The sequence below is a fragment of the Mytilus trossulus genome, chromosome 9 (genome assembly GCF_036588685.1).
Source record: "Mytilus trossulus isolate FHL-02 chromosome 9, PNRI_Mtr1.1.1.hap1, whole genome shotgun sequence".
NCBI lineage: Eukaryota > Metazoa > Mollusca > Bivalvia > Mytilida > Mytilidae > Mytilus > Mytilus trossulus.
This window is the reverse complement of record NC_086381.1, coordinates 55,449,865-55,571,760: the sequence shown is the minus strand read 5'-3', so window position 1 is coordinate 55,571,760 and position 121,896 is coordinate 55,449,865. Positions and strand designations below refer to the sequence as shown.

The 121,896-nt window shown below is 31.0% G+C and overlaps 3 protein-coding genes across 3 annotated transcripts; 2 read left to right on the top strand and 1 right to left on the bottom strand.

Annotated features, from left to right (window-relative positions):
- Positions 1-226: 226 nt before the first annotated feature.
- On the bottom strand, positions 227-28,245 carry LOC134683143 (general transcription factor IIH subunit 1-like). The gene is made up of 13 exons (XM_063542260.1): positions 28,143-28,245; positions 20,778-20,934; positions 20,143-20,344; positions 18,821-18,917; positions 17,563-17,631; positions 16,463-16,556; positions 15,240-15,389; positions 14,575-14,654; positions 12,407-12,853; positions 10,654-10,744; positions 5,298-5,413; positions 1,253-1,345; positions 227-344 (listed from the first exon to the last, which is right to left on the bottom strand). The coding sequence occupies exons 2-13, from the start codon at positions 20,932-20,934 to the stop codon at positions 258-260; spliced, it is 1,683 nt and encodes a 560-aa protein (XP_063398330.1). The 5' UTR covers positions 28,143-28,245; the 3' UTR covers positions 227-257.
- LOC134683145 (ciliary microtubule-associated protein 3-like) lies at positions 28,244-39,324 on the top strand. Its single transcript, XM_063542261.1, has 6 exons — positions 28,244-28,404; positions 30,376-30,524; positions 31,907-32,005; positions 33,046-33,182; positions 36,796-36,922; positions 39,116-39,324. Exons 1-6 carry the CDS (start codon positions 28,398-28,400, stop codon positions 39,182-39,184), a joined length of 588 nt encoding a protein of 195 aa, XP_063398331.1. The 5' UTR covers positions 28,244-28,397; the 3' UTR covers positions 39,185-39,324.
- A 17,466-nt stretch (positions 39,325-56,790) lies between these two features.
- Positions 56,791-67,301, top strand: LOC134684764 (uncharacterized). Its single transcript, XM_063544070.1, has 3 exons — positions 56,791-57,047; positions 65,736-65,898; positions 67,178-67,301. Exons 1-3 carry the CDS (start codon positions 56,870-56,872, stop codon positions 67,299-67,301), a joined length of 465 nt encoding a protein of 154 aa, XP_063400140.1. The 5' UTR covers positions 56,791-56,869.
- Positions 67,302-121,896: the final 54,595 nt, after the last annotated feature.

Genomic DNA, 121,896 nt, shown 5'->3' with positions numbered 1-121,896 from the left:
TATTCATATGCACTCTATTAACAGCATTTGTAGGTACACATTTCCCTTCCATGCCTTTGATGTGTTTAATCATCTGGTTTTGCTATTTAATAAGGGACTTTCCGTTTTGAAATTTCCTTGGAGTTCAGTATTTTGGTAATTTTACTGTTTTCTTACATATAAAAATGCCTTCTATATCATACTGTACATCTACCACATTATCAAATTTGTACATGTTGTAAATGATAAAAAGAATTAGAAATTATTTTTATTTATTATCAAGACTTCTTTGACATTTTCCTCATCTGCCAATTGTCAAATTTACTGAAGGCTGCACTCAACAATTCCTCCATATGACCAGTGAGCTGAAAGATAAAAACAAGTATAAAATAAAATAAATAGGATTTATCCAATTGTTTTGCAATTTATTCTTTTCAAGACCCATTAAAAAAGGAAAATAATGTTTGTCATTAGAGAAATAGATTTCATGACTGCAATTAGTTCAATAAGATATTTCACCACTCTGAGACAGTTATATTTTAAATATATCAAAATACTGGCAAGCCATCATAATTTTTAAATATAAAAATCAACTGTCTCCAATAGAGAAGTATCTTTTCACATATAATGCAGTGTTAAAATATATAATTAAAATTTCAATCTTAATTTTTTCTTATTTTTTTATTTTTGTAATTTAAAGCAATTCATATTGACAATTTTTACAGGAAAATGAGTCAAAATCATTTAAACCTGTTTTATTTGTATGCGCTTGTCCTAAGTCAGGATCCTATTTAGTGGCTGTCGTTTGTTGATGTGATTCATAAGTGTTTCTCAGGAAGCTATTGCACACTTATGATACCCCCTTTTAAGCTTATGGTTCTCGAGAAATTAAAAAGAAGAGAATCAGAAACACATTACACTGTCAAGCATGATCACTTGATGTATACCAGTCCCCAAAAAAATGTGACAAAATTTCTTAAATGGCCTGCATGTTTTAGAACAATATGTAAGCATGCAGTAGACAGAAAATTGATGATCTTTACATATAAAACCATGTGACACAGTATAACATGCTGACATGAAGCCTGATAACATATTTCGAAAAACTATTGTTTGTACTTCCAAAGAAAATTGAAAAGAAAATTGCAAAGAAAATGTCATATCCAACTGATATATTTAAAATATATATATGATATATATCATGTATATGTTTTCAGTGAACAAGAAAAAACCTTATACATTAACATATCAATACATTCCTTAAATTACTTACATTCAATGCATAATGGTACTGTTGTATACTTTCTTTCAAGGGTTGTAATTTTGCCATCTGAAATTTCTCAAGTGTGCTTTTCATTCGAACAACCTGAAATTTCGAGCATCAGTAAAATTATCTGTATAAATTGTAAGAAAGTTCATACACAATCCATTTGTCACCTCTGACAATTAGAAAAACAACTGAAGCTCATTAAGAATTAAGAGACATATCTGCTTGCTTCATACACAGCTCCCTGTTTGGGTAAACCAATGGGTCCTTTTCAGATATATCCATCTTAAAAATTTGTATTTACAAATATTTTGACCTTAGAGGACCACTGAAAGACAACTATAGTCAAAACACACATCTTGTATATATCAAAATAATTCTGTTTAATGGTACATTGTATCAATTTATCAAAACTTCTATAGACAGTCAGGGGGCTTACTTAAAGAGTGATTTTCTAAATCACTGATTTAAGTAACATTATTCCCACAAAGGTTGGGAGTAAGAGTTGTCTTTCTTTAATAATCACCTTTCTAAGAAGTACAGATTAATCACTAGAAGAATTGATTTAATTTTATTGTAACTTTAAATATAGATAACTAATGATCCAGTTACTAATTATGTTTCTAAAATTATCAGAACAAACATCTGTGGTGATAGGATGACCAGGTCATTTCAGGTGATGGCCTTGTACTGAATCTAGGATAATGACATAAAAATCACTTGTTTAAGTATCATACCTCAATTTCCTGCCAAAAAATCACTTCTTTAAGTATCATTATTTTAATAACCCCCACTAATTTCAACACCCCCCGAACAGTGAAATTTTTATAGCGAACAGTAGAATTTTATTACATAATCTGAAAGATGAAACCTTGAACTTCACAGGAAAAATACTCCAACTGCTGGGAAAAATCTTTTAAGAAAGTATCAGTTCATTATGTAAAGCCATTATCATAGCATTTTTATGCCCCACCTACGATAGTAGATGGGCATTATGTTTTCTGGTCTGTGCGTCTGTTCGTCCGTCTGTCCGTTCATCCGTCCGTCTGTTCGTTCGTTCGTCTGTCCCACTTTAGGTTAAAGTTTTGGTCGAGGTAGTTTTTGATGAAGTTGAAGTCCAATCAACCTGAAACTTAGTATACATGTTCCTTATGATATGATCCCAATTTCACAGTCCACTGAACATAGAAAACGATAGTGCAAGTGTGGCATCTGTGTACGTGGGACACATTCTTGTTTCAACTAAAATAGAATTTGCAGCTAAATGATAGCATTAAAGGCACAAACCTTGCTACTTAAAAGAAGCAAAAAGGTAATTTTTTAAATTTTACTAATGAAAAGATATTGTTTGAACCTATGTGTTTAAAGTTTTGGTAAAACTACAAAATCACAATTTGTGTGACAAAACTTCAAACTTGCTACTTAAATAAGTGATTTAAAAATCACTTATTTAAGTAAGTCCCCTGACTGATAGATACTTGCTCAGTGACAATATCAGCCAGCATAAAAAGAGAATAATCAAATAGACACAATCTTTCATTGCTTTCAGATTTTTTCCACATTATGAAAACAAATTTCACGGCTTTCTATTATTAGACTCTAATTAAAACTTTTAAAAACATTAAGTTTGTAATGTCTGAAGTAACATTTTATTTTTTTAAGCCAAAAGAGGTCATACAAACAGATGTATATAAACATGTGAAGCATGCATTGATATTGTCAGACACATACGACAGATCTATTTTTTTTTACATGGTACCAATTTTCATGGATTTAGAAATAAACAGCTGCGCCATGAGCGCATGATACGCCCGATGTCTTGTGTGGAAGTTTTATGCAATAATCAGAAATAATTTCTGAGAAAGTTTTAAGCAATTACCATTTATTGCTTTTGAGACGTGGCGGGACACGTGAACCCCCCCACCCTGTTTTTTTTTTACAAATATCACTAAAATAAAATTTTAAATCAAACCAAAAAGTATACAGATCTTTAGATTAATATAACAAAGAAGTGTGTACAGTTTCAAGCAATAATCATAAATTGTTTTTGAGATACGGCGCGACATGTAAAAAAAAAAACCTCCCCTTTTTACAAAATACTCAATAACTCAAAAATAAAATTTTGAGTCATCACCAAAAAGTATACAGATCTTAAGATTAATATAACAAAGAAGTGTGTAAAGTTTTAAGCAATAATCATAAATTGTTTTTGAGATACGGCACATGTAAAAAAAAAACTCCCCCTTTTTTACAAAATAGTCAATTACTCCAAAATAAAATCTTGAATCATCACCAAAAAGTATACAGATCTTAAGATTAATATAGCAAAGAAGTGTGTAAAGTTTTAAGCAATAATCATAAATCGTTTTTGAGATACGGTGCGACATGTAAAAAACCCTCCCCCTTTTTTACAAAATACTCAATACCTCAAAAATGAAATTTGGAATCATCACCAAAAAGTATACAGATATTAAGATTAATATAACTGAGAAGTGTGTAAAGTTTTAAAGTCATAAGAAATGAGTGACCGGTGAAAAATGATGTTCTTCCAATTCTTGAACTAATGCATACAAACATAATAAACTTAGTCTTCTGTGCAAGAATTTATCATTTTTTTCGTGTAAATTTCGTATAATCTTCATTTTGTTTTTCAATCGGTCAGTGTTGTTGTGAAAATATGGCAGGTAATTAAAGTTCGTGTTTTAAAGCCGAAGTTTAACGATGGTCACCTGTTTAACATGTAAATTCAGATAATAGTTTATTTTAAGGACATCCATGCGTATTGTGATCACCGGATTTTTACGAGATGGGTCACACTGAGGTCACTTTGCATACGGAAAATATGTTGGGGGAATTGCTTGCTGGAAGCAAGCAATTAAAATAAAGTAAACTTCTTCTAAATATGAATAACTCAAAGAATTTTCTTCAGAAAAAAGTATATGTACATAAGTTTTATAATGAAAACTATCCATTTAGTTATAAAAAAACATATGCATTATTTTTTTTTATTTGAGGTTTCTTATGACTTTAAAAGCAATAATCAAGAATCGTTTTTGAGATACGGTGCGACATGTGAAAAAAACACACCCCTGTTTTAGTTACAAAGTGCCGTAACTCAAAAAGTTTAAATCTTATTTTCACCAAAAAGTATACAGATCATTTGACCATCATAAAAAACAACTATATTAAGTTTCATGAAATTTAGATAAGTCGTTCTCAAGTTACGATGCGACATGTTTACGCCGGACAGACAGACGGACGGACAGACAGACGGACACCGGACATTTGTATACCATAAAACGTCCCGTCAAAATTTTGACGGGCGTATAAAAATCTCCCCATTTTTTACAAAATACTCAATAACTCAAAAATGAAATTTTGAATCATCACCAAAAAGTATACAGATCTTTAGATTAATATAACAAAGACATGTGTAAAGTTTAAAGCAATAATCATAAACCGTTTTTGAGATATGGTGCGACATGTAAAAAAACCCTCCCCCTTTTTTACAAAATACTCAATAACTCAAAAATAAAATTTTGAATCATCACCAAAAAGTATACAGATATTAAGATTAATATAACAAAGAAGTGTTTAAAGTTTTCAGCCATCATCAAGAATCATTTTTGAGATACGGTGCGACATGTGAAAAAAACACACCCCTGTTTTAGTTACAAAGTGCTGTAACTCAAAAAGTTTTAATCTTATTTACACCAAAAAATATACAGATCATTTAACTATCATAAGAAACAACTATGTTAAGTTTCATGAAATTTGGATGAGTCGTTCTCAAGTTACGGCGCGACATGTTTACGCCAGACAGACGGACAGACAGACACCGGACATTTGTATACCATAATACGTCCCGTCAAAATTTTTACGGGCGTATAAAAATGGTATTTTTGTAGATATTTGGTTTCTCAATTTTTTTTTAAGTCCTTAAACACCCATCTAGACAAATACCTGGTTTATGTATATCCACGAAAATTGGTATCCAAAGATTAATAATGAAGCAACAGTATATTGTTACTGAACTGATTCCCATAACTACCTTTTCTTCTAATGATTTACTCTGTACAGGAAAACAGGCCCAGAAATGCCGTAATAATTCGAGTAATGCATTATACTGTGTTTTTAATTCTTCTTGCATTTCTTCTGGCACCATATCTGTAAAAAAAAATATGAAAAGAGTTTCTTGTAAAAACCAATTTTCTTGTAGTCATGGTAATTATAATTATAATGTTAAATACATAAAACATACCTTACAGTATATTTGTCCGCCTATTTTCAAGGGATAAATTTCTTCATAGCTAAGAAATATATAATTCCACGAAAATTGTTTATTTAAAATTCTAATTCATGGATTAACCAGATGCTCTGCAGGGCGCAGCTTTATACGACCGCAGAGGTCGAACACTGAACGGTTGGGGCTAGTATGGACACAACATTCAAACTGGATACAGCTCTGAATATGGATTGTGATTAAATAGTTGACACAGCATAGGTTTCTGACACAGAATGAATGTGGTCTAATGAACTTAAAAAGTTTTTTTTGCTTTTGAGCAATTCAGTATGCTGTTGAATATTAATCCTTTGATATTTGAAGAAATTTTCTTTTTCATTTCTGAAATCTAAAATAAGAAAAATTGAACCCCACCATATTTTTTCACCTCCCCATTTCCCTTCATGCCCTTATTCCAAAAATGATCTCAATTCATATTTCTTATGGAGCTTTCAACAATAACTATTCATTCAAACACATCATAAAATATAAAATGTCATACAGTCATGATTTAAGTTGATTTAACTACTATTCTGGACAAAGAAAGATAACTCCAATGCAACATTTTATATTGGCAAATTTTCAATGAAGTTCATTAAACTTAAGTTTTTGGCAAATTTCCAATGGAATTTATTAATAATAAAGTTTTTGGCAAATTTCCAATATACATAACTTAAGAGAAGTTTAGGTGAGACATTGAGATATTAAAATGAGTTTCAATTACCAACCTTACACTGCTTTTAAATTATGTTTTGTAGTAATTTGTACTTAAGTAATTGTCCATTTACCTGGAAACCCTTTCCCCCCCTTTTTTGCACCTTGTTACGGTTTGAGCCATAACTCCCAAAGACAATTCTTACCATCCCTTTGTGGTATTCCAATATCCAAAATCTAAATACATGTTTAGATTCATCATGTCAAAGAACCCCAAGAATTCAATTTTTGATGAAATCAAACAAAATTCAATTTTGGACCCTTTAGACCTCAATGTGAACCAATTTGATAACCGGTCCTAAATATTAAAAATCTTAATACATGGTTAGATTCAGCATATTGAAGAACCCCATATATTGAATTTTTGTTGAAATCAAACAAAGTTTAATTTTGGACCCCGATTTGGGCCAACTTGAAAACTGGGCCCATAATAAAACAAGAGTGCACACACTGAAATGTCTCGCCTTCTTTACTAATCATTGATATTATGTTGATAGTCCTAAGTATAAAGCTTTATTACAACTGTCACATAAACTAAACATTAACCAAGATAGCTAAACAAAGACCAATGAACCATGAAAAAGAGGTCAAGGTCAGATAAACCATGCCAGGCAAATCATGTACAGCTAACAATGCTTTCATACAACAAATATAGTTGACCTATTACTTATAGGTTAAGAAAAATAGACCAAAACACAAAAAAATAACAGTGTGCAATGAACCGTGAAATTGAGGTCATGGTCAAATAAAACCTGCGGGACTGACATATAGATCTTAATATATTTCCATACACCAAATATAGTTGACCTTTGGCATATAATATTAGATAAAAAGACCAAAACTTAAAAACTTAACTTTGACCACTGAAACATGAAAATGAGATCAAGGTCAGATGACATCTGCCCGCTAGACATGTACACCTTACAATCATTCCATACAACAAATAAAGTAGACCTATTGCATAAAGTATGAGAAAAACAGACCAAAACACAAAAACTTAACTATAACCACTGAACCATGAAAATGAGGTCAAGGTCAGATGACACCTGCCAGTTGGACATGTACACCTTACAGTCCTTCCATACAACAAATATACTAGCCCTATTGCTTATACATGTAGTATCTGAGATATGGACTTGACCACCAAAACTTAACCTTGTTCACTGATCCATGAAATGAGGTCGAGGTCAAGTGAAAACTGTCTGACGGGCATGAGGACCTTGCAAGGTAGGCACATACCAAATATAGTTATCCTATTACTTATAATAAGAGAGAATTCAACATTACAAAAATTCTAAACTTTTTTTTTCAAGTGGTCACTGAACCATGAAAATGAGGTCAAGGAAATTGGACATGTAACTGACGGAAACTTTGTAACATGAGGCATCTATATACAAAGTATGAAGCATCCAGGTCTTTCCCCTTCTAAAATATAAACCTTTTTAAAAGTCAGCTAACGCCGCCGTAGCAGCCGCCACCGTAGCAACAAAAGTTGCAGGCTCGACAAAAACTAAGTACACGTTTAGATTCAGCATATCAAACATGTCAAAGAACCCCAAGAATTCAATTTTTGTTAAAATCAAACTAGGTTTAATTTTGGACCCTTTGGACCTTAATGTAGACCAATTTGAAAACAGGACCAAAAATTAAGAATCTAAATACACGGTTGTTTCGGTATATCAGTGAACCCCAATAGTTCAATTTTTGATAAAATCAAACAAAGTTTTATTTTTGCCCCTTTTGGCCCCTAATTCATTGGAATTAAAACTCCCAAAATCAATCCCAACATTCCTTTTATGGTCATAAACCTTGTGTTTAAATTTCATAGATTTTTATTTACTTATACTAATGTTATGGTGCGAAAACCAAGAAAAATGCTTATTTGGTCCCTTTTTGGCCCCTAATTCCTAAACTGTTGGGACCTCAACTCCCAAAATCAATCCTTACCTTCCTTTTGTGGTCATAAACCTTGTGTTTAAATTTCATTGATTTCTATTTACTTATACTAAAGTTATTGTGCGAAAACCAAGAATAATGCTTATTTGGGCCCTTTTTTGGCCCCTTATTCCTAAACTGTTGGGACCAAAACTCCCAAAATCAATCCCAACCTTTCTTTTGTGGTCGTAAACCTTGTGTCAAAATTTCATAGATTTCTATTCACTTAAACTAAAGTTATAGTGCGAAAAACCAAGAAAATGCTTATTTGGGTCCTTTTTGGCCCCTAATTCCTAAACTGTTGGGACCAAAACTCCCAAAATCAATCCCAACCTTCCATTTGTGGTCATAGACATTGTGTTTAAATTTCATAGATTTCTATTGATGGAAGAACAGGGTATGTTGTAGAAAGACAGATCCTAACCATTGTTATGATCATCTAAAGAGTTTTTAAAAGGAGAGAGAAATATATAAAGTGACATAACTTATAAAACTCATAAGTGAGTTTATGTCATCCCTTTTTCATAATAATAATATATTGAAATTTCTTAATGGCATAGAATATTCTAATATAAAAATCAGAGGATGTGGTATAATTGCCTGTGTTTTTTCAGAAATGATTGAATTTTGTGTTTTAAACCATTATCAGCACAACCAGCACTATTGACTATATCGTGTAATGATTGAGGCTGACTGCCTGGAGAGAATCCAAACCTTTGACAAGAAAACTGGCAATTCCTAATCTATTAAGATTGGAGTCATTCACATACTTGCCACATGAAGGGGTTTGAACTGACAAGTTCAGCTTTTAAATTGACAGGCTAGACTACTCAGATCGGACAGCCACAAAAGCCCTGAATCTGTTTTAGATGAATGCTTTATGAACAAAGACCAAACTGAAAAATTCATAATAAGAATGTGTCCATAGTACACCGATGCCCCACATGCACTATCGTTTTCTGTGTTCAGTGGAACGTGAAATTGGAGTTAAATATCTAATTTGGCATTAAAATTAGAAAGATCATATCATAGGGAACATGCATATGTGTACTATGTTTCAAGTTGATTGGACTTCAATTTCATCAAAAACTACCTCTACCAAAAACTTTAACCTGAAGCGGGACAAAGGAATGAACTAATGAACGAACAAACAGACAGACAAACAGATGCACAGACCAGAAAACACAATGCCCCTCTACTATCATAGGTGGGGCATAAAAACACATTACTTATTTACAAGCTTATGTTATCTCCCTTAGTATATAGATGTCTAACCCCTTATGGTGCTGACAGTATGATACTTACTGAACACAGGGCATCAGATTTAACACTGTTTAAATTCCTCATTACAACCAGACAATGTAACTAAAAGGAAATGTAAAGTATATGGGTCAATTTCCCTAATGGGCCTCAAATTGAGGAACTCAAAAGTTGTGCTAAACAAAAAAAACTTTCTGTGTTGTGATAATGGACATGTTTCTATTTTTAACAAGTGATTGAGCTTAATTATTTGTGTTGATTAAGGAAGGAGAGGACCATAGAATGAATTTGAAAACAAGAATGTGTCCCCAGTACACGGATGCCCCACTCGCACTATCATTTTCTATGTTCAGTGGACCGTAAAATTGCGGTCAGAACTCTAATTTGACATTAAAATTAGAAAGATCATATCATAAGGAACATATATACTAAGTTTCATGTTGATTGGACTTCAACTTCATCAAAAACTACCTCGACCAAAAACTTTAACCTGAAACTGGACAGACGAACAAACAGAAGAACAAATGGACGAACGGACGCACAGACCAGAAAACATAATGCCCCTCTACTATTGTAGGTGGGGGCATAAAAAGTGTTTTTTACCAAAAGGAGCCACATCATAAAAGAATTTTCAGGGTATGCTCATTTACAGAAAAATGAATCACACTTTGTCATTGTTTGTGCCCCAAAAATTTAACCACACATGTGAAAATGTCTCAGCATCAAAATGAGACATCATACATATCTAGGTTTACAATACGGACTGAGCTACAGAAGAAAACATTACCATTACCACCTATGGGAAATCCATTGCACATTTTGTCAATGAAACAGCAAAACATATAAACTAGAGGAGATCAAGAAGTCAGTGCATATTTGAACATCATTTCAAAGTATTAGTTTTCTATAGTTGTATCAGCAATATTTAAGGTCAATGCACATTAAAAAAAAATAAGCACAAATATACTGTTTGCCTTAACTACAAAGTCTTTAGTTCAATAAGATATATATAACACAGAATGATGTAAACTAACCTTTGCTAATAACTAGTTTGTAGCAATGTTACATAAGTGTTTGCTTGGTCATAGAATGGATTTTCTTAAATCCAAAAGACATACAAGTTTTTGAAACAGTCTTACTTTACCTAAACAACATGAATTTGTCTAACTTTACCTGAACAAAATACCTGAACAAAATCAATTTTAGTTATTCTTACGTTGCAATTGTTGTTGACTAGTTCCATGCATTAGACTGCCCCCTGGTGACAATTCTCCCAGTACGCTGACAGCTGTACCACTAGAGACAACCTTAAATTATGTACAAATAAAGAAAATATCTATATTAGCACATTTTGATTTTTTAAACTACATATTGTTAACTAGATGATAAACTAATATTCAGGATAGATAATATAAATAGCTTAAATTTTAAGCACTTCATTAAAACAGAGATGACCTGATGACTTTTCACTTCTTAATTTTCAAACATAAATAGCCAGGTTATACCTTTTAACAGCAATTTCACAGTCTTTCTTTTATTTATGCAATATGAATAACATACAATTACTGTCTTCTGATGAGGTAAATATGCAGTTTTATTGACTTTTGAAAAACTGATATTCACTGAGGCTGACGGCCAAAGGGAATTTCAGTTTTTCAAAAGTCAATTAAACCCCATATTAACCATGTTTACCGAAACAAAAGACAGTAATTGTTTTATTCCATATTCCGAGGAAAGAAAATGTATTTGATGACAAACATATACCAAAACAAATTTTACATGAAACATTTTACCATAACGTTGCATGTAAAAGCATGTGACGTTTAGCGCGGTGAATATGCTTTTTTATTTAAAATCCAATTCATATTGAGAAACCTACTAAAATAATACCAATATGGAATAACAAAAATTACCAACTCCAATTTCAAAAAAAAATCTTTTACACAAAGTTCACATTTTATTCTTATATTTTTCAATGAGATTATAATAATTTTTAATAAACTGTTATCACAGAGACATGAGAGATATGTCTCGCCTTTTTGTAATTTTTATTATGCAAATATGTTGAAATCAAAATAGCAATACCTTAACATCTTACACAAGTTATGCAAACATTCAAAGTCAATGAACCATGACTGAGTTACATGGCTAAACAATCTCCATGTAAACGTCTTAAATGAGATGTGCCAATGCTAATCGTGCTAATACAACTGCATACCAAATACCATTGACTTATTATAAGTCGTTCCAAAATCTAAATACAAAAACTAATACATGATAACTTACAAAAATTTTCAAAGTCAATAGACCATGACTAAGGGGGCGGATCCTAATTATCTCCATGGAAATGAGATATGCCAATGCTTATACAACTGCATACCAAATATAATTGACCTACCACTTGTGGTTCCCCATACACTGACCTAATCACAAACTAATACATGTAAAATAAGCAAAAGTTTCGAAGTCAATAGACAATGACTGAGGGGGCAGGGCCATATAATCACCATGGAAATGAGTTGGCCAATACTTATACAACTGCACACCAAATATGATTGACCTACCGCTTGTGGTTCACTATAAACAAGACCTAATCACAAACTAATACATTGTTGACGCCGTTGCTGTCGTCTTCACCAACGCCGGAAACAGCATACCTATGTCTCGCTTTTTGACTCGGTAAAGGCGAAACAAAAACGTTAGACTCAATTACAAGCTTTTCAAATACAATCTTTTCTTTCAAACAGAGTTGATAGTTTTTCTTCCAAACTTTTTATAATACACAACAAGATCTAAATGACTGATCCCATTTTCAAGCTCAATTTCTTCTCAACTTTTTATCTTCTTTTATTTGACTTCTTCCAACCAATCCTCTTTACCTGAGGTAGGGGTCATTCTATGAACCAATCACCATTGAGCATGTCGAGAATTTACTGATATAGGGTCATTCTATCACTATTGATAATTACCTGTGAAAGGGTCAGAACCCAATTATGCATTTCCTGAGTAACATTTTGTGTCGCTGCTATCACATCTTCACTTGTTGTATATTTAGTTGCCATGACAGGGGTAGGTCCATGTAAATATCCCTCCATTTTATGTAATCTCAAATTTACACTAGAAGTTTCACTGGTGTCTTTAAGGTCAGAATAATTTATTTTTTCCTGCATTTTGGCTTTTTTAGTCACTGGTTCACTAGAATCTTTTGAAGAATGAGCACCGTTTGCATTATTTGAGTTTCCGTTAGTCAATGTTGGGTTACTTGTTCCTAAGCTTTCAAGAGTTTTAGTTGATTCACTATTTATATCACAAGCTTTTAAAACCATCGTTGAATGGTGGTTAAATCTTCGTATCATTGTTAAATTTGCGTGATTTGTACTAAAGGACTTTTGATCACTTGATGAACCACCATATCCCTACAATATAAAATATGTTAGAAGGTGCATTTACATGGTACAATTTGCCATCTTTCTTTAAATAAATAATGTTGTTTTTCATATGAATTGCACTATGTGAATACTGATATTTTTTAGTTAATCCAAATGAAAAGAGTATCTTTTGAACAAATTCTGTACAATTTTTCTGCATATTCCTGTGAAAATGCAATTGCACTGTGTAAATTCTTAAATCAGATGTCTTTTGATTAATTGAAATGCAAATCAGATGTCTTTTGATTAATTGAAATGCAAATCATATCTCTTGAACAAATTCTGTATGATTTATCTGCATATATTCCTGTAAAAATGCTTAAAACCAGGTTTAATCCACCATTTTTACATTTACAGGAATATGACAGCTCTTGTCCATTCGTGGTTACCAAGGAACCACGAATTTTAATGAACAACAAATTATAAATATCCTTTTAGGAGGTATAAATACTTTGGCAAAACAGTGAAATAAAATATCTACGAAAATTCAAGTTTTTCTCAATCCATGAACATTGGTACCCACAAAAATAAATGAAGCCACAGTACTAAAAATAGATTTTTAAAATGTTGAAATATTTTGAGCGTTTTGTAAATCTCTTCAGCTTCTTGATATCTTTTCTTTGATAGGTTGGCTTCTAGTGTTGGTGAAAATATCATGTACCCAATGGAAAATCCACTTTTGCTAGTGAACTCAAAATATCTTTGATTGTGTCATATAAGTGGAAACTATGTCCCATAAAAGTCAATTCAACAAATCATTATTTCTTTTAGAAAAGACAAATACAAAGCAAATAACAAGAATGTGTCCAAAGTACAGGGATGCCCCACTCGCACTATCATTTTCCATTTTCAATGAACAGTGAAATTGGGTAAAAAATCTAATTTGGCATTAAAATTAGAAAGATCATACCATAAAGTAAACATGTGTACAAAGTTTCAAGTTGTTTGGTCTTCAACTTCATCAAAAACTACCTTGACCAAAAAATTTAACCTGAAACTCCCACTTTCATTTTCTATATGTTCAGTGGACCTTGAAATTGGGGTAAAAAGTCTAATTTGGCTTTAAAATCAGAAAGATCATATCATAAGCAACAAGTGTACTAAGTTTCAAGTTGATTGGACTTCAGCTTCATCAAAAACTACCTTGATCAAAAACTTTAACCTGAAGTGGGGCGAACAGACGCATGGACGAACGAACGGATGGAAAAACTAACAGACAACACGACACAAACCAGAAAACATAATGACCCTCTACTATCATAGGTGGGGCATAAAAATGACAGTCTCTCTCATCAACTGCCTATACCTCTAATACCATCAATTCCTTGATGCAAAAGTTAATACATCATGCCAAAATTTGATTCTCTGAATAAGAAGTGAACCATTTTTTTCCCCATTTGGACAACCAGAGTCAAATAATGAGATTTGAGCACTTCTGAGCATTAGGTATCACTATTTTAAAACTTGTCATAAAAAACCTTCTGTGACAGATGGTGGATTCATTATTACTTGTTGGATACCAATTGTCAGGGATTTTTTTATTTATACCTGGGAACCACAATAAATGCAAATTTTCCTCAATCCAGGAAAATATAAATGAATCCACAGTACTCTCCAAAAAAAAAAATCTATCTAATGTTGTAAAGTTACTTATAACTGATAAAATCAATCAATCCAGATGTCCATATCCAATGTTGGATAATACATACTTCCCCTTGAGACACATCAGCCCCTGCCACCAGATCTATCAATGGATCACTCACGTTCTTCTCAATTTCATCAGAGATTTCTGTAAAAAAAAAAAATACATGCAATTTCAAAATACTTCATTTTCGTCATTTATCATCAAAACATTGGTCAATATAACATGATTAACAAAAGGGTGGGATGTTTTTGAGCTAGTGTGACGTCTGTTTCTTTTTTATAGAACTAGTACAGTTTTGTTTAGGTAACAGCTGTACCCTCACTCTGGGTGCAAGATTTTCTCGCTGTGTTGAAGACCCGTTGGTGGCCTTCTGCTGTTTTCTGCTCTTTGGTGAGGTTGTCATCTCTTTGACAAATTCACCCCTATATGTAACATTTTTACCTATAATGTCCTATTGTTTTGTTTACACATCATTGTCAATATAATGGAATTTGATGTGTCTTGTCATACAAAAGACATGTTTTGCTAGCTTTAAAACCAGCAAACCAGATTTAATCTGCCATTTTCTACATAAGAAAATGCCTTTACCAAGTCAGGCATACAACAGTTTTTTTCTTCATTTTCCTCAAAGTTCAGTTTTTGGGGATTTTACTCTTTTACATTCTCAATTGTATGATATTAAACAACAAATAATTATCAAACTGGACTGCACTTCTATTAACAACTTACCTTTTTCGTCATTTTTAGCACAATCTGAGAACATTTCAGCTTTGCTTATATTTGTTCTGTCTCTGTGAAAATAATGTGATTGGAAGAACCGTGTCCAAAATTCACTTTCTGACAACTGATGCGGAACATATTCTAGATGTTTCTTCTTTACTGAAAAATAATCTATATACATAATGTGGATTCATTTTTTTTCGAGGGTATCAATTTTTGTGGATTAAGGAAAACTTGCATGTTCGTGGATATTTAATTTCGTTGTTTACCTGTACCCACGAAATCAACAAAAATTGTTATCCAAGAAAAGATAAATTGAATCCACAGTATATTTGACATACAAATAAAATGCCTTCCTGATTAATTTATATATATAAAAGATCATAAAATTTTGCAATATATATGAGGTCAAATGAATTAAACCTGGGAATAAGACAATTCATTACAGAGTTTATTACACACATCCCGTCCACTTTCACCAATGTAACCTACTGAATTAGACTTATTGCCAGTTTTGTATAAACATGAGCAACATGACGGGTGCCACATGTGAAGCAGGATCTGCTTACCCTTCCATAGCACCTGAGATCACCCCTACTTTTTGGTGGGGTTCGAGTTGCCTAGTCTAGTTTTTAATGTTGTGTTTTGTGTACTACTGTTTTATTTGTGGGTCTTTTTCTCCTTTTTAGCCATGGCTTTGTCAATTTATTTTTGACTTATATGACTTATGTCCCTCTGGTATCTTTTCCCCCTTTTTTAAAATGAGAACTTTATCAAACCTTGTATTCAATCAGGTCAGTCTTTTTATCTACTGTTTAATGATTTTTTCATTACTCTTATAGTTCAAATGTTTTTTTTGTAAGGGCTATTCCATTAAAATGTATGTGGGAGGGTAGGACATGTAGACAGGGAAATTTAATTATTGAATGTGGGTAATGGGTCTTTTATATGCTGCTATTACCATTTTAAAAAATTTCAAAAAAATGGTTCTTGGTTGTTGGGATATTTTGAAAATCTCTTCCTATCCTCCCCCATACCGTTTAATGGTATAGCCCTGAAGTAAAAGACTTGTTGATTTCTGTTTCCTTTAACTTGTACCTATACATCTTTCCTGTTTTGAACCATTCACTCTATTTTCCAGATATAAGGCCATATGTAAATTGAAGGGAAATTTATAAGTTATAAAAGTTTTGGTCTAAAACTTGCATCTTTAGTTTTTCTCTCATGCTTACCCATTGGATATGTTCTAAAAATAGATTCTATAATATCTGTGGTCAGGTTGTATTTCAGACCATTGCAGCCATCTGTCTCTGGTTTAATGTCTGCCTGTAGGAAAATTTAGAAATTTTTCATATTACAAGAAAACTCATAAAAATCTTCAATGTTTTTTAAATTGTTTAAATCAGGATTACAAATTTCAGCATCATGGTAGAACCCTGATGGTTAAATATTCTTAGCAGAACACCGATTCTTTTTTTTTCAACATCAACCAATCAGGACAAAGTAGGAGGTATGATAAGGGCAATTACCTTGGTTGTGTTCAATATTGTAGCAGCTAGTTTAGCCACTATATCTTAGATATCTATCTTTGTTGTACAATATGCTATGTAGCTAGCTTATCAAAATGATGTCATTAGTAATAACATTTTTAACATCATTTTGGGTTCCCTTATTAGCATGAATTTCTTCAGGCTATCTAGATCTACTTAGCAGCTAGGCTAGCTCAACAATCAATATCCAAAATCTATGTAGTGCTACATAGCAGTCTCTCTACAATATTGAATGCAATCCTGATCAATGAAATTCAAAATTTTATTAAATTCGCAAATAATTTTAATTCTAATGTTTTAATCAATAAACAAATAAGTTGATATATATGGTTTCATTTTTAGACATTTTAGCAAACAGTATTAAATATCATTAAATACAGATATTTCACCTGTTTGAAGAATGAAAGAGTTGACAGCTAAGTTTTGTACAATTGACATAAAAATTACCAATAACAAGAATGTGTCCACAGTACACGGATGCCCCACTCGCACTAACATTTTCTATGTTTACTGGACCGTGAAATTGGAATAAATTCTCTAATTTGGCATTAAAATTAGAATGATCTTATCAAAGGGAACATGTGTACTAAGTTTGAAGTGGATTGGACTTCCAACTTCATCAAAAACTACCTTGACCAAAAACTTTAATCTGAGGCGGGACAGATGGACGAACAGACGGACGGACAGACAGACGGACGCACAGACCAGAAAACATAATGCCCCTCTACTATCGTAGGTGGGGCATAAAAACCTGCACAAAAATTGACTGTTTAAATACTTACCAGAAAAGCAGCCGACACTCCTACCACCTGATTTCCTTCTGATTTTGTAGAAGTTGACTTTGACTGCATCTATAAATAGAGGTAATCTTAAAAATTATTTACTGCTGACCATACATGCCATATTATCACTCTCAATCGAAATACAGAGCCTGTTTTACCCTTTGCTTACAACAATCTGACAAAACTGGTCTTCTTTCCATACTTTCTGTTCATATAATTATTACATCAGCCAATGAAATGTAAGCCTTTAATTTTTTGAATGAACCAGCATGTATCATGTGTATCATTACAACAAAACAAGAGGGTAACAGTTCATATAATTATTACATCAGCCAATGAAATGTAAGCCTTTAAATTTTTGAATGTACCAGCATGTATCATGTGTATCATTACAACAAAACAAGAGGGTAACAAAGGTCTTTAAAACAGAAAGAAGAATAGAGCATCGTCATATGACTGTGGATTCATAATAATTCATATGATACCAATGTTCAAGGGTTCTTAAGGGTTTTGTGGGTACATGTGAACCATGAATACAAAAGTTCAATGAATGAAATTTTTTAATAGGTTTTGTGTGCAGAGATTGGCCAAACCACAAAATCAAAGACCCATGAAAATGCAAGTTTTCTTCAATCAACGAAAATTGATACCCACGAAAGTAAATGAATCCACAGTATTGTCAGGGAAGGGTAGACACAGTATCTAATTAATTGAATAAAAGAATAGTGTGACCATGTGTCCACTTTTAAATATGGAAGAGTCAATGTACTAATTGAAACCTAACATAAAACAATAAAAAGGGGCATAACACAAGAATGGTAAATCTGATGCAAACCGAATTCAAACTCAATCTTTTTTGGTGGTGAAAAGCATTTTGTATAAGTTTCATAACATTTGGTTGTGGCACACTTAAGTATGAGTGGGGAAACAGATTTTTTTTTAAATTTTTCCATTTATAAAAGGACATAACCAAAGAACAATGAAGAATGATGAAACAACCAAATTTGAATTTGGTCTGTTTGGTGAGGAGAAGTATTGTGAAAAAGATTCATAATATTTGGTCGAGGCAAACTAAAGTTAGAGAACAGAAACCTATTCATGAACGTACAAATTGACTGGCCAAGGTTAACCTTAATGCCTTCTTACCCAGAGGTGGGGCATAAAACCCTTTAGCACTAGATGTAAACATATTTCCAAACAGCACTATGGTTGGTCTGTAAAAGTGTAAGATGAAAAACAATTTTTTTTTTATACATACCTCAGCTCTTTGAGCCCAGAATTCATCAGAACTCATAACTCCACTGACCACTAAATCCTTATATAACTGAAATATTTCTGGGTTATCCTGTAGTAATCTATAAAATAAATTGCAACATCTGTATGAAAAGTAACAATATTTTATGAACAAGCATAGTCTATACTGGCACTGAATAATAGATTGCTGATTCATTTACTGTAAATTCAAAATTATTGCGTGCATTTATTATTGCGATTTTGTCATTTTAGACTTAAATGCGATTTCAATTTTTACAAGTTTTGAGAAAAATCCTGTTAAATTCATATTAAACATTTCAAAATGCGAGTTTTAATTATTGCTTTTACAACTCTGTCGCATTTTTAGCAATAATAAAAAACTCGCAATAATTTCTGAATTTACAGTATATATTTATATATTTTGATCATGTTGATATACCCCGGAACTGTACACTTATTATCATTAAACAAAATTATGTTCAAAGCGCTTTTCTGGATTTACATTCATCATGAATGTTCAAAGTGGAATATTTGAAATCCAAAAATGTAAAAGAACTAAATCTGTTAACATGGTTAAAGGGGCAAAAACCCTATATAACCTAACAGTTCCCTGAAAAATAAGCCAAATCCATCTGTTATGGTCAACAAATAAAATGATGTTACAGTGTTGAATTGTTGTTTTCATTTGTTATGGTCATTTAACCCTTCTAAATTTAAGAAGCTCCCTCAATTGTGACACTCATTGTCTCTGATAGTGGCATACAAAAATGTCTTTTTCTCTGTACAATAGTTGAACCCTATCACAAGATAATGTGCCAATCCCAATTCTTAAACCTTGCCAGTAGTTGCCTTTGTTTGCCTAAATTAGTTCTTTGTATTTGTTCATTATCTAAGATTACTATGTAAACATTGTTTTAATTGTTTCTTTAACAATTGTAACAATCATGACAATGGCACTTTGACTGTATCCATTTTCTTCACTGATGCTTCATGCCTATTCGATTATATATGGAAGAAAAATGTGTAACCAGTTGAATATAGAAGTTCAGGATGAAACCTAGCCATTTCCACATGGAGTAGATTGATTGATTTTTTGGTGTTGTAAAGCCACTTTTAAGCACTGCATTTAGGCTATTTTGTGGAGGCCAGTTTTGATTGGTGGAGGAAGCCAGAGTGCCTGGAGAAAACCACAATCTTCGATAGGAAAACTGACAATCTGACAATTCTAGTCAATTAAGATGGGATTCCAACTCAAATGGAGTAGAGGCATTACAACAAGATGAAGATTATCATGATTATATCTACTTTTAAATAAAAAATAAAAACCTATTTTTCTCTTCCAGCTCACTGTTGAGTTTTCGTTTAAATTTAGGTAACAGTTGTAATAAGAGTTCTTTGACTGTATCCCTGTCCTTTACTGCTGCTTCCCGCCCTTTAGGATTGTTGAAGTGGAATGTGTTAGCACTTCCATCATGCATATTTAACTGTAATTGTACTTTCTCTTTAGTATCTGGTGAAATTTTCTGAGCTGAAAAAATATAATAAAATATTTTATATGTTTTATTTTTTATTTGATAATAATAAAATATTGATTTAACTTAATTGTTCATTCTATGAAAATAAGATAATGAATGATGTATGATTGCCAATAAGACTAAAAGACCAAATGATGAAGAAGCAAGTAGCTATAGGTAACCATACGCTTTTTAACAATGAAGATCTCATTGTGTTCATTTATTTGAAAGTTTACATGCATACATGTATATTATTTATAGAGGACTACTAAAGCCTGCCTTCCTATAGAAAATTAAGTGCCTGGACACAAAATGCTGGATGACATGCTTGAGCTACCTAATCTTTGAGGCTTGATGTCTGAATGCAGGTTACCTGGTAAATGATTAAGATAACCAGTAATCATGGTAATTGGTAAAGTATTCAAATGGTAACTCAAATTTTCTCACCTTTGATATCTGAGTATAAGTAACTGTAGGTGAAGTTACTTTTGCTACCTTGCATCCACCCAACTCGTTCCCCCATCATGTACAAGTTTCCTTCCGTTTTCTTATTTTTGACATGGTTTACAATCAGTAATACTTCTTCTGACGATCTCCCAGACATCTGAAATAAAGTTCATTGTCTTGTGACGATTTTAAAGGCATACAATACAAAAGCAAGGGAAAACATGAACATAACAAAAAATGTACTTCTATAAGTATATCATTACTTTTAAATTGCTTCTTCAAGAAAAGAATATTACTTGTGCAAGTAGTACCCCTGACTGTAAATTTCATAAATAAATCTTTTTTTATTCTCTATAAAAAAAAATAATATTGGCACAGAATCGTTTTAAGTATATATATGGGGCCAGATTGGCATGAAATTTTAAAGCGCACAGGCAAACAAGTGTTTATTTTTTTACTATTTGCAGACCATAGAGCTACGGATTTTTCCTATTTCAAAATGTTACGAATTGCGACCAAGGTTTAGATTGCACTTATTTTCCAAAAATTTATTGTTTATTGTCCATGCATACATGTACAAATGTAGCTTGTCAATATATGGACCATAATGTGGTATTCGGCCTTTGGTTTCTTTTTGTATCCTTTTTTATAAGTTCTAAAACTAATAGAACAATTGAGTTTTTCGAGAAAAAATTAATACATTTTGATTCACCGTTTACGTGACAGGAAACTTAACAGGAAACCAATCTTTATTTTCTTTATTTTGCACAATATATTTTAAAAGACATAAATGGACACCATTACTAGTTCTTTATTTTGCACAATATATTTTAAAAGACATAAATGAACACCATTACTAGTATGCTAGTGTTACTTGCTTCATGTTAATATTTAAAATCTATTTTCAATGTTAAATTAAAGGGTTTTTTTAAATGCGACAGGAAACCATAAGAAACCGAAAGCACTTTTTTAGTTTTATTTTATTGCAAAATCTGCTGAAAATAATCTGAACAGTATACTTTTACTTAAAATCCATCTTAAATGTAACAGTATTATAAAACTCCTAAATATGTGCTTGTTTTGAAAACAATTAGTACAATTTATTCAGGAATTTCCATATTTTCTTCATTGATACAGGATACTATAATCGTTGTATCTTGATGTTTTAGCCAAAAAATGTATTTATATTTGGTTTTGAAATTCCAGTTATGGGCTATTTCAAAAAAAATGATGCCAAAGTGTGACAAACATGGTAAAAAATTAAGTCGTTGCTAATCTTTTTTCTATCATTTTTCTTTAATCCAGAGACATTCAAGTTTACAAAACTACCAAGGGTTAATGCAAAATAATAAAAACAAAAATTTTAACAACATTTTACTCATAAGAATTCATCCACTTTTCAAAGGAAACAACATAATAGTAATATCAACTGACAAACATAAATAAGAATATAAATATCAATGTAATTTTTTTGTTTGTTGCAATAAAGGTACTAAATGATTTTCCTGCAATTTTTTTTTACTTACATTGACTTATAAACAGTTTTTTTTTTTTAAATATGTAAATTTCACCAATTTTTAATGTATTCTTTAATATCTTATTTCAAAAGTTTTTATATCTCTTTGCAAAAGCTTTAATTTTATATAAAAAGTATAAGGAAGCAAACATATATGATCTAATTACATCCTCTGAAAATTTCACAACAATTGCTTCAGTCAATTCTAAGTTTTCTTCATTTAAAAAATACAAACATGTGTTTTTTATCCTTTTGTTACACTCCTGACATATTTTTTCAGTAACTGTAAGACTGTTTTTTAATGGAATGTTTAGAAAATCAGTAATGATATCTATTTTAAATTTACAATCTCACAAATAAATAAATTTATTAGACATTTGATTACATATTTTTTTAATTTCTGAGCAAAGAGCAAACTTTTAACATGTTTAATGAGAATTTCACTTTAATTTTTAAGAATCTTTGGTGAATAGTGTGCAGAAAAATCAATTTTACAAGACAGATCAGCTTTCTCATAACATTGTAAAGATGTTACAATTTTTTAATTAAGAATCATGTTGAATTTTGTTATAGATAAGCTACATCAGAAACTTGTCAGGAGTGTAACAAATGTTACACTCCTGACCATAATTTATTGCTACAATATTTTAACCTGAAACTGACCTGAAATCATGTAGAGTCTTTATATTTCACATATTATTTTAGTGCAAATTAAGAACAGGTTAAAACAAATTATATACTTCTTACATATTTACAAATTTTGCTAATTGTCTATTTAAAAAAAAAGATGGCTTTCCTTTAAACCTTGTTCAGTCTCTTGTTTGATACTATATATATGCTGTTTTTATGTCAGATAATGTATTATGATAAGTTTGTTCGTTCTACCAAAGATGGTAGCAGTATGTGCTCTGTATATTAAAAATTGTCCAAAAATGTACCCAAAAATGTCAGGAGTGTAACACTTTAAAATGTTTAAGTGTAACATTCATGTTATTTTTTTATAGAAACAATGTTGTTATTATTGGTTTTCCTTTCTGGAATTTGAGTGTGAACACCATCTGTTGCATATTTTCAGTAACAAACATGCCATTATTATGGCCTTTATTGCTTGTTTATGCTCAATACTTGTATGTCAGGACTGTAACACATTTAAACAAGCTAGTTCAATTGCAATTTTAGTTCAAAAATTTCGAAAGTAATGATGTAGACTTGTATTCTGTGTTAAGCTGAGGTGTAGTAATGTCATTTTATAATAATTGTCAGCTTGTTTTTCTTCCAATAACTTACCTTTGCTAATAAGATTGAAATAAGGCATTTTTTTGTGTTACACTCCTGACATTGAAGTATTGAGCATACAAAAGCAATGAAGGCCATAATAATGGCATGTTTGTTACTGATAAACTGTAAAAGGTAATGTTCACTGAAATTCAAGAAAAAACAACAACTATAACAACATTGTTTCTAAAAAATATACATCTTAACCCAGTTGTTACACTCCTGACAGACCTGGGTAGTCCTCTTATTGTAACCATAATATTCCAGTAGTAGAACTTCAGGGTCAACTGGATGCACCTGTGCCAAGCTATGATACTTACCAAAAAAAATAAACCGTGCAAGATGTACAGAAACATGTTATTTCACCTACAAAGACATTTTCTGGCAGCATATTGACTTTTACTAACATTTTTTTTTTAACACAAACTTATTTGACTTACCTTATGAGGCTCATAAAAATGTAAATATATGGAAGAATTAAACAAGAAATCATAGTCAAGATATAATAGTTGGATGAAAGATATTGTTTGGTATTGTATCTGCCCTTATTTATTCTATATCATCAATGAATGCACATGCTTTCTTCTAAATGTCACACTAAAAGCGTTACACTCCTGACATTTTGAGGTACAATTTTGGACAATATTTTTTAAACAGAGCACATACCATGCATACTGCTATTATCTTTGGTAGTTAGGACCAACTAATCATAATACATTATCTGACCTAAAAACATTACAGATATAGTATCATACAAGAGACTGACAAAGGTTTAAAGGAAAGGCATCATTTTTTTTGAAATAGCCCTTATATACAATTTAATCCAAATCATTGGCAATGTAAAATTCTTTAAATCCAGTAAAGAAAACAACTTTTAACTTGGAATTAGAATCTTTAAAATAGGCACCATGTGATATTTGTGACCTGTACACCATCTACATGTACATGGTTTCCACATTTTAACCTACTTTAGTGGGCTAAAATCAATAAAGTACTTCCTTTCAAGTCATGCATGGTAAAAGATTACTTTTCCTTTGACAAGTTTATTGCGTTTCTGAAAAGTGTTTGCAGAACATGAATAAAAAAAATTAATTAAAATTTGTGACCAAGTTTGTGTGTAAGTACGGGTGTGTGTGTGTGTCTGTTTATGTGAAAGTACCTGGGTAAAGACAATATACTCCATGTACAAGCAGAGCAATATCATGTTTTTCATTTATGTTTCATGTATACTGTTTCTCTGTTTACACGAAACGATTGTCAACACTTTATACAAATTATCAAAAAATATCTCATTCTGTATTCATACCGTGTTAAATTGGCCCAGTAGTTTCAGAGAAGATTTTTGTAAAAGATTACTAAGATTTACGAAAAAATGGTTAAAACTTGAATATAAAGGGCAATAACTCTTAAAGGGGTCAACTGACAATTTCGGTCATGTTAACTTATTTATAGATCTTACTTTGCCAACATTTATTGTATTTTAAAGTTTATCTCTATCTATAATAATATTCAAGATAATAACCGAAAACAGCAAAATTTCCTTAAAATTACCAGTTCAGGGGCAATAACCCAACAACAGGTTGTCTGATTCATCTGAAAATTCCAGGGCAGATATATTTTTACTTGATAAACAATTTTCCTTCATCATTGTTCATGTCAGATTTGCTTTAAATGATTTGGTTTTTGAGTTATAAGCCAAAAACTGAATTTTACCCCTATGTTCTATTTTTAACCATGGTGGCCATTATGGTTAGTTGACCAGGTCATGCCACACATTTTTAAAACAAGACACCCAAATGATGATTGTGGCCACATAGAATCAGAGAAGAAGATTTTTGTAAAAGATAACTAAGATTTACAAAAAATTGTTAAAAATTGATTATAAAGGGCAATAACTCCTTAGTCCTATAAAGGGGTCAACTGACCATTTCGGTCATGTTAACTTATTTGGAGATCTTAATTTGCTGAACATTATTGCTGTTTACAGTTTATCTCTATCTATAATAATATTCAAGATAATAACCAAAAACAGCAAAATTTCCTTGAAATTACCAATTCAGGGGCAGCAACCCAATAATGGGTTGTCCGATTCACCTGAAAAATTCAGGGCAGATAGATCTTGACCTGATGAATAATTTTACCCCATCAGATTTGCTCTAAATGCTTTGGTTTTTGAGTTATAAGCCAAAAACTGCATTTTACCCCTATGTTCTATTTTTAGTTGTGGCGGCCATCTTGGGTGGTTGGCCGGGTCATGCCACACATTTTTTAAACTAGATACCCCAATGATAGTTGTGGCCAAGTTTGGTTTAATTTGGCCAAGTTGTTTCAGAGGAGAAGATTTTTGTAAAAGATTACTAAGATCTACAAAAACAAAAAATGGTTAAAAATTGACTATAAAGGGCAATAACTCCTAAAGGGGTCATTTGACTATTTCGGTCATGTTAACTTATATGTAAATCTTACTTTGCTGAACATTATTGCTATTTACAGTTTATCTCTATCTATAATAATATTCAAGATAATAACCAAAAACAGCAAAATTTCCTTAAAATTACCAATTTAGGGGCAGCAACCCAACAACAGGTTGTCTGATTCATCTGAAAATTTCAGGGCAGATAGATCTTGACCTTATGAACATTTTTATCCCATGTCAGATTTGCTCTAAATGCTTTAGTTTTTGAGTTATAAGCCATATAGCTATGTTCTATTTTTAGCTGTGGTGGCCATCTTGGTTGGTTGGCGGGGTCACGCCACACAATTTTTAAACTAGGTACCCCAATGATGATTATGGCCAAGTTTGGATTAATTTGGCCCAGCAGTTTCAGAGGAGAAGATTTTTGTAAAAGTTAACGACGACAGATGACGGACGCAGGACGACGACGGACGCCAGACGCCAAGTGATGAGAAAAGCCAGGTGAGCTAAAAAACACATGATAAAATATCAATTGGAAGGCTTAACTCAATCAAAAAGGGTAAATTAACACACTATGAACGAATAAATTTGATCTGCGATACCTCAATGCAAATACATGTACATAGTTCATAAAATATTAGGGACAAACAATCAAGGCCAAAAACATTGAAAAAGCAAACAAACAAGTCCAAACAAAGCCATGGCAAGACACCACCGTGAAATACTTAATAACCCTTAGAAAATAATCACTTTTGAAAAAAATATGGTTTTCATAATATACACAGGTTAACATGAAAAATAACTTTGTTGTTTAAGGTATACTAGTCTGAAAATAACATAAGGACATACATGACATATGAGCTACAGCTATGCAGCTACCTTTTGTTATGCCTATGAAGGGGGCATAAAAATGTGGAATGGAACAACACAAAGAAACCCCAAAATTGGTGTTTAGCCAAACAAGGATAGTGACACTATACAAATCCTTGGCCAAAATGACATGTACAGTCAATTTGGTTCATGGACAAACTGTATCGAAAGCCTTAATTATTGACAATGTTGTTGTCTACCACTATATATTTTTCTTTTACTGTTTAGACTTTTGTCTTTTGACTGTTTGAAGCTTCTGTTCTAAGTAAATAAAATTGAGAAAGGAAATGGGGAATGTGTCAAAGCGACAACCCGACAATAGAGCAGACAACAGCCGAACCCACCAATGGGTATATAATTTGGAGTTTAGTATTGCGTCCATTATCACTGTACTAGTATAGATATTTTTAAAAGGGTCCAGCTGAAGGACGCCATATATAGGGTGCAGGAGTTTCTTGTTGCATTGAAGACCTATTGGTGACCTTCTGCTGTTGTCTGTTTTATACCTTTATACCTTTATCTTCGGGTCGTTACATAAGCCAAAGGCTTCTACTGACCCCTCATCTTGGATTGTCGTATATGATTTCTCATCTCATAATAATATATTTCATGTATTTATATATATAATATATTAAACTTATCAAAAAATACTTATTTAGGTGTGCACAGCTGAAACAATTAACACGAACATATGAATTTATATAGGTTCCAATTTTCGCCATTTAATGCAGACTTAAAATTATTCAGTCTTTGCCGTCACCGTTAAATCTGACAGGTTATTCTACTGATCCACTACTCTAATTGAAAAAGTATTTAGTCTATGTGTGGTCTTACACTGTTTTTTAAAAAGTTTTAATAAGTGACCTCTAGTATTATTAGATGGTGCTAAAGTAAATAGGCTCATCCAGTCGATGTCATATAAACCATTCAACGCTTTGTAGACTTGTATCATGGTCGGGTTGTTGTCTCTTTGTCTTTGACACATTCCCATTTCCATTGATTCTCTATTTTATCTGTTGCGTTAACATTTGTTTGTATGTGAACTTATGTATGCCAAATTGAATTTTTATTCAGTCTAGCATCCTACAAATAGAACCAATAATTATGATAGCATATAACATCAGACATAAAAATACAGATACATGCCGGCATGGCAACTTTCTTGCAAAGACTAAATTATCATCTTTATAGAAGATAAACAGATAAAGAGGAGGAGAGGAAACAGAACCTCGATAGACAAGAAATGAAGATTTTGCTAAAAATATGATGTATATATATAGGAACTTACTTTTTGCTTTGATCTTTATTCTATTTTGAATGATTTTTTTTTTTTAACTGCGAATAATAATAATGTTGCGACATTTGCCGCACTCCGTCTAATTTACGACAATTAAAAAACGGAAGTGAATAACGGTCATGCGCATTTGCATAGCAACATTGATGCCAGTACTTAGCAAATAATAAGATAAAGAAGAATCACATAAGAAACCACGATTTTATTGATATATCAGCACTAATCTGGTGTTCAAAACAACCATTAAACATGGAAGGTAACAAATAAACGGATGAATTATACGAAGAATGTTGACAGACAGTAAAAATGCAATGCCAAATTATGAACCTGTTTTCAAGACCCTTATTTTGACTTTTATGCAAATTTGTCACCCTAAGATATCCTAAGATCACAAATTTCCAACAAATTATTGTATCGCAATTAAAAAACAAATGTGATGTCTTAATCATGCAATGAGTGATTGTCGCATGGCGTCAAAATTTTCCAAGCAAGCTCAGTGTCATTTCTCTTTTTGAATCAGCTGTAATCGATTACATTTTGCAGTGTTATCAGTAATCATGTCATTTCTGATTACAAGTAATCATATTGTAATTGATTACATTGCAAAAAACAGGTGTAATCATGATTACTTTTAGATTACTTAGCGTTTACTAGAGTGATTCATATACATGTATATGCTTACTTGCTGATTACAAATCTTACATACATGTATATGAAAATAGTTTTTGATAGGCAATATGAAGATAAGAAAATGTAAAGCATGAATGAAAAATCATGAATCTGTTAGTGTGACATTGTAAATACATCTTTATTTGTTGTAGTAAATCTGAAAATTTATATGTAATTTCAGAATTAATATACAAATGTTAGACCAAATTAAAATATATGTGTGGTTCCAGTTACCTGACCGACCCTAGTTAAAAAAAACAGACCCTAGACTTTAATAATTGAAGGATCGCTAGAAGCTTAAGGTGGTACCCAACACTACAGGGAGATAACTCAGCTTTACGTTTTAATTACGTTGTGTTGTTAAGGGAATATTAAGCTTCTCAATGATCAAAATTATTGCCTGTCAAACTGCTATATAACCAGTGTAATTTTTCTGATTAAATGGTTGGTTCAAACTTTTTGAAATTTTTATATTTTGTCAAAAAATTAAAGGGTCGAAGTCAATACTTTGTCAAAATTTTATGAAAATTAAACGAGCCAAATTAATTTTAGTGAAGGTGTTGGGTACCACCTTAAAAGAAAAAGAAGAAGTAAATTGTGCATGCAAATCAACATCACATACATGTACAGTTATAATAAACATCTATTTTTTTACAAGATGTACATGTATACACCTAATTGCTATTTGGAAATCTGTCCCTCACCTAGAATCTGCCTGTTTAAACTATATTAAATTGACGTCATACGACAATCACTTTTCCATTGAGGCGTCAGATATTTTGTATTATGATGTCAAAATTTTATGGGAACCTGTCTGTGATGTCCAGTAATTGTGGACAAATAGTGAAAGGTGTATTGCAGGCATGCATGAACAGATTCAATAATAGAATTATCCATTGCGAAGAAGACTTTGCATGCAAATCAACACCATAAAAAGATTTCACAGACATCCATTATATGTCAACAGATTAATTCTCTATTGAAGAAAGTACATAATTTTGCAGAAAACTTTGCATGCAAATCAATGTCATATTATCACAGACACCCATCCCTTTCAAAATCCATAGTAAGCATTGACTTAAATGTCAAATTGTTCTAAAAATGTAAAGAAATATTCAAATAAACAAAAAATATTGTAAACCAACTTATTTTTGTGGAATGTTCTATCTGTCTCGAATCACAGTGATTTATTTTCATGATGTTATGATTTTATTGATGTAAATGTATAAATATAAGAGAAGATCTATGTTTAACATATTTCACATTAATATGTTCACATTATTTTTCTAAAATTGCGAAAAAATGAGTTGGTTTACAATAATCAAGAATAATATTTTATATATTGTTACAATTACCACATGCCTTTCAAGGAATATAGTAATCTACAATTATTTTTCTTTCTGTTATTTGTAAACATGCATTTTTTAATATTGATAATAAAAAAAAATTGTCAATTGAAAAAAGTAAACTATGTATGCAAATCAACATCACAGTCATCTATTTCTTAAACTTGTGAATTTGATTTATATTTTAAAATTGTGGATTTTATATATTTTAGTGGACAAAAAACCATCGAAAATTTCATTCATGACAACTCTGGATAGAGAGCTGTTCCCAATCAAAATGCCTCGGAATCGGTTTGGGAATGAAATAGCACCTTTAAGAGGAGCACCACATCGAGGCCCTGGTTGTTATGAGAACGAAGATGTAAGTGTAAATAAACTCATCATAGATTATACCAGGATTAAGGATTTATGCCAGAAGGGTGTTTTGTCTACAAAAGACTCATAATGTTTTAAACTTTGCTACAATTTCTTCTGTATCATCAAAGATATTTAACTGAATTAGTAAATTTAACCTCAGATTTCTTTGGTCCTGTATGCATACTTTTGAAGCTGTAATTAAACTTAATATGCAGAAAAATTGTTATTTATACAGAAATGAACTGTACCACTTCTGCAATAGTTAAGGAAAACTTATTCATGCATTTCTTTTAAATTCTAATGATCATTGATGCATGGAAATTAAAGTGAGTGATCTATTGTTGAATTATAGTGCATGTGTATATAATTGTAACTTATGATTTGTATTCAAATTATTTTATTTTTTTTAATTGCAAATCTTAATATATTATATTCATACATTTTTTCAAAGACAAATTTTATGGCAAAAAAAACTCAATTAAAGTTTTATTATTGTTTCGAATTGAACTAGAGTGATTAGGAATCAGGTTAAGAGGGCAATTGTTATTTATCCACCTGTCTCAATGTTCAAGACATTTCAGTATTGGTTTTAACCATCTTTACAATAACTGCCCATGTGGAGCACATGCATAACAATCAAGCACACAATAATTTCCAACTAAGATCAAATTAAAGGTTCTGTGGCATCTGTGCACCTAGAAATAAATCAGGTCAAACTTGGCTATTGTCTTTATAAAAAAAAAATATATGGGGTATCCATCCATGACACATAATAATTGGTAAAATTGAGAAAGGAAATGGTGAATGTGTCAAAGAGACAACCACCCAACCATAGAGCAGACAACAGCCGAAGGCCACCAATGGGTCTTAAATGTAGCGAGAATTCTCGCACCCGTAGGTGTCCTTCAGCTGGCCCCTAAAAAATATGCATACTATTACAGTGATAATGGACGTCATACTTAAAACTCCGAATTATACACAAGAAACTTAAATTATAAATCATGCATGCACGGTAAAGAAAGCAAAGAAACAGTGCCTTTATGGCATGTTAAAAATGTATCATTGATATTTTGGAAATCACACTTAAACTACTTGAGATACATGAACATGTAGTTGAACCAAACCAACAGTTTAAAATGAAAAAAAGCAAATTAAAAACAAAAAGAACAGTGCTTTTAGTGCAAACATGTCAAAAAAGTATCAACTATGAGGCTATTAAATAATTCAAGTTCTAATAAATTAGTAAAACACAAGAAAAACATTATTTTAATAATTTTAATAATTTCAACTTATATTGTAAGGACTCTACAGTACTTTAAAGTAGCTAATATCCCAGACTGATTGAAATTTTGTAAATGTTTTAAAAATTGTCATTTTTTATTGTAGAAAACCAATTTTATTTACCAAGTAGACACAAAGCTTTTAAGCAACAAAGGTTATTCTATGGGAGCTAGAACAGGACCTAGGATACGGAGAGATTTTGTGGTAAGTTTCAGGGTTCTCACTAAAAGTGAGTCCATGAGTCCTGGGGTGGGAGGTCATAAAACTTTGCTCAACGCTTACAGCACAATAATCATGCTCGAAGCCTGAAATCCAGCATTTTGATTGGTTGATTTTGGAGTATGAGTACAAAAATACTCGAAAGTTTTATGACTTCAAGGCTTGGACTAACCAAAATCAGTCTGGACTCATCTTTTTAAAAATTTGTGATTCCCAAGATGCATCAGAATTGTAAAAATGTGTATGAACTGAGCACATATATCATCATTTAAAATCAAAAAGTAAAAAAATAATCAGAATTTTGTGTAATTTCCTTGCTCTATTGTATCATTCAGGGACTGAAACTATATTAATATATCATTAATTGCATCTTCTGACTGCTGGATTCACCATGGCAAAAATGACAAGTTCCAGTGGACTCTTCTTAAAAAGACCTCAGTCTCTGATCCCATGAGTTTGTTAAAATAAGCATGAACATTGAAAAATTTAATGCCTTTGAAAATTAAACTAATTCTTGTTCTAAAACTAAAAAAAATCATTTCATTCTAGAATTTTTTTATTTTTTTTTGATAATCATAAACAAATTGATTAGAATAGGTGCATGTAGATTAACTGAAAATTGACACCATACATGGTTTTGATTAATTTACTGTTAACTCAATGGTAACTTAATCAATGCCATGTATGGTGTCAATTAAGTAGTATTTTGTAATTTTTTGCACTATTTCTGCTGGTGTTAAAACAGAGAGGTTTATATCTTCTAAAGAAAGCAAAAAAGGATATTTGAACTCTTTAAAGAAACTGAAAACTAAAAAATAAAAAAATGCATTCTATTTGACACTGGACCTTAATATTAAAACATTCATCATCATCATCATGGTCATCTGTCATCTTCCACCTTCTTGTCATCATCATGGCATCATCATCTTCAACAATGTCTCTCCTTAAAGTTTTGATGATTATATTATTATATCTTTATTGAACTTTTTTATACATTGTAAGTTAGGTTTATGTATTTTTTGTAGTTTAGAACACCTTGCCCAACAAGCTACCAGAAGAACAACACAGATCTTCAAACATTTGAAACAGATAACAAACCATTTTTAGTCGGAGCAGACAGATTTCCAATATACAAAAGAGATATTGTAGATGTATTACCAGGGTAGGTAAATTAGAAGATATTTTTTTATGTGTAATTTTTCCTCCTTAAATTTATAGACTTCTTGGTACCAAACACCTTGACTAAAATTAATTTGACTTGTTTAATTTTCATAAAATTTTGACAAAATACTTACTTTGACCTTTTGACAAGATTATAAAAATTTCAACACACTTTCTTTAAAATTACATTGGATATTCAGCAGTTTGAAAAACACAAATTTTGGTTTTTGACACGCCTTATATTTCCTAAACAATACAATGTGATTAAAATGTTTAGCTGATTTTACAGAATTATCTCCCTTTTGTGATAGGTACCATCTTGAACATTTAAATTATAATTTTAGTAAGATGCCCATTCTAGTTAGTTTTGCAATTTAAAAAAAAATTGTGAAAATATGCTTCTCATAAAATCACCATAGAATTAAACACATTTTAAAGAGATTATTGATGTGTAAACTGGGAAGATGCACAAAAAAGCTAGAGTCTGTTATTCAGTTTGTGAGTGTATTGTCCAATTTAAAACATCAATAACCTGTATACATAGTACAGTACAGTTCAAGAGTACCAACTCTCCCACACCCTACACCGAGGAAAATGTCGGAGCCACTCCGACAAACTCCGATATTCCTCCCAAAATGTTGGGAGGAATTTGGGAGTAATCTCTCCCAAAATCAGGTAAATGTTTATTGTGATAACGAGCTCACTCTCTACACCGAGGAATTAATTGCCCTTATCCTACTTTGATCTATACCGGCACAAGACTGAATGGGTAATTGGATTACCTGACAGGTAAAGATTGAAGTAATAAAGAGTTATATTTCCGGTCTACTGTACCAGTTTAAGTGTCAAACAGGTGTATAATTTTAAATGTCTTTTATACTAATTAAATTTCATTTGTGGTAATAAAAACTAAAGTCAAAATATTTTCGTATTTTTTGTTAGCCCATCTTAAAATATCTTAACCTTAATGTACTTGCTTTAAAAAAAAACGATTATAAAATATAGCGGAATATGTGAAAAACAAAATATTCTACTTCAAAGTTAAAGTCTTTATTTAAAAATTATAAGTCTAAAAGTTTTATATATGCAAGTAAAAAGGAAAATTTATTCACCATTCATTAGACAAAATGATTGCCCCGTATTAATTGTGTAAATCTACGGCATTTTCTTTTTACGATTATCTAATTTGCTGGAATGAATAAAAGATTTAAAAGCAAAATGTTGTTGTTAATTCTTTCAATTGTATTTAAGTTTTATAAAAAATGAAAACTACTTAATATTGACCTCGATGTCTTCACCAGTAAATTAATATTTTATTTACGAAATGAGCATACTTGTGTAAAAATAACCGGAAACTTTCGCTAAATTAATCTGAGCAGTTAAATAAAATTACGTGTTTGAAAGTTTTGTATATTCAAGTAAAAAGGAAAATATTATTCACCATTCGTTATGCTTAACAATTACGGCATTTTCGTTTTACGATTTGTTGGCAGTACAGCAGAATAATAATACATTTCCGTTACAACAGGAATACTTCCAGCTGCATTAATTCGTCTTTGTTTAACATCAACTTTAGCTCAATGAATGTAAATTTGTGTATTTTCAACAAAAGATTTTAAAAACAATTATTTGCCGTGCGAAGACAATTCCACGATACACATCTCAGTTATCAACAGTTTGGGTTGAACTTGAACTTGACTTACTTAACAATGTTAAATGCTAAAAATAGTTAACATCAATGTTATCCACAGCACGAGTTTTTTAAAGGGCGGGAAAAAATATCGCGTACTAGTAAACTCAGGTGACCTTTCTGGCCGACCGTGGGAAAGTCCATTCAAGGTTTCTAAAGTTGCAGAACGACATTTTTGTGCAATCGTATTGAGGCTCCAGAAGGTCCTTTTACAATTGATTTATCGAGAAAATATAATTCTTATCCGAATAAACGTGAACACATTTTTAACTATTTGAATTTTAATATTTTATCTTTCAAAAAAGAAAGTACATTAGTTATATGTCCATGGTCAATAATATAGATTTACAGTTGGTGATGTATTAATTGAAATTATGATGGAAATTGTCCGGGGTGACTGATTGTATTCAAATGACAATAATCATGATAATACGATAAAGAAATGCCAATTGTAGGCGGTTGGGAAATTTTGAAAATAAAATGATGACTGATTGATTTAACTGGAATAGAATATTATGATGGGCAATTATGAGGTTTGATAAATTTTATTAATAATTAAAGGATTAGTGACCTATCAGATAGCGATAAGCGGATTACTTATCATCACAACTTTTAACATCTTTTGTAAATGTAAAATGATTGAGCGTCATAAACTTGTCAAACACAGGAATTATAGTACATTTATAATATAATTAATGTGAACATATTTTTCACTTTCCAAATTCAAATGACGAAATTGATATAAATACTTTCGTCAATTTGAAAACTGTTCCGTAAAATGCGAAAATGACGAGCACTATCAATATCACTTGAAATTATTTCCTTTGTCAACAGAGTTGTCATTTAACAGTTTCTGTTCGTAATTTGAATTATTCAAGTCTGTATAAATGTACCGAGGTGGTGAAACATCATATTTTACATTGCTCAATAAATTAAGTTTACTTGATGATCCGATGAATCGGGTTACCGAAAAAAAACCATGTGATTTTATTAGCCAGTTGATTTTTTAATAATGAACAATTAATGCGCTGATATTGCTTATTGAATAAGTTATAAAAGAAACTAATTGTGGCAAAATCGTCCTTGCTGAAAGAACACAATGTATGACCTGACCAGACTGTAATAGAAACACAAAATAACAATTTTCTTCATACTTTTTCGTATGTACGTTCTATTTTAAAGATAACGGCATAAGACACAAATATAAAAGATAATAATTATCTTATTCTAAATGATATTGTCACATCTTTATCTGTCAAAGAAAGGAAAACATTTGTTCAATTTATAATACCGTGATTTTAAAGCACACCTGTGCAACCAAGATCGATTAAATGTTCAAAGGTAAATTATCTGGGTAATCCAATTATGTTGTCACGCGTCGTTAATTTGAAGTACATCCGATGGGCAATAAACCAATTAACAGCCACGCGGTGTTGGGAGAGAATCTTTGGAGAATTTTAGGAGTGAAATCCGCGGTACTCGGTGTGATTCCGAGAAACACGGAAATCGGAGAAAAAAGTTATCGAATCGATATTTTTGAACAGTACTGTATGTGTCCAATACTAAACACATAGTTTTTTGTTTTAAACCTTTTACCAATTTCTATTGATAATTATATCTTTTATTTTCCAAAGAAAGGTTTTGATCCTTCTTCAATCTATATTTTAGTGTTTCCAAAAATTAAGACCGTATAATTTTGTTAAATTTTGAATGTGTTTAATACAATAATACAATATTCAACAATACTATGAGAAAAATGGAAGGAAACTCTATCAAATATTAAACCTTGAATAAATAATGTGTGTATATTAAAGTAACTATACTATACTTGAGTTATAGATGGTAAAAAAGTTACACTTGCTAAAGCATTTGTCATGATTTATATCAATATCAATGTGTTATGAATTCAATTTTACATCTACAGGGCTGGAACATACGAACACGAAATACCAAAAAACAGAAAAGTACAGTGGCATCAATCCTTTGGAGGAACACCCATCTTGATGCCTTCAATTACCGTACAGAGTACAATCAACAAAAATACTGATAAGGTAAAAATACAGTGCTATGTTTTAAAAAGAAGTTTTAGTTTAAGAAGAGTTATCCCCACTTTGACAGCATCAATGGTTGATTTTCATATTCTACAGTGTATCCCAAACTCTGTCTGACCAAAAAATCATTTGGTCAGACAGAACTTTTTTGGTTGAATATATAGGGAAATAAATCAAGTTCCTCTGAAACAGGAAGGCACAGACTGATCCTATTTGTAAAAACTCATTCAAACCATAAATTCTAGTATTGATGACAGAATTCTTTATTACCGTATTTATCAATGTTTAATTTTACATTTTTATCCTTGAAATTCATTATTTGATTAAGTGATAATAAAAACTGGAGAAATTTTCCTTCATGGCAACCACACAATTTAACATAGAAAAAAAGAATGTTGCATTTTAAAATTCTGTTTTTATACCCTGCTTTCAAAAAAGGTGGGTATACTGTTTTACCTCTGTCTGTTTGTCCTTCCATCAGTCAGTCCGTCCCATGAAACTTTCGTCACATTTTTCTCAGTAACTACACATCCACCCTTTCTGAAATTTGGTTTCAGGGTTTATCTAAGTCAGCTATACCGTGTGATGCGTTTTCAGATTGATTACTCGACAACTTCCTGTTTACCGAACACTTGTATGATTTTAAACATGATAGCCAAGTTGAAAATTTTCGTCACATTTTTCAGGAACTACAATACAAGGATTTCTGAAATTTGGTTTCAGGATTTATATACTGAGTGCCAATGAAAACGCAACACTTGGTTTTTCCAAAATAAAATTTATATAAGAAATGATAATCATTCAAATTAAATTGTTCTTGAAAATTAACAATTCTAACAAAAGATCGATATCAAACAAAAATGTTTCATTGTCATCTTTCAGACCCTATAGGTAAACGAAACATCCAATGTCAAATCATCAACTCACAGTCCTAACAAAACATGTTACATCCCCGTTGTGCAGCGCAATCTTGACAGCGCCGTGGAATTGATCATCCCGAACGTTTAATGTGATCTCGAGGAATGTTGTTCCACTTGTCCCGCAAATCAAACTCAAGCTGACTTTATGATATTGGTTGTGGTTTTCATCGACTAAACCATGTCCAATCTGATGCAAAATTTGCTCGATCGGACCAAAATCGAGCGAAACACATGACTTTTGGCCAAGATTGGTGCCAAATGTCAATGTAACCATAACTGACGGGTTTGGGTAACATTGAATGATTTTTGGTCTACAGAATTCAATATTTACGCCTTACGGCCATTTAGATGTCACTGAGGAAAGACTTTGGTGCTCTTTAACAATTTCAGCGCAAATGTTGCTTTACTAAAATTGCTCCAAAGGATCTACCGTGACCACCATTGAACTCTCGTGACCTTTGTACACCCATCAGAGTCAATATCGAATATGTTTAAGACCAAACGTATCGGTCTGGCTGAACGTTTCTTGCTTTTTGTACCCCGGGATGTCGCTTAACATTAAATGATTCATTTTGGTTGAATTTGTGGATGATTTGGGTTATTGTAGATGCTACAACTTCAGTCTTCTCGTAATTGTATGCAGTGAAAGGCTTCATTGGATCATGCTCAAAACTACATGTCGCTGGTTGTCAGAAATTCCTGGCATTTACTCAGATGTTTGTTGCAGTTTCCTTACAATAAGGGCGGGAAAATTCATGACATTAGCCAAGTTTTAAATGGTGCGTATGTTGAAAAGCGGTAAACACGGATAATGTCCATTCAAAATAACCCTTACTTCGCATTTGTTTAAGTTGTCGTCAATGGTCTTAAAAGTCATTTTAAACCAACTATACAAAGTTTTAATATAAATAAAATAAAAATTATAAGATTTTTTGGAAAAACAAAAGTGTTGTGTTTTCATTGGCACTCAGTATATAAGTCAGCTATACTGTTTAATGCGTTTTCAGATTCATCACTCGACATCTTCCTGTTTACCGAACACTTGCATATTTTTACACTATTAATATTATCCACTTGCGGCGGGGGTTTCATCAGTGAGCAGTAGCTCGCAGTTTCACCTGTTAGATATTTTTATTACAATTGAATTTTTTTTAATATGCATATTAAATCTTTTGTATTTCAAGTCAACCAATAGAGTCTTAAAAAAGGGGTGAAACTTAATTTCATCTAAAATAAGAGTGTATATTTTAGTATTTTGTCTTTGTTTTTTCAGTTGTACAGTACAAAAGAGGAACAGAAATATCATAGAAAACTGGCGTACCTGAAGCTGTATTATGAATGAACTCCTTTGTCAGACAAAACCAAAACAAATATTTGTAATGTAAAAAATGTAATGTGGAACTTTGGCTCTTTAAGATAACAGTAACCAGCTTAAATTATATTTCAGAAATGAGAAAACACAATTGTTATTTCTTTTTTATTAGCTCACCTGGCCCGAAGGGCCAAGTGAGCTTTTCTCATCACTTGGCGTCCGTCGTCGTCGTCCGTCGTTGTCCTGCGTTAACTTTTACAAAAATCTTCTCCTCTGAAACTACTAAGCCAAATTTAACCAAACTTGGCCACAATCATCATTGGGGTATCTAGTTTAAAAATTGTGTCCAGTGATCCCGCCAACTAACCAAGATGGCCGCCATGGCTATAAATAGAACATAGGGGTAAAATGCAGTTTTTGGCTTATAACTCAAAAACCAAAGCATTTAGGGCAAATCTGACATGGGGTAATATTGTTAATCAGGTTAAGATCTATCTGCTCTGAAATTTTCAGATGAATCTGACATTCCGTTGTTAGGTTGCTGCCCCTGAATTGGTAATTTTAAGGAAATTTTGTTGTTTTTGGTTATTATCTTGAATATTATTTTAGATAGAGATAAACTGTAAAAAGCAATAATGTTCAGCAGAGTAAGATCTACAAATAAGTCAACATGACCAAAACGATCAGTTGACCACTTTAGGAGTTATTGCCCTTTATAGTCAATTTTTAACCATTTTTCGTAAATCTTAGTAATCTTTTAGAAAAATCTTCTCCTCTGAAACTGCTGGACCAAATTATTTGAAACTTGGCCACAATCATCATTGGGGTATCTAGTTAAAAAATTGTGTCCGGTGACCCTGCCAACTAACCAAGATGACCGCCATGGCTATAAATAGAACATAGGGGTAAAATGCAGTTTTTGGCTTATAACTCAAAAACCAAAGCATTTAGAGCAAATCTGACATAGATAAAATTGTTAATCAGGTGAAGATCTATCTGCCCTGAAATTTTCAGATGAATTGGACAACCTGTTTTTGGGTTGCGGCCCCTGAATTGTTAATTTTAAGGAAATTTTGCTGTTTTTGGTTATTATATTGAATATTATTATAGATATAGGTAAACTGTAAACAGCAATAATGTTCAGCAAGGTCAGAGTTACAAATAAGTCAACATGACCAAAATGGTCAGTTGACCTCTTTAGGAGTTATTGCCCTTTAAAGTCAATTTTTAACCATTTTTCGTAAATCTTAGTAATCTTTTACTAAAATCTTCTTCTCTGAAACTGCTGTGCCAAATTGATCCAAACTTGGCCACAATCATCTTTGGGGTTTCTTGTTTAAAAAATGTGTCCGGTGACCTGGCCATCAAACCAAGATGGCCGCCACGGCTAAAAATAGAACATAGGGGTAAAATGCAGTTTTTGGCTTATAACTCAAAAACCAAATAATTTAGAGAAAATCTGACATGAAGTAAAATTGTTAATCAGGTCAAGATCTATCTGCCCTGAAATTTTCAGATGAATTGGACAACCTGTTTTTGGGTTGCGGCCCCTGAATTGGTAATTTTAAGGACATTTTGCTGTTTTTGGTTATTATATTGAATATTATTATAGATATAGGTAAACTATAAACAGCAATAATTTTCAGCAAAGTAAGATCTACAAATAAGTCAACATGAACGAAATGGTCAATTGACCCCTGTAGGAGTTATTGAACTTTGTAGTAAATTTTCAATCTGCTTCCTTTGTTTAATATTCACATAGACCAAGGTGAGCGACACAGGCTCTTTAGAGCCTCTAGTTTTGTTAAGTTTTACTTGTACATATATATAAGTATTTAGACTTTTAAAGTAGACATTGGTTCCGGGAGATAAATCTTTAAATCATTTATGCGATGGTAAAAGTCAAGTTTCTTAATGTATTTTAAGCCCTTACCTGAAACAGATCTAAAATAATCTATGTAACCTAGAAACCTAGAATCTATTTGAGAAAATGGTTGACACAAAAGTAAAAATGATTTAAAGAGCTATTTCCCTTATCCCAGGTCTACCTTCTTTATTAATTTGAAAAAAAACCTGGTTAAGATTTGATTTTTTAATGTCTGTGATATTTTACAATCACCATTGTTTGGAGAGTTGACATGTAATGAATGAGTGAGTGTGAGAGATGTTTGGACTACCAGAAAATTGTTACAGTGCAACCTGCCTAATCTGACACCTGAGTATTCCAACAACCTGATTTAACCTTCACATTTTCATGATCTGAAAATATGCTTATCCTTGCAGAAAAAAAGTATACTGACACCCTGCTTTGTCTGACTTTTTTTTCTGGTCCTCCAGTGTGTCAGATAACACAGGTTACACTGTATTTGATTGAGGATAATAGATGTTGAATTCACTGTTGAAGATTCTCAAGTATTATGGGTAATTTCACTATTTTACAACAAAAAAAATTTTTTTGTAGCTTTTGATGTATATTCATTGTCAACCAATCACATTTGTTGTATGCTTACCAAGATTAAATAATGAGATTTTGAAACAGTGAATTGTTGGTAAATGAATGAAAGATTGCATGGTTGAAAAAGGGAGATAATTATAGAAAACATGGGTGTGTGAAATGAAAGTTGGTATGTACGTGTTTTATGGAGTTTTTTTTAATATGGATGTTTTAGTATAAAGATGATGATACCATATAAACATGTACTAAGTTTTAAATTTTTTTTAGAGATGATAATTTAACCATTTTTTTATGCACATTCTTGGACAAGATTTGAATTTTACATACATGTATATCTGCCAATACTATATATATATATATTATTTGTTTGGTCATTTAACATAATTTTGTGAAATTATAATGTTCACGATTACATTTCACATCACATAATCTTTAAACCAAGTTTACAGTGGAATTTTAGATATTTTGTCATCATATAGTATTTCAATTCTGAGAAAAGTGCAAATTTTAAATTTAAATTAAAAATTGAATAATGTTATACCAGAGACTGAATCAATACTAAGATTTTGTTACCTTTCTGATTTTCTTTCATTTTCATTGTGTATGTAACAGGTATACAGTTATCTCACCTTTCACTGTACTGGTTCTATTTTTTTTAAGCTTAATTTTATCCTAAAAGACACCAAGATAATATTATATACAAAAAAAGTCATGTACATAAAGAGCATATATTGATTATCTAGTACCTAATCAGTGAACATAATTGTACTCCTCATCAAAATTTGTTTGAATAATTTTCTATTGACTAAATTTATATTTTACAATATAAACCTACTCCAATAGTTTGTCAATAGGGAAGTATGATATTTTGAAATAATGTCAAAATAATTAAAGAGGTCCATAATAATAAACATTTGATAAAAGGATAAAATATTTGTCAGTAGTTTTGTTCAATTTACCTTGAGAAAGAAGAACTATTTTAATGATATCAAATTAAATAGTACAACTTTCAATGATATTTTTAAACATGGTATATTCAAAATTTAATATCATTTAGAGGTGAACAATGAATTTAAGAAATATTTACAACAGCCTTATTTTGCTATTTCGAAGAAATTTTTCGTCAGCACAAATAATGTTCTAAATATATTTTCTTATCATATGTATCACCTAAGAAAGTTGATAAAGCATGGCAAATATGTTTTTGATGTAGAGCATACATTTTGAAAGGTCTGGTTGATATAAGGTATTCCCTCATTTTATCTTGAATGTAATTTAAAAAAGATAGGTAACATTACTTTAAAAATGCAACTTAAATAAAACCTGCAGTGTCTTATTTCAGGAATATAATGTATCTGATTGTTATATTTTACACATGTGATGAGAATAAAACTTTGAAATCATTATACATGTTTTCTTGTATTTGTGTAGTTTCACATATAATGCAGATACATTGATATTCTAGCACTGTCTGATTGAAATGAAGGCCATGTAACTAGCCCACAATGATCTGAGAATACTCCTTTCTACATGTTGTTTTGGAATTCTATGGTTTTGCCATAATGATAAATACTGTCAAAAAAATTGAAAACTGAACTTTCATCAGTTGATGTAATAATTTCTAGAACGGATAGTTGAACATAAAGTGTTGTCAGATTCTTGTTAGCAAAGTTTGGACATTTATGGCAAGCCAAAGTGGACAAAAAGAGCTATTTTTTTATATTAGAAAATGATTTTTTAACATTAAAAAATAGCTCTTTTTTGTCCACTTTGGCTTGCCATAGACATTGGATGTGTATTTTTTTGTCCCCCCTAGTAACATGCTGTATTTTATTTAGAATGAATTTAGCATATCTTATGCAACTTATAAATGCAGAAAATTATTAGCTATAGATAGTATCTAAGTCTGTTTTATTTTCTCCTGGTACAACAGACCATGTTTAATAACACTATATTATGTCTGGAAGGTAAAAATGATATTTCAGTTGGCACACACTTATCCATTTGGCTCTCGGAACCATAGAAAACTCGATTAAAACAATTAAAGTACTGTAAAAATAGAAAATTATATTGTGTGAAATTATAATTGAAATTTTGAAAATAATGGACAAACATGTAAGATTGACTATTGTGTTGTTATGAACAGTTACATACAGAAATGTGTCAGATATCGGAATGCAAGTTCTAATTGTTGCCATACTGCCGAAGACGAACTATTCCCAGAAGTAAAAACCTCACAATTATTTCCGAATTTACAGTACCTTATCGATATACGTAAAAAATGAAGATTCACTTGAACAAGAAACCAATAGATGGCACATTGCTTTTAAAGAATGTTGATAAATGTTCGCTTAAACAGTGAGCTAGCTTAGAGAAAATCAATTCAGTCACTTGACCATGATCCAGTAGGCCGACATGGCAACAGTTGACAAACTAAATTAAACATGCAACAATGTAACTATAGAAAATATCGTTGTTTATTGTAAGTACTAGTAGTTCCTATTAATATAATTCAAGGTCAAAACATTGAAAAAAATAGTTATCAACCTGATATGTACTGATAGTAATTCATCTATATAAAAAAAAATCTATTAAACGAATTTCTTACCAATTTTAGGAGAAAAATTAACATTGGAAATTACTGATTAATTCAAACTCACTGCACCCATGACCTAGGGAACAAATATGAACTGATAGTAATGCAACTTCATACCTATCATCATTGATCTATCACAAGTAGTTCCTATCAAACTAACTGAAGCAAAAACCTAACAATTGATGATGACGTCCCGGGAAAAGTGATCCCTGTTTGTCTCGCTTCTGCGACTTTCGTCTCGGGCGAGAAAAATCAATGAAAAAGGGCTTAACTCGTTTAATAAAGATTGATACAAAGCAGGCAGACCATATTAAAAAAAATAGAGACCGGAAATTGCAAGGTATTTATATATCGCAAAATTTCAAAAAAAATCACCAAGTACAGGTCTGACTGTTGTAGCAGTTATTGGCAGGTATTGTGTGTAATAGAATTACTTCGCTGATGTGAAAGAAAGTTTGAAACGCTAACTCAAGATATTGATCCTTACAGAAAATCAAACAGAAATATTGATAAAAAAAACACAAGATTGAGATAGCGTTTACATTCTCTTTTTTTAAAAGAAAGAAATGACCACATTAATGTCCAATGGTTTAAAACTTTTGTAAAATGTATGAGTTCAATTTGGGGTTTTGTAATGAATTATTAAACAGAAAAATTTGAAACCATCGTTAATTAAAGTTTCAAAACTGCAGGTTATTTCTTAGCACATACCTTAGTTTCTGTGTTATAATTTTACATTTTGTTCGCTAATTGTAAAGTATTTTTTTATATAATTTTTTCCTTATGTTTTTGAATTTGGCCGAAAATTCTCTCTTTTTGTCCCCAATTTTTTTGTAATTCTTTTTTATTATACTATTTTTGGGGTCTTTGTTTTGAATATTTGAATAAAAAAAACATGATGTCAGATCTTTTGAGAAGTTGTTTTGTGCGAATTATATTGATAAAATTAAAGTAAAGTAAACTGATTTTCAAATATGATATTTCTGACAATATCTGAATATGAACTTCAAAATACAATAAAAATTTGACTTCAATTACATAAAAAATGGGGCTAGTAGGGGGTTAATATTATAAATTTAATTGTAGCTAGAGACCCTTAATAATGGGTGAAGAAAATATGTTAACCTGAATTTACCATTGTGTCGTTAACGTTAAGTTCATTGCTGTCTCATAGTAAAATTGAGAATGGAAATGGGGGATGTGTCAAAGAGACAACAACAACATAATCCACATCTCTATTGATATAAGTTCTGTTTTTGTTTTATTTAGCAAAACTATCCATTGATAAAATGATTATGGAATTTTCCTGGAATGCAATGACAAAGACTAGCCAGATACGTACAGACAGTCCATTTCAATTTAAATTACGACTGCATAAAAATCATTCAATTATATATTCAGGAAGCTATGATTCCACATATACTTCAAAACAATATATATGTAGGAATCACATTAAATATATTCGCCTAGATAAAACCATATTTTAATCAAGATTACTATAATTGCCATATATATAATCAGTTAAAACGGATGTCAATGTAATTGTTGAATATACACGGCGTTTCAACATTCCATTGACAGGTATATTGATGTACTATTTTGCAAACTCGTTTGTTCAGCAATAATTGAACGGTAGAGTTTTTATGGTCAAAAGGTAATAAGCATCGGTTTTATCCGTGCTCGGAATGCATAATTGGACGGTATTACTTGATAATTTTGGTTTGTTGCCCTGATTTTGTTTTTTGTCCATGGATTTATGAGTTTTGAACAGCGGTATACTACTGTGCCTTTATCTTCAGACTTTAATGAAATATTTCATCGATTTGAAACTACACAACTTAGAAATTTTTTATGTATATTTTTGAAATATTTGAAAGCCACTGTTACGAAATGGATACAAAATAATCGTAAAAAGATGCAAAAATGCAGTCTTATGCTAGTAATACAAATGTTCTAAAGTTCTTCCACAGAATTTTATGCAAGGATGAAGTTGTATTGCGTAGACATTTTCTGTTTAATAATTTGTAAGTTCTAAGGTTTGTCATATTCGTTTTTTTCGATTAAAAACATAATATAATTGGGTTTTTTATATATATAAAAAGACCTGTCAAAATTGAGATACAAAACGTAAAATAAAAAAGAAGCGTACTATCATGACGATTGCCTGCAAAATTTAAATTTTTGTTTACATAGTTTGTTTTCGATTCATGGCGATTCCTATATATTTTTACAACATTTAAACGAAAATATTCACTGCTGTAAAATTTTATTTTAAAAAAAGTATGTGCATAGGATTTCGAGGAAAAAACTTCAAGTATGAAAAAACCTCATTGTTACGTAAATTATGTCAAAATTTATTTATTCATTGAATCTTTATATAAATAATTATCAATCTTACATTGTTGTATTGTTTTTGTTTTTTTTCGAATAATGTAAACCAGTATATTTTAATTCATGAATCAATGAAAATGTTAACAAAATAAAAAGGTTACAACCAAGATCGTAAATATATTAAGTATATTGATTGTTCACGACTTACGATCAACTTTATTCGTAAGATATTTTTAGTCTATCGGTCTCGCCTTTCTTAAACTCAATCATAATTATGACTAGTAATAATTATAGATCTTTTTTGTCTACACCGTTGTAAAAGTTATTGTTAATATATAGCGTTGAAAGTTAAAATTATTCGATTTAATATCAGGTTTTATGGTTAATCATTTTTGCATCTCGTTCGTACAGTAATTTTTTTAAAATTATTGTATTCAAGATTTCTTGATCGGGTTCATAGCTTTTGAGAATGCAGAACTTTTGAAATATGATTAAAAAACAAATTTCAATTGTGCAGTCATTGTTAAGATTTAAGATTTCTACTAAATTTCCGTTTTTTCTGTGAGTGTGTTCATTTGATTAAAATGGTAACAATTTTATTTGAAAATCAACTAAAATTCAAATTCAAAATTTCCAATGCTACTATGGTTACCAGCTGCAATGAAACGATAACCCTTTTGGTATACTGTTCAATACATTGACACGTCTATATAATTTCAGCGTTCACAGGGAAAGTGTCATCCTTACAACTGCGTTTAATTGTACAAGACTTTAATGTGTTCAGATCAAGGGTATTGTAAGAATCATTTTAATGCTAGAGCACCTGAGATCACCCCTAGTTTTTGGTGGGGTTTGTGTTCCTCAGTCTTTATTATTCTATGTTGTCTCTTGTGTCCTGTTGCTTGTCTGTTTTGTCTTTTCTTTTTTAGCAATGACGTTGTAAGTTTGTTTTCGATTTATGAGTTTGACTGTTCTTCTGGTATCTTTCCTCCCACTTTTAAAGAAATATGAGACTACCGTTCACTTTAGGTTAGCAAATAATATTTGTTATTTCTGCTCATTCCGAAAAAAAATCTGTGGTATATTTTTTGTTTAATGTTGTTAAATATTTTCATTATTTTAAAACAGTATTACGAAAAACTAAGGATTTTCATATCCCAGGAATAGATAACCTTAGCCGTATTTGGTACAACATTTTGGAATTTTGAATCCTCAATGCTCTTCAACTTTGTACACTTTGGCTTTATAACTATTTTGATATTTGCGTCACTGATGAGTCTTATGTAGACGAAACGTGCGTCTGGCGTACTAAATTATAATGCTGGTACCTTTGATAATTAATACACATTCTGATGATAAACATTATAACTATTCTGTACTTTAACGATTTATTCTAAATCTCAGGAGGACAAATGTAATGTTTTAGTTTTTATTGCGACAAAAGTAACAACGCATTAAGTTTCAATTATATAGCTTACTAGAACACACCCGTGATATCGCGGGTTCGTGACTGAATTAAAGTATATAACTATGCGCAAGCCTTATTTAAGTATTAGTATTGTCATCTGATCAAGTCATGCCGATTATAAGATACACAGTTTTCTCTGCTTTCAAATCTTTCTGTTTAAACCCGTCGAACTGGAACTTATCAATTATTGGTAATATTAATTATTTGGAAAACAAAAGGTCCTGGAATGGAGTATTTTTTAATCAACAGCATTGGTCTATATTAGTTATGAATAAAGTTGAATTCTTTGATTCGCTGTTTTACGTCATGTCCGCTAACAAATTGAAAACTGTACCGTCTATACGCCTTATTTTTAGTCCAGTTTTTTAGTATTTGTATTGTTATCTTAGAAAGTCTTACTGATTAAAATACTACAAAAGATAACAATTTGACAATTTAGTAGTTTCAACCCTGTGATTATGACCCGTGTGTATAGCATATTAATCCTGAATACGCCGTTTGGTGGTGCGCCTTGTCAGATGCGGAACGTACAATAAGGTAATAGGTAACAGGTGATTATACTATTGGGATCGGTATCGGACTCGACCCAGAACTTCTTAATTATTGGCAATATTAATTACGTGGAAAACAAAAGGGCCTGGTGTGGTGTAATTTTTAATCTACACCTTTGTACTATATTAGTTGTATATAAAGTTGAATTCTTTGATTCGTCGTTTTTACGTGATGACGGCTGACAAATTGGACCTCGTAATTTTAGTATTATAGATAGGCAAGTTCAAAGAATTTCAACATTAATTAATTAATATAATAAATAAGCCTTAAGTCTATAAGGATACATGCATCCTTGATGTAAAGTTTTCATAATTGTTTAGATTTTACTTGAACTTATGAACATGTTGAATATGGTTTTCAGGACATATCAGTGTTTTAAAATTCTACTTTTACATGTTTTATATTTACTGATTTTTAAAGCTGGCGGTAAGTTGAGTTTTCATTTATATATTTATTTCGCTTCTGAAAGTCCTTTTAAATGCCATATCTTAATATCGAAGCAATTCTTATATCACTTTTTTGACAACAGTATAACAAAGCTTTAATAACGATTTAATAATTGAGAACATTTGAATATTCAAGAAATCATAAATTAAATGTATTATACATTTTTATTGCTGTTATTTTTTTCTTTAAGTTAATGAGCAATTTTAATTTCTATTGATATTTGAAGTATTCTTTTCCGTAATGTTTAAGACAATAACAATCAAAACAAAAGAGTAAACAAAGACTCACAAAACCAAGGGACATTTACATCAACAATATATAGCTCAACATGCAGACTTTTTATACGTTCAGGTATTTCACATCCAATTTTTTATGGAAATATTCTTTATAAAGCACAAAGGTGTCAGTATTCACCTCATAAACTTACAAAACCTTTGAATAGACTTATTAAGAAGGGATATAATTACGATACTGTTGTCAAGTCATTAAAGATTGCATATTTTGGCGTTAATATTGAGTCACTGATAAGGTCTTTGCGTCGGAACTAAACACATTTATTCTAAAAACAGTTGTTGGCATGACACGGGTTATGTTCTTCTCATATATGTTATGATGGTATGATACTAAACCCCTTACGGGAAGGATTGTGCCTGATGTTCATATGATGAAATCATAATCTTTCAGTCAGTTTAATTGAAGTCTGGAGCTGGCATGTCAGTTAACTGCTAGTAGTCTGTTGTTATTTATGTATTATTGTCATTTAGTTTATTTTCTTTGGTTACATCTTCTGACATCAGACTCGGACTTCTCTTGAACTGAATTTTAATGTGCGTATTGTTATGCTTTTACTTTTCTACACTGGTTAGAGGTATAGGGGGAGGGTTGAGATCTCACAAACATGTTTAACCCCGCCGCATTTTTGCGCCTGTCCCAAGTCAGGAGCCTCTGGCCTTTGTTAGTCTTGTATTATTTAAATTTTAGTTTCTTGTGTACAATTTGGAAATTAGTATGGCGTTCATTATCACTGAACTAGTATATATTTGTTTAGGGGCCAGCTGAAGGACGCCTCCGGGTGCGGGAATTTCTCGCTACATTGAAGACCTGTTGGTGACCTTCTGCTGTTGTGTTTTTTTATTTTGGTCGGGTTGTTGTCTCTTTGACACATTCCCCATTTCCATTCTCAATTTTAATGTTTAAGTTACTGGATGACTATTGCATTAGTACCCTTTATAATCATACTTACATGATTTAGTCAGTTCAATATAAAAGAAAATAATTGGAAAAGGTATGATTGCCTTTATGAGAAAGGTTCCACCGATGATAACAAGACAAGATGATAACAACTACAGGTCACACTTAACACTTATTCAATAAACACATTTCATACTGTTCAGCGCACAATTAAAAAGCCTCGAAGATGACAAAATGTGAAACAAAACCATCGACAGAAAAGTTCTAAACAGTACACAAAACAAAATAAAATGATGGCAGATAAACAAACGTCAAACGTTTTTGATTGCAGGCTCTTTACCTCTAACAAACATAGAAATAATATAGCATTGGCAAACATGTGTGTGCTCAGTTGCATAACAGCACAACAAAAGAGCAAACTGTTAAATGTGTTCAAACGGCTGGACTCCTTGGATCAGATTTAATCTAAAGAAAAACATTTATTTCATTGTTTATTTAACTTTGAACTATCTTTTAGTAACTGTTGTTTGTTAATTTTCTATTTATACATATCGGATGGGTTTATTCTAATAATGTGAAGTTACACAACTGTCTTACTGTATGGTAGTGTAGCGGCGATGAAAACTGTTTTACCCCGCCACATTATATTGTATCAGTCGCAGCTCAGGTGCCACTAATTTTTATTTCAATAATTGTTTTTAATTCAATAAATTTATTTTCATTTATTGTATTTGCATCTATTAGAACTTTTCCTTGTTTGCTTTGACCCCAATTTTGCTTCAGTTTAAAATTAAAAATGAAAATGGGGAATGTGTCAAAGAGCAAACAACCCAACCATACAGTAGACAACAACCGAAGGCCAACAATGGGTCTTCGATGCAGCAATAAACTCCTGCACCTAGAGGTATCCTTCAGTTGACCCCCGAACACATGAGCCTAATTTATTGTAATGATTAATCAAGTCGGCTAGATAAACTGTTATGCAACTTACTAAGGTGAATTTTACTGATCGCATAATTTCTATTTATTTTACAAATAGATATAGGAAGATGTGGTGTGAGTGCCAATTATAGGTTAAAGTACGGCCTTCAACACGGAGCCTTGCCTCACACCGAACAACAAGCTATAAAGGACCCCAAAATTACTAGTGTAATACCATTCAAACGGGAAAACCAACGGTTTACTCTATATAAACAAAACAAGAAACGAGAAACACGTATATATCACATAAACAAACGACAACTACTGTACATCAGATTCCTGACTTAGGACAGGTGCAAACATTTGCAGCGGGATTAAACGTTTTAATGGATCCAAACCTTCTCCCTTTTTCTGAAACAAAAGCATAACATCACAACATAGAAAAACACACGATAAAATATCAATTGGCAGACTTAACTCAATAAAAAAACGTATGATTACACAATGAACAAATAAATTTGATCTGCGATATCTGATTACAAATGCACAGTTTATTAAATATTAGAGACAAACATTCATGACCAAAAAGCTAACAAACAAATTCAAACAAAGCCATGGCAGGACATCACTGAGAAATAGCTAACCCTTTGAAAATATTGATCAATATTCACTTTAGAAAAAAAAACGGTTTTAAAAAAATAATTATAATCTTGAAGTTTATACAAATGTAGTAAGAATAAGTGAAAAAAAATTGAAGATATTACAAATTATCAAAGCTGGTGTACAGACAAGATCCATAAAAATAAAAAATAACAAAAAAGCATTATAAACAGTATCAACAGGTCGAATTAACAAGAAAATACGATTTGAGAGTATTCGCAGTTACTGACAGCTAGTTAACAGCCAAAACTAATTAATAATAAAAAATCATGCATCAGAGACTAAAATCAACTAAAACACATCCTAGGGATTTAGTATGTTAACGTCATTAATAGTCAAAGAAGACATGACTTGTGCAATGCCAAAAATAAATGTATCGACAGGTAGTGGGATAGTGAAGAGCGACTTCTATAGAAATAAAAATTAACGTGTCTGTGTCTCTATACATCTCGCCTCAAAAGATAATGCAATTTAGTTATGTTTTAATTTGCTAATGACACAATCAATATTAGTGCCAATGTGAACTATATTCAGAGATCTAATTACAATATTGGTACGATAACCCTTGCTTATAAGTTTGTGTAAAGGTTCGATGAGTTTACAAGGATCACATAGTGATTTCCTCGCTTTAAGTACAATATTACCATAAAATTTAGGATGTGAAATACCATTTACATTTATTTTTGTTTGATTTGCAATGCTTTTTAAATTCGAGTATTAAAGGGAGGTTTCTCTGAAATAGTACATTTGTTTAAGGAATCTACATAAAATTTTACTGTTTAATGTTTAAGCAGGATACAAAAATTGTGACCCTGGACATTTCCGTTTTAACAAAATTAAAAGAAGGTTACCGAATCATTTTTAATTAAATACTGTGGAAACATAAATATTCGTTGGGGACCAATTTTCGAGGATTTCTTTGGTACAGAGGAACTACGAATTTAAATGTTCAACGATTTACAAGTTTTCTAAAACCACGAAATTAAATATCCACGAAAATGCAAATTTTCCTCAATTCACAAAATTTGGTACCCACGAAAATACGTACGGCTGTACGGTAGTTTGTAATCATATATAAAAAATATACCTAAATGAATATAACGTCGAAATGGTCACGCAATGAAAACTATCATTTTTGTTCTTCATTATTTTTTTTTAAATAACTCATTCTTTAAATTTTAAACAGCAAAACGAATCTACTGATTCATATTTATAAATCTATATTATTAAATTGAGGTTAACATTTCAAACAAACGTCTGTGTACGAAATTTTTAAGTGATAAAAAGATTTTTAAGGTTTTTTTTATACAACGATAAACAACTTTAATTTTATATAAAAATCAAGTTAAATGAACGTTTTAAAATGTTTTAATGTTCCTAGCTGGATTTAAAGGAGCACTAGCTACGAGATATATAAAAAATCTAAAGTATGATTTTTTTTTATTCAATCATTAATGAAAGTGAAATAGTGAAATAATAATTCTATTTTAGCAGCTAAAATGGTTCAGTTTTGTCAAATTAAGCTAATACAAATTGATACTGAATTATTCACTTGCAAGTGAATAACTCGACCTCATTAAACCTGTATTCATGTGAACTCAAATTTAACCCCGTAGAAAGAGATAGAATAACGCATGCATTGTCCGTGTATGGTTATTTAAAGGAAAAGTATGTCAACATTGAAAGTGAAACAAAGGTAAATATTTTGATTGACTGATTCGATCCACAAAAAATCATCCTTATTTAGGAACAAACGACGATAAACATAAATTTTCAATCTATAATACAAAATTTAGTAGACCTATAAAAATCCAACTGCACGAGTTGCTTAATCTATTTATATCTATGTGTATGTTTACATCGCTTATATGGTCATAGAAGGTCAACTCGAATTTAATTAGATGTCTTCCTTGCTAAACTTCACACGAAACGGAGCTAAATCTTATTGAGACCATGGCCTGTAAATTTTTCATTTTATACTTTTGATAGTTTGGAAAAATGTTTTACATTGTTATAAATGAAATATGAGAATTTGAGTCAATTTGGTGAACATGAATTTGACAGCTAGTGCCCATTTAAGCAAGAACCTCATTTTGATAAACGTTTTCGACACATTCAAAAGCGTTTTGTCAATATACCGTCGGTTAACAAAACAGAAAATATTTTATAGATAAAGTCACTGGTTTCAAATGTCTGAGACAATAATGTGTGCCTTCTAAGTTTATATAGTATGATTCTTTACAATTCAACAATTAATCAGAATTGGTTTTATTATAATTTCAAAACTGCTTGTCTTTTTTTCTGCACATTCCAAATGTTCTGTACGACGAATTAATTTGATGTTGTATGTTTTTTGTTTTATTCAAGATTGCATTTACTATATTTTTCCGATATACACAGGAATGCTTTGTAAATATGTTGTTGTATGATCATTAAAACTTTAAGTCCCAAAAGGCCAAAAAAGCTCATCAAATATGCTGTATCAAGCCTTCATTGTTAAAAATGTTACCACGTAATTAATAAGTAAGCTTTAGATTGGTTCTAACAGATCTCAATATTGGTCGACAATGTTCAATAATAGATGAACAGTGATTATATAAGGGGACATCTTTGATGTGAAGTTGCCATAAATGTTCAAAAGTTTACTGGAACGTATGAATATTGTGAATATGGTTTTTAAGACAGGTCAGTGGTTTGGAGTTCTACTTTTATGTTCATCAACTTTTAAAGCTGGTGGTAAGTTGAATTTTTTATTTAGATATATATTTCCCTCCAAAAATTTCTTTTTTTTAAATCAAATGTCACAAAAGAATTTTGATATTGTAACAATTCTTTAAATTACTTGTTTTAATTATTTACAATAGTAAAGTAAAGCCTTTAAAAAGAATAGAAAAATGAGCACAAGTGCACATTCTAGAAAAAATCAAAAATTGAATGTAATATACATGCGTTTTGTTGTTGCTTTTTCTTTGTATTCATGAGGATTTCTTCTTACAGAAGGCCTATTTTTTACTGTATATCTTTTAGCTGCTTTTTTCGTGTATTTTAAGTCATTTGAATAGTGTTGCTTTAGAGCAACCTTCTAAAATCTGCTCAGCTTGTTCAATAAAACAAAATATTATGACATGTGGTATAATAGCCTCTATGAGTATCTTTCAACCGGGGACAACTTGACAAGAGAGGAACAACTATAAGTTAAGAGTATACATTTTATCAATAAACACATTTCACACAGATTAGCATTCAATCAAAAAAGTCAAAGGAGAAAGTCCGGTAAGGACCGATTTTGCCTCAATGTCGGGTTCATCTGACGAAAGATTTTGGACAATTTTAAAACTCTTAAGTGTCTATTTCAGTTGATTTAATTAGTTTATATGAAAGATTTTAACTGATTTAGTCATTAAAAACGCTCCGATTCAAGCCAATATCTATCAAATATGCCAAAAAATGTCATTTTTCATATGGTTTTTGTCAAAAATGAAAGTGGCCGCATATGTGTTCACTCTCAATCTTTATATATGCTATGTATTATCATCAAATACAACTTACATTTCAATATGAAGAATGAACACAAATGCGGCTACTTTCATTTAAGACGGAAACCGTCTCAAATTTATCTAAAGTGCTAAAATTGTGAAGATTGCAGTAATTTAGCAAACTAAATGATGATAGGACCCGATATATGTGCGTAGTATTGTCAAAACAACCCATATCTATGTAGCAGACACATTCTACTTTCCAATAAATAACTAAAAGTTTACATTTTAACAATTTTGTAAAACGGCTATATGTTGGGGTTAAAAGGGGTCTTACTGGACCTACTCCTTTAAAACAGTTTTGAGCATTTGACCGGGTATGTTCTTAACAATAACCAAAACAAAATAAAACGATAGCAACCAACGTCAAACGTTGACTACAGGATCCTTGCTTATGGCAAGCACATGGACAATATTGCAGGGTTACACATAAGTGAGCGTTTGTGTAACACCACAACAAACTGTTACAATCATAAGGTCTGTTTGAATTTTGGGGAAAAATATTTGCTTAATCATTATTTTATCAGATCGGTTGTTCTTCTATTGTTTCGTTTCTCTTGCGATTTCTGCTCATTTGATGAATAAAGATCTTTCCAACTGAGTATGGGAGAATAAACGAAATAAACTAGGAAACCCTGCAAAACAGTCTGCATATAAAGCTAAACTAGGACAAGCAATGCTTTGAAAACTTGTGTGGCAAGAACTTGTGTGACAAGTTTTTCAGCAATAAAACATGCCCTTTTCATATAATCATATCACGCGTTAAATGTCCTTTAACAGGATCGGTACCCTGCGCTTATGAAATCCTAGCTAGAACACTGAAAATAGAAGACATTTTACATCCAAAATTAAAATATATACAAAGGGAGCATTTAAAAGATATAAATCAAAGGACATATCAAATAGATATCCACAAAATAAAAGCTTGCGATCAGACAACTCAAAACGTACAAAAAATGCTATCAATTAAATACATCAAATGTCAAGCGAGTCCTATTACTTAATCATTTATTGATATTACTAGTGTTTATCTATCTAAACAAAACAATGTCTTTTTCTGTCTTTATGGCAGTGGGTTTTACACATAGTAGCACCAAAATATAGATAGTAAATGAATGCCTGACTGCATATGCACCTGATGTATTGTTTATGTGCCTCTATTACCTATATGATACATATACAAAATTGATGTAATTTATGTTTATATATTGAAGGTGTGCAGATAACAACCAATATGATACCAACAATAGTTGATAGTAATGTTTATGCACAGAGAACAGCTGATATCATGAACTACACTATTGACGTTAATAGGTATAACCTTGATCTAAGTGGAATAACGTCCTTCGTGTTTGAAATAAAAGCATGCCATTTGTTTGAATATGTTCTTCTGTCAAGTTCTTATGTCAGAAACTCGTCAGAACCATTGTATGAGATAATCTTTGATAAATACTCCGATAATTTCTATTTCATCATTACCTACTGTTCATATGATTCGCTCAATTCTAGAAACTGCAATATTGAAGAATTTTACCACCAGATTGAACTGAACTGCACTATGTATCTACCATTCTGGATAAGTTGGGCAGGTGGAGACATTAGAGTAGGAACTGGGATTGACGTTAGTGCAAATGTTTTGGGAAATGTCACAAATACAAATAATTTTGAAGTGAGAAGTATTGGAGTATTTACACGTCGTAGGCATGAAGAAAGAAATTGGAAAATACAAATTGAAGGTAATTTCAAATTTGTACCTCATTTGCTATGTTTGCTTTTTGTCTTAATTCATTAAATGCATCTGTGCTTTCTACAGACCTGTTTACCTACCATGATGTCTTTCAGTAGAATTGTCAGTAGTTTTGCAATGTTGTCAGTAATAATAATTATAATATATATATTTTTTTTTCTGATGAGAGAAACGTTTGCATCTTTTTTGATTTTCCAAGAGGTTCTTTCCAAATTTGATTTTCATGTTTTGTTCTTGTCCATTCAAAACTACATTAATTTACTTTACGTACATTTACATTGGAAACGGCAATGTATTACATTTTCCTTTATTTGTTTTGAGATTGTAAAACAGCGATGACTGCTGTAACCATAGTTCGATTCACGTACCGCTGTAAATATAACGGAATTTTATGCGACTGTCATACAGGTGAGAGGTTTAATGTTATAAAACCATGTTTAACCAACCATTTTCTACATTTTCTAAATTTTGAAAATGGCTGTACCAAGTCAAGAATATGACACTTGTTGTCCATTCGTTTGATGTGTTTTATCATTTGATTTTGCCATTTGATTAGAGACTTCCGTTTTGAATTTTCAACGGAGTTCAGTATTTTTTATTTTACTTTTTACATCTTTGAGAATTGACCAGTTCTAATATCTCATTCGAATAATTTAGTTTTCGCATCAAAAAATGACAACCCGAGTTTTAAAAGTACAGTTGAACATAACATTAAACAATACGTGTGACATTTTTGATACGTGCATTCTGAGTTCAGTGGAGGAGCTACTATATTCTCGAGACAACCAATATTTCATCATTAAAATATACAAAACAAATATTTTTGTTAAAAAATAACACATAAAATGAAAGATGAACATCTTTTGTTCAATTAAAATAAATAAATGATATTAATTTTTGAACCGTATACCAGTTTTATATATGTAACACTCAGAAACGTGTCCTTCCCCCCAAACGTGTCCGATTCCCCCAAACATGTCTAGTTGAAAACAGCGCCAAAGCGTGTCATTGGTATAAACGCCCAAACGTGTCTATTTCGCAACTAACCCCCAAACGTGTCCAATCCCCAAAACGTGTTAATGTTTGTGTAATTTTGGTCTTTTGTGGATAGTTGTCTCATTGGCAATCATACCACATCTTCTTTTTTATATTATTCGGTTATTGCTTTTTCATTAACGTATACTAATGACACTAATCTTACCATTTTATTAAAAATATAAATAAGACACGTGAGTACTTTTTTCATATCGGCAGAATTAAACTGGGTTTAAGTGGGGGCGTCATTTCGGCTATATTGCATGTAAATTGTAGGCAAATATTTTTAGTTAAACTGTACAAATAACTGTTTCTTTCTCTGTGCATTAAAACATTATTGTTCTATCTAATTATGCAACTGGACAATTCGCAATCAACAGTCTAAAGTTAATGTATTCAGTGGAACTGAAAAAAACATTAAGACTTGTATGTTTTCTCTAAATATGCATGAAATACTTGCAACTGGACAATACTCAACCAATAGTCTAAAGTTAATCTTTACAATAGAACAGTAAAAACATTAAAACATGTATGTTCAAATGTAAAAAAAAAAATAAAACAGGTAAATAGAACTGCAAAAACATTAAAACTTAAATGCATGAAATATTTGGCACTGGACGTTTAATATGTCTCTTTATTGTGTGTCTTTAGTGATGCTGGAAACCTAAAAATTATTAAAAAAAAAACCCGGATAACCAGTTAATGATTTGATGAGCTTTTGACTCACAAACTATTGGCAAAAGTAGGGGGGAATGCTGTTAAAAACCGGCCATGCAATATTCGGATAAATATAAAAGGTATCATTGGAGTTAATAAGTACAAAGTTAACGATTAATTTAACTCCAGAATTATGTGCATTTTCCCTCTAAATGAATATGAAATACTTGCAACTGGACAATAAGCAATTTCAGTCAAAGTTAATTAATAATAACAGATTAATTTTGCAATTATTATAATCATTAAAAACCTACATTGTACTAACTAAATCTGATAAACGTTATCAGCGATTTTATTTAGGAGATACATGTACAGTATTAGCGCTAAAAGACGTGTGACGTTTTGGCGTTACATATTGGACACGTTTTGGCGAATAACAATTACCGGACACGTTTTGGGGTTATGAAATCGGACACGTTTGGGGAATATTGTACATTTCGGACACGTTTAGGGAGAAAAGACACGTTTAGGGGAATCGGACACGTTTGGGGGGAAGGACACGTTTGGGAGTGTTACATATATACTTACACATTCCCTTTATGTTTAATATTCACAAATTGGTTATAAATATATATATATATATATATATATTAGAATAAAAGATCTTACTTATCATACTCATAGGGTAAACGTAATGACATATTTCTAATATTTGTTTTTATGTTTGCTTTTGATTAACTGATTTCTTTTTCATAACTTCTATTTTCTTTTCACAGTCATTGTTATCCAACGGTTTGTTTTCGGTGTGTTTTTGTTTTTTTGCATCGAAGGCGGCGAACGGTAATATGTATGTGCTCACCAAAACATTCAAGCAAAAATATATAAGACATTAGCATTTCTGTGCAATGTTTGAAATTTGATTACATGTCAATGGACTACGTGGATGCTTAATTGTCAGAACTTATCTTTTTTTTAATTTCAAAGACTTTTTGAGGGACAGGGAATCGATTTGTGAGGTTGGATTGGATTGACTTTTCGATAGACGGGGTATCATGATTTGAGATGTGTTCGCAGTACACCTATTTTGTACTAACTTGGGTATGTCAAAAGAACAATTGAATCATTTTCGTCGAAATCATAAGAATAGTAATAATGATCCGTTCTATTCAAACTTTGATAAGATAACTTTTCTGATAAAATAATCTATGAAAAAAACTCCAAAAATTGTGTTTACGCCAGACGCGTGTTTCGTCTACAAAAGACTCATCAGTGACGCGCGAATCAAAAATTGTTTAAAAGGCCAAATAAAGTACGAAGTTGAAGAGTATTGAGGACCAAAAATTCCTAAATGTTTTGCCAAATACAGCTAAGGTAATCTATTCCTGAGGTAGAAAAGCCTTAGTTTCAAACGACAGATCCATATTCTAGATATAGATGTTTATATTAAATATGGCAATGAAAACACTTGAATTTATGTACAAAATAATTTTGTTAAAAAGATACTAATTATAATTCGAGATCCAATCATGAATATCTACAAGGGCAATAGAAAGAAAATATCGCAAAAGATGTATTCTATGCGAAATAAAAAGTGTTTGAATTACCCGATGTACAGCCATTAATATGTTTGACGATGATCGGAGATTTCAGGTATTCGCCCAACAGACATCAGCGGAATAACAGTGAAAAATACCCATCAGACAAACTTACTAGTGTAAAATTAGCCGTCGATAATAGCCGGTGCAAATATTCATAGGGTTCAGCAACTTTTGTGTAACTGGTAGCTATAAAGAATGTGTTTATTTCTTTGCCTTTAAAAACAACAATGAATATTAATCACTCGAGGTCAATTATATACGTTTCTGCTTCTTTTGTTATTAAATTAGGCCGTTGTTATGCGCTTTTTTTTGTTTGGATTGTTTTACACATGTAATTGTTGGTCCCTTTATAGCTTACTTTTTAGTATTGAACCTATTTTTGCTTACTTTTCTAGATTGTGTCTTGGATTGAAAAATGTTTCATTTGGCACTTATACCTCATCTGCTTATTTCTATATATAAGGCACGTTTAAAAAAAATAATAGGTAATATAGAACCCACTATGATCCAGAGGAATTGAATAATTGGAAATATTGCGCATACGTCAATAGACCAGCAGCCGAATGATAAGAATACCTCTAAGGTATATTTTGGGATAAAATTAGCAACAGACGGACATTATCGATGGATGAAACTATATAAAGTATTTAAGCTATTTACTTATTTTTAGCACTTATTTTTAGCATGAATATTGTGGTGCTCTTATTTTTAGTTCAAGTCCTGATAAAAAAAAATTACACATCCACTACAGATAGAAGAGTTTCAGTGCCAGTTTTCATGTTTTTCGAGGCAGTAACGTTGATGAATGACATTTTACATGTTTAAAAGAGCTCAAAAATTGCTCATACTAGACAATGGTCAATTCATCTGAAAATTCACTGTTTCACGCCGTGAAATTACTACATAACAATGGAAAAAATCTGTTCAACTACTTTTACAAGGCGACAAAGAAAGTCGAATTGTGATACCCGTAAACAACATTTGTTTTAATCTGAGCATGGAAATTGAAGGGTATGTTATATATTTTACAATAGACATATTCGCAGAACAAAAAAACATTTAATTTGAGAGTCCCAGACACTATGATAGTTGACAGTTTTCCAACTAATTCCACGTGTTTTCAACTAGTAGTAAACTCGTAGTAGCCCACAATGCGTTGTAGTTAATTGAGTCGATTGGTCAGTTTGTCAAAGCTGTATTGGCCTTGTGTTTGGGAAATTACGATGTAAATATATTCTGACGTCAGGAAATTTAGAGTTCTCGACCTGCTAAATAGAAGTTTACATGAATACGAATTCAAGTAGGTCGAATTATTCATTTGCAAGTGAATAATTAATAATCAATGTTTTTTTTATTATGTTGACAAAATTGAACCATGCAGGCTGCTTTTTGCATTTCATTGATGATTTGGGCAAAAAAATAATATATTAGATTTTTTATATATCTCGTAGCTAGTGCCCTTTTATTTATATATTTGGTACTATCATAAAAATAAAGTTGAAAATCTAATGTTATTCGTTTCTACCTTCAATATAGTTTCTTTTAAAGAAAAGATTGTCTTGTAATTATTTTATTTTTCATGAAACATGTGAAATTATATACTACAGTATTCGATGCACATTATAAAACTAAAGTAATACTTGAAAGATCAATTAAGTCATAAGGATATAATAAGATGTAAATATAAATATTACAAATGATTTTGTTAATTAATTAAATAAAAGCTGCTTCTAACAAATTCCATTTGTGATCCATTTTTACTTTTTGTACAGGGGTTAAGAAACATACAGAGTATTTTTTTATATTAATCTACTACTTTAAATATTCTAATCCACCATATTTTGTGGAGGTCATGTTCTTACATCTACATTTGTATATATAATGTTTGAATAACAACAAAACATTATTAACTATTTTACTGTTGACAAAATCCTCCGACAGATCTAAAATGACTTCTTTTGCACTGAAAAGCAGGATAGTGCCATAATGTTTAATCCAATCTACAACGGATAGCCAGAAGTGGTACAGTACATTCCCAAAATATGTGAAAAATATTTTCTTTATTTTTTTTAATTTCTGAACAAAATGTACATAGTTCAGTTTCTTTTAATTTACATTTCAATAAAAATTAATTACATGGTAGAATCCTATGAACAATCTTAAATTGAAAGTTTTGTAAAAAAGAATTTCTGGTTCTAATGAAGGGCATGGAATGAATAGCATTTCAATCTTCATTCTGCATATTAAAATCTCTTTCCCATTTTTCACGGGAAGATAAAGATATCACTTTATTATCTTCCAAAAATAATGTATAGAAAATTTTACAAGATTTTGTTTCCTTTTCAACTTTATCTATTAATTTATTTTAAATAATTTCCAGTGTTGAACTACCTTTTATTATACTTTTCCATCTGTTCAGAATCGCACTTAAAATACCATAAAACTCTACAAAATTAGTATTAATATCATATTTTTTTTAAATTCATCATATGTGAATAATGTATTATTATCTGACATCAGATCATTAATGAAGAATATACTATTTTCAATATATTTGAACCTCAAAATCATCTTGCCATCCATTTTGATGTTCGAGTTCAGCCATATGGACTGGGCCAGAATTTCAGCATTGTTTTTAGCTTTAAGCTTAATTTTTAACTTGGAAAAATTTACCAGGATATCATGCCAAAACGGATTAACTTTTTTTCTGCTAAAAAGAGCAATCCTACTTGACTTAAGTGTAAAATGTAACTAAGTAGCAAGACTTTCCAAGGAGAGTAATTTTGGTGGTCTAATAATTTATACAGCCAAAACATTTTTACACTATAGCAAAAATAATAAATATTATGCATCTTAAGACCACCATCACAGTGTTCGGACATTATCACTGCCCTTTTCACTTAATCCAGTTTACCTTTCCATAAAAAGTTGAAAAATATATTCTGAATCTCCTTCGAAACCCCTTCTGGGGGGTTAGGAAGGACAGTCAGAACTTGAACTAAAATGGGAAGTGCTAAAGTTTTAATAACTACAACCCTTTTAATATATGTTAGTGCTCTTATAAGCCCAATTATTTAGTACTGACTGTTAAAGAAAAGTTGCTTCAAAGAATGACTCCAGATTTTATGCTAAAGAACTGGTTATATTAAAACTGTTGCGTCCTATCACACGGAGTTGTATATAGAGTGCTTATACCTATTTTGTTAATCATATTCTGGTTACAAGGGATTGATTTTTTTTAGATTTTTTTCGGATTTGTTGTTCCACAGTTACGGATTTTAACTGTCATATTTAAAGCAATATTTCACAAATTGCGTTCTGACTCTGGTATGTCTGGATTGATCTCATCCTAAGTTTATTTCATTTTGGTTATTAGGAAATGAAGCACCATTTTGATTTATTAATCGGTTTGTCATTCAGCTACACTAGTAACAACTTAATATGTCTTAACTGAATGTCAGTATGAAGAAACAGATTTGTAATAACCGAGTTACGTAACAATAATAAATATTGCAGCAGTATTTTGACTTGTTATTTCAATAACAACAAATACACATTTAGCATCCAACAGATAACACAATACAACTGGTTGTGAATAAAAAAGGTAGTTGAAGGTTCAAAGGATTGAGTCAGACTTACATGGTATTCTAAAGGCTCCTATCCGTGTATTATTGTATTAACGATGACGTAAGAGAAAACGTTAAATCATATATTCGAAAGGAACGTTTCTTGCGTCTTTTGGTTAGTAACCTTTAGAAAGACAAACAGATTTCGTTATTCTTGAATAAAGAAACGTTATTAAATTTTGTCCTTACTTCGTCCTTCTTGTCCGAATTATATTTTATAAATAAAACTAAGACATTTCTATATGTTCTGTCATAAATATAGACAATGTTAATGAAAAGGGAGGCATACTACATTTCTAAGCATTAATAAGGTATTTACTTAAACAAACATTGAGATCTCAAAGTGAACGTTCAGAACAGTGTCGTGGTGGATGTAAACTCTATATGACAGGATAATTATTAAGTATTTCATATATAACCATTCCCCAGATATACATATAAAACGGCCCTTATCGTTTGCAAATTATAAATGGTTTTGAATCATGAGTATGAAAGTCACTGCATTTATTAGTTTTTGTGCACACCCGAGAAGTTGACCATCCGGCAATATTCAAATAAATATATGTTTATATACAATTAAAACACGTTTAATAATATATATTATCAGTCCAGCATTGACACAATATTCTTTTTTAAAGGTCATACACACAAATGATAATATCCTTTTTTTACATAATTCTTGGATTTTGTACAAAAGAGGGACGAAAGATACCAGAGGATAGTCAAACTCATAAATCGAAAATAAACTGACAACGCCAAGGCTAAAAATGAAAAAGACAAACAATAGTACACATGACATAGCTTAGAAAACTAAATAATGAACAACACAAACCCCACCAAAAACTAGGGGTGATCTCAGGTGCTCCGATAGGGTAAGCAGATCCTGCTCCATATGTGGCACCCATCATGTTGCTTATGTGATAACACATCCGGTAAATAGTCTTATTTGGTAGGTCACATTCATGAAAGGTAAGAGGTTTGTAAGGAACATATCTGATCCGAACATATCCGATATCATTTGTGAAACGGTTATTCCATAATGTTCAACCAACTCGTGATGGCGTCCGTAAAATTTAAAAATGATTCAATTCATTCGAAATAACCCATGTTTTCTTTGGAATTACAATTTCAATATGAACAATAAAGGTATGTCGTGCGCTGTTTGCGCAGTTTCTTTATGTTTGTATTGCCACGGGAACATCAATTTTTCCAACAGTATTGTAATAAGTCCATGTATAGCCAAGTATATACCATTTTAATTGTTGTTTTTTCTATAGAAGTTGTTTGGCCTTTATACTTATAGAACATGCTTCATCGACGCATAAGACAAATATAATTCAAAAACTTTCTCTTTATAATTTCATATTTTAGTACATAAGCATACCGTTTAAGATTGCATACAATTCTGTTCATAGAACCTAACAGATATGAAACAAAACAATTGAAAGAAGTGTCATTACTCCTTTATCTCATGTCTTGGATAAATGCAAAAAATAAAGCTTATGAATGACATAACAATAATATTAAAAGCTTTGATTTCTTGACAACATCACACGGTCACTTGACCATAACATATGCAGTTAAACATTTTTTTTTATACAAATATGAAACTGTACCCGACTTAGTATTGTGTAACATTTATGTTTGTTTTAAATGAATTCGTATCCAGTTACCTTTGTAATGTTCGAAAAAAAACTTCTTTATATGCTACAGGATTTTGAATAATTCTTTCGAATAAATAGATAAAACAATTTGATACAGTTTCAGACAAATTTGCTGGATATTTTGACAGCTGTAGTATGGATAATACCAAGTCTGACATGGTTGTTGTCGGTGAAATAAAATGTTCAGAAATGAGATGTGCTACTAGCTGTGGAATGTCAAAGACTTGTATGGGTTATAATTTCAACAGCGCCATGAACAGGTTTGTGTTGTCAAAAATACTTCTTTACACTTACACATTTATTTGTTTGGTTTGGTTACACATAATATGTTTTTAAATGACATTTATTTGTTTGGTTTGGTTACACATATTATGTTTTTAAAAACCATTTATGTGTTTATAAGTTTGGTTACACATATCATGTTTTTGAAAACCATTTATGTGTTTATAAGTTTGGTTACACATAAGTCCGGAATTCGGGATGTATGAAAAAAAATAATTTCATACTAGTCGTTTGCTACACTTTTTTAAAACCTGGACTTACGATATTTGAAGTAAGAAACCCGTTCTTTTGGTTCTGAAAATAGAAAATGAAGGACACACTTAAGGAGACACGAACAAGTTAATGTTAAATCGATAACTCATTTGATAAAATACATTCTATAGTGTCGTATTGATATACAATGGGGACAATTAAAGATGATTATGATACAGAAAATGCATATAGTAAGGTATATTTTAAGGATGTTCTTTAATCACGAATTTAGATTGTTAGAAGTCGGAAGACCATTTGTTACGGAAAACAATAAGCTAAAAATATTGATAAGGCATGGAGCTCCTTTTCAAGGTATTTGATTTTTAAAATATGACAGTAAAAGGCTGACTAGGACGTTTACCTTATATTTGCATTGGTAGTATTTGGGTCTCAAATTAAAAAAAAAATATCTAAAATAAGCTTTAATTCTTGTGTATGACCTTATATGAGCTATTTATTTAAGTCTTATATGAAAAGATAAATGGGTGTTATTATACAAAGTATTTTACATAGTATTGTAGAGTCTGAACATTTGACACAAATTCCAAAAACCTCACCTAAGTACATCCTTACTATACACTACATTTGTTACAGAAAATATTTTTAACAAGGCTCATAACTAGTTTTCTGTGTATTCAAAGCACCCTATTTTGGTTTTCAATAAGGTGACTGCATGCGTATAATTTTGTGTTCTTAGTTGGCATGATTATATGTATTTATGGTGATTAAGATTATAAAACATGTTGACCTCTAAATAGTTATTATTACATTAATACCTATTATGTCTGTGCTCACACATTGTTTTCAAAATAATTGAATTATATGCGACTATCATACAAGTTAGAGTTTTACAACTTTAAAAGCAGATTTAATCTACTATGTGATACATAATTAACTACCTTAGTCAGGAATATCATAGTTGTTTTCCATTAGTTTGAATTTTTCTGTAGAGTTCAATTTTATCAAATGTATTTTTTAAAACAACAGTCATTGTATACATTTTAGATGTGAACTTCTCTGGTTTGGATCAGACGTTGTGACAGACATACCACATCACACTGAAGCCGGATGGATATTCTACAGTAAATGTTTCAATGGGAAAACTGCCTGTCTTGGGTGTTATTTCTAGATGACTAATTGAGAAGAAAACAGTCCTTGATAAGGATATTATTTGAAATTATTTTTTTAAATTCTTTGCATAAACTTAAGGATTTATTATTGGAATTTTAAAGACAGATGTAAATTAGCGATGATCGAATATAGTGAATCCATTTAGAAAAAAAACAAAACAATAAAATTAATTTTACATGCAACCTTACAAATCGAGATCGAGTGGTTAGACAGGGTTAAACGGCTCCATGTACTTATTTCCTTCGAATTCTTGCTGCAAAAGATTTTACATCAAGGGCATAATTTTTAAATGAAACCCGCATAATGTGAATATGTATGCTCGTAAATTATTTCAATTAGAATATGTCAGTATCTCACGAAGAATTACAGTGTTATTGCAGGAGAATAGGGAGTTAGTTGTGGGTAAACTGAAATCATCGCGCTGTTGTTTTTTTTGTTTTTTTATCTAATTGTGAAGTTGTCCTTCTGTCAATATAAAATAAATTCAAACCTTGTAGTCTAAGTATATCCTTAACTTTACTAGGAAAGATGAGATGCTATAACAGACTGTTTTGTAGGATTTTGAATGACACAACATGATCAATAAATTTTTAAATTATGTTTAAAGAACATGAACATAGGTATTGTTTTCATCATTTCGTTTTTTTTATGTATGATTTAGTCACCGTATCATTAGCTTTGCTATTTCATAATCAAACAGTATTTCAAAAATCGATCATTGATGAATCATCCGATGGAAAATTACCAAACGTAATTATTCAATATGATGATGAAACATAATTTTTACTATAGAAGGAACTTGAACACTGTCTTTGGGTCGATTGTTTTTCCCTTGTTATTTTCCATTTTGTTTCTCTACTTGTAGATTTTTGTTTGCTGTTTGTTTGTTTGAGGTAGGAATGGCTTTTGTATGTGGCATATAATTATATAGTTGGATTTATATAAGATATTTTTAGTTATATCTGTGTTGTAAAACTTTTTATTTTTAATTTCAACCAAAATAGCAAAACTGTGACTAGAATATCTTTAATGGAAATTTGATATTTTCAATATCTATTTATCAATCAAGAGGGCTGATATCAGTCGAGAGCAGAAACCAGGGCAATATTTGGTATATGATATGTAATGATTTAGTCATCACATAATTTTTTTAGCGTTTTAAATTGATAGGTTAGGTAGAAATTAAATCTGGTGCCTCGATAAAGGTATTTGAGTTTTAAATTAAAAAAAATCAATGTTGGCCCACTGATGACAAATAACTAAATTCGACTTCGGGCTATTATTAGATATGTAAAAACATACTTATTAGTACAAAACATATTAATAAAAAAACTTTAAATGATCTTCATAAATTCGATGTGAGTTCAAAGCATAAAAAAATGCTCATTCTAAAATTTTGAAAGTTACAATAATTTCATTTTACTGCAATTCATTTTGTTTGATAGATGGTTTTCATTAAAAATTTGTAAGGCAGAAAGGTTATTTAGCTTGCTTCGTTTGGTGTATCGAATATTTCATACGTCGAAAATATTTAATGAAGGGTCCCATTGGGATCGTCATTTTTCTCTTGCATTGTTTCCTGTTGATGATAAGTTTAATACTGATACGTTTATACTGCTGCTTCCGTAACCTCAAATGTTTTATTATTGTGTTTCATTTTTAAGATATTATATATAACACTTCATTATATTTTAACCTACAAATGTAAATAATTCTTTATATATGTCATTTTATGTTGTGCGTCCAAAAAAAATAATGGTAAACCAACATACGGAACGATCGATTTTTAATAATACTGCAAAATAATGAATACAAAATTAAGTCAAGTGACTTGGTCTTATTTAGTTTGACATCTTATTTGAGCTACATTACAAACAGCTAGGAAAACTGTTGTGAAATTAACTGTCATGTTATAATTAATTTCATTTTTTTTATCAAAAATATCATATGAGGGAAACATCTTTTGATTGAAAAGAAAATTTCAAGTTTCAATCAACATCGTATACTTTACGAACAAAATATTTTGTTATGAGCATTTAACATAAAATTGTCATTTTATATTGTGCATTTTTTTAAATAAATTGTATAATTTTTCATTAATCTATTAATTCAAATGAGTGTATAGTACTAATCATAGTACATATAATATTATTAAAATAATTATTTAGTGTGAAATCAAAACATTAAAAAAAAATATCATGTACATTATTTTTCTCTTTTTTCGAAAATTCATTTTTATTATTTTTGAAAGATGGTTTTTTATACATCTGATAAAAGCCACAAAAGCTCTTCTCTTCGAAGATTTGAGTTTTCATAGTATGATGGAAGATCTAAACTACAAGCATAAATGATTTTAAACTGCGCTAAACAGTTTTTGATGTATGATTCATAATTTCAGTGACAAGTTTCCAAGATAATGATATATCCCAAACTTGCATAATAATATAGCTGAACTGATCTCTATAATTAACATTGAAATTGGTTGAATGTTATGGAACACTTGTTTCACAAATGACCATATGTATGTTTCATATGCTGTGACCACATAACCGTCCTCCTTTTTGTTTTACTTCAAACAGAAAACAAATTATTTGAGACTTACTCTTTATGAGCAATACGACCTGTGGTATTCAATGAGTAGAAAGTGATTACTCATCCGTATTCTTAATAATCACCATGATTGGTCAGATTCAGTCACTTAGTCACAGTTTTATAAAAAGTGTGAACTAAAGATTTTAATGTGTTGGTTTTTTTATAGTGTCTTGTCTGTTTTTTATTAGAATTTTGCTTTAAAATAAGCCCATTAGTATTTTCACTTTCGATATCAGTAGGCAAACAATGTCGTGTGTCGTCTATTGTTGTGAATTTTTTTGTACATATGCATTGATGTATTTCCTTGAAAAGACCTATTGATTTTGTTCTGATTATTTTTTCCCCGCCACTTTTGCTTCGGAAATTTTTCAACATGCCATAAAGTTATTAGGCAAATGAAATTGTTGCGCTTTTGAAACTCACCAATTTCAACAGGATATGGTTTCCATTTGGGAGTTATCTCCCCGTTTACCGATTTTCTTTAAATAGCTTTTGTTTAAAAAAATTATTTGAGTAAACGTGCAAAATAACCATACACTTTAAATTTCAATGTATCATTTCTAACCGGATGTGACATTTTGTTAAAATAAAGTTGCAATTTATTTTATGATTTTAAAGCTGTATCCGGATATTTTTTTTCAATATTATGTATACATATGAATATAAATAGTTTTAACCTGAAAAAAGGAAGTTGACATAACAATGTTTAACGTGTAATGTGATTTAGCTTGCTACGTTTGATGTATAGAATATTGGAGAAGTCGAATAATAATTAATGAAGGGTCCCATTTAAATGGTAATTTTTCTCTTATATTGTGTAATGTTATTGATAAGTTTAATACTAAAACTTTTATACTAATGCTTCCGTAACCTACATTGTTTTACATTTTTATTTCATTTTTTTTTAAATGTATATATCACTTCATTATATGTTAACCTACAAATGTGTAGATGTTTCTTTATATATGTCATTGTATGTTGTGCATCTAAAGAACATTACTTACATTAGTTTTATCCTACTTGCGGAACGATCGATTTTTTTTAATAGTACTGCAAAATATTAAATCAAATTTTGAGTCAAGTGACTTGGTCTTTTTTTAAATAATTTTATTTTAGCTACTTTACAACCAGCTAGGAAAAAAGTGTTGAAGATTAATGTCATGTAATAATAAATATTAATTTTTTGATAAAAAAAAAATCTTATATGAAAAAAGCTTTTGATTGAAAAAAAGAAAAGTTCAATATTCTATGAATATCTAAAAAACATAAAATAGTCTTTATATTTTGCTTCTTAAAAAAATATGTATATTTTTTCATTAATGTATTAATTCAAATGCGTGTATATTCCTTATAATCTTATAAGATATGTTAGTTTTAGCCTTACTTTTTTCTTTCATTAATATGTAACTGTTCATAAATGCTTTTTTATGTTATATGTGCTAATAAAGGAAATGTATTCCGTGATGTTGACTGTTTTATTGGAAATCTTATTGGGGTACAAGATCCATCATCATCTTCCCAGTAGTATATATAATAGACTCAAAATACCGCCTTGAAACGTGTTGAATCATGTCGTCTTCTCATGTCAATGTGTGAACATAGTCAGTCAAAAAAAAACAGTAAATATTTGCTCTGGAGGTTTAGGGTAATATTTCTTCGTTTTATCGGACCCTATCAGGCGTGAACGAGAGGCAAAATTACCAGAAGGATATCCAAACTCACTCGAAAATAAACTGACAACGCCATGACTATAAATTAAAAAAGACAAACAAGCAAACAATAGTGCACAAACTCAACATAGAAGACTAAAGAATGAGCAAAACAAACCCCACCAAAAACTGGTGTGATCTGAGGTGTTCCGGAGATTCTGTTTTATATGTGCTCTACCGTTAAAGTGTATTTGCTTGATCATATACCCGTATCAATGTATCCAAACTACAGTTATGGGGATATTTCCATTTATTATATATTTAGTACAAAATACAGCAATTTTATATATCTAATAAAGGTACTTTTTCCAGTCTGTATCACCTACCCTGTATCGCATACCTAAACCCGTATTTCATACCCCGTATCGCATAGAAAAACCTGGCATGACGTCATAATAGGAATGACGTCAACGTATGACCTATGACGTCCAGTTGCTGCATTCCCTGGCAGAGTAAAAAATGAGTCCCACTAATAAAATTTCCTATCATTTCAACTAAAATCGATATCTAAAAAAAATATATATAATTTTAATTTGGTTAGAATAGAGAGCAAACTTTTAAAGAAATATTATTCTTGGTGTTCACCTCGTCAGAAAATTTAAAATGATCATGAATAATATCATCGCCAAAAAACAATAAAACTTTAAACATGTCTACTTCTTATGATATTTATTTGATAAAGTATCGTTAGTATATTCATTTTAATAAATGGTCTTAAACGTTTATTAGGAATGTAATAAGGTTATAGGGGACATTGCAATGTGGATATTAAGCAAATAAGGAAGTCTATATAAATAAAATAAAAAAGTCAGCTGGAAAAATACAGCCAAATCATAATGTGCTTATAATTTCAGACGATTTAAAAAAAATTCCATGAATCTGATTCTATTAAAATATCTGATAAACAGAATAATACATGTCAAAATCCGCATCACATGCTGTATCACCACTCGACCAATATCAGGCCTCGGGACCTTCGGCCCTCGGGACTGATATTGGATTTTCGTGGTGATACAGCATGCGATACGGATTTTGCCATGTGTCATTCTATATGTATTGATTTTGACAACATTCAGACACTTAAATTCGTGTATAAATCTGCATCTATGAACTATGGATCACATGTGGAACCGGATGAACATTGAACATTTGTGAATGTGTAATAAAATAAATGTTAAATGTCATAATACATATCCCTATTTCCATATTGTTAAAGTGATATGAAACCTCAAATTAAAAAAAAAATGATGCATATGTCTTTTTATAACCAAATGGATAATTTTATAATAAAACTTATGTACATATATTTTTTTTCTGAATAAAATTCTTTAATTCGTCCAAATTTAGAAGAAGTTGACATTTTTTAATTGCTTGCTTCCAAGAAGCAATTCGCCGACATATTTTCCGAATGCAAAGTGACCTTAGCGTGACCCTCTTCGCAAAAATCCGGTCATCGCAATATGCATGGATCTGTCATTAAAATAAACAATGATCTGATTGTAAATGTTAAACACGTGCTCAATATCCATGCTTTTTTGTTGATTGTTTACTATAAGGTGACAATTGGTAAACTACGGCTATAAAACTGGACAATTAAGTAGCTGCCAATTTTTTCACCTCATAACAAACAGAGAGGGAAAAAAGATGACGATTATATGATATATTTGCATAAAAAATGATAAAATCGTGCACAGAAGACTAAGTTTATGATTTATACATGCATTGGTTCAAGAATTGGATAAACATTATTTTTAACCAGTCACTCGTTTCATATGACTTTAACCCTCCACATTTGTGTAAGTGTTTAATTCTTAAGTCATGTTCGTAGAAAAATATTTTGATTTGTCATTCCATCCCAAGTAGTGTCCACTTAATCTGACATTTCATCCCCTTACTTATATGTGTGTAAAAAATGCAGACATAACAGATAATTATGTCTTAAAATGAGAATCAGTGTTCAAGGCTATTTCACTGAAATAGGAAAGAAAAAACTGAGATGTGAGTTTGTTGACAAAAAGAAAAGAAATAAGAAACATCAGCAATATGTGCCCCACTCTGAGAGTGATACGATATATTACTTTGAGAGCACTTTTATACGTGTTAGTAGTATACCGCTGTTTGAAAGTCAAAAATTGATTGAAAGAAAACAAATCCGGGTAAAAAAACCTAAAAAATGGCGGAAACTTATCAAATAAGAAAATTCAACCTAGACATGAAATTAGAAAAAAAGACAGTTACATTTTACTTGTTGTATTAAACAGTATTCCTGTCAGGAGTGTGACATTTCACTGAAATTTGCCAGGTTCGAATAGCAGTAAATTTTTATCGTATTTGGCCATTCGTTTTGAATATTATTCACATGACCGATGGGACATGCACAGCAGAATACACTTATCCTGTCGACGTATCAGTTCTAGCTCATTTGAAGGGTCCTTTAATGGCTGAATTAATGTTTTATTGCCTTTGTGTCTTCTTTATTATTTGCGAAATATCAAATAAAGTTAACAGTAGTATAACGCTGGTCAATTGTCATAAATCTATTAAGTGAAATCCAACGCGGGACACACATCATTACATCAAGAGAAAGTAACGGTTTATCATGCATATCTATACAAAAAGTATAACAATAAAACATTCATTGTAATATTATCCACTGAATGAAAAACAAAACTAAACACCTTTCCCGCCAAAACAAAAATCATTTATTATCTTGAACAGTTGTTGTCAAATAGTAATGTTAATACTTTAGACGCTAACCTTTCGTCAATCACTTAACAAAACATGTCTTAATAATTACCCAGTCCTTAAAATGTAATGGTGTTATATATACCACTGTGTTTGAAATAAAAAAAAAAAAAAAGTCAATGATGGCTTATTTGACATGAATTATTTTATGATTGATAGTTATCAAAGGTACCAGGGTTATAATTTAGTACGCCAGACGCGCGTTTCGTCTACATAAGACTCATCAGTGACGCTCATATCGAAATAGTTATAAACCAAACAAATACAAAGTTGAAGAGCATTGAGGATCCAAAATTCCAAAAAGTTGTGCCAAATACGGCTAAGGTAATCTATGCCTGGCATAAGAAAATCCTTAGTTTTTCGAAACATTCAAAGTTTTCTAAACAGGAAATTTATAAAAATGACCACATAACTGATATTCATGTCAACACCGAAGTGCTGACTACTGGGCTGGTGATACCCTCGGGGACGAAACGTCCACCAGCAGAGGCATCGACCCAGTGGTGTAAATAGTTATCAAAGGTACCAGGATTATAATTTAGTACGCCAGACGCGCGTTTCGTCTACATAAGACTCATCAGTGACGCTCATATCGAAATAGTTATAAACCAAACAAATACAAAGTTGAAGAGCATTGAGGATCCAAAATTCCAAAGAGTTGTGCCAAATACGGCTTAGGTAATCTATGCCTGGGATAAGAAAATCCTTAGTTTTTCGAAAAATTCAAAGTTTTGTAAACAGGAAATTTATAAAAAATGACCACATAATTGATATTCATGTCAACACCGAAGTGCTGACTACTGGGCTGGTGATACCCTCGGGGACGAAACGTCCACCAGCAGAGGCATCGACCCAGTGGTGTAAATAGTTATCAAAGGTACCAGGATTATAATTTAGTACGCCAGACGCGCGTTTCGTCTACATAAGACTCATCAGTGACGCTCATATCGAAATAGTTATAAACCAAACAAATACAAAGTTGAAGAGCATTGAGGATCCAAAATTCTAAAAAGTTGTGCCAAATACGGCTAAGGTAATCTATGCCTGGGATAAGAAAATCCTTAGTTTTTCGAAAAATTCAAAGTTTTGTAAACGTTATAATTTTTAATGAAAATTCATAGAGTTATTTGCGCATTCTATCGTCAAACAGTTTCTTTGAAATGTGCTAATATCCTTAGACCCGAGAACACAATTTTCGTAGTGAATTTCTGTTAAATTCAAATTTAAAAAATCGCATCTGCTCTATCTAAGAAAAAATAACAATGTAGTGTAACCTTTTGGGACAAATAATGTCAAAATTATAGAAACTTCTACCAGCTCTAACTCAAAATATTGAAAATTCAGTGTTAAGGGGGTATAAAATTCAGTTAGACAGCTTCAGATATACTAATTTTTGACCTTTTTTTAACTGGATCAAATCACTACTTAACAGAGAGATTCAGTAGCCAAATTTTTATACATGCAGTTTCATCCCCTTACTTAATACTGCATGCATAATATATCAAGAAACAAATTGGGATGTGTATGAAAAAAAATCAAGTTATACTCTCTTCACTTGGGACTATATTCGTAGACAACGAAAACCAAAGCATGACAACTGTGTCATTGGACCAATACTCAATATTCTATTGTTTGAGCTTTTGATTTTGCAATTTGATAAGGGACTTTCCTATTTGAGTTTTCCTTGGAGTTTGGTATTTTTTTTATTCTCCTTTCTACTTTCTACAATCAATTACTTAAAATTTGTCTTTACAGAATTCTTTTAATATTTCTGTGGATTTTCGAGAAATTTAAAAGGTCTCCTCTCGTCTGACATCCACTTATATATCCCAGTGCATTCCTTTATATTCGACGGCGAGGTTGCACCACTTCTTTCTATTGAATGTGTAATTAATTTCTTCAGCCAGCATTAACATTTTGCACAGAAAACCCTAGGAATGAACTTACTTTGAGACCAATAAATGATCGATTTCCAGACAGCATTGACGTATTTTGCTTTGCCATTTATTAATTCATTGAGGATTCCCAGAAGGCATTGACTGATTTAATTTGCTAACTTACTAGTAGAAAATCCAAAACAGCGTAAACAATACTGGTATCATATTAACGCAAGTCGACGTGTGGTACTAAACTGATAAAATATTTTAATAAAAACAAAAAAATGTTGTCTAATTGCTTGATGAGTATTGATAATCAGTCCGGTAGTTTCATGAGAATTACACTAACAAACAAACTTCAAAGCATCATATATATTAAATATGTACAATGAATTTTATAATGCTGACGTACTTGTTGTTTAGGTTGCTTTGTCTATACATCTCTCTGGGGTTTTATTCATTATTTGTGGACGTTTTTACTAAGGCAGCAACCATTTGATTTTCTGGGGGTCTATGGATTTTTTTTCTGTACAAACTTTTTTTTTCGCCTTCGGTGAAGAACAATTTATTTTTTTAGCGGCAAACCGAAAACAATTTTAGCATTACATATAGTGGCAGCTGAGGGTGAAACAAACAATTTTTTTTCTCAGGGTCCAAAACAAATTATTTTTTTTCACCAAAAACTGAAACAAAGTGTCGTGAAACCATGCTCTTAAAATCCAGGAGACCTACACATGGCATGTATTTAAAAATTATAACATTTACTGAATTCGCTTTATGAAAAGAGTTTATAACAAACGAACAATTATAGATTAACTGTTTACAAAAATTTGAATGTTTCGAAATACTTAGGATTTTCTAAACAACACCAGGAATGGATTTCTTCAGCTATATTTAGCAAAACATTTCCGAATGTTTAAAAGAGAATATGAAAAATACCAAATGGACAGTAAAACTCATATAGATCGAAAATGAACTGACAACTCCATCGCTAAACAGAACTAGAGGCTCTAAAGAGCACGTGTTGCTAACCTTGGTCTATGTGAATATTAAACAAAGGAAACAGATGGATTTATGACACAATTGTGTTTTGGTGATGGTGATGTGTTTGTTGATCATACTTTACTGAACATTCTTGCTGCTTAAAATTATCTCTATCTAAAATAAACTTGGCCCAGTAGTTACAGTGGAAAAAGTTTTATGAAAATTGTTAAAAATTGACAATAAATGGCAATGACTCCTTAGGGGGTCAATTGACTATTTTGGTCCTGTAGACTTATTTTTAGATCTTTCTGTAATGAACATTATTACTGTGTGCAGTGGCAGCAACCTAACCATATGTTCTCCGATTCATCTGCAAATTTCATGGCAGATAGATTTTTCCCTGATAAACAATTAAACCCATGTCACATTTGCTATAATTGCTTTGGTTTTTGAGATATAAGCCAAAAACTGTATTTTACCCCTGTTCTATTTTTGGCAATGGCGGCTTTCTTGGTTATTTGGCCGGGTCACCGGACACATTTTTTCAAACTAGGTACCCCGATGATGATTGTGGCTATGTTTGGTTTAATTTGGCCTAGGAATTTCAGAGAAGATTTTTGTAAAAGTTAACGACGACGGACGACGACCACGATGACGACGGACGCCAAGTGATGAGACAAGCTTACTTGGCCCTTTGGGCCAGGTGAGCAAAAAAAAGACAAACAGACAAATAATAAGACACACCATAAAAAACTAAAGACTAAGCAACACGAACCATACCAAAAACTGGGAGTAATCTCACCTGCTCTTGAAGGATAAACAGATCCTGCTCTTCGACCTCGTACTTTATTCGGTCAGGAATATTATAGTTGTTATCCAAGAAGAAGAAGAAGAAGAAGAAGAAGAAGAAGAAGAAGAAGAAGAAGAAGAAGAAGAAGAAGAAGAAAATTACGCTGGTTGTTTTCCTTTTTGAATTAGATCAAAATGTTCATATCAAAGGCATTATTAGCCGACTATACGGTATTGATTGTTGTCATTGTTGAATTCACATCCATTTCACTTGAACTTTGGTGGTTAGTTGTCAATGGCATTCATACTTTATACCCTTATTTTATATGGTTAAAAATCTAACGTATTATGAATATATCAAAAGATAGTAAAATCATATAATGAACATTACCACAAAGCTTATAGCAATACGCAAGCTTAAACATTTAATTACATATAAGAACACACATTTATTAATTTTCAAAAAATATAAGAGTTAACAAAATATTTCGCGTGGAAAAAAACCCAGTTAATATCCACAAATATATATAGATAAAACTTTACCTAAGGTGTTGAGGTGAGTAAAAAAAACATGGGTACATCATGAACATAATAACAATTTTTTTCGAAACAGTATTTGACTAAAATGACTTTGAAAAGTTAGCAAGTGTCAAATGCCATGAAGATCTGTTATTTATATATCGTGTGAATGCAAGTTTCACGAATCACTTCAGTGCTATGTGGGTTTTTTTTTTTTTGGTTTTTCGTCTGTCTTCGTTCTGTTAGAATATATTTTTTTATTTGTCCATATCCTAAAGATGTATTGTAATATTATCCAAAGGATGACCGACAAAACAAGAACAAATATAACCTTCCCCGCCAAAAGAAAATGCATTGTTATATTTTGAATAGTTGTTATCAAAAAGTAATGTTAACAAAATTAAGATACTTTTTGTATCCACTGTATTTTAATTTCAAAAAAAAAGGAACAGAAATTTCATAATATTTTGTAATAAAAAGGAATGTTTAAATCTTTATTGGATAACTCCTGGTCAAGTCCTTCGCAGATTCCAGCAATGAGACGTATTTATCTATTTGTTCTAGTCTTTAAAATGTTAACATCTTCTGGATTTCAAGAAAATAATAATGAGCTAATTATGGTTTACTAAACATTTGTTATTTGATGGTTAATATGCTATAAACTTAAAGGGGCACTAGCTACGAGATAAATAAACAAGAGTGCAAACGCTGAAATGTCTCGCCTTTTTTACTAATCATTGATATTATGTTGAAAGTCCTAAATATAAAGCTGTATTGCAACTGTCACATAACTTAACATTAACCAAGATAAGTAAACATTGACCAATGGACCATAAAAATGAGGTCAAAGTCAGATGAACAATGTCAGGTAGACATTTACAGCTAACAATTCTTCCGTACAACAAATATAGTTGATGTATTGTTTATAATTCAAGAAAAACAGACTAAAACACAACAACTTCATACTGAGCAATGAACCGTGAAAGTGAGATCAAGGTCGAATAAAACCTGCACAATTGACAAATAGATCATAAAATATAACCTTACACCAAATATAGTTGACGTATGCCATATAGTATTAGATAAAAAGACCAAAACTCAAGAACTTAACTTTGACCACTGAACCATGAATATGAGGTCATGATCAAATGACATCTGCCAGGTAGACATGTACATCTTACAATCATTCCATACAACAAATATAGAAGACCTATTTGCATAAAGTATGAGAAAAACAGATCAACACCCAAAATTTTTACTATAACCACTGAACCACTTGCCAGATGGAAATGTAGACCTTACTGTCCTTCCATACACCGTTTATACTAGACCTAATGCTTATAGTATCCGAGATATGGACCAAAACTTAACCTTGTTCACTGATCAATGAAATGAGGTCGAGGTCAAATGAAAACTGTATGACAGGCATAAGGACCTTGCAAGGTACGCACATACCAAACATAGTTATCCTATTACTTATAATATGAGAGAATTCAACATTACAAAAAATCTGAACTTTTTTTTCAAGTGGTCCCTGAACCATGAACATGAGGTCAAGGAAATTGGACATGTGACTGATGGACACCTCGTAACATGAGGCATCTGTATACAAAGTATGCAGCATCCAGGTCTTCCACCTTCTAAAATATAAAGATTTAAAGAAGTAAGCTAACACCGCCGCCGCCGCCGCCGCCGCCGGAACAATATCCCTATGCCGAGCTTTCTGCAACAAAAGTTGCTGGCTATACAAAAAACTTATGCATTATTCTGTTTGCTAAATCATTAATAAAACGCAAATAGTGAAATAAAAATGTGCCTTTAGCAGCCAGTATGGTTCCATTTTGTCAAAGTAAGATAAACACATTAATTATGAATTATTCACTTGCAAGTGAATAATTTGACCTCATTGAATCCGTATTCATGTGAACTTAAAATTATCCATATTTATTTTTCATCTATAATATGAAATAAAATAGACCTAGAATTATAAAAAAGCACGAGTTTGGATAATCTATTTATATTATTATTTATGTTTACAACGCTTATATGGTCATCGGATGATTTTAGAGATCAACTCGATAATTAATTATATGGAGTCTAGACTAAAATACACACGAAACGAAGATTCGTATTTTCATGCTCTGTTAATTGATTATTTTATACTTTTAATAAAATTGAGAATGGAAATGGGGAATGTATCAAACGCTTATATGGTCATCGGATGATTTTAGAGATCAACTCGATAATTAATTATATGGAGTATAGACTAAAATACACACGAAACAAAGATTCGTATTTTCATGCCCGTGCCCTGTTAATTAATTGTTTTTATACTTTTATTAAAATTGAGAATGGAAACTCCTTTGAGTTTGATATTTTAGTTATTCTCTTTTCTACGCAATCAAATAATTCACAGGTCTCGTCTGCCATTCTCTTATTTATCCCAGTGCATTCCTTAATATTCGACTGAGCGGTTGCAACACTTCTGTCCATTGGATGTGTAATTTCTGTAGAGAACACTTACATTTTGCACAGAAAATTTCAGAAATGAGACCACTGAATGGTCGATTTCCAGACAGCATTGACGTATTTCGATTTGCTGTTTATTAATTCATTTAGGATTTCTAGACAGCATTCACCGACATTTTACTTGCTTAGATACTAATTCATGGAAAAACCGAAACTGCATAAACAATACTTTTATCCTATTTTCACAATTAAGTAGACGTGTGGTTTTTAACTGTTTAAATTATGGAGAAAAAATTTCAGGTGTTCCCAAGGACATGAACAATGTTGTAAAAGACTGTTGTTCAATAGTTATGAAATATTGATAAGCAATCCAGAAGTGTTATGTGAGTTACATTGACAAACAAAATCTAAAGTATCATATATATTAAATATGTGCAATGAATTGTATAATGCTGACGTAAATGTTCTTTAGGTTGCTTTGTCTATACATATTTCTGGTTTTATTCACTATTTGTGGACGTTTTTACTGATGCATTGTTTCTAAAATTAAGTATTCAGTTGAACATTCTTATAGGCTATATTCTGCCAATGCTGCATTATTGATCTTTAATATTTTTGAAAAGGAGTGAAGGAGTGTCGTGAAACCTTGCTCTTGAAATCCAAGAGACCTACAGGCTACACATGGAATGTATTTAAAAATTATAACATTTACTGAATTCGCTTGATGAAAAAAGTAAAATCACAAAAATACTTAACTTAGAGGAAAATCAATTCGGAAAGTCCATAATCGCATGGCAAAATCAAATAACAAAACGCGTCAAAAACGAATGGACAAGAACTGTCTTTTTCCTGACTTGGTACAGGCATTTTAAAATGTAAAAATGGTGGATTAAACCTGGTTCTATAACGCTAACTCTCTCACTTTAATGACAGTCTCATCAAATTCCGTTATATTTACATTGATGCGTTAAATAAATAGACACAATAAATAAAATATTGGTACATCAGTCATCAACAATTTTAAAAGGAACAATTTAACAGAACACAAAAACATCTACTGTCTACGAACACATTGATTGATTTGAGTGTCTGAAAATTTTATACGTCACATACATTTGTCGTTCAATGTGCATACAAACAATTTTAAGATTTACATAGGCAATGTTAGCATACAGGGTTAAAAAATCAAAAGTATGTAAGAATAAATTTCAGAAATAGACTGAGATTTAAACTAATACAAAAGTTATATATAGAATTTATCAGAATAAAAAAAAAAGATAATTCAACTACGCGATTGAATGATTTTGACGTTTGTGGTTCAACGTATATAGTAATTCATAATAGAAATATATCATAGTGACATATAATAGAACAATATCATACTGACGTGATCTTTTAAAGTACAGAGTCACGTTATAAGATTAAAAGAAATACAAAAAGTCGCATGTACAAAACAAACCACGAAAAAATGAAAGCCAATACAAACACACTAACGAGATGTATAAGTACCGGGCCACGTCAAACGGATTTCACATAAAACAATTCAACAGTAAAAGTAATATTAATAATAGAACAAAGTCAAATGAAAGAACAATAAAAACAAACAAACAAAACATGTGTTCTAACATTACAACAAAACACTGTAGAGTTAACAAAGGCTTTTTAACATCGTATTTCATTTACCCTTTGACATATTCAATGACAGGAAAACAAAATTATAAGCCTTTGCATCATTGAGAAGTGACAAGTATTATCATTGATATGTTCATAATTATAGATTAACTGTTTACAAAAATTTGAATGTTGCGAAATACTGAAGATTTTCTACACAACACCATGAATAGACTTCTTCAGCTATCTTTAGCAAAACTTTTCCGAATGTTTAACAGAGAATATGAAAAATGCCAAATGGACAGTCAAACTCTCAAAGACCGAAAATGAACTGACAACTCCATCGCTTAAAAGAACTAGAGGCTCTAAAGAGCCTGTGTCGCTAATATTGGTCTTTGAGAATATCAAACAAAGGACACAGATGGATTTATGACACAATTGAGTTTTGGTGATGGTGATGTGTTTGTAGATCTTACTTTACTGACCATTCTTGATGCTTTCAATTATCTCAATCTAAAATAAACTTGATCCAGTAGTTACAGTGAAAAAAGTTAGTAAAAATTTACAAATTTTATGATAATTGTTAAAAATTGACAATAAAGGGCAATAACTTCCTAGGGGGTTAATCCACCGTTTTCGTCCTGTTGACTTATTTTTAGGTCTTACTTTAATGAACATTATTACTGTTTACAATTTATCTCTATCTATAATAATATTTAAGATAACCAAAAACAACAAAACTTCCTTAAAATTACCAATTCAGGGGCAGCAACCTAACAAGAGGTTAACCGATTCATCTGCAAATTTCATGGCAGATATATTTTACCTAATAAACAATGGAACCCATGTCAGATTTGCTCTAAATGCTTTGGTTTTTGAGATATAGGCCAAAAACTGTATTTTACCCCTCTGTTCTATTTGTAGCAATGGCGGCCATCTTGTATAGTTGGCCGGGTCACCGGGCACATTTTTTAAACTAGGTACACCGATGGTGATTGTGGCTAAGTATGGTTTAATTTGGCCCAGTAATTTCAGAGGAAAAGATTTTTGTAAAAGTTGACGACGACGGACGACGACAACGACGGACGACGGATGACGGACGCCAAGTGATGAGAAAAGCTTTCTTGGCCCTTCGGACCAGGTGAGCAAAAAAATACAAACAGACAAATAAGAATACACAAGGCACAACATAAAAACTTAAAACTGAGCAACACGAACCTAACCAAAAACTGAGAGTGATCTCAGGTGCTCCGGAAGGTTAAACAGATTCTGCTCTTCGACCTCGTACTTTATTCGGTCAGGAATATTATAGTTGTTATCGTCGAAGAAGAAGAAGAAGAAGAAGAAGAAGAAGAAGAAGAAGAAGAAGAAGAAGAAGAAGAAGAAGAAGAAGAAGAAGAAGAAATTACGCAATTACGCTGGTTATTTTCTCTTTTGAATTAGATCAAATTGTTCATATCAAAGTCCTTATTAGCCTACTATACGGTATTGATTTTTCTCATTGTTGAAGTCACATCCATTTCACTTGAACTTTATTGGTAAGTTGTGTCAATGGCAATCATACTTTATCCACTTATTTTTTATGGTTTAAAATTTAACATAGGTACGTATTGTGAATATATCAAAAGATAGTAATATCATATTATGAATATCAACACAAACCTTAAAGCAATACGCAAGCTTGTACATTTCATTACATATAAGAACACACATTTATTTACTTTCATCGAGGTATTTTAAAATATATAAGAGTAAACAAAATATTTCGCGTGTAAAAAACACATTAGATATCCACAAATATATAGAGATAAAACATAACCTTAGGTGGTAAGGTGAGTCAAAATAAAACATGAATTCATTATAACAATACTTTTCAAAACAGTATTTTGATTAAAATGGCTTTGAAATACAAAGTTAGCAACTGTCAAATGTCATAAAATTCTGTCAGTTATATCTCGTGTTCATGCAAGTTTCACGAATCAGTTTAGTGCTATGCGTTTTTTCGGTCTTTCGTCTGTCTTGTTATTTGTCCATTGCATAAAGATGTATTGTAATATTATCCACAGGATGACGGACAAAACAAAAATAAATATACACTCCCCTCCAAAAGAAAATGCATTGTTATATTTTGAACAGTTGTTATCAAAAAGTAATGTTTAAAATTTTAGATAATTTTTTTATCCACTGTATTTTAATCAAAAAAAAGTCACAGAAATGACATAATATTTTGTAATAAAAAGGAATGTTAAAAGCTTTATTGGATAATTCCTGGTCAAGTCCTTCACAGACTATAACAATGAGACGTATTAATCTACTTGCTCTAGTCCTTAAAATGTAAATGCAATCAATTACTTAAAAGGTCTCCTCTCGTCTACTATTCTCTTATATATCCCAGTGCATTCCTTAATATTCGACTGAGAAGTTGCACCACTTCTGTCTATTGAATGTGTAACTTTTTTCACAGAACATGTCAGAAATGAGACAACTAAATGATCGATTTCCAGGCAGCATTGACGTATTTCGGTTTGCTATTTATTAATTCATTTAGGGTTTCTAGACAGCGTTGACTGATATTTTACTTGCATAGATACTAATTCATGGAAAATCCAAAACTGCATAAACAATACTTGTATCCTATTTTAAAACACAATTAAGTCGACGTGTGGTACTTAACTGATGAAATCTGGAGAGAGAATAAACAATTGTGTTTTCAAGGACATGCAAGATGGTGTAAAAGACTATTATATAATAGTTGTAAAATATTGATAAGCAATCCGATAGTTTTATGAAAATTACAATAACAAACACAATTTAAAGTAGCTTACATATTAAATATGTGTAATGAATTTTACAATGCTGACGTAAATATTGTTAAGGTTGCTTTGTCTATACATATCACTGAATTTATGCATTATTTGTGGACGTTTTTTCTAATGCATCGTTTCTAACATTGCAAACTAAGTATTCAGTAAAACAATATTAAAAGCTATATTCTGCCAACGCTGCATTATTGATCTATATTACCTTTTAAAGTACATAGGAAGTGTTGTGAACCCATTGTATTGAAATCCAAAAGGAAAGTACAAATGGTTTGTATTCAAAATTATAGAATTTACCGAATTCGTTTGGTGAAAACCATTTAAAACCAAAAAAATAAAGCGTTGTAGAGCATCAAAACATGTGTTCTAAAATTCCAACAAAACACTGTAGGGTTATAAAAAAAAACTCGTATGTTGTTCTGTTACACCATTGTCCCAGGGTTGGGCGCCTGCTAACATGTTTAACCTCGCCATATTCTGTATGTGCCTGTCCAAAGTCAGGAGTCTGTAGTTTAGTGTCTTTTGTTGCTGTGTTACATATTTGTTTTCCGTTCATTATTTTGTTCATAAATTAGGCCGTTAGCAGTCTCGTTGGAGTTGTTTTACATTTGTCATTTCGGGGCCTTTTATAGCTGACAATGCGGTATGGCTTTGCTCATTATTGAATGCCGTACGGTGACATGTAGTTGTTAATTTTGGTCTCTTATGAAGAGTTGTCTCACTGGCAATCATACCACATATTATTTTTTATATCTTCAACATCGTATTTTATCTAGCCTTTAATATATTTAACTAAAAGGCCACTGGTGATTCTCATGCATACGAATCTTGAGTTTGGTGTAGAATATAATAAGTCTTTGCATCATTGAAAAGTTAATCAATTATCATTGATATGGTCATAATTATAGAATATCTGTTTACAAAATTTTATATGTTTCCAAATACTATTTATTACACAACAGATGTTCTACACAACACCACGAATGCTGATTATATTATTTTAGGTTTTACTTGTGGATAATCTAGTCATTTGAATTATCTTTAATAGCGGCATGAGTTTTTAAACATGAATAACAAGAATGTGTCCCAAGTACACGGATGCCCCATCCGCACTATCATTTTCTATGTTCAGTGGACCGTGAAAATGGGATAAAATCTCTAAAATTAGAAAGATCATATCATAGGGAACATGTTTACTAAGTTTGAAGTTGATCGGAATTCAACTTCATCAAAAACTACCTCGACCAAAAACTTTAACCAAAACTTTAACCTGAAACGGGACAGACGGACGAACGAACGGACGGACGGACGAACGAACGCACAGACCAGAAAATATAATGCCCATAAATGGGGCATAAAAATAGATCAATAAAATGTAACGCAATATCTACGGGAGTAATAGATTGATTAATGCAACAGCAATATGAGAACCGACAGAAGTCAGTTTCATTACCTTACTGTGAAAAATAGTTTATATAATGATATCCATTTGACGTGACTCTGTACTTATGCATCTCGTAATTTGTTTTGTATTCTTATCTTATTTATTTTCTCTTATGTGCTTTGTCCGTATGACGTTTTGTGTTGCTTTGATACATATGACGTGTGTCTGTACTTATACATCCTGCCATTGTGTTATTGTTCTATGATCATTTCCGTATTCTTGTCTTTCATATTTGATAATGCTTTGTCTATATGCCCTTGTGTGTTTCCTTAAAACCGTTTTTCAGAAGAAAAAAAATCACAATAAGTATATACACAAGCGGCAAGAAGGACAAAGGAAACTTCTAATTTAGATTCTGAAGAGGATATGCCTAAAATAACTATTATACCATATTCTGTTCATACCTTGAACGACATTTTTTTTTTATATTTTCATAAAGTACGTCAAAACGGGCGATCTTACGTCAGAGGTAATGTTAACTTTACCATGTGTCTGTCAAGTTAAGGATTCGGTTCCAGTAATTAAAATATTTCAATCCTTTATCATGTTTATGGGTTGATTTAACATAGATACATAAAATCGTATAAAAAAAAGCAATGAATGAGGTTGTTAAATTTTTATATATACTTACATTTTTCTCCATCTTTACACTTTAGTTTTTACTACTAAACTCAACAGTTTTGCTCATATATTTTTTTATATAAAAAGTACGCACATGTTGAAAGTTTGTGAATTTAGGCTAAGTAATAAATTATTTGTTAAAAGGGAACGATTTGGTGGGAACATCAAATAGGCGAAGGTAGAATAATGATTTTTTCTAGTTATTATTTTTTTCTCAGTAAAATGTGTACTAGTAATTAATTGTACAATCGTATTTTTACAAGTAATTACTTGTATGAAGGCGTTATAAAAGAAATTACGTGTATCAAATGATTGTACAAGTACTAACCTGTACAAAATAATAACATGTACACGACATATACATACACATGCACAGAAAACCAAGTAATTGAATTGTCTAACTGAAGAGCTACAATTCTATGCAATATCTACATCGATTTCACGTTAATATCTAATAGATTATTACTTCACTCCAAAAAAACCTGTAACACGGGTATAAAGGTTTCTACAAAAATATACACAAAAAAATAATCAACCATCTCCGGTGGAAAGAACAATCCTTGCCTTCAGAAGATGTAAATCTTCATTGATTTATTGATTCCACATTAAAACAAACATTTTTTAATAGTAAACTTTTATACTGGCGATTTTGCAGATTGATTCCATTTAAAATGTTATTACAAAGACAAATATATGTGGTCAATGGTCCAAGAAAGATAACTCCGTATGTGATCATGAGTATTTTCCAATTCATGACAAAAATCTCAATTAAGTTGATGTAAGTGATTTTTGTTACAGTTAAATTCGTTGTTCACATTTTCTTTTTTATCCTAAGTTGTCGATCGAGAAGTCTAGCATTTTGATAATTTCTACTGGATGTTATTACCAGCATGCGGATTAATGCTTGCACCTCATATTTCTCAATGAGCTTGAAATATCTTTTATGTTATCCTTGATATTGTAACACATGAACAAATTCTTTTACAGACTGTGAATCCATTTTCTCTTATTATATAAAGACTTACTTCTCGGCGTTAAATAATTTATATATTCCCTTCCTTATTCCAGTATACTGCATGAATTTATATATATCTGTTTGCATTTCTATAAATAGCTAGATGTACCAGAAAGTATCACCTGAATGAAACTGATAGCAAAGACACTTCAGATATCTTTAAATCAAAATTTCAAAGATTTATTTTGGTTTGAAGAAAGGATACTATATGATTTGATTAAATTTGTAATAAGATAGTATTTTTCTATTAACATTTGATTAACATCGGTCGATATAGAAACACGGTAGTTTTTTTTTTCACCGTTTTAAACAAACAACGAATTTAATTACTTGCTCATTTAACATAGACAATCAAAAACTAAACATCAAATACCTAACACAAAACGGGGTTTATCGCAGGAAACCCAAAGGATTGGAAAGATGGTTTCTGCTACACATGTGGTACACATTTTGTTCAAATCTGCAAATTTATTCATCAGGTCGCATTCAAGAACGGGATTGTAGTTGAATCAATGTGAGCATTTCATTTCAGGAAGGCGGTAGTTATCGACTTTTTTCACATTATAACCACTTTAAACTGTTGTAAGCATCATTGTTATCATATAAATAATAAGGAATGATACGAAAATTAAAAAATAAATGCTCGCCAGTAACTTTTTAAAAACATGTAATTTGCCATCTCATAACAAAACTTCTAACTGTTTCAGGTTTTTTTTACATAGCTATGTATATCTACTTAGAAATGTGATATATCAAAGTTAACGGTTGTATTTCACATTTTCTGTGTGTTTCATTTTCCCCCCTGAAGTTCATTTACAATGATTTCAAGTATATAGAAAATATATATGTTTTGTAATAGTATTGACAAATCTACCATTGTACCCCAATGTTAACTTTTAGCCAACTAGAGGCAGCTTCTTTTCAATAACTGAACATTTATCTTCGGTTGTTCTCTGAACAATTATTTTTTAATTTTATAAACTTTTATTTTGACATGAATTTTAATCGTCCAACGTCTCTCCAATTATCATCAATTATGTATAGCTTATTTAGATGACACTTGAAACGATATCCCGGAAGCTTTGATTTTAATTTCGGTCGACCTGATGCATACATCAAAAAAGAAACATTTGGATACAAATTAAAAAAATTCTGCCTTATAGAAAGAAAACAAACCAGCACATTATTGTTTCATTACGTGATGGTTTTTTGAAAATAAATAATATTGTATACATATCTATTTTAGAACTTTTATTTTCAGTTTCATTATAAGAGTGACAGATCATGAATGTTTGCTGCACGAACTTTTTGTTGTTGTTGTAATAGAAGACTAAGCATTGGGTTCATTCAGCATTTAATTACAATGTCCGCATCTTTAAATTAATTATATGGCCCAAAATCGGTAGGATAAAAATATTCTACAAATGAGAGGTCTAGCTAGCTTCAAACCTAGATGTAATCCATCATTTTCGTCATAGTATAACTATGCGTACCACTTTGTACATGCAGACTGTACAACGCATTTAGATATTCATGGAAATTTCCATGTGACAATATGTGTACAAACACACACTACATGTAATATTATGTTTTCGATAATTTTTATCCTCAACATAAAAAGTGAATTTCATGACATTTGCAGATGTATTGACACCCTTGCCTTTCAAAACGTTCAATACGTATGATGAAACAATAATATGTTCTATGACAGACTGTGAATCCATTTTCTCTTATTATATAAAGACTTACTTCTCGGCGTTAAATAATTTATATATTCCCTTCCTTATTCCAGTATACTGCATGAATTTATATATATCTGTTTGCATTTCTATAAATAGCTAGATGTACAAGAAAGTATCACCTGAATGAAACTGATAGCAAAGACACTTTAGATATCTTTAAATCAAAATTTAAAAGATTTATTTTGGTTTGAAGAAAGGATACTATATGATTTGATTAAATTTGTAATAAGATAGTATTTTTCTATTAACATTTGATTAACATCGGTCGATATAGAAACACGGTGGTTTTTTTCACCGTTTTAAACAAACAACGAATTTAATTACTTGCTTATTTAACATAGACAATCAAAGACTAAACATCAAATACCTAACACAAAACGGGGGTTTATCGCAGGAAACCCAAAGGATTGGAAAGATGGTTCCTGCTACACATGTGGTACACATTTTGTTCAAATCTGCAAATTTATTCATCAGGTCGCATTCAAGAACGGGATTGTAGTTGAATCAATGTGAGCATTTCATTTCAGGAAGGCGGTAGTTATCGACTTTTTTCACATTATAACCACTTTAAACTGTTGTAAGCATCATTGTTATCATATAAATAATAAGGAATGATACGAAAATTAAAAAATAAATGCTCGCCAGTAACTTTTTAAAAACATGTAATTTGCCATCTCATAACAAAACTTCTAACTGTTTCAGGTTTTTTTACATAGTTATGCATATCTACTTAGAAATGTGATATATCAAAGTTAACGGTTGTACTCCACATTTTCTGTGTGTTTCATTTTCCCCCCTGAAGTTCATTTACAATGATTTCAAGTATATAGAAAATATATATGTTTTGTAATAGTATTGACAAATCTACCACTGTACCCCAATGTTAACTTTTAGCCAACTAGAGGCAGCTTCTTTTCAATAACTGAAACATTTATCTTCAGTTGTTCTCTGAACAATTATTTTTTAATTTTATAAACTTTTATTTTGACATGAATTTTAATCGTCCAACGTCTCTCCAATTATCATCAATTATGTATAGCTTATTTAGATGACACTTGAAACGATATCCCGGAAGCTTTGATTTTAAATTCGGTCGACCTGATGCATACATCAAAAAAGAAACATTTGGATACAAATTAAAATAACTCTGCCTTATAGAAAGAAAAAAAACCAGCACATTATTGTTTCATTACGTGATGTTTTTTTGAAAATAAATAATATTGTATACATATCTATTTTAGAACTTTTGTTTTCAGTTTCATTATAAGAGTGAGAGATCATGAATGTTTGCTGCACGAACTTTTTGTTGTTGTTGTAATAGAAGACTAAGCATTTGGTTCATTCAGCATTTAATTACAATGTCCGCATCTTTAGATTGATTATATGGCCCAAAATCGGTAGGATAAAAATATTCTACAAATGAGAGGTCTAGCTAGCTTCAAACCTAGATGTAATCCATCATTTTCGTCATAGTATAACTATGCGTACCACTTTGTACATGCAGACTGTACAACGCATTTAGATATTCATGGAAATTTCCATGTGACAATATGTGTACAAACACACACTACATGTAATATTATGTTTTCGATAATTTTTATCCTCAACATAAAAAGTGAATTTCATGACATTTGCAGATGTATTGACACCCTTGCCTTTCAAAACGTTCAATACGTATGATGAAACAATAATATGTTTTATGACAGACTGTGAATCCATTTTCTCTTATTATATAAAGACTTACTTCTCGGCGTTAAATAATTTATATATTCCCTTCCTTATTCCAGTATACTGCATGAATTTATATATATCTGTTTGCATTTCTATAAATAGCTAGATGTACCAGAAAGTATCACCTGAATGAAACTGATAGCAAAGACACTTCAGATATCTTTAAATCAAAATTTCAAAGATTTATTTTGGTTTGAAGAAAGGATACTATATGATTTGATTAAATTTGTAATAAGATAGTATTTTTCTATTAACATTTGATTAACATCGGTCGATATGGAAACACGGTATTTTTTTTCACCGTTTTAAACAAACAACGAATTAAATTACTTGCTTATTTAACATAGACAATCAAAAACTAAACATCAAATACCTAACACAAAACGGGGGTTTATCGCAGGAAACCCAATTAAAGGATTGGAAAGATGGTTCCTGCTACACATGTGGTACACATTTTGTTCAAATCTGCAAATTTATTCATCAGGTCGCATTCAAGAACGGGATTGCAGTTGAATAAATGTGAGCATTTCATTTCAGGTAGGCGGTAGTTATCGACTTTTTCCACATTATAACCACTTTAAACTGTTGTAAGCATCATTGTTATCATATAAGTAAATTAATAAGAAATGATACAAAAATTAAACAATAAATGCTCGCCAGTAACTTTTTAAAAACATGTAATTTGCCATCTCATAATCAACTCGATTTAGAAATCCCATTTTTTTGACACACAGAAACTCAAACATTGAACTAAACTATAGTTTTCACACCTTTATTGTATGGTCCTCTGCTTGAGGCTTTCACGTGATCCCAAATGGTTAAGATTATTAACGTTAAAAAGATTGAACTATTTTATCGTAAATATTTATTTTTTCAACCGACAACACTTGTTATTTTCTAAATGTTAATTTGAGATTTTCGGCAGACTTCTAACGATATCTGTTGTAATCTTAATTTCAAGTTCAATAAAATAAAATAAATGGGTCAATGCTATTCTGATGGAGGTTTCTTTTGCGAGTGTATCACCAGCTTACTAGTCAGCACTTCTGTATTGACATGAATTATCAATATAATGATCATTATTATAAATTTGTCCATTCCTCCACAGCTATATAGGGATCGACACTTTAATTATCACTGACATATTTGAACGCTAAATAGGCTTTTTAACCCTTTTCAATCTGTTACTTGCAAGACTATTTTACACTCTATTTTAACAATTTTAAGAAAATCTTATACACTATGTTTTAATAAATATCGTTTGTTTGTGTTCGCGAGTATGAAAAGTCGTTTTCACATATTTTGAGTCTGTTCTTTTCCTCTCTCAACCCAGCAAACACAATTTTCAATTGACAAACAGACTTAAATTACATTGAATGATTTGTAAGGCTAGAAGATACATATATGTCTTTTTAAAAACAACTCTTGTGTACAAATTTCAATAATGCCATGTGAACAAACTAACCGGGTTTAAAGAGCGTTATAGACAGGGCGTCACCCCTCTTTTAGCTACTAGTTTCATGACAACTTGTTTCAAAACAAATATTGAAAAGGATCGATATGATATATGATATATGATATACGATCGCGAGTCCACTGACTGTACATACATAGCGATATTTATTTATGCATCATGTAAAAATTGCATTATCCATTTTTGAGTTATGTCTCTTTGTGTAGAGTTTAGCAAAGAACAATAAATTGTGCAAAGCAACATTAAAAAAAAAACGATTATTTGCATAATAAACCAACATTTCTAAAAGTATGGTTTAAAGGTAATTCAAAAGATGATTTTTCTTCATTCTGGTTATTATCATACGAGTTCAAACTGTCACTCCATTTTTTTTCTTGTTTTAAATATAATTCTGTGGTGTTAATCGAAGGATACGATATTATAAATATATTGTTCAAATGTAAATAGGAACTTTTGGATTTATCAACCTGTGATTGATTGTTTTCTGTTATTTATTGGCCTTACATAGATGACTTAATTGTAAATTATTTCGAATCGAACCTGAATCAACCGATATTACCGTCTAATAAAATGTCTTTATTTTGTCTGACTCTATCAATTTACTCCGAGCAGCGATACATGTATATGTTAAATGACATGTTGGACAAATAAAAATCCAGTAGAACAAATAACAATACAGTGCAACCCGATCAATGGGAAACAACAGAGCCAATTATTTGTAGTTATTAATGTATTCTGAAGATAAGCGCTTTTAAAAAAGATTCTATTCAACATGTTTAGGTATACACATATCATTTACTTTTCTAAATGTTCTTTGTTACACTCTTGTTTATTCAACAATTGTATTCTAAAATATAAAGTGTTCAGAAAGCATAATCTTCCTTAATATTTAGAAGTTCAAAGCACCACCATGACCTAGAACAACGATGGTAACCAAACAACATTACCAATAAGTACACATAAAACTGGAAAGCGAGTTACACAAACCCAACAAAAATCCGGAATAAAAATCCCTGGCATACAAAATACAAAATTTAGTTCTAGGTCTTTAAACTCAACATTAAGTATAGGTCATAACATGTCCTTTTCCATATTGGCCCTGGCATCATCCCGAGACTCCCATACCGGCCGAGGGATGATACCAGGAATAATATAGAAAAGACATGTTATAATCTATTTATCACATATTTAATTTCTACAGAAAAGAGAAAAAAGTTCAATTACAACAATTTGATGAAACATAGCATGTAAAATCTTAAACAATATATCACAAAAATGTTATTAGTCACCAAATTGCCGAATATGAGAGTACAAGGATAAAGGCTGTGGATTTTTTTATAAAATTTCCATATGTTTAGAATTGAATCAACACAAGGGTACATAATCCTTAAGATTTATGAGTCCTTCTGTAGCCATGTGTATGAAGAAATTTACGAAGTGAAATAAAATCAAACAAAACAGCAAAGATATAATAGAGATTTGCTTAATTTTGCATATATACAGGGGAAACTTCGTTCAGAAAATCGGGACTTTGTGCCAAATATAGTTTAAGGTTCCCCTAAAGTCAAAATATAGAACACTTCATAAACATATAAACTGTTCCTGTATTGTTTAACCTATAATGAATGAAGTCCTAAACTATGGGAACATATGTTCATTTAAACATACTTAACATATACACAATGTGAAAATTGTATTTGACAAAAAAACACTAGCTTGTAGTGCATTACATGTAACAGTATTCGTCTATAATATAGGACACTACAGAAACATCAAAACTTTGCATATATTTCTCAATTTGTCACAGAAATATGTTTAAATGACATTTTTGTCCAATTTCGGTATTGTACCTTTGATATTCGTTCACTTAGATCCATGAAATTAACTGAAACGAGTAAATCAATACATTTTCATTATTATTTTCAATATTCATTCATACCAATTTTAAACAAATTAAGTCATCTCACAGGCCTCCGGATTTATTTAAAAATTAAGTGTTCACCCCCAAAACCGGTTTGGCCACAACATAACAATTTCAAGTTTATTTACAACTGAAAATCCGTGATAGCCCTGATATTATTAGAGTCTCTGTTCATTTTTATACTGGTCCTTTTTATTTATAATGGCATTTTTTAATACTGACTCTGTTAGTCTGTAACAGGCCAGTTTTGCTTTTATTAATAATGGTACAGTATTATACATAATGCACTATTATAACTGTAAAGACACTTTCGTGTTGTAGAAGACCGTATGTTAACCTTCATTTGTCAACGTCTCGCTAACCTTATTAAACTGCTTTATTTACAAATATTCCGCATCGTGTTAATATAGTTCCTATATGTACAATTTAGCACAAAAATATAACTATGAAAGAGTTGTTGAATTTTCCTGGAATTCGAAGGTATGGACTAGCCAGATACATACGGACAAATGTAAAATGTTCCACACTTAGAGCTGACATAAAAAGAACAATGTAGTTAAAGTAAAAACTGAAATCAAATACATAGAAACATGAATTTTCGTGGGGTTAAAATTTCTTGGTTTTGTCTGTATATAAGATTTCATGGGGATTTTATTTCGTGTTTTCAAATGCATGGAAGTGATATTATATGTAGGTTAAATTTTCGTGTTTTTTTTTAATTTCGTGGATACATTCTTTCCACGAAATAAACGAAATTATTCCTTCTCGAAAATTTCTGCTTGTTCAATAGTTTTTTTCTTTTGTCTGGGAGGAGGGGTTTACAATTGCTGCAAGTTTTTTTTAATTCAAAATCGATTTTACATATATCCATATTGGTCAATCAATTTTCCCCATATTCAGTTAAGAGAAGGGGGCAGTGAAAAAACAATGTGAAATAATATTTGTATCCTACATTGAACTTTTGATGTCGTCTCTTACAACAGATACAGTTAAGTCGGCGTCATATCTTGACTTACATCTATAAATTGACAATGAGAGTCGATTGAAAACAAATCTTTACGACAAAAGAGATGATTTCAGTTTTCCAATTGTGAACTTTCAATTTCTAAGTAGCAACATTACAGTAGCACCTGCATACGGTGTATATATCTCCCAATTGATACTATATTCCAGTGCTTGCATTTCCTATCATGATTTTCTTGATAGAGGGTTGTTGCTCACAAGGAAGCTTTGAAATCAAGAGTTCCAAATGGTGAAGTTGAATTCATCTCGTCGTAAATTTTACGGACGCCATCACGAGTTGGTTGACCGTTATGGAATAACCGTTTCACAGATGATATCGGATATACTCCTTACGTCGTAACTTCAATCCCCTCCCCTTTCATAAATGTTACCTACCGAATAAGGCTATTTACCGGATTTGTTATCTCATAAGCAACACGAATGGTGCCACATGTGGAGCAGGATCTGCTTACCCTTCCGGAGCACCTGCGATCAATCCTAATTTTTGGTGGGGTTCGTGTTTTTTATTCTTTAGTTTCTATGTTGTGTCATGTGTACTATTTTTTGTCTGTTTGTCCTTTTCATTTTTAGCTATGGCGTTGACAGTTTATTTTCGATTTATGTGTTTGACTGTCCCTCTAGTAATTTCGTCCCAATTTTACAAAGCTACCCATTCCAATCAACCAACATATAAACAGTATGCATTCAATTACATATTCATCAATCGATATTATCATGATTATTACAGATATTTTAAAAGAAAATATCTAGCAGTCACATTAGATATATTAGAAAGGAAAAATACTATAATTGCAGTGGATCTTATTGATTTAAACTGTTATCAATGTAAATGTTAAATATACTCCGCGTTTCAATATGTCGTTGAAAGTTATAATTCGATTAAAGATCAATTGATGGCTATAATGTTTTGCAACTCGGTTCTTGGGTAGTATTGGTTTATTTCGCCATCTTGAATAAAAAATAGCTCAGAACATAAGTCTTTTCAATCAAGTCATCTAAAATGACTTCAAAGTTCAATCGAGTCAGCTTAATATACTGTAATGTTCAATCAAGTCGGCTGAATTTACTGTAATGTTCAATCAAGTCAGAGAAACCATTGTAATGCAGCTTACTGTGAATTTGCATTGAACTCATAATTGCTATATTGTTTTACAAACCAAGGCTCCTTGTTGACTGCTGTACCTTTATAAATTGTTATTTGGATTTAGAGTTTTCTCATTGGCACACTTACTAAATATTCCTATAGATATAGAGAGAGATTATTTTTGTCTCGTTTTCAATGCTTTTTAAATTGGTGTATTAAGGGGGGTACCTCTGAAATGGGACATTTGCTAAAGGATTCTACGTGAACTTTTACTATCTAATGTTTTAGCAGAAAACAAAAACGTATTGTGATCCTGTTTTCTTTCTTTTGATATTCTGAAATTATTTTCTACAATCTATCTTCTCACATTATATTTTACAATTCTATCAGCTTCTATTCACATAATGATGATATACCTGTTTATTCCATACAAAAAATGTAAAATCATAATAATACTGATATCAGAGGAAAATCTAATCGGAAAGTCCATAATCACATGGCAAAATCAAATAACAAAACACATCAAAAACGAATGGACAAGAACTGTCATATTCCTGACTTGGTACAAGCATTTTCAAAAGTACAAAATGGTGGATTAAACCTGGTTTTATAGCGCTAAACTCTCACCTTTTTGACAGTCTCACAAATAAAATAGTCAAAATATGGGTACAGCATTCATCATCGTGTAGAAATCTTAAAAGGAACAATTTTAAATAAGGCATTCTCTCCAAACCTGAGAAAAAGTTCACTGTGACCTTCATATATCACTTTTATTATATTTTTGAACATTTCTCAGTAAATGCACCATTTAGGAACAGTCGAGTTATATCTTTATTTGAAGGTTTATATTACTTGTTTTTAACAAATGTTACATTTGAGCTTTATATGAAATATGTGACAATCAATTTACCCTACAACATGTACAATACAAACCTGATTAGGTCAATTTCTCGAAATTTCGGCTGCAGACTATTGTTAACAAATAATGTAATATTGACATGGACATTTCTGTTTTAACAAAATTATTAGGAGGTTACCGGATTCTTTTTTATTTAATACTGTGGATTCATTAATATTCGTAGAATACCAATTTTCGAGGGTTTCGTGGGTATAAGGGAACCACTAATTTGAATATTCAACGATTTGCAAATTTTCCAATTATAGTGTTTATGCTGACTTTGCCTAACTCACGAAATAAAATATACACAAAAATGCAAGTTTTCCTAAATCCACGAAAAATACACCTAAATAAGTAAAACGTCAAATCTGTGACAAGTCTAAACTATCATTTTTGTTCTTCATTTATTTTTAAAAACACATTCTTAAAAATTTAAACAGCAAAACGTATCCTGCGATTCATATTTATATCTATATCATCTAAACCATGTTAACAATTCACATTTAAACAAACGTCTGTGTACGAAAGGAGTAGGGTAAGGACCAATTTTGGCCTCAAATTTCAGGTTCATTTGCCGAAAGATTTTGACCACTTTTTAAACACTTAAATGTCTATTTCATTTGACTCAATTAGTTTATGTGAAAAATTTTAACTGATTTTGTCATAAAAACGACCCGATTCAAGCTCAAATATGAAAAATGTACCAAACATGCCGAAAAATGTCACTTTTCAGATGGTTTTCGTCAAAAATGAAATTGGTCGCATCCGTGTTCATCCTCAATTTTTTATATATGTTACGTATTATCATAAAATACAATTTACATTTTAATATTAAGGATGAACATGAATGCGGCCACTTTCGTTTCACACGAAAACCGTCTAAAATTTAACTAAAATGCTAGAATTGTGAAGATTTCAGTAATTAAGCATGACTTAATGGTGCTAGTACCTGATATATGTGCATTGTATTGTCAAAAACAGCCCATATTTATGTAGCAGAAGCATTCTTCTGTACAATGAATAACTAAAAGTTTACTTTTTAACAATTTTGTAAAACTGCTATATTTTGGGGCCAAAAAGGGGTCTTACTAGACCTATTCCTTTTCCTTTCGCAAAATTACATATCAAAGTGATAAAAAGATTTTAGGTTCGTTTTATACAGCGATGAACATCTATAATCATATTTAATAATTAAGTTAAATGAACGTTTTTATTTTTTTTTAATATTTCTAGCTTTATTTAAGCAAGAACCTCATTTGGTATACTTTTATGACACATTCACAAGCGTTTTTGTCAATATACCGTCGGTTATCAAAACAGGAAATCTTTTATAAATGAAGTCACTGGTTTCAAATGTCTGAAACAATAATGTGTGCATTCCAAATTTATATACTGACCGACTTTAGAAATGCATCACTAGATTTTATCTTGTTATTTTTGAATGAATGTGTCACCGTAAAAAGCAATAACTGCCTGTTACAAACGCCAAAATGATTGTCAGAAAGGTCAACAAATTCTGTCTGACATGTTTTAGGTTCTGTTTTACACCTTCTGATTTTGCATTTGTTCAACACATTAATTGGTTTTGGAAATTATGCGGTTGGAGCTTAAAGGTTTTCTTTAAGTCGATACTTTGGCAATTCAGTTGATTGGAAACATTTATGGCATGAATCTGTACGCAATGGCACACGGCAATTTGATAATCAGTTGACGTTGCTGCCGTAAACATGTTGACGTTTCATTGTCACTACACGTTGATCTGTCCACTGATGGCCAGCGATAAATCTTGTCTACCTGTATCGTTATTGGAAGGACAGTAAGACAAGTATCTGAAGTCATAAATTATGGTTGCAGCACGTCTATGTTTTCATGTTTGCAGTATTCGTAAGGGCTAATTTTTATTTCTCAGTCTTGGAAATATGGAGATGCAATATTTTTTAACTGGTTTAAATGAGGCAAAGGATTGACAGAACTGTTTTACAAAGCAAAACAAACTGAAACAATCTTTCATGTGTCCAAAATTTCGCTTTAAGGAATTCGTGCGACTTCAAAAATTCGGTATGTTCAGTAACCACAGGTAAGTCAGATTTAGATTTTTTGTAAAGAGAAAGAAGTATGATAAGCATGAAAAGTAATTGTAAGAGATTTGGAAAATAAAATCAACAAAAGTGTTGCGTTTTTAAAGTCGTTCAGTATAGTATGATTCGTTACATTTCAAAAGTTAATCAGATTGGGGTTTTATTGTAGTTTTTAAACTGCTGGTCTTTATTTCCGAACATACCAAATATTCCTAGCGATGAAATAATTTTCTTTTGTATTTTTCGTTTTATTCAATTTTGTATTTTCTATATTTGCCCAATATACATAGGAATGCTATTTATATGCATTATAAATATGTTGTTTTATAATCATTAAAACTTTAATTCCCAAAAGGCCATAAAAGCTCATCAAATATACTGTATCAAGTCTTTATTGTTAAAAATGTTACCACCTAATTATGAAAATGAGTAAGGTCTAATAGATCTCAATATCGGTCGAAAATGTTCAATAATAGATGACCAGTGATTATAAAAGGGGACATCCTTGATGTGAAGTTTCCCTAAATGTTCAAAAGTTTACTGGAACGTATGAACATTGTGAATATGGGTTTCAAGACGGATCAGTGCTTTGGAATTCTACTTATATGTTTACTATCTTCTAAAGCTGGTGGTAAGTTGAGTTTTGATTAAGATATTTATTTTACTCCACACATTTAAGGTTTTTAAATGAAATGACACAACATAATTTTGATATTGAAACAAATTTTAAAAATAAGTGCAAATTCTAGAAATGATATAAGTTTGAATGTAATACACAGGTTTTTTTATTGTTGTCTTTTTCTTTGTTTTCAAGATCATTTGTTGTTACGAAAAGTGTATCTGCTTTTTTCGTAAATTTTAAGTCATTTAAGGTGGTACCCAACACTTTCACTTAAAATTGATTTAGCTCGTTTAATTTTCCTAAAATTTTGACACAGTACTTACTTCGACTCTTTAAAAACAAATATAAAAATTTCACAAATTTTTAACCAACCATTTTATCAGAAAAATTACACTGGTTATATAGCAGTTTGACAAACACCAACTTTGATCACTGAGAAGCTTAATATTCCCTGTACAATACAACGTAATTAAAACATTTAACTGACTTTACAGAGTTATCTCCCTGTAGTGTTAGGTACCACCTTAAATAGTGTTGCTTCAGCAGCCATCAGAAGTCTACTCAGCTAGTTCAACAACAAAATATTAGGAGATAAGGTATGATAGGCTCTATGAGAAACTTTCTTCAGAGGATGACTGGATAAGCTAGGAACAACAAGTGGTCATTTCACACCGTTTAGCAATATGTAAAAAAAAATCGTCAAATTTAAAGCAAGTCAACAGTTTTAAACAGTCGACCGGGTATGTTCTAAACAATAACCAAACCACAATAAAACGATAGCAACTATCGCCACATGTTGAATACAGGATCCTTGCTGATGACACGCACATATGGACAATTAAATGTTGCAGGGTTAAATATGTGTGAACGTTAGTGTACCAGCTCAATAAACTGTTACAATCCTAAAGTAATTTTTGATATTGAAACACAAATATGAGTATGGGAGGGATTTTTTTATGTTGTACTGATACACAACTATTCTCTATTAAGTTGAGGGTTTAGCGCCGATGAAAAATGTTGAACCCGGCTTCATTATTATGTAATAGTCTCTTATCCGTAACCTTTATTTCAATATTTTTCTTTGTGTTCTGTCTTTTATAGTATTCGTCTTTGCCTGCCCTAACTTTTGATACGAAAAAAACAAAACTGTCGTCGTTTTCTATTTTCCTAGCATTCAGTTACCTACTTGAGATATTCTAAATTATGTCTTCATAGGGAAAAGTTTTTTTAGAATAAAAAGTAGACAAAAGAGTTTACCATGGGCTAATCGTACTTTTATATATAAAACTAATTATTAAATGAATGAAAACTATGTTTGATAAATATCTGTATTGAAACATGCATGCCCTTTCATATAATCATATCACGCGTTAAATAAGCTTTTCAGGATTGGCACCCTGACCTTAAGTAAATCCTAGCTGGAACACTGAAATCATAAGACATTTTACATCCAAAATAAAAAATATATACAAAGGGAACATTGAAAAGATATAAATCAAAGTACAGATTAGATAGATGACCACAAAAGAAAAGCTTGCAATCGGACCCCTAAAACATATAAAATTTGGTATCAATTGAATACATCATATATCATATGTCAAGCGAGTCCTATCACTAAATTATTTATTGATGTGACTAGTGTGTATCTATCGAAATAAAAATAAAAAAGGTTTTTCGGTCTTTGTGCCAGTGGATTTTACACAAAGTAGCACCAGGATTATAGATAGTAAAAGATGCATGATTGCATATGCACCTGATGCATGTTTCTATACCTATATTACCTTTATGATACATATACGATGTATTTATAATAATAATGATATAATGTATGTTTATATATTAAAGGTGTTCAGATAACAATAAATGTATCAACAAACGTTGATGTTAATGGTGTTTTTGCAGAGAATACAGCTGATATCATGAACTACACTATTGACGTAAATAGATATAATCTAGACCTTAGTGGAATAACGGCCTTAGTGTTTGAAATACAGGCATGCACGTGGTCACATGTCCTTCTGTCAAGTTCTAGTGTCAGAAACTCGTCTGAACCATTGTATGAGATTGTATTTATTAATTTCATGGATGTGTACAGTTTGTTCATTACCTACTGTTCATATGATTCGCTCGATTCGAGAAAATGCAAAATGGAAAACTTTGTTCACCAGATTAAAATGAACTGCACTATGTATCTACCATTCTGGATAAGTTGGGCAAGTGGAGACATTAGAGTAGGAACTGGGATTGACGTTAGTGCAAATGTTTTGGGAAATTTCACAAATACAGATAATTTTGACGTGAGAAGTATTGGAGTATTTACCCAAGGAAGCCAATTAGGAAATTGGATAATACAAATTGAAGGTAATTTCAAACTTTGTACTTCATTTGCTATATTTGTATTTTTTTTCTAAATTCATAAAATGCATATGTGCTTTATAATTAAAAAAAAATGCCATTGATGATAGAAACGTTTGCATCTGTTTTCCTTTTCCATTTAAAGAGGGTCTGTCCAAATTTGATTTCATGTTTTGTTCTTGTCCATTTTAAACTACATCAGTTTACTTTACGTATCTTTACAATGTATCTGAATGTGAAAACGTTAATGTACTACATTTATTACATCTTTGAGGAATGAACACTTTTTAAATATCTCATTCGAATAATTTATTTTTTTCGAATAAAAAAAATGGAAAACCAATCATATGAAACGAGTGACCGGTGAAAATTATTGTTATTCCAATTCTTGAACCAATGTATATGTTCCGGACCATACGAGTATTTGGACCATACGCGTATGGTCGGACCATATGCGTATAATACTCGCTTGGTTCTTAACGGGCCAAACCATATGAGTATTTGGAGCATGAAGGTATTTTTTTTTTAAATCACATTATAATAGTTTTCAAAGGTACCAGAAAAAGTTTCAATGATACAAAACTTTATCTAAAAAAATTATGGTTACATGTCAAATGTTTTATTTCGTAAAAAATAAAAATCAATGTCATAGTTAGTTTTCATCGCGAATTACATTCTTGCATGTAGGCTTGGCGGGTGACATTTACTTCCACATGGTATCTTAGCTTTTTTTGCATTTGCAAGTCGGTTGTGCACGATCCTTTTCATTTACATCTTTTGTTTGTGAGTGAAAAGCTAGCCTATTTGTAGCTGTGTTTAGCAATAGAGATAATTCCGATATGTATACGATGTTTTCAAGAAGCTCTCAAATATCGTTACTTGATTGCAATACACCATATTAACGAGACAACTTAAATTAACTATGTTCCTTTCCAATTACATCTTGTGTAATAGTTCATAAAGATAATTTAAGAAATTAATGATTTTTTTAAGCCGACATATTGCCATGCACTTGTAATAACAAATCGGTGATGACCATCGGTAATCATGACCATCGGTATATAATGTGTGTATTATAGGTTTGACAAATACGTAAAATTAACTAATATGTAAAACTCCAAATTTTAATATAGCTAATCTTTTTATTTTAATATGATAATAAAATTACCTATATCATGTATATATGAAAGCGTCTTTTTTATGAACAGTCATACCATATGAAGAGTTTAGAATTATTAAAAGTAATCTATAACAGATTGTTAATTACCCCGACCATACGCGTACGGTCGGACCATACGCGTATGGTCGGACAAAATGGGTATATACCCATATGGTCATAACCATACGCGTATGGTCCAAATACTCATATGGTCCGGAACATATACAAACATCATAAACTTACATCTGTGCACGATTTTATCATTTTTTCGCGTAAATTTTGTATAATCGTTCAATCGGTAAGTGTTATTGTGAAAATATGGCAGGTAATTAAAGATCGTGTTTGAAGCCGAAGTCTAACGATTGTCACCTGTTAGTCAACAATCAACAAAAACATGGAGATTGAGCAAGTGTTTAACATACAAATCAGATAATAGTTTATTTCAAGAAAATCTATGCGTATTGCAATCACCGGATTTTTACGATATGGGTCCCACTGAGGTCGCTTTGCATACGGAATAAATATCGGGGAATTGCTTCCTAGAATTAAAATAAAGTAAACATCTTCTGTATATGAACAAATTAAAGAACTTTCTTCGGAAAAAAAATTTATGTACATAAGTTTTATAACGAGAACTCTCAATTAAGTTATTTTTTTAATTTGAGGTTTCTTGAGAACTTCGAATACAGTTGTACATAACATTAAATAATAAGTTGTTACAATTTTGATACCTGCATTATAATCTTTCAATCGGTTTAATTGAAGTCTGGAGCTGGCATGTCAGTTAACTGCTAGTAGTCTGATGTTATTTATGTATTATTGTCATTTTGTTAATTTTCTTTGGTTACATCTTCTGACATCAGACTCGGACTTCTCTTGAATTGATTTTTTAATGTACGTATTGTTATGCGTTTACTTTTCTACATTGGCTAGAGGTATAGGGGGTGGGTTGAGATCTCACAAACATGTTTAACCCCGCATCATTATTAGGCCTGTCCCACGTCAGGAGCCTCTGGTCTTTGTTAGTCTTGTATTATTTTAATTCTAGTTTCTTGTGTACAATTTGGAAATTAGTATGGCGTTCATTATCACTGAACTAGTATATAATTATTTAGGGGCCAGCTAAAGGACGCCTCCGGGTGCGGGAATTTCTCGTTATATCGAATTCGGGTTGTTGTCTCTTTTTCTCTTTGATACATTCCATTCCCATTCTCAATTTTATTTCAGTCGAGGTGTTATGAAAATATACAAAAAAAAAAATTTGTTACAAAATACAAATAAAATGTGAGATGAATATCTTTTGTTCAATTAAAATAAATAAATGATATTGGTTTTCGAAACTTATATAAGTTTTATATATACATGCACATTCTTTTTATGTTTTCTTTTTCTTTATTATGATCAGACTTCATATATACATATCACAGTTTGAAATACACATATAAATGAAAACATTCATATAACTTATTGTCTTGCCTCTGAAATGATAACATTCCAAATTTTACATAACAGTATTGCGTTGAATACTTTTCACTAAAATTACTATCAGTTTAAAAACTTGTGTATACATGTATCGTATTCATTTTTAAAAAGTCTTTTCTCTTTTTTATATAAAACAATAAAAAAAACAACACTTGAAACAATTTAAGTAAAAAAAAAACCTAAATGTTCAACATATTTTACCCCGCCACATTATTTATGTATGTGCCTGTTCCAAGTCAGGAGCTTGTAATTCAGGGGTTGTCGTTTGTTTATGTGTTACGTATTTGTTTTTCGTTCATTCTTTTACATAAATAAGGCCGTTATTTTTCTGGTTTGAATTGTTTTACATTGTCTTATCGGGGCCTTTTATAGCTGACTATTGCTCATTGTTAAAGGCCGTACGGTGACCTATAGTTGTTAATGTTTGTGTCATTTTGGTCTTTTGTGAATAGTTGTCTCATTGGCAATCATACCACATCTTCTTTTTTATATTATAAAACTCGTAGGATAAATTTAATGAGATGTTTCTAATATTTGTTTTTATGTTTGCTTTTGATTAACTGATTTCTTTTTCATAACTTCTATTTTATTTCCTGAATATTGTTATCAAACGGTTTTCCTTTTTGCATCGATGGCGGCAAAAGGTTATATGTATGTGCTCACCAAAACATTTAAGCAAAAAATATATAAAAATATAGCATTTCTCTGCATTGTTTGAAATTTGATTATATTTCAATTGACTACATGGATAATTAGTGTTCTGCTTTATTCTTCACTTTTTTTTACGATCGAATACGCAAAAACGTTTTGCTCCGAATATTTGTGATTGTCACAACTTATTTTTTTAAATTTGAAAGAATATTTGAGGGATAGGGAATCATTTCGATTTGTTTGATTATATTGACTTTGTAAGATTGTCACTCAGTACACCCATTTTGTACTTACTTTGGTATGTTAAAATTGCAATTGTATCATTTTTCGTTGAAATTTTAAAAATAGTAATAAGAATCGGATCTCTTCATACTTTCCTGATAAATTAATCAATGAATATCTGACTATAATATATATAGATGTTTATTTCCAATAATACACTGATAACACCTTGAATAAATGAACAATACAATATTTTGTAATTGATGCTAGTTATATTCCGAGATTTAATCATGAATATCTACAGGGATAATAGAAAGAGATTAATCGTAAAAGATGAATAAAAATAAAGTCTCTATACAAATTTACGTTCTTAAAATTTCAAAATATGAGTTGCGATAATTTTGACTAGAGGTCATTGAACTCCACCAATAAGGCTTCATTTTGTCAAACTAACACCGGAAACGAAATTGTGACTGTATTTAACACCACTGTAACGCAATAATATCAATCAGTCTAGAAGAAAAATTGTATGATAGATATTGAAATATATGACTACTAGTAGAAATACATTTAACTATATGTTACCATTATTTGCCAATAATTGCATTAGTATTTTACCTTCCGAATGACAACCTATTTCCATGTGTACGGCTTATCTCATTCAAATATATGGTGTTCCATAGGTATAGAAATATTTATAGCACATATAAAGTAGACAATAATTAGTTTTAAAATCAGAAGATAAATGTAAATGGTCCTGTTATAATAAAGAAAATAATGAGCTTTAATCATTGGGCCATACTTTTGGTAAAATAAAACAAATGAATTTAAACCAGCGATATATTTGTTCTTTCGTTTATGCTCTTTTGCTGTCTTCGATATATTACTGATATATGCTATATTTCAACATCATTTGATTGAATATACGATAACGATAATGGTGACCGGTCATTTCAAATATGTGATTCAGTTAAAATTACGTTCTGCTTGAGTGATTTCCGTGCAGAGTGATTTCCGTGCCGGAATGTTGCCCATGTATGAAGAAAACTGTTTGAGTGGCTATGCTTTTATCGCAAAATTGTATAACAATACTTAAATCTTTTCAATGACATAAGGTATTTGGAAGTATCATAGAATTTGAGAAATGAGAATTTAATTTGATTTGTTTCTATCTTCTAAAAAAGTTGTTTCTTTGAAATAAACGTTGCTTCTAAAAATGTCACCGCATTTATTTATATAATTCTGTAAAAAGACTGATGACTGATTATATTAAAAGAACAATTGCTTCCTATCATATGGAATTATATATAGAGGGTTTATATCTATTTGACAATTTATTTATTTATTTTTTATTAACTTTTTTTATAAGTTGTTTCAGAGTTACAGATTTTAACTGTAATATTTTAGACAATTTTTCCCTTATCGCGCACTGACTCCAATATATCTGAAATGATTTCCCCCAAACTTCATTGTGGGGATTACGAAATGAAACACCATTTTACTTAATTTATCGGTTTATCATTGAGCTACACTAGTAACCAATAAATGTTTGCCCATATCAGTACAAGCTCATAAAAATGTTGCTTAATTCTGGTAAGAGACATTGTTATTCATTTGTAAATCCTTATTATATTATATTTTAACGGTAATACACACACTTGATAAATATAATAAACAAGTGCCAGACCGTTCGTCCGTTACTAGTTCATCTCTCCTTTCGTTCGACCGTCGATACATCGAATGATAACTTTTGCTCGTTTTTAGCAATTGTCATACAATTCTAATACTACGATGCAACTGCGAACGAAAGCTGACCTTTAATTTGTTTTATTTTGTCGTTCGGAACATTGACACATAATATCAAAGTAAGTGTTCACAAACATGTTTACTAAATCAAGCATTCCTATTATTTTCAATCTTGACATTATCATGATTATTGTGGAATTTTAAAAAAAAATTATTAAAAAAATCGTTGTGTCCTATCACACGGAGTTATATTTAGAGAGGTTGTACCTATTTGGCAGATCAATCTTAATTCTGGTTACAAGAGTTTGATTTGTTTATACATTTAGTGTCTGATTTGTTGTTTAAGAAATACCGATTTCAATGGCATTTTTAGGCAATTTTTCACAAATCGCGTACTGACTACAGTATGTCTGAGTTAATTTCCTCCAAACTTAATTTCATTTTGGGTATTAAGAAATGAAGAACTTGCAAAGGTTGATATACCACTCTTTAACTCAATCAGGAGGAGAGAAATAATCCTTGACCTCAATGGCAGAGCGATATCTTTATAAACGAGTTTTTCATTTCAGCAGGTTTTTTTGCTTCTTATTTTAATGACAACAAATGCACATTCAGCATTCAACAGATAAAACAATGCAACGGGTGGTCAATATAAAATGTAGTTGACAGTTCAAAAGAATTGATTCAGACTGACATGGTATTCTGCAGACTCCTATCCATGTATTATTGTACTAACGAAGACGTAAAAGAAAACGTCATATCATCCAATCAAAAGGAACGTTTCTTTTGATCCTGGTATCTATGATGAGTGTATTCTTACGTCTTTTGGTTAGTTGCGTATAGAAAAACAAACATATTTCGTTATTCTTGAATAAAGAAAAGTTATTGAGCGGTCATTACTTGGTCCTTCTTGTCCGAATTTTTTTTAAACAAATAAACCTAGGACAATTCTATATATTCTATCATAAATAAAGACAATGTTAATGGAAAGTGAGGAACAAATATAAAAAATACTAAAGGAGTAGGTCAGGTGAGGACCGATTTTGGCCTCAAATTTCAGTTTCATCTGTCGAAAGATTTTGACCACTTTTCAAACACTTAATTGTCTATTTTATATGTCTCGATTAATTTATGTGAAAGTTTTAAAATTATTATGTCATTAAAAACGATCCGATTCAAGCTCAAATATGAAAAATCTACCAGATATGCGAAAAAATGTCACTTTTCGGATGGTTTTTGTCAAAAACGGAAGTGGCCGCATCCGTGTTCATCCTCAACCTTTATATATGTTATGTATTATCATCAAATACAACTTCCTTTTCAATATTTTGGATGAACACGAATGCGGCCACTTTCGTTTTACAATGAAACCGTCTAAAATTTAAGTAAAATGCTGGAATTGTTAAGATTTCAGTAATTTAGCATGACTTTATGGTGCTAGTACCAAATATATGTGCATTGTATTGTCAAAAACATCCCATAGTTATGTAGCAGAACCATTTTACAATCCAATAAATAACTAAAAATTTACATTTTAACAATTTTGTAAAACTGCCATATTTTGGGGCCAAAAAAGGGTCTTACCGGACCTACTCCTTTATCAACATTGATAGGGTATTAATTTAAACAAATAGTGATATGAGATCGCAAAGTGAACGACCAGAACGGTGTGATGGTGGATGTAAAGAAGTTGAATCTCACGACAAGATTTGTCAAGATAAATCATTATTTGACAGTATAATCAAAGTATTTCATAGGTAACCATCACCAGATATACATATAAAACCGGCCCATGTCGCGTGCGGAGTATATATGGTTTAAATCACGAAAGTCAATGCATTTATCAGTTTTGCGTTGATGTTGTGTGGGTGCCAATGAGACAACTTTCCATCCAAATTGTAAAAAAGTAAACCATTATAGGTCAAGTTCGGCCTTCAACCCGGAGCCTTGGCCCACACCGAACAAAAAGCTATAAAATGCTCCAACATTACTAGTGTAAAACCATCCAAACGTGAAAACCAACGGTCTTATTTATATAAGAATAAATAGATAGAACAATTTTTTTTACAGTTTTCGACAACTTTACAGGATATTTTGACAGTTGTAGTATGGATAATACCAAGTCTGACATGGTTGTTATTGATGACATTAAATGTTCAGAAATGAGATGTACTACTAGTTGTGGAATGTCAAAGACTTGTATGGGTTACAATTTCAACAGCGCCATGAATAGGTTTGTGTTTTTACACTTACATCCCCCTTTTTTAAAGACATTTATTTGTTTAGTTCGGTTACATATATTATGTTTTTAAAGGTCATTTATGTGTTTATAAGTCGTGAATTCGGAATAATGAAAAACATACTAATTTTTATACTAGTCGTTTGCTTCACTTTTTAAAACTGGACTTTTATTTGAAGCAAGAAACCCGCTCTTTTGGTTTTGAAAATAGAAAATAACGGACACACTTAAGGAAACACGAACAGGTTAATGTTAAATCGATGTCTCACTTGATAAAATACTTTTTATAGTATCATATTGGTATACAATGGTGACAATTAAATATGAATATTATACAGAAAAAGCATACAGTAATTGAAGACCTGTTAGTGACCTTCTGCTGTTGTCTCTTCTGTGGTCGGATTGTTGTCTTTTTTACACATTTCCCATTTCCATTCTCAATTTAGTAATGTATCTTTTAAGGATGTTTTTTTAATCAAGAATTTAAATTGTTACTTTAAGTCGAAAGACCATCTGTTAAGGGAAAAAATCTAAACTATAAATATTGATAAGACATGTCGCTCCTTTTCAAGGATTTGTTTTAATTTTTAAAATATGACAGGAAATGGCTGACTCGGACTTTTACCTTATATTTGCATTGGTAAAGTTTGGGTCTCAAATCAAAAAAAGGATATCAAGAATCAGCTTTAATTCTTGATTATGACCTTATATGAGCCATTTATTTAAGTCTTATATGAAAAGATAAGTGGGTGTTATTACACAAAATATTTAACCCAGTATTGTAGGAGAAAAAACCGAGGAGTCTGAACATTTGACACAAATTCCAAAACCTCAACTCAGTACATCCTTACAATACACTACATTTGTTACAGAAAATAATGTTAACAAGGCTCATAAATAGTTTTCTGTGTATTTGAAGCACCTTTTTGGTATTCAATAAGGTGACTGCATGCGTATAATTTTGTATTCTTTGTTGGCATGATTATTACAAGTGAAAGTGTTAAAAGCAGATTTAATCTACTATGTGATACATAAGTAATTACCTTAGTCAGGAATATGATAGTTGTTTTCCAATAGTTTGAAATTTCCTTTAGAGCTCAATTTTATCAAAATCAAATTGCAAATAATTTTTTTAAAACAGCAGTCCATTGTATACATTTTAGGTGTGAACTTCTCTGGTTTGGATCAGACGTTGTGACAGACATACCACATCACATTGAAGCGGGGTGGAGATTTTATAGTAAATGTTACAACGGGAAAACTGCCTGTCTTGGGTGTTATTTCTAGATGACTAATTCAAGGAAAAGAGTCCTTGATAAAGATAGCATTTGAAATAAAAGTAATAAACTCTTTTCATTAACTTAGTGTTTTTTTTGTTGAGAATTTAAAGACAGATATAAATTATCGATTATGAAATAAAGTGAATCTATTTAGAAAAAAAAACAATAAAATTAATTTTACATGCAACTTCACAAATTGAGATCGAATGGGTAGACAGGACTCCAGGTACTTATTTTCTTCAAATCCTTGCTGCAAAAGATTTCACATCAAGGGCATAACCCTTTCAATGAATCCCAAATAATGTGAATATTTTACTCGTAAATTATTTAAATTGAGATAAGTCAGTATCTCACTAAGAAGTACAGTTTTTCTGCAGGAGAATAGAAAGTTAGCTGTGGGTAACCTGAAATCATCGCGCTGTTTTGTTTTATCTGATTTTGAAGTAGTCTTTCTGTCAATATAAAACAAAATCCAAACCTTCTAGTCTAAGTATAACCTTATTTTCAATTTTACTTGGATAGATGAGATGCTATAACAGACTGTTATGTAGTATTTTGAATGACACAACACAATCAATATATTTTTAAATTATGTTTAAAGAACTTGAACATAGATATTGTTTTCAGCCTTTTGTTTTTATATTATTATATATTAATTCTACTTTACATTAGTACAAAAATAAACCGACCAGTAAGAGTGAACTTTAAGTTCCCTTTTTGATAAAGTTTATATGTTAAGTATCAATCAACCAAACAAAACAAATATGTTTTCAATTAAACCGTCGAAGAAAGTATTAGTTTCGGCTATCGGTTTATCCTGTATAGGTTCAGTTTTGAAATTTAACATGTTAAATAATATCAATAACCAAAGATTTGTATTTTTGTTTTTTTTCTTTCAAATAAGTAAAATGTTAAATGCGTAGATTCAATTGCTGTTATATGGTTACAAAATGTATCAAGAAAAAATTTGTATATACATCTAATATGATTGATATATATGATTTAGTCACGTTATCATTAGCTTTGCTAGTTCATAATTAAACAGTATTTTAAAAATCGATCATAGATGAATCTTCCGAAGGAAAATTACCAAACTTAATTATTCAATATGATGATGAAACATAATTTTTACTATAGACTGAACTCGAACACTGTCTTTGGATGGATTGTTTTCCTTTTTTATTTTTCATTTGTTTCTCTACTTGTAGATTTTTGTATGTTGTTTGTTTGTTTGAGGTAGAAATGGCTTTTGTATGTGGCATATGATTATATAGTTGGATTAATATAAAATATTTTTAGTTATATCTGAGTTGTAAAATGAAAACTTGTTATTTTCAGTATCAACAAAAATAGCACAACTGGGACTAAAATATCTTTAATGTAAATTTGATTTTTTCAATATATATTTATCAATCCAGAGGGCTGATATCAGTCGAGAGCAGAAACCAAGGCAACATTTAGTATGTGATATGTAATGATTTTATCATCACATATTTTATTTAGTGTTTTCAATTGATAGGTTTAGTAGAATAGTAGCTTCGATTAAAGTATTTGAATATTAAATTTAAAAAAAATCAATGTTGGCCCACCGAGGACAAATAACTAAATTCGACTTCGGGCTTTTATAAGGCATGCAAAAATATACTTTTTTCAGTAAGTAAGGCGGAAGGGCTATTTAGCTTGCTTCGTTTGATGTATAGAATATTGCATAAGTCGAATACTATTTAATGAAGGGTCCCATTGAAATCGTCATTTTTCTCTTGCATTGTGTCCTGTTAATGATAAGTTTAATACTGATACTTTGATATTCCTGCTACCGTAACCTGAAATGTTTTACATTGTGTTTCATTTTTAAGATATATATATATATATAACACTAACACGGCTGTAGTGCAGGCGATTTGGTGTCACGATATCACAGTAGCATGGGTTCGAATCCCGGCGAGGGAAGAACCATAAATTTGCGAAAGCAAATTTACAGATCTAACATTGTTTGGTTGATGTTTAGACGAGTTATATATAACACTTTATTATATTTTAACCTACACATGTAAATATTTCTTTATATATGTCAGTGTATGTTTGTGCGTCCAAAACACATTAATGGTTTACCAACATCTAAAACGATCGATCCTTAATAATACTGCCAAAAAATACATAAAAATGCAAGTCAAGTGACTTGGTCTTATTTAGTTTGACATTGTATTTGAGCTACATCACAAACATCTAGGAAAAATGATGTGGAAATTAATGTCATGTTATAATTGATTTTATTTTTGAATCAAAAATATCATATGAGGGAAACATCTTTTGATTGTAAAGAAAATTTCAAGTTTCAATCAATATCGTATACTTTACAAACAAAATCTTTTGTTATGAGCATTTAAAATAAAATAGTCTTTTTATATTTTGATTTTTTAAAATATTGTATAATTTTTCATTAATGTATGAATTCAAATGAGTGTATACTGCTAGTCATAGTACAAACCATATTATTAAAAGAAAAGCTTGAAAGATTTTTTACATTTGGTGTCAATTCTAAACAAAAACAAAAATCTTATTTACATTACTTTTCTCTTTTTACGGAAATACATTTTCTTTTGGAAAGATGGTTTTCTGTACATCTGTAGACATTTATATAAACCTGATAAAAGTCATAAATACTTTTCTCTTCGAAGATTTGTGTTTTCGTAGTATGATGGTAGATCCAGACTACAAGCATAAATGATTTTAAACTGCGCTATACAGTTTTTGATGTAAGATGCATTATTTCAGCATATTACATGCAAATTTCCAAGATCATGATATATTTCCAAACTTAAATAATAATATAGCTAAATTGATCTCTATAATTTAAATTGAAATTGGTTGAATGTTATGGAACACCTGTTTCACAAATGACCATTTGATGTTTCTTATGCTGCGACCACATAACCATCCTCTTTTTTACTTTACTTCTTACAGAAAATAAATTATTTGAGACCTACTCTTTATGAGTAATACGACCTGTGGTATTAAATGAGTATTGATTCAATCATTTTATCACAGTTTTATAAATAGTGTGAAATGCAGTTTTTAATGTGCGTTTTCATAGAGCTATTCGAATTTTACTTTGAAATAAGCCTATTACTATTAGTATTTCCACTTTCGATGTGAGTAGGCAAACATTGTCGTGTGTCGTCTATTGTTGTAAATTTTTTGTACATTTACATTTATGTTTTCCTTGAAAAGACCGATTGCTTTTGTTCTGATTATTATTTTCCAGCCACTTTTGCTTCGGAATTTTTTTTAATATGCCGTAAAGTTATTAGGCAAAGGAAATTGTTGCGCTTTTGAAACTCACCAATTTCAACAGGATATGTTTCTATTTTGGGAGTTATCTCCCTGTTTACCGTCTTTCCTTATATAGCTTTTGTACAAACAATTTATTTGAGTAAACGTGCAAAATGAACATACACTTTAAATTTCAATGTATCATTTCTAACCGGATGTTACATTTTGTTTAAATTAAGTTCCAAATATTTAATGATTTTAAAGCTGTATACGGATATTTTTATTATGCATATGAATATAAATAGTTTTAACCTGAAAAAAGGAAGTTGACATTACAATGTTTAACGTGTAAGGTGATTTAGCTTGCTACGTTTGATGTATAGAATATTGGAGAAGTCGAATAATAATTATTGAAGGGTACCATTTAAAGGGTCATTTTTCTCTTATATTGCGTAATGTTATTGATAAGTTACTAATTAAGTCTTTCCACTTTTCTGTGGAAAGACTTATTGTTTTTCTTCTGATTATTATTTTTTTTTTTTTCCGCCAAATTTTGTTCTTGCGATAAATGTTTGTTTCGCAATATGTCGCTTAGATATTTATCATATTGTATCGTATAGTTTAAGCGCTTTTAAATTTCACCCTGCTAAGACGAACCATTTTCTTTGTAAGAGTTATCTCCCTATTCACTGTTAATCATCTGTGTGCATCTCCTTCGTAACAAAAAAAGATATCGACAAAATTCTTTTTACAAATTGTTCGTTACATCCTCAGTAATTTTTGGCTAATTTGGATCGAAGCGATACGATGAAATTTTATAGGAGTTATCTACCTTTACAAAATAAATTTGTCGGTATGTGTTTTTAGCTCATAAACAGTTAAGCGTATTACCCCGGAATATTTTTATTTGAGTTCCCTAGGTCCTAACTTAGAAAATGAGGTCAAGGTCAAAGGTCAAGGTCAAGTTCTCAATTGTGACTTTTGCTTGTTTTTGCCTATTCTCTGACACTTTGAGAGATACATATAAAAGAACAAGTGCAAAATGTCAGCTTTATTGTAATGAAGATATGCTACATTTAGTCTTATACAATGAAATGGCATTTTATAGGAGTTGATGCCCCTGTAATGCCTTGATATGAGGTTATTTGATTATAACTTCAATTAAGTTCATTATAAAGACATTTGACCTTATACAAAAGGTTAAGTGACAAATGACCTTGAAAAATGGCTACCGGAAGTGACCTTGAGAAAACCGGAAGTAGCTTTTATTGCAATTGTTTCACATAAAAGTACTCAGAAACCATATATTTTCTCATATAGATACATGAACAGATTACTGAAGACTAAAAATGACTTCCAACAAACCGGAAGTGGCCAATTATCTCCCATTCTACATACAAAAGTATATAGAAACTATATATTTTTGGAATCAGTGTGAAAGAAGCTATCATATGAGACCGGATGTGACATTCATTTCACCGGAAGTAGCATATTATCTCCCTTATATCACTCAAAAAGATAATTAAACCATTATTTATCGCATCAGTATGAAGAAACCACCTTCTTATCCAACTTTCTTTGGTGTGGAAAGACTTTCAATTGTTCTCTGAACAATTGGTGTTTAATACTATTATATTAATGCTTCCGTAACCTACATTGTTTTACATTTTTATTTCATTTCTTAAAAATGTATATAACACTTCATTGTTTGTTAATCTACAAATGTGTTGATATTTTTATATTTACTAGTTTTACACTACCTCCGGAACGATCGATTTTTTTAATAGTACTGCAAAATATTAAATCAAAATTTAAGTGAAGTGACTTGGTTTTTTTATTTATATTATTTTATTTAAGCTACTTTACAAACAGCTAGGATAAAAGTGGTGAAGATAAATATCATGTTATTAGAAATATTATTTTTTTGATAAAAAAAAATCATATCAGCAAAAAAGTTTTAAAAAAAAAAGAAAAGTTCAATATTCTATGAACATCTAAAAAAAATAAAATGGTCTATATTTTGGATCTTTAAAAGAATTGTATAATTGTTCATTAATGTATTAGTTCAAACGGATGTATATTCCTGATAATCTTATTAAATATGTTAGATTTTGCCTTACATCTTTAAATATGCTACTGTTCATAAATGATTTTTTATGTTATATGTGCAAATAAAGGAAATGTATTTCGTGACTGTTTTATCCGAAATCTTATTGGGGTACAAGATCATCATCATATTCCCAGTAGTATATATTATAGACTTGAAATATCGCAGTGAAACGTGTTGAATCATGTCGTCTTCTCATGACAATGTGTGAACATAGTCAGTCAAATATTTGCTCTGAAGGTTTAGGATAATATTTCTTCTTTTATCGGACCCTATCAGGAGTGAAGGAGATGCAAAATTACCAAAGGGACATCCAAACTCATAAGTCGAAAATAAACTGACAACGCCATGACTATAAATGAAAAAAGACAAACAAGCAAACAATAGTATCGAAATATAAAAAAATGAGCAACACAAACCTCACCAAAAACTGGGGTGATATGAGATGCTCCGGTGATTCTGTTTTACATGTTCTCTTCCGTTTAAAGTGTAGTTGCTTGATCATTACTCGTATCCATGTAGCTCAACTACAGTTATGGGGATTTTTCCATGTATTGATTTTGACAATATTTGGACACTTAAATTCGTGTATAAATCTGCATCTATGAACTATAGATCACATGTGGAACCGGATGAACTTTGAACATTTGTGAATGTGAAGTTAACTAAATGTTAAATGTCATATCACATATCAATATTTCCACATTGTTAAATTCATATGAAACCTAAATTTGAAAAAAAATTATGCAGATGGTTATTTTATAACCAAATGGATAGTAATAAAACATGTAAGACTTATGTACATATACTTTTTTCTGATGAAAATTCTTTAATTCGTCCACATTTAGAAGAAGTTTATCTTTTTTTATCTGATTGCTTCCAGGAATCAACTCGTCGACATATTTTCCGTATGCAAAGTGACCTTAGCGTGACCCTCCTCGTAAAAATCCGGTGATCCCAATACGCATGGATTATGTGGATCTGTCATTAAAATAAAAAATTATCTGATTGTAAATGTTGAACACGTACTCAATATCCATGCTTTTTTTGTTGATTACTATAAGCTGACAATCGGTAAACTACGACAATTAAGTAGCTGCCATTTTTTCACCTCATAACAGACAGAGAAAACAAAATGGCCATCATATGATATATTTGCGTAAAAAAAAGATAACTTTGAACGAAAAAATAACACGACGGGTGCCATAAACGGTGCAGGAAATGCATACCCGTCCGGAACACCTGATTTCACTCCCAGTTTTTAGTGGAGTTCGTGTTGTTTCTTATTATTACTTATAATTGTTGATGTGAATGTCCTTTGGTTTTGTAAGTTATTGATTGTTATAGTCTTCTAGCTCCTTTGAAGGGTCCTTTAATGGCTTCATTAATGTTTTATTGGCTTTGTGTCTTCTGAATTATTTGTGAAATATCAAATAAAGGCAACGGTAGTATAAGGCTGTTCAATAGTCATAACACTGTTAAGTGAAATCAAATCCGGGTCACAAACCAAAACCGAGGGAAACATATCAACTAAAAAAGGAAAACAACAGAATAAAAGAAACACTGAACTGCTACAAAAACAAACGCAATCACACATATGAACTAACTTATTGAAAAACAACTGTCATGTTTCTGACTTGACACAGGACAGAGAAATGCATAAATATATAACATAATAGTACATTTCAATATGTTAACCACAAAATATTAACGGACAACTTTCTCATACAGTATACCACAATAGATTTATGAACTGTGCGTCACACGAATGTATCAACGCAACAAAAAGTTACGTCACAGATACATTTCTTAAAATAGAATACAATTTTGGGATTAAGTTTGTAATGTTGTTATTTTATATACTTTCTAACATTGCAAGAATATGAATAAAGAATTCTGTAAGTGTTACTGTCATTATTTTTATTTCATATCCATGTACTCGGGTTTTTTTCAAACATTACAACGGTACACTTTTATTGCCTCAAATTCAGATTTTCAAAATATTACTCGGGATATTCATAGGTAAGATTATATTTTTTGAATAATTTTTGCCACCATTAAAAACATCATCAAATAGGTAGTTTAACAAGAGTCAGACGCTCCAAATATATCGAGTGTATACTTTGAAAGGCTAGCAATGAACTACCTATACCATTCCCCCATAGAGAACATTCATTCTAAGAGATTGAATTTCAAAATAAAATATGGGAAGATAGGTTTTATAATATGTTTTAAGAAAATTTTTAAAAAAAATTGCTACAAGTAAAAATTTTCGTCATTCAAGTATATTATTTTTTAACTAAATGTGTTTTCGGCCCTTAAATAGCTTAGTTGAAAAATTGATTCTGAAACACAAATCTTTGGTATTTGTTTAAATAATTTCAACAATGCAATACATCACTTATTTGTTTTTATAAAACTAAACAGTGTGGCCGATAACTTGCATATTTGTCTCCAAATTTGCAGATTTGGGCAAAAAACTGGACCTATTGTGTACTGAAATTATTCAATCAAAAATGGCGGTATACCATGCATCTACTTTATAAACAAGCACCAGTTGAAACTTTTTGAAATCATCTCAATGCTTGTAAGAAACAGAATAAGGAAGACTGAAAATAAGGGAAATACAAAAAAAATAAAAAGGGTAAAAAACAAATTGGGGTGGTCACATATGGTGCTATATCTGCTTAAACATCAAAATCTCCTTAGATTAACCCCGGTTGTTTTTGTTGTTGTTGGTTTTATGTTGCTCAGTATCGATTTTTGTATTTTAGTTTTCTTAACTGTTGTTTGTTTTTTGTTTGTTTTTCGTTGTCATAGAGATATCAGGTTGTTTCCGACTTATGAGTTTAATTATTTCTTTTTGTTTCACCTCTATTAAGTTACAATCCAAAATTAAAAATAGTTTTCAATCATGCATACAAGAGTTCTTTTTCAATTGATTATATTTTGGTTTTTGCAGGTGACTGTTGTTTAAGACGGAGATAGAACTGAAAGAATTTGTTCATTTGAAATTTCATATTTGTGCGTCATCTGTCTTTTTCAATGGGCGACACTTTTAAAGTAAATCTTATAATTGCAAAAAATGGAAACTAATGTATGGTATTAACGCCGATGTTTGGTAGATGAAGCACAGACTAGCCCCTCCCCTAAAACATATTTTCAGTTTATAAAACTGACAAGCGAAAAACAATCAAACAATGACACTAATGATTACAAACAACATTAATGATACCACCCACTAACACCCACTGATGAGGATGGAGCATAATATTCGTTTTTAATCCATTGGCCAGGAGATTGTATGCATCCGCATATTATTATTGTAAATAGTTTCTGCGTTTTGAGTGCCTACGTGGCATATTTCAAATGAAGATAAAGTTATTCTACATTGCTTATTAGCGTGCCTAAATTTTAATCGATGACATTAAAATTTCCAACTAATTAAGATTGTAGTGATATGTATTATATATATAAATGTATAAATCATAACCATAGATATTTACTATTGTGTATTTCATGTTTTTCGTGACTGCATGGCAAAATCATTTTTCGGAAAGTGCATCCCAAATGATAAATAATTAGTATTAAATTTTACTTGTTTGACATGTTTAGAAAATATATGCAAATTTTAATAGGCTTTGATGATTTTATGTTATTTATTTTTAACGTGTTATGAATTAATAAAATTTAATTCATGTAGAATTGATTTATAATAAGTATTTGACGATGCGTTTGTTCCATGTGTTTTAAATTAAACATTAATAAATAATCGACTACCACAATATGAAGGTTGCAATTGTTAACAAATTAGAACACTTGGTACCATTAATATCAGAACTTCCACTAGGTTAATACCTCTACTGAAGGAGTCTTAGTTCCCGATGGTATCACAAGCACAAATCAAGTACTTCCGTACTGAACTCTTTATTTTATATGTCCAGTTTTTGGTTATAATCCCTTCGTTTGTTTTAAGAAGCTGAAGATTTTCAAATATTTTTGCGTCAACTATCACTAGAGAGGTATTTGTTTTTACCCCATAGGACCCTATGGGAAATAAAAACAAATGACTTCTTTTAGAAAACCGCTGAATGGAATGAAACCAAACATGGCATGAATGGAATGAAACCAAACATGACATGAATGTTCCTTATACGGTACTGACCAAGTATTGTTACTTTGTAGTAGATCCATCAGCCAAGATGGCCGCCAGCGGAGGACTTAGTTTAACATAGGACCCTATGGGAAATGCATACAAATGACTTCTTTAAGAGAACCACTGAATGGAAAAAAACCAAACATGGCATGAATG

What these genes read in the sequence shown, in the direction of transcription:
- LOC134683145 (XM_063542261.1), top strand. An exon ending in ATTGTAGATGTATTACCAGG is followed by an intron (nt 33,183 to 36,795) that starts GTAGGTAAATTA and finishes TTACATCTACAG; the next exon opens with GGCTGGAACATACGAACACG. An exon ending in TCAACAAAAATACTGATAAG is followed by an intron (nt 36,923 to 39,115) that starts GTAAAAATACAG and finishes TTGTTTTTTCAG; the next exon opens with TTGTACAGTACAAAAGAGGA.
- LOC134683143 (XM_063542260.1), bottom strand. Translation starts at nt 20,934, where the DNA reads ATGTCTGGGAGATCGTCAGAAGAAGTATTACTGATTGTAAACCATGTC. An exon ending in CTGATGTGTCTCAAGGGGAA is followed by an intron (nt 12,854 to 14,574) that starts GTATGTATTATC and finishes TTTATATTGTAG; the next exon opens with GGATATGGTGGTTCATCAAG. An exon ending in GTAAATCATTAGAAGAAAAG is followed by an intron (nt 1,346 to 5,297) that starts GTAGTTATGGGA and finishes TCGAAATTTCAG; the next exon opens with GTTGTTCGAATGAAAAGCAC.
- LOC134684764 (XM_063544070.1), top strand. Translation starts at nt 56,870, where the DNA reads ATGTATCTACCATTCTGGATAAGTTGGGCAGGTGGAGACATTAGAGTA. An exon ending in TTGGAAAATACAAATTGAAG is followed by an intron (nt 57,048 to 65,735) that starts GTAATTTCAAAT and finishes AATTTGATACAG; the next exon opens with TTTCAGACAAATTTGCTGGA. An exon ending in TTCAACAGCGCCATGAACAG is followed by an intron (nt 65,899 to 67,177) that starts GTTTGTGTTGTC and finishes TATACATTTTAG; the next exon opens with ATGTGAACTTCTCTGGTTTG.